General features: G+C 38.3%; 4 protein-coding genes and 3 gene segments (V, D, J or C); 1 reads left to right on the top strand and 6 right to left on the bottom strand.

Annotated features, from left to right (window-relative positions):
- LOC142371916 (calcium-binding protein 5-like) overlaps positions 1–744 on the top strand; it is a 2,308-nt gene extending 1,564 nt beyond the window's left edge. The window contains exons 4-6 of the mRNA XM_075454652.1: positions 1–71; positions 234–381; positions 716–744. The exon at positions 1–71 is cut by the window's left edge and continues 39 nt beyond it. Coding sequence (XP_075310767.1) covers positions 1–71; positions 234–381; positions 716–744 — 248 coding nt within the window. The remainder of the gene's footprint in view (positions 72–233; positions 382–715) is intronic.
- A 23,631-nt stretch (positions 745–24,375) lies between these two features.
- LOC142371907 (uncharacterized) lies at positions 24,376–29,312 on the bottom strand. The gene is made up of 9 exons (XM_075454647.1): positions 28,060–29,312; positions 27,625–27,918; positions 27,214–27,528; positions 26,806–27,090; positions 26,339–26,668; positions 25,836–26,153; positions 25,454–25,741; positions 25,159–25,307; positions 24,376–24,742 (listed from the first exon to the last, which is right to left on the bottom strand). Exons 1-9 carry the CDS (start codon positions 28,418–28,420, stop codon positions 24,734–24,736), a joined length of 2,349 nt encoding a protein of 782 aa, XP_075310762.1. The 5' UTR covers positions 28,421–29,312; the 3' UTR covers positions 24,376–24,733.
- A 2,105-nt stretch (positions 29,313–31,417) lies between these two features.
- LOC142371908 (immunoglobulin gamma-1 heavy chain-like) lies at positions 31,418–103,968 on the bottom strand. The gene is made up of 7 exons (XM_075454648.1): positions 103,895–103,968; positions 103,471–103,773; positions 36,042–36,104; positions 33,726–34,022; positions 32,474–32,821; positions 32,071–32,382; positions 31,418–31,927 (listed from the first exon to the last, which is right to left on the bottom strand). The coding sequence occupies exons 1-7, from the start codon at positions 103,938–103,940 to the stop codon at positions 31,539–31,541; spliced, it is 1,758 nt and encodes a 585-aa protein (XP_075310763.1). The 5' UTR covers positions 103,941–103,968; the 3' UTR covers positions 31,418–31,538.
- Positions 58,648–62,987, bottom strand: LOC142371912 (immunoglobulin heavy constant gamma 2-like). The segment is given in 7 exon segments: positions 58,648–58,782; positions 59,315–59,460; positions 59,916–60,242; positions 60,430–60,723; positions 60,882–60,905; positions 61,026–61,316; positions 62,941–62,987. Coding segments are annotated over 4 exon segments (771 nt in total).
- A 5,856-nt stretch (positions 103,969–109,824) lies between the features above and the next one.
- Positions 109,825–110,310, bottom strand: LOC142371943 (immunoglobulin heavy variable 3-30-3-like). The segment is given in 2 exon segments: positions 109,825–110,138; positions 110,265–110,310. Coding segments are annotated over 2 exon segments (360 nt in total).
- A 2,658-nt stretch (positions 110,311–112,968) lies between these two features.
- On the bottom strand, positions 112,969–113,454 carry LOC142371944 (immunoglobulin heavy variable 3-30-3-like). The segment is given in 2 exon segments: positions 112,969–113,282; positions 113,409–113,454. Coding segments are annotated over 2 exon segments (360 nt in total).
- A 1,396-nt stretch (positions 113,455–114,850) lies between these two features.
- LOC142371946 (uncharacterized) lies at positions 114,851–120,365 on the bottom strand. The gene is made up of 6 exons (XM_075454662.1): positions 120,320–120,365; positions 119,516–119,820; positions 116,578–116,714; positions 116,392–116,485; positions 116,130–116,253; positions 114,851–115,972 (listed from the first exon to the last, which is right to left on the bottom strand). Exons 1-6 carry the CDS (start codon positions 120,363–120,365, stop codon positions 114,861–114,863), a joined length of 1,818 nt encoding a protein of 605 aa, XP_075310777.1. The 3' UTR covers positions 114,851–114,860.
- Positions 120,366–144,179: the final 23,814 nt, after the last annotated feature.

Consider the following 144,179-nt stretch of genomic DNA (forward strand, 5'->3'; position numbering starts at 1 on the left):
TGACCCCCAAGCTTCTGGATGAAACTGCAGGGATGATCGGGTTGAGGGAACTTAAAGATGCTTTCAAAGAGGTGAGCTCAACATTCCCTTTTTGTACATACGGTGTTTGGCGCCACATGCTGGACACTGAAAGAACTCAGAGTAAAAACTCAAACGCAGTGTTGAGAAAACATAACGCCACAGAATGCATTAAAAAAGCCCTAAAACCAGTATCTCCTCCCCCCTTCCTGCAGTTTGATATCGATGGGGATGGTTCGATCACGTCTAAAGAGTTGAAACATGCAATGCTAAAGTTATTAGGTGAGCACACCAGCAAAAATGAAATTAATGCCGTTGTCAGAGAAGTTGACAACAATGGAGACGGAAAAGTAGACTTTGAGGGTAAGTTACAAATGAACACAAACGCACACAATTATTTGGGCCAAAGAATAACGGCATTATGGAATAATCTGTTGTTATATGTTGTCTGTTGTAATAAATGTTTTGTTGTTCTTAAATATTCTCCAAGGAAAGTAAACTCTCAGAGGAATCCATCAGCAATTCAATCGCTTACACGGCTAAAACTTGACCTACTATTTTTTATTTTTCACCATGAAGTCGGAAGTAATCTGTTGTGTGTTTGTTCATACTTCAGCAGTTGTATGGAAATTGTTGTCAGCTCACACTGAACATACAATGATTTAGCTAATCAATATTTTGTTTGTTGTCTTCCCAGAGTTTGTGAAAATGATGTCAAAGAAATGAGGATAAAAGCGTGAAGACTGGAAACAACCGGATGCATTTTCTATCATATTTTGTGCTGACGATTGCCTCATTATTGTGTATCATTCTACTGTCCTGTCATTAAAGTTCCACCTGTCCCATGCTTGATAATGTGATGCTTGATTATTGTATGACGGCAAAGGTTTCCCCTTTCTGTTGAAAACTGACTGATATGAAATTCCAATGGTGATTCTAGCTTGCCAATGCCAGTGTAATTTCATCACATTTTTTTACTGTAGATTATTGTGATCTACAGTATTTTACCTTGAATCCCACAGATCCATCCCAGTGACTGAGCAGTGAGTGTTTGTGTGTCATTGTTGTTGTTAGTTGTTCAAAAGTTCAGAAATTCCAAACTGGGGCTCCAGTGCTGACATGAAAGAGAAAAAAGCTTGTGAAATTAGAGTGTCTGATGTTAATGGAAGTGGAAACACAGAACAAAAGTGAATCAAGTTGATTTGTTTTAGCAGCGCTGTGTTCTGGATTGCAGGCTGACTTTACAGTCTTTGCCATGACTGAGCAAAGTGGAATTAGTACAATTAGTACTAATTAGACGAGACCTCACTGAAATTCCTGTGATCTAAATCTAATCATACTATAAAGGTACATATTGTATATATGTTTGATGTGAGTTTACCCTCTAGGATACTTTCCCTACATGAGTGCAATTAGGTGAACTGTTCATCCTTACTGTAGACTAATTGTTGTTTTTTGACCCATAAAGGAGAAAATTAATTTTGACTTAGCAGTGTTGTTTTGGAGGCACACTGATGTATGGCTGGAGCTTGTCCACATCTACTGAAAACATCTGGACCGGCTTGGTCTCATTTGTGTTGGATTCAACCTGGATTGAGCTTTATTTGGATGTAAATATCAGTTATTTCACTGGTCATTCAATGGCTTCTTGGATATAAAGCTCATGCTAATGTGATATTGTGTAGGAGGAATAATAATGGTAAATAAAATGGTAAATACTCGTGTTTTTAACTTCATGTTACTCAACACAGTTTTAAGGTTACAGTGTGTGCAGTTCTTAGCAAGTAAACTTAGCAGTAAATCGATTAAAGGTTCACCATTGCTCAGCTGGGATTGTCTTGAATATGACAGCTGGCACTGCCAGAGAGCTTTGAATGAACTTTTGAACCTTGCATTGAATTATGTGTCCCTTTAGTGACACCTGGAGGACATTATCTCAGCAGGACACAGTTACCTTGGTTGTCCATTCTTCACTCCTATGTGTCAACAGGCCTCTCATCATTGCTTAGCTAATTTTTTGCTTTTTAATTAAGCTTTGAACATGCCTAACTCTGGAGTCTAAATCCCGCCGGCGGGATTTTTGACACATCTCCAAAAACACATCTGTAACTCTGTGAGTTTTTGTCATTCAAACATATAAGTTACACCATTAAAAACCTTGAAACTTCTAGTTTTCAAATATATATATATATTAAAATAAATTATATAGCTGGCCCTTTTTAAAGAGAGTGAACAGAAATCTTTGGATTTTCTGTACTCTCTGACTGCAGCAGCTTCCTAGGCCACACCTATCGCTATTCACATGTAAAGTACCAGGTGATTGAGTGGCTATTCACAGGTGAGAACACGCCCCATTCAGCCAGCATGTGGGGGAAGGCAGCAATGTCCTGCCAGTGACAGACAATTATCACATGGAGAGTGACAGGGGGGTGGGGGGAATCAGGGGTGTTACACACCCATCTAATTAGTATTCAACTAACAGAGACATTTCCTGGAGTTACAATGACTTTTTTACAGTTTGTGTGAAAACAAAAAAACATTTCTGACTGCACTTTTTACTTTTATGCAGCCAACACTTTTGTTTACAAGGTTCAACCTTCAAAAGTCTTGGCTAGATATATTTATAGTGTGTTTTCTTGCACTGTTTGAAGACCTCTAAAACTTGTTTTTTTGTACAGTTGTGTTTCCCCTCAATTTAAATAAAACTTGTTTGTATTACATTCACTTCACTCTCATATTGTTTTTTGTTAGGCTTTTCAGAATACAACCATATGTGTCACTTTTGCATAGATGTTTACAGTTATTTGAAATACTTGAAAATGTCAAGGTGGTGACAACTGCCTCAAAGTCTCTGAAAAGGCCTTAGACTCCAGAGGGTTAAAATCAATTGCAAATTTTACAAAATAAAATAATTTTGAAAAAGGGTGGAATGCTCTCTTCGGGTCGGGAATGAGATCCTTCCCCAAGTGGAGGAGTTCAAGTATCTCGGGGTCTTGTTCACGAGTGAGGGACGAATGGAACAGGAGATTGACAGACGGATTGGTGCGGCGTCTGCAGTGATGCGTGCTCTGCACCGGCCCGTCGTGGTGAAGAAGGAGCTGAGCCAGAAGGCAAAGCTCTCGATTTACCGGTCAATCTATGTTCCTACCCTCACCTATCGTCACGAGCTGTGGGTAGTGACCGAAAGAACGAGATCGCGAATACAAGCGGCCGAAATGAGTTTCCTCCGCAGGGTGTCTGGGCTCTCCCTTAGAGATAGGGTGAGAAGCTCGGTCATCCGGGAGGGGCTCGGAGTAGAACCGCTGCTCCTCCGCATCGAGAGGAGTCAGATGAGGTGGCTCGGGCATCTGGTGAGAATGCCTCCTGGACGCCTCCCCGGTGAGGTGTTCCGGGCCCGTCCCACTGGGAGGAGGCCCCGGGGAAGACCCAGGACACGTTGGAGAGACTATGTCTCTCGGCTGGCCTGGGAACGCCTCGGGGTCCCCCCAGAAGAGCTGGAGGAAGTGGCCGGGGACAGGGACGTCTGGGTCTCTTTGCTCAAGCTGCTGCCCCCGCGACCCGATCCCCGGACCAGCGGAAGATAATGGATGGATGGATGGAAAATAATTTCTCATATATTTGTGTTTTGTTTTTCTTTTTTACTCTTGTTCTGGGCCATGTCATTGATTTCCTTCCACTTGTTGTGGCAGAAGAGACAAATACAATATGCTGACAGGTTTTCTTCCTCCTTCATAAGCATTTTTGCTCATATCAAATAACAAAATCAAACTGTCCATTTATCAAAAACAACATGTATGGCTTGTAATGCATATATAACACACCACAGTGTGGTCAAAAAGGAAAACTTAAATCTCAGAGTGCTGGTCAACTGAGTACAAAGGCTCAAAGTCCTCATCACTGCCCAGGTTCAAGTCACAACTGCACACTTTGAAATAAAGACCCCAGGAGAAAAAATCCAAATGATGAAATTTTTAAAACTGTGCATCTTGTCAAGATTTCATTTTATAGTAACTTTCAGCTTAGAGCGCTTTTCAGCTTGGCAAAGATATCCACAGCATGATTCACAATTAGCAAAACCATTGTTCCAAAATTCATTGAAACCTGTGGAGTGTGCTTTAATTGCCAAATACACTGTTCTCGTTTTCACTTATTGAGTGCCTGGAAATGACTTGAAATAAAACTTTATGATAGATATTCAATGTGTATGGTGATTGAATATGACTGAAAAGTCACTTCATGAGACATAAATGGAAATCTACAGATGCATAAATGTTCCAAGTCATAGCTAAATTAATATAAACTTAGATAGATGTTGAGTTGTAAATGCATGTTGTGTTAGTTATCCCATATATACTCTGTTTTTGTTATTGATTAAGAGTCTTGAGTTGAAGTGTGCCTCGCTTAGTTGTGTTAAGGTTGTAAATTTTACTGTTAGGAATGTGGCCTGGTCCAGGTTGAAACTGGATACCCTTCCTTTGTTTGCTTTTTGTATACACCCATTTTCCTAATAAAATTGAGGAGGCGTGCAGAGATGCTCCAGAGCGGGTTTGGAGATTGTAAGGAAGTGTCTCTTTAACGCTCTCCTCATGAGTTAAAAATCCTAAACGTCTCTCTCTCTCTTCTTTATAAATTTGTAGGTTTGAACCTGACATTTAATTGGTCCTTCGAGCCGGATTCCAAGAGATCTGAGGATTCCAGCGGGCGAGGTAGAATCCAGAAAGACCGTGCACGGCAGCGGCGGCGCCAGGGGGGCGCTAGGGGGTGCTATAGCTCCCCCTGGATTAGCCATAGCACCCCCCGTAGCACCCCCAATAAAATATCTCATTTTCAAATATTAAATTATATTCTCTATTATTTATTGTGTGGTAACATATTTCAGCCAGAAAATAAAAAAAGTTATCAACGAACAGATTATTTTAGACACAAAAGAATGACGATTCTGTCATAACCTTTGACCCCATTTATTTTCAAGTTGCAGGCAGCGGGAATGTTGAGTGTGCAGTGTGATGTGGTGTTATGTAGAGAGAAGAGTGATTAACAATGTATCGGTTTTTGATTCCTAAATGTCCACGTTTGGAAGAACCATTAAACAATGAGAGTGACAATGAGAGAGAAGTACACGAAATGCCAGGGGTGTCTGATGTGCATCATGGACGTGATCGACAAGGAGGATGTCAAACCTCCACCGCTGCTGAGTGTGCTATTTGTGACATTAGCATGAACGTCCAGGATGGCCCGAGGAGACCAATCCTTAAGAAATATCCATCTCGCCTGTTTGGAGTCCAACAAAGGAGTTTTTGCATAAGCTGGATGGAACAGTATGCGTGGTTGGAATATAGTGTAGATAAGGACGCAGTTTTTTGCTATGCTTGCCGGCATTTTCTCAAAGGAGGTCATGGTTTTCATCAGGAGCCAGCATTCTCCATCAATGGGTTCAGTAACTGGAGAAAAGCATCTGGATCGTTGAAAAGCCATAATGAAAGTATGGGACATACCTTTGCTATGGAGGCATGGTGTGAGTACAAGCTAAAAGAAAAAAGTGGCTCAAGACTCCCTAATATGCTCGATAAAGGACATTCGCAGTTGGTCCGGGAGAACCGGCAGTATATGATGGGTATTATTGAAAGCTTGCGCTACACTGCTTGTCAGGGGATTGCACAGCGCGGCCACGTTGAGGATGAGGACTCGGCAAACAGGGGTAATTTTCTCGAAATGTCATCTGTTATTGGCAAATTTGATACAATCGTCCACAAAAAAATAACGAAGAATGAGAAGAATGAGCAGCAGCAGTCAAATGCCAAGTATGTGCACCATGACGTGCAGAATGAGATATTCAGTGTAATGGCAGAAATGATTCGCAAACAATTAAGTGATGAGATAAAAGATGCTGAACATTTTGCAGTGTTGGTGGATGAAAGTAAAGACATCAGCAAAAAAGAACAGATTTCTGTGACCGTGCGTTATTTGAACACGGAATCTGAGAAAGTGGTGGAGGAGTTTTTGCATTTCACTCCAGCAGATGGACTAGACGCAGAGTCGCTATTTGTTAGTATCAAGCAGACACTCAGTCGGTGCAATGTTGACCTGAACTGTTGTGTTGGCCAGTGCTATGATGGCGCGGCAGTCATGTCAGGATGCAACAACGGAGTCCAAGAACTGTTCAGGAGAGAGGTGCCGCAAGCAGTTTATATACATTGCCATGCTCATAGGCTCAACCTGGTGCTGGTTGATTGTGTGCATAACGTCGATGCTGCTGCAGAGTTTTTTGAGACGTTGCAGACTCTTTACAAGTTTTTTTCGGGGTCAGTAGTGCATGATCTGTTCTTGAAAAAACAACGCGAACTTCGGCCAACGGCTCAGTGTGTGGAACTTCAGAGACTGAGTGACACTCGCTGGGCATGTCAGTACAATGCGATCAGTGCTGTGAAAAAAACTTTGCCTGCTATCATCGCTACCCTGCGTGACACTGTTCGGCACAAGAACGCAAAAAGGAGAACAGATGCCAAATCGGTCAGCGCGCTCATAGATGAGACCTTTGTTTTGCATCTTATTATTTTTGAGGATGTTTTTAGAACGACAAAATTCATGTCCGATCAGTTACAGTCTCCGAATTTTGATCTGGTGACAGCAGATGACTTGGCCCAATCAGTTATCACCAGCATATCAGAGAAACGTACAGACGCCAAATAGGGAAGCAATCCGAAAGCAAGCAGATGAGCTGTGCGTGAATGCTGGGATAGCTACTGTACAGCGTGAGAAAAGGCAGACCCAAACAGCCAAACAGCTCAGTGACTTTATTGTGGAGGCTCCGATAGAAAGACCAGGTATCGGCAGTGTGGATGACCTGAAAGCGCAATCTTTCTATCCTATCATAGACAGGTTGTTAATGGAGTTGCGCCGACGCTTCTCGATGGAAGCAAATGACGTACTGGGAGGCGTGCCAGCCCTAAGCCCCAAACACCCAACATTCCTTGACAAACAACGCATTCTACCAATGGCTCGTCATTATGGGGTCAGCGAAGAAAACTTGTCCGCAGAAATCCACCAGGTTCGCCGGCTACTCAAAAGAAAAGAAGAGCAGGGATATACCATCAACAGCACCCAGGAGTTCTTATCCCTTATGCGGCCTTACAAAGACGCCTTCACGGACCTGTACAAGTTGATCTCCATATCGCTGACGCTGCCTGTCACATCGGCGAGCTGTGAACGCAGTTTTTCTTGTCTGCGTCGTTTGAAAAACTATCTGAGGAATAGCAGTGGGGATAACCGAACCAGTGACCTGGCACTTCTGGCGATTAACCCTCTAAGAGCGCGTACCTTGGACAGCAACAGGATCATAGATGCCTTCGCTCTCAACCACAACAACAGGCGTATTTTCCTGTTATGAACGCTACAGTATGTAAGTGAGAGATTGTTCCCTTTTGTTTGTTGCATTTGCCGTTGGAGACCTATTTTGTTATAGGCTTTAGGCCTGGTTAGGTCTGTGGAACAAAGTTGTGTGCATGTGACTGTGTGGTTGTTTTGCTACACCTAGTAAGCTGGCTATTAGGCCTGGAGTTTAGTTTTGCTGATGGCCTCACGGAGGCATTGATTTTATGGTCTTTTTTTTTTCTTTCTGCATGTTCGTCTGTTCTTTAAGAATATGTTGCGTTATGAATGTAGTCAAATTTGCTGATTTCTTTGACGCTATTAAAACATTTGCCGTTTAAAAAGAAAAAGGCTCGTGCAGTGTATGGAAACATGTGAAGTATTGACTTTATACGCATTTTTTAAATGCAAAGTATGAGTGAATGTGTTTACAGTTGGCTGTTTTGCGTTGGAGTTAGGCTAATAATAATAATAGCCTAATAGTAATAAATAATAATGATAATAAAAACAACAGTAAAACAATAATGATAATACGATCGATCATAGCGCTTTTCATGGTCATGGGGGGGGGTTGGGAGGGGTAGCACCCTCGGTAAAAAGCCGTGCTCCCCCGTAGCACCGTCAGTAAAAAATCTCTGGCGCCGCCGCTGGTGCACGGCTAAAGAACTCTAGTGAGTTTTTTAAATCCTTTTCCAGGACTGGAGATCGGCCTGCCCACTGGAATCTGAGCATTGACGGAAAATTCCGTAGAAGAAGGCGAGAGACAATGTTGTAGGTGATTATGTTTAAACTTAAAAAGAGAAGAAACCCTGTAATCCTAGGCGCTGACAGGTTAGGAACAAAAACTAATTAGTAGGACAGCGGAGTCCTGCGAAAAAGACGCTTAAAGTCCGTAACAAAACTAATTAGTAGGACAGCGGAGTCCTGCGAAAAAGACGCTTAAAGTCCGTAACAAAACTAATTAGTAGGACTGCGGAGTCCTGCGAAAAAGACGTTTAAAATCCGTACGGTGTGAATGTGAATGTGTGTAAGGAGAGTGAAAATATCATTCGATATTTTCCCTCGTAAAATACAGCAGGACGGTAAGCAGAGAGCCGCTTGTGGATGCAAAGGCAAGAATCTTCCACTCGAAAGAGTTGAAGTGAAGGTTACCACAAAAGGAGATTTTTTTTTCTCTGCCCTGCTGAATGAAAATAACCAGTTATTAGAACACCCTAAGTGTTGAAAAGCTGGACTAAATTTTCAAAATGGGAAACGGGGGAAGTAAACAGTAAAAAAGAAAGTGTGTATAAAGAAGATAAAGTAGTAAAGAAGATAAATTGTGCAGAGAACAGATATTATGCAAAGATTGAAAATTCATAGAAAAGCAGGATCCTGATAAAATTGAATTCCTTCCAAAAAGAGTAAAAATATGGATTTAATGGAAGCCTAAATATACAAAAATTAGTTGTGCTGCAGGATGAAGTTATAACAAAGAAAAAAGGTTGCCCAAATGATAAAAAAAAAACTGGCAAGTCAGAGTGGGTTGGTGCATGTTACTGACTGACTAAATGAGTTCAGAAATAATACTGAACTGACTAGAGACTCGACGGAGAAACTTAGAACTGACTTCTCCACTGAATGATATCTGACTGACGTTGACGGCAATGATAACTTTTTAAGACTGGACAGACTCCGACGGACAATTACTTTAAAGAAATTCTGCTTTGGGAAGGAGATTTTGGACTGTATTAGTGATTCCTAGAGTATTTACATTGAGAATAGTTAAGTAAACTTTTGTGGGAGCACTGATAAAATAAATTAAAATACAGTCCATGCCCATGGTTTTATGAGATTAATTAAATTAAATTAGCAAAGTGAACTATTGATTTAAAATTATATATATTATCAGGGATATAACGAGGAAGAGAAGGAAGGCATAGAGAATGTAAAATTTCTGGTTGTTTAAAAAAAAAAAAAGCAAAAAAAAAAATTAAAAAAAAAAATAGCGAGCTTTTGAGCTCCTCTTATTCCTCCTCCTTCAACTTTTGCTGCATGTCCTAACAATGCCTGACATGCTGAGAAAGTGATGCAGAGGAGGATACAGAGGAGGAGGGGGTCACAGGGGCAGGGGGTCAACACAGGAATTATATAGCATTACTAAATTAAATAGCAAGACTAGAAGGCCCTGAAGTTTCAGTTGAATTACCAAGATTTGTTTCTGAATGGAGATATAACCAGAAATTCAGCTGATAGATGATAGAGATTATGATGGACAGATTGTTGTGAAAAGGACAAAGGAAATCAAGGCAGGAGATTTCTTTGTTCTTAAAAGAAGCGGGATCACGTTTTATTATTACACATTAGATCTGCTGCACAAAGATCCAGCTAATAAAATAACAGCCACAGCCCTATTAACTGAAGGGAAGAATGTAGTTTCCAGATTACAAGATTATATGTTAGTGAGGCCTTGCATGTTACTTTTTGGTATAAAAATGATGAAGATTAGGAAAAGCAATTAAAAAGAGTAACCCCAGTAAAGATAACTCTGACTTATCTGTATGAGGATGCAGAAAGTGTAGGTGCAGTAGCAGTGCAAGCTCCAGATAAAATAAATAAATTAAAAGAGAGTGGAGACCATTGCATGTCTCATTAAGCAAAGCAAAAAAACAGAAATGGGAGGATCTGGGTACAGGGAGAAATAGCTACAGACTAAAATAAAAATAAAATTAGAAATAAAAAAATAAAAAACATCAGTTAACACGTGGTACAGTGCTGAGACGGGACTCACTAGAAAGGCTTTGTTCTGGACTGTTCAGGTCCATGCAGGAGTCCGGTTAAACACACTGTCCACATGAGATGTAATGACCTCTGACTCAGATGAAGCATTCCTGAGCAAAGTCCCTCATAAATTATGGTCACAAGGACCTACTGATGTTGGACAGATAACAGAAAACTCTGCCTGTTCAGATGAGTGCTAAAACAGATATTAGACAGAATCCATTAAAACAGGATGCTCAAGATGGAATAAAACCAGTAATTGAAGAGAAAAGCAGGCGTCATTGTTCCGTGTAATGATTCAACATGTAATACACCAATATTCCCAGTAAGAAAACAGGCCCCATCCATTGGATGGAGGATGGTGCAGGATTTAACAGCGGTTCTCCAGGCCCCCAAGCCTACCACAAAGAAACAAATGATGTCATTCTTAGGACTGACAAATTACTGCAGAGCCTGGATTCCAAATTATGCAGAAATAACAGCACCATTAAATAAACTAATGTATGAAGAAACACTAAAAATGTCCTCTGTCCTCGAATAGACACCAGAAGCAGACATTGCATTCTGTGAAATTAAAAAGGGGTTAGTCTCCAGTACAGCATTAGCATTACCAGACTACAGCAAACCTTTTATTCAAATGGTAGACTGCAAAGGTCATTTTATGACCTCAGTGTTAACACAGCAGCATGGAGCAAAGTTGAAACCAATAGCTTATTTTTCATCTAAACTAGATACTGTGGCATGTGCATTATGTGTTCGAGCCGTAATAAGCTGCATTAATGACTGTAGAAACAAGTGCAACGATAGTGCTGATCCATTCACTTATTTTAAGAGAGCCACATGCAGTATCAGCCTTATAACTGCAAACAAAACATGACTGTTAGGAGCTAGCAGAGAAAAATGCAAAATCAAGAGCAAATCTTCAAGATCAGCCATTAGCTGATGGATAAGTATTGTTTGAGATGGGTCTTTTAGGAAAAATGAGTTGGGTAAAATAATAACAGGATATGCTGTGGTGAGTTACACCACAATTTTAAAAAGCACAGCAGCTACTATCTAATTATTCAGAGCAAGCAGCAGAATTAGTTGCCCTTGCTGAAGCATGTAAACTAATGACAGATAAAAGAGTAACTGTGTATACTGATAGCCAGTATGCTACAGTACATACTTAAAAAAAATATAGAGGAATGGTAACATCTATAGGAAAACCCGTGACACATGTAGAACTATTAACAATGCTAAAAAACAAAAAATTAACAGTATGCAAATGCGCTGCGCATACATCTCGCACAGATTTTGTCTCAAAAGAAAATGCATTTGTTGATGAAACGGCTAAAGCAGCAGCAGGGTACATTGAAATAAAATAAATAATAAATGTAACTCCAGGAGTATCACTCCAAGAAGAAGTTTTGAGAGATATATAACAGCAAAGCCACAGTCAGATATAGATGGCTGGATAAAAAAGGAAGCTACACTGAAAAATGACGTCTAGGTATGACGAGAAAAATAAATGAATAAACAAAAAAACCTATCCTAGAGAAAAATCTATACAGATGGGCTGCAATATTGAGCCATGGCGTAATGCATGTCTCAAAAGGAGGGATAGTGGTATAGGTACATCAACATTATACTACTTATGGATTTAATACTTATAAAAAAAATTTTTGTAGAGTGTGTTTGACATGCGCTAAGCATAAGCCTCAGAGTAATCTAAGGCCAGGCTAAAGGTGCTTTCCAGAACCTAATTACCCCTTCCAAGTAATTCAAATGGATTTTATTGAATTAAATAGAAGTGAGAGAAAAAGGTTTTGTTGAGTCATCATAGATGCATGTTCAAAATGGATAGAATTCTTTTCAACGAAGAATCCAGATGCACTAACTAACAGGATTTCCTGAAAGAATATATAGAGATAATGGAACTTATTTTGTGAACCAAATTATGAATAGGATTGGACAAATGTTCCACATTAACCTAAAACACCATTGGCATATCATCCACAAAGTGCGGGATTAGTAGAAAGGATGAATGGAACATTTAAAAACAGACTAAAAGAAATGTATGGAGGAAACAAGAAGCACATGGACACCTTGTGAAACTCTGTTTGGCAGGCCATATAGAATTCCTCATTTTTAGAATACATGGGAATTAAATGATGAGAGTAATCTAGCTGATAATATGAGAGCAACGCTAGAATTAAGACAATAAAAAAACTGATTACTGATTACCAGGTTTTGCTCACCACTCCCACAGCAGTTAAAATAGCTGAAATGAACCCAGGGATACTTGTCTCATTGTAAAAAGATCATTGAGAGTAAAAATAAGTAGATAGCAGGTCTCTGTTGAACTCATGACCCACAGGGAAAGTCCAGACTTCAAAGGGGACTGTACCGAATGGTACAGTCATCTCAATGCTGGTGAAGATTGACCACAGCCCTGTGACAGTCCTTAGGAGTTTAAACAGGGATTCTCCTAATTTACAACAACCTGAGACCTGTGAAAGGATTTGGGAGTGGTTCTTCAGGAGACAACTGCCATAAGATTGACAGAGCAAACGTATGTATATACAAAGACTCCTTTTTGGAGAGAAGGGGAGACAAATCCATTCCCTATCTTATCTGGACCAATAAATCGAAGTTGACAACTTACCCTCATTCCTCACAGAAGACTGAGATGAGTGCTATCTAGATTTCACTCACAACCAAATCCTAAAACTGTATTCAGTAAGCATGTGGTTAAAGTGGAGTGTATTAATTGTGGGCCTGCTAGGAGCCCAACAGAAAAACTAGAATGTATAGTAAACAAGACTCAGATGTACTTGACAATTCCTTTGGTCTATTTACCTCTAAGTAGGATCTCGGTGATAACTTTTCAACTCAGCCACTTACAAGTTCCAGAGGTGAAGGTGGAGTGCTTACGAGACTACTGACTATGCTGAACATTACAGATCTATCATAAAAATGCAACAGAAAACCGATTAAATTATCTTAATTGTTAACTTGACTAAAATCACCCTTTTCCCCCAAGCTATACACAGAGGATGAGATTATCCTGTGTGAGCTTGACTGCACCGGTGGGGGCCTCCAGCTCTTCAGGGAAGCACGGATGGGGGCTGTAGTGGCTGCAATGATGCTGGGGGAGGGCTCTGATGAGAGTGGTTCAGAAGTGTTTGGGATAAAGTAGTGACTGGTTTTTAATGACTGAGATTGCAGCTAATAAAACACAAACAGATTGTGTGGTATGTTTGGGTCTTAGACCCATTCTCCAAGTTGTCTCTGGTCTAATTTCACCTGAATGTTTACTAGATGTAATGAATAAAACTCGGCCTAGCAACACCAGTTGCACTAAATGGGACACCGTTTTTCTAGATAAAGAGAAACCTTTGTTTTCTAAAAAGATAGCTAAAAGAGATTTTACCACTATCACCGGATAGTGGCCCATTACATGGCACCTGAGGCACGCTGCGACACGCTGTACATAGTACAAACAAAATGCCACCGAAAAAAAACACGGATGATGCCGATTTAAGAAAGTCGCTAGAACTTCTAACCGAGGAAGTGACAGCAGTAAAAAACCGCTTAAACCAATCCTCGGCAGGGGAAGACGTGAGCGAGATCAAAAAGTCACTCGACTTCCTCACAGGAGAAGCTACTGCGATCAAACAACAACAACAACAACTACTACTCCAGATGATGGAGGAGATTAAACACCTGAGAGCACAAAATACAGAGCAACAGAAAAAAATCACAGACCTGGAGAGGCGGGTCGACGATTTGGAGCAATACTCCAGGGTAAACAAAGTGATTGTCACGGGACTTAAGATCAAGCCCCGGTCGTACGCCAAGGCTGTGGCGGCGAGCACCGGCGCGGGGCGCGAGGAGCTGGATGGAAGTTCTGCAGAACAACAGGTAGCAGCGTTCCTAGAGTCAAGGGGGATCTCTTTGGATCTGGAATATATCGAGGCTTGCCATCCTCTCCCCGGGAGGAGAGATACAGATCAACCTGCCGTGGTCATGAGGTTCACAAATAGAAAGAAAAAGACTGAACTACTAAAACAAGGACGAAAACTAAAAGGATCCAATGTTTACCTAAACGACCACTTAACACGGAAAAATGCGGAAATAGCACGAAGGGCTAGCCTGGCTGACGCGTCCACAATCTCGATGAGATGGTGGTCTGGGAACTAGGTGTGCATTTTCTCGTATTTGAGGCGTGGTTTACGAATGCCTAGAGCCGTTTATTGGGCGCTACGAATGTCTATCAAATGACGTCAGGTTCTTCCCATGCTGCTTTGCGCGCGATTCATAGCCAATTGTATCACTTATACCAGATGACGACAGAAATTCGACGAGGAAGAAGAAAAAAATGGAAAATAAAAGTAAACTTGCGCTCTAAGCTACTTAAATTGACAACAAAGTAGGCCTATATGCTATATTCTACATGAATTTTTTTGTTGTAGAGTTGTGAATTTATTTTAATAATGGAGAAATTGAGCAGCCTTGCTTTGTTGTCTACAGTAGTAGATCAACCCTCATCTTACTTTGAAGCTCCCAGCTCCCAGAAGTGACGTCGACGCAGCTTTAGCAGCAGAAAAGCTATCAGGCTTGTGTTGATAATAATAAACTCCTGGACTATGTACAAACTTCCAAATGCATCGTTTTGTGAGTACAGACCATATTTGTACTACTGTATAAGTTTGGTGTCATGGCATGTGATTTTAGTGTGGTAATTTTGGAGATACTGCCAGGGTCCGTTAGCGCTTGTACTAAGCTATTCGGGATAACTCAGTAACTCAGCTGATGTTCAGCCAATATCGAAAAAACTTCGGGTGGGCTACTTGGCTGGATGTCACGGTTCGATTAACACTCTACAAGCTTCGGTGTAGCGCATAGACGTCGTCATCGTCTTGCTGCTGCCCCCCCCCCCCCCCCCCCCCCGTTCTGTGATTGGTTCCCAAACTCTGGCAAAAATTAGGGCGGTGTTTTCCAGGCTGACTTTGCAGTGAGAATGAAATCGAGCGCAAAGCAGCATGGGAATTCCCAGGCTAACGAAGGGCAAGAATCCTGCGAAAACAAAATAAGATACAAAGCACCTGGGTGACCAACATTAAGCTCAATGGACCACCAGAGGAAGCAAAGGTTTTGATGATCAGAAGCATGGAGGAGCTGACAAAGTACGACTAAGTTGGGGTAATCATTAAAAAAGGTAACGACTAAATTACGCTTGAACAATGACATCAAACATCACATCACAATTATACCAAAACATGAATGACTCTTTTTATTGGAATATGGATTATGAAAACATGGAATTAAATTCGCAGATCATTGAACGCAGTGACTATGATCCGGAAAATGAATTAGACCCAGATAATATGTTTATGTCCGATACAAACATTTCCTGCCGATACTATTCAGAAGAGGAGTTCAACTCTGTTAACACTGGAACAAACCTATCAATAATACATTTTAACAGCAGAAGTATGTACACAAACTTCAGTAGCATTAAAAAGTACGTGCAGCAATTCACTTCTCCATTCAGTATTGTGGCAATATCAGAGACCTGGTTCAATGAAGGAAGAGGAATAAATCACTTTTATTTAGAAGGTTATGAACTTTGCTATGTGAACAGGAAAAACAAAGCAGGTGGAGGAGTAGCAGTATATATTAGGAAAGAAATTTCATTTAAAAAAATTGAAAATATGTCTGTGGCAGTGGATGATTTACTTGAATGTGTATCAATTGAAATAAACTGTGAAAGAAAAAGGAACATTATTATAAGCTGTATATATAGATCGCCTGGGTCAAGTGTTAAATCATTTATGGAATGGATGGAGGATACATTTTCAAGTATAAGTAAAACACTGTTTATTTGCGGAGACTACAATATTGACTTATTAAATCCAAATAAACATCATGCGACAGATGAGTTTCTGAATAGTATGTATAGTATGAGCCTTGTCCCATCCATCTCCAGACCCAGTAGAATAACCTCACATAGTGCTACACTTATTGATAATATCTTTACAAATACTAGGGAACAAATCAACATCAGTGGACTCATGACATGTGATATAACAGACCACCTGCCAATCTTTGGACTGTACAATGAAAAGTACGAAAAAAAATCTGATGCAAAACAAAATATCTTTAAAAGGGAGATAAATGAGAAAAATATTGACGCACTAAATTGTGACCTGGCAAATCAAGACTGGACGGCTGTCATGGTAGAAGAAGAGATAAACAGAGCATAATTACGTAGAAATATTCTGTAGATTATATGATAAACACTGTCCTTTGCGCCTATACAGAAAAAATGACACATCTCAAAAAAGTCCTTGGCTAACAAATGGATTACTAAATGCGTGCAAAAAGAAAAATATTTTATATCGACAATTTATTAAACTAAAGACTGAGGAATCAGAAAAACGCTATAAAGTTTACAAAAATAAATTAACAAACATTATTAGAAATAGTAAAAAAGTATATTATGAAAATCAATTAAATGCAAATAAGACAAACATGAAGGGAATTTGGAATATATTAAACAGCATGTTAAAAAATAACCATGTAACCAACTCATACCCAGATTATTTTATAGACAACTCTATTGAAGAGCATACTATGGAGAATATTGTAAACAAATTTAATGATTTCTACATAAATATCGGACCCAAACTAGCAAATAAAATCCTAGTAAGCAACAGCAATGACTCTGCAAACTCATTAATAAATAGGAATCCAAAAACCATTTTTCTCACAGAGGTGAATGAGGAAGAAATTAAAGCGGTCGTGAACAAATTAAAAAATAAATCCTCTATGGATAGTTTTGACATAAACATGAGAGTAGTAAAAAAAATAATCAATAATATCTCAAAACCATTAACTTATATATGCAACCTTTCCCTCCAAACTGGAAAGTTCCCAGAAAAAATGAAAATTGCTAAAGTAATACCACTTTTTAAAAGTGGAAATAAGCACATCTTCACAAATTATAGACCAGTCTCTCTTCTACCCCAGTTCTCAAAAATATTAGAAAAATTGTTCAACACCAGACTTGAAAAATTTATTGAGAAACATAAACTGCTTAATGATGGACAATACGGATTTAGACCAAAGAGATCAACCACAATGGCAATCATAGACGCTGTAGAAGAAATCACTGATGCAATAGACAACAAAAAGCATGCTGTCGGAATTTTCTTAGACCTGAAGAAAGCATTTGATACAATTGATCACGGTATCCTACTCCAAAAATTAGAAAAAAATGGCATACGGGGAGTGGCCTGGAACTGGATTAAAAGCTATTTAACAGAGAGACAGCAATTTGTGAAGTTGGGTGAGTTTGAGTCTGAACGAATGAGCATTGTTTGTGGTCTACCTCAAGGTTCTATACTGGCCCCATTACTGTTCAACTTCTACATTAATGCCATATTTAAGGTCTCTAACGTACTAAAAATGGTATTATTTGCGGACGATACAAATTTATTTCACTGTGATGAGAATTACAGTAAGCTAATAGAAGAGGTAAATCATGAATTAACTAAAGTACAAACATGGCTGAATATGAATAAATTATCACTCAACTTAAACAAAACAAAAGTTATCACATTTGGAAATTATAGAGAAAAAGATAAATCAGCAATTAACATAAATGGTACTGAAATAGAGAAAGTAGCCGAAATCAAATTCTTAGGAATCACAATTGATAATAAACTGAGCTGGAAATCACATATCAGACATATACAGAAAATGGCAGCAAAAAATATTTCAATAGTGAACAAAGCTAAATATGTTCTAGATCCTAAGGCTTTGCATATATTGTACTCCTGCCTGGTATCGCCATACTTAACCTATGGAATTGAAGTCTGGGGAAATAACTATAAAAGTTCGCTTCAGTCACTAGTAACAATACAAAAGCGAGCAGTAAGAATCATTAATAAAGTGGGTTACCTTGAACACACAAATCCATTGTTTCTGCAGTCCAAAATATTAAAACTACAAGATTTAATTGATTTCTATACAGCACAGCTATTGTTCAAAGCAAGTAAGGAATCATTACCGACAAATATACAAAGAATATTTTTAAAAAGGGAAGGTAACTACAATTTGAGGGGCTGTGGCAAATTCAAAGTACCAGCAGTGAGGACCACGAGGAAAACCATGTGTGTATCTGTATGTGGCGTCCGTCTATGGAACGGTCTATGTGCCAATATTAAACAATGCCCATCCATTCACCTTTACCATCATTATCATTGCTGGTATTTTTTAAGGAAGAAGAAAGGGGGTAGAGAAATGTATGTATATATGTATGTATGCATATATATATATATATATATATATGTACATGTGTATGTTTGTGTGTATGTATGTGTATGTATTTTTTTCCTTTTCTTTTTTGCAACTGTACTATGTACACACATTTGATGGAGAACAAATGATGTAAATGGCGGCAGCCTTATTATTTATTAAGAACTGAATGGGGGTGTGAATCTATAAGCTTGTCTTCATCCCACTCCTTTCCAAGCTTATTTGAATTTGCACAAATATTTAGCCGCTTGTTCTGTATATTATTTTTGCTTGGAATAAACTAAACGAAACAAAAACCTGTATAAATATGACAGGAGGAAAGAATCCGTTAGGTAAAATGTCCACAAATTGGTGTCAAACTATAATAACTATTAATGTTACATTTAAACCTCTAAATATCCCGTGGCGACATCTGGTGATTGTGTGGTGATAACAAGTTTTTTGACAGACTTCCAAATAATGTGAATGGTGTGTGTAAATGTTACCTTACTGTTACCTGTTTCGATTTATCCTATTTCAGCTGCAGACCTAGTTCTTAGGTTGAAAACTGTCTTACCTGAATTTTGGAGAGCTAAACAAGAAATGCTTGTTCCAGATACGACTTATATAGACGCTATAGGGGTTCCTAGAGGAGTCCCAGATGAATACAAACTGGTTGATCAGGTGGCAGCAGGATTTTGAGTCATCTCTGTTGGTGGTGTACGATAAATAAAAATGAAGACAGAATCAATTACATCCATTACAACGTGCAGAGGTTAGGTAATATGACACAACATGGGTTTCAAGCAATTGCTGAACAATTGGCTGCATCTTCCCTTATGGCTTTCAGAAGATCATATGGCTCTGGACATGTTGCTGGCTGAACAGGGAGGTTTGTGTGTGATATTTGACAAGCAATGTTGCACATTTATTCCCAATAATACGACAAAGGATGGCAGCATCACATTGGGGCCTACGGATTTTGAACTGAAAGAGCACTCTGGAGTCGACACTACAATGTGGGACTCATGGATAGATGCATTTGGGAAGTATAGAACATCAATTTTATCTGTGTTGATATCTATTGCTGTTTTTGCAGCAATTCTGACCTTGTGTGGATGTTGTTGTATTCCCTGTCTTAATAACCACTGTTATTTTACCCTCGGAGCAGCAGCTGACTCAAATGTGCCTTCTCCTTGATTACCAGACTGATGATGATGAAGAACGAGGAGTGAAAGCATTCCTTCTCCTTGATTTGTATTCTGATCCACATAACTATGAGCAATCACTTTTCTCTCTGTTTGTAAGCAGGTATGCGCTCATATACATGCTCCTGTAGCTGAAAATCTCGCAAGAAGAGGTTGCGTTGTTGAAATGACAATTTGAGTGTAATATGTGATAAAAAAGGAGGGAGATGTTGAGTTGTAAATGCATGTTGTGTTAGTTATCCCATATATACTCTGTCTTTTGTATTGAGTAAGAGTTGTAAGCAAAGTTGTGCTTTGCTCAGTCGTGTTAAAGGGGAACTCCGGGGCATTTGAAGCGCAATCCCATTGCTAGAGGTTGTCAAATACTGATAGTAGGACACAGACAGGTGCAAATCGGCGCTCCCTGTGTGGAGATCGCGCCGTTCGCGCAGCCTGTCATGCGAGGCTAATACGTGGTGGCTAGGGGCAAGCGCTAACCCTTCCACGTAAAACAACAACTTGCACACTGCAGAAACGTCACACCACTTTATAAACCATCCGACAATAAAGTCACAAGCCTTACCATCAAAACCATATGCATGGTTCTCATATTACACAATATTACTGGGCATGTATTGTTGTAATGTTTTAAATACTTGAATGCAGTTTTTCTAGAGAAGATAATTGTTTTGTATATGTGATTATCGTCCATTGACTCTTTTGGGCTTTCACATGCGCGAGCGTACAACTAACCGGTGAGTTACATGCTGTTTATAAAGTTGTTTTGTAACGTCCCCATGCCAGTAATGTGAGAACCATGCATATGGTTTTGATGGTAAGGCTTGTGACTTTATTGTCGGATGGTTTATAGAGTGGTGTGACGTTTCTGCAGTGTGCAAGTTGTTGTTTTACGTGGAAGGGTTAGCGCTTGCCCCTAGCCACCACGTATTAGCCTCGCATGACAGGCTGCGCGAACAGCGCGATCTCCACACAGGGAGCGCAGATTTGCACCCGTCTGTGTCCTACTATCAGTATTTGACAACCTCTAGCAATGGGATTGCGCTTCAAATGCCCCGGAGTTCCCCTTTAAGGTGGTAAATTCCATTGTTAGGAATGCGGCCTGAAACTGGAACCCCCTTTCCTCTCTTTTGAGAGCTGTTGTACACACCCACTTCTGAATAAAATAGAGGAGGCCTGAGGAGATGGTCAGAGTGATCAGGAAGAAGTTGTTAAAAGCTGTCTCCTCATCAGCTCTCCTCATGAGTTAAAAATCCTAAATGTCTCTCTCTCTCTTCTTTATAAATTTGTAGGTATTTCAACCTGACACTTATTTATAATTTTGTTGCACACCATCACCTGTGAGACCGTAGTCAGGTGGGTTTCTTTTTAATTAAATCCAGTGGATTCCATTTTGCCCAGGTGGACTCCAGTCAAACTGCTGAAGCATCTGAAGCATCTTAAGCATCGCTGACCGGAGCTCAGATGCTGGTGTCCAAGCAAAGGGTTTGAACACGTGAAAGGGATGTTTCAGTCTTTGATTTTTGATAAATCAATAAAACACCCTGGAAAACCTGCTTTTCCGTAGCCCTTGTACAGAGCCTAAAGGAGAGCGATGATTTTTTATCGACACGGTTATAGTCTCCTTTGTCAGCATGGTAACCTCTTTGCTAATTATAAAAACAGTCAACTCAACTCCCACCTCCGCCTTTAAGTATTGATTGGCAAGCAACTCAAAGTGTGAGCTCTTGTGTGAATGAGCAAGAAAATCAAGTCACTCTGTGTCTAAGTATTGTCATTTTTCAGCAGAGCTGATGTTTATCGGATTTGATTTTTGACTGCCAAGGCTGCGCGTGACAACATTCGAATAAGTCATATATGGCTATAAGTTGAATTCTGAAAAAAAAAACATTGAAAACACTTAAGAGTAAATAGACAGAAGCAGACTAACAGACTTCGTTTGATGTAATTTGCCAATGATTGTCTCTGCTTAAGAAGCCAAACCAACCACACAAGGCACAAGCATAGTGGGAGGCCACCAGCCCAGGGTGGCATAAAACAGATTAATACAAAAATTCCAAGTTTAAAATGTTGTGTTTTTGCGATAACTTTCCTGAGACTCGTAAACTTATTTCATAAGGTGTCAGAAAACCTGTTTAGACGAGTTCAGGTTTTCAAACCAAGAAATCACGTTCATAGCTCGTAAGTCTGCTACGGCCACCATAAACCAAAGGCATCTAAAGTTTGCGACTCTATTATTCAGAGTTGGCCGTATTGTTATGCTTGTCAAGAAATACCAGAAACAACTCACAGACACGTTGAAATAAAACCAGTAAGTATGCACACAAAGGGAAACCGATACAGTGGAAACCATTCATAAGGTCCAACAATAGGACCGGTTGGATGGCATTTCAACATGTAGAGAGAGAGACACTAAGTTTTGGAGACGTGTTATTTTTTAATGCGGGGGGGGGGGGGGGTGGGGGGGTGGGGGGGTGTCACTGCAGTTATTCCAGTATGGCACCATTCTGCCTTTAAGCAACAAACCACCTATTTGGTTTTCACACCATCCTCTTAAATATTGATATTCATAAATGATACAAAGAGCTATGTATCAGGGTTTTGGTGAAGTTGACCTTTTGTCGAAGTATACAGCAGAGTTGACTGAATTAATGTTTTTACTTTTCTGCTTACTAACACTGAAGAAATTAACACAGGAAGTTTTCTATGAATGACAGGAAGTGGATCAGGCCGTTATAATCACTCCTTCTGACGGTAAAGACCTTACTTTTGACAGTTAAGAGGTCAGGGGTCAGTCACTACAGCAATGTGTGTGTGTGTTTGGCTTCCTGTCAGTGGCTATATTTGAAAAAAAAAACAATTAAAGCAAATATCTTAGCTCTCATTGTGAGGCCAATGACAAATTATGGTATTTAGTGAGTCCAGCGTCTAAAACATTAAGTGATTTTGAAGTTGATTCCATGCAAAGGGATCAACTTAATTAAATGGCCTTTTTTCCAATTCAGTGTGCGCTCTGGGAACGGACGGTAGGAATAAATCCTGAGCATCATAACTTCTTGGGCTTTTTTGAAAAATTGTAGGTCTGTAAAGAAGGAAGCAGCAGACCGAGATGTCTGAAGTCATGTGATGGGTTCTGCATCAGTGCTTTTTTTTTGTTAATAAAAAAAAATCAAATTGACTTGATGGTAGGCCATATAGACTCATAGACAACATTGGTAAACTTTTTATACTCTTGGTAATCAACTACTGTAGAGGGCGTGTTCTTGGTTTAGGAACAAAACAACTTTCTAGCTCCTGTTGTACTTGTTATAGCCACTAGATGGCACTGACACGATGAAATGTATCAATGAAATAAAATAGTGAAATGGGTTTCAGCAAGCTGTTTGTCTTTTTTTTTAATTATTATGTTTTTTATATTATTTATTATTTTTTTGACACTAAAGTATTAATTCAGAATACATGCTGCATAGCTTTTGTACATATTCCTATGAATTTGGTGCACTAGATAAAACTTTAGAATACTTAAAACTTGTCATTTAACTCTTTGTGTGTGAAACGTGAAATGAATAGAGACTTAATTCTGGTCAGGGTGATTACCTTAGCTCTTATAGGCAACCACACAGAGTGTCAGTGAAAGCTTTGAGGAGCACATGAAGAAAATCATGCAGAAAAGACAGAATAATAAGATACTGATTTATCAATGATGAAAGTGTCTGACTCTGTTCATTGGAAGCAGCAGAATGGCCTTCACTGCCTGTCTTTATAACTGTGAGACTGAGTTTTAAAGATGGCATAAATCTGTATCTCCCTATTTGAGCTGAGAGAGCATGAATGCTCCTTTCAGCGCTGTGCTGCTTCCCTTTCCGTTAAAACATTCCACGCTCGGACGGTACAACCACCCTGCTATTGTTTCTTTCAGGTACCGGGATGTTTTAGTTGCAGTTTGTCCCTGATCTGTATGTCCATACAGATGGGTCAAGCTAGGACCTAAAGGGAGGGTGCTTGGCATAAGAGGACACGAGGGTATGGGGGTGTCAGACAGAGGGGCACTCTCAGGCAGCCTGCTGGGCATGGTGCCCCGCTTCCCTTTGCCGGCCCCTTGGCACTTGGACTGGCAGCAGCATGCTGTGAGTCCATCCCAGCAACAGCATCACAGATTTGGGCCGGCTTCCACGGGGTCCCCAGCCAATCGGGGCACACACTCTGACAGATCACTCCAGAGGTAGCCAATAGTAAGCCTTGATGTGTTGAGTGTCATCCCTCCCAGATGTGAATTCCAATGAACCCACAAGGTACACAAAGGCAGACACATGCATACAGCTCTCACTCAAAGAGAAAGTGCACACAGGCGAACTGTACAGTGACTATGTGTGGATGTGTACGGAAAGGAGAAGAGTTACAAAAACATTCTTTGTGCTTTTGTGTGAATCCACCTCTGTCCGACACCTCTGCCATAGCTTGCAAAGTCCAGCTCAGATCTGTCAGCATCTTTTAACTACTGCATGGCTCCTGTTTCACAGTGGTGGCACTACTGCTGCATGTGAAGCTTTGTCTCCCTCTTGTGGATAATCTGTGCAACACATGTGTGTTGGTATCGTTACAGTGTATTGAAATGCATTTCTAAACATTGCTTTGTGTAAACGTGTGTCGTGATAAGTGTGCTTGTGGTTCATGATACATGTAATTGGGAACTTTTCTCTCGATATTCTTCCAAATGTAAGAATGAGTAAAACTGATATTAATGGATACATTCATTTATTAGGAGATTTTAGTCTTATTTATTCATATGCTTTATTCTTTTTTTTTTTTTTTTTTTTTTGCAAGACACATCAAATACATAGATGAAAAATAATTGAACTGAAAAGATTTGGACCGCTGGGATAGGCTCCAGTCCCCCCGCGACCCGACCGACGGATTCAGCGGTGTAGAAAATGGATGGATGGATGGATGAAAAGATTTGGATATAACGCAAACCAATTTACACAAAATTCAAGAATAGAAGAGCAAATACACACCCTAAAGACCAATATCACTTAATTACACTTCAAAATAAGTAATCAAAAATCCTAAAAAGTCCATATAAATTAGGAACGTCATCATTTGGTCTGAAAGGGAAAAGATAAGGGAGTGTGTCAGTATCTGGTGATTGTTGAGTAAAAAGCATTTGACTTTAGATAGATAGATAGATAGATAGATAGATAGATAGATAGATAGATAGATAGATAGATAGATAGATAGATAGATAGATAGATAGATAGATAGATAGATAGATAGATAGATAAGTACTTTATTCATCTCAATTTGGGAAATTATTGTGTTGCAACAGCGTACAGAATAAAAGATATGTAAACAATTAAAGGAAAAACAAGCGAATAGAATAGAATAAAAATATAGAATAAACATCAGCTATAAGCTATAGACCCTGAATGATCTATTATATTTCAGAATAAATGAATTACTGAAAAGTACGCAAATTACGGTCACACAATGCAACAGCTAAAAGACAAATGCTGAGTCTTACCTTGATAACTGTGACGAGGACAGAAAAGACGGAAGAGATTAAGAAAAGAATGAGGAACATCAAGGCCATATACCAAGTTTGCACAACCGTGTCTTGGCTCACATCGTCGTGCATGATGCCATCGCAGAAATTATAGTGCTCCAGCGTGTCTGTGATAGAAGTAAAAATACATTAGTTGATTCTAGTGTTGACACACTGGGAGAGGCCCGGAATTTAAAAAAATAAACGTTATCAAAGTGAACCTGAGTGAGACATTTAGTCTTTAATGTGCAAGAAAAATGTTGATCGGCAGCACCTGGTTTAGATATATTCAGGGTCAGGATGGTGCGTTCATGTGTCACTTTGCAGGTGAGAACCACCCCGGGAATCGTGTCATCTTGGGACAAACGAAGGCTGCTATAAATGCTGAACTTTCCATCAGGGCCTCTGTGGGGCTCGCTAGTGTTGCAGTTCCACAGTTCCACTGTTTTATCACGAAACCAAGTGATGTTAATGGATACAGGACTGAAGCCAGAGACGAGGCACACAAGTTCATCAGAGCCCTGGAGCAAGGTGGCTGAAGGTTCACTATATGTCACAGAGGCTGGGGAAACAGTCGGAGAAGCATTAAGTTGTTTAGGGGGAGGCTACTGAGCAAAAGTTGTGAATATGAATTCTGAAACTGATTGTGATCTTACCAAACACATCAGTTATGCTGGCTTCAAATTGCATGTCGGATGATTCGTGTTTGGCAACACAAGCATAAGTCGACTTTTTGTCTTCAGTTTTGGAAACATTTAGTCTGCTTCTCATTGAATAAGAGCTTTTCCCTGGGTACTCCCATGTAGGACTATTAATGTAACATGAAGGTTGGAATTTCTGACCATTTTCTTCCCAATGCACAATGATGCCGGATGGGAAAAACCCAGACACTAAACAAGTAAGCACGAGGTTGTCAGACACAGACAGCTCCACAGCAGTTGGTTGCACTATCCTCATGGTTGGTGGATTCAGGACTTGAAAAGACACACAAACAGACAAACAGTAAATAGGACTTCCTATATCAGCATTTTCAATTTTTTCAAAACCATTGTGGAGAATATTATTTCTGTGTTACTGAATGTCTCAAAAACGTTCTGTTTTAAACTACTCTAGAGATATGTGAGGGGCTGGAAACAAATGCTTAGATTTCTAACAATACCTTTGCTTTTGCTGATTTCCTCCTTGTAACCCTGGTTGGCACATTGATGCTTTACCTCACAAGCAACTTTTTTATATGCGTGCCAATCCTCAGCTGACACATTAACGAAGCTGTGCAAAGTCTCTGTCCCATTGGGGTGACCCACAGGTTGCTCTGTACGTACATTGTGGGATGAATACTTATTGCCATCTACTTTCCAAGTGACGGAGAAATCCCTAAGACGAGGGGCAACCAGAAGACAGGTGATTGTCACCCGTCCCTTGTTCTGAAGCTCCTCCGGTGGTGGTCCCAGAACGTAGACACCAGCTATCCGAGATGAAGCTGGGGTAACTGAAAAAAAAAGAGCATGAAGTTAAACAAAAAGAAAAGGCAAAGAATACTTACATTTCTGATAAATGAAGGAATTATCTCACTGTGTTTATCATACATTACATTGAATGTGATAAATGGTTGTGTTTTAATTTTACCTGAGCACAGACTGATGCTCTTACGGAATTCTTTCTTCAGGGAGCTGTCGGACACTTCACAAGTATAGATTTTGCCTCTTTTCCACTCTAAGCTATGAACATGCAGTTGACTGGTTACTGCCACATGTCCATTTGTATCCATGCTGGTATGGTTAGTTGTTGAAGATAATTCCTTTGACTTAATAAACCATTTAATTTGAGGGTTGAAGCCCAATCCAGTGCACAAGAGTTTCTGTTGCCCTGACTCCTCACTTGGGGCCAAAAGAAGTTCCACTGAGGGGTCAACTAAATATAATGTTAAGAAAAACGTGTTAATGACAATCAGTGTAATTATTAGTCAATTTATCAATGAATCCATCTAATATGAAAAAAAAGGACGTTTTTAAGGTACAGGAGGACCATTCTCACCAAAAATATTGCTCATGGTATTAGACTCAAACGGCGTGCTGGAGAAGCCTTGGTACACTTTGCAGGTGAAACTCGTGTCGCTGGTAAAGTACTTTTCAGGCACAGAGAAGCTTCGACTGACTGAATGAGGGCCCGAGTCTTCAGGAAGATCAACGTACTGTTTTTCAGAAATATCCACTCCTTTAGCCTGAAGTGTGACATAAAGGTCCTGTGAGGAGAGCTGTGTGATGAGACACTCGAGCACAGAGCTGTGTCCCTTCAGCAGTTCTGGAAGAGATCTCCTGATCTCCACCTGTGGAGCTGTAGGTGGAGGTCCTGGATGATCAAAGTAGAAAAGAAAAAATAGCTGCATAATATAAGCTGCATTTTCCTTCATTTTGGCTATTTTTTACACACAAAATATCCTCTTACCTGAAACATCTATTGTCTTTTCATTAGAGAAGCAGCTATGTTCAGCTGCACATTTTAGAAGCTTCAGGTTTTTCCAGGAACTTGGCGAAACCAGCAGATTACTGAATATATTCGTTTTGTTTCTGACTTGGCTCACATCTGAACTTAATGGAGATTTCCCATCCATCTGCCAGGACAGCTTGACATCAAGCACACTGCGAATGGAGCATGTTGCCCTCACATTAGACGTCGCCATTGTTACTGTCTTTAAACTGGGAATCTCCACGTGAATGGAAGGAGTGTTCTTTCCATAGACTGCAGGACAAATGTGTTAGTTCACACATTTTAATCTCATCCAAAGGATTCAATTCATGATAAAATATTTTTTTCATTTCACCATGTGGTAGATATTGCTGGTGATTTATGTCATGTGAAACAGTGTTTGTAAATACTTACTTTGACAAATACTTATTTTTTTTTCAAATTTGCTGTCTTGGTGAATGGACTTGCATGTAAAATGTGAACCTTTTGTCCACTCTCTCATATCTGGCACTATCTCAGTGGTAAGACTGTAGGTTTTCTTTTCTCCCTCCACACTCTGCAGAAACCTTTCAATCGGCTTAATGTCTGTCAGACGCTGGCGGTTCTGTTGCCACTCCACAGTCAAAGTTTTTGGAAAGAAGCCGCTCAGAGTGCAGATGAGTCTGACTTGCGAGACTCCAAATTCATCTTCCCAGACAGGGTACAAGGTGATGTTTGGAGAGATAACCATTAGATCTGTGACAGAAAAGATATAACACATCTTTACATGCTCCATTCTAAGTAATAGAATAGATTATTTGAAAAACACAAGATTTTTACTTAATTCATACATACCTTCCGATTTAGCTATGTGAACATCTGCTAAGTCTCAATTCTAAGTGTAGCATATTTGTATTTGGGCTAGATGGCAGATTTGTACTTTTACATCATTTAGTGTTGTAGAGTCATGCAAAAAGGGGGTTGAAAGTCTGTTTGCACAGATGTTGAGCTTGACAGAGCAGCGCGATCAGGGCAAGCAGTGAGCGGAAGCTTTTCATAACACCCAAGTCCCCAAAAAGTACCAAAATACAGAAGTGAAACAGCCCAAAGAGCAACAGAGCATCACAGACGACAGGTGTGAGGTGCGGTTACGACAGTAAGAGAAACAGAGAACACATTTAAATATCAAATGTTCCTTTACATAAGTTAACACAGACTTCTTCTCATGACTTTGCCAAAGGTTTGAGTTTACAAGTCCAACAATAACAGAAAATAGACTGAAAGAGTTACCAACTGTGAAATGTCACAATTTACATACTGAGTGGAGCATGGGCTGTTGATTCCAGGTGCTGGTTTAATGATGAGCATAACATCATGAAACACAAGATAAAAAGTGTTAAATTAAATGAACAATATTTTTATCATGGAAAAGGTTAAACTACCAGCAACATGAATGGTTTATAAAAAAAAATGCAAGACAGAAAGAAGTTGGAGGGAGCACACCAATGAGTATCTTCATTCAAGCATTTATTTCAGAAAAAAGTATAAAAGTTTTGGTATGAAAGAAAAATAGATCTTGTGATTACTTACATGACACAATGATTGCATAAGAAAATTTGTGAAAACACTTTTGAATGTTTTTCCTTTTTTTTATTTACAGAAAGTTCTTTCCATATTCTTCTGGTTTCATTTGATCTGAAAAGAGATAGAAAATATAAATATTTATAAAAGGATCAGTTCATTTGCATGGAAAATGATCAAACTCCCACTTAACTATGCAGCTGTGTCGTTGTTGTGAATTTATGATCAGAGAACGCGTATTTCAGATAAATCATTATTCCATCTCAAATTAGGATTATTTTGATGAACATTACCTTCAATACATTCATCACCAGAGGCTGCAATGAAATTATTATTGCTGATTTGCATTGTAGTTCAACATATTTATATATCTTATAGAGTTATTTAGTTTAATGAGCTTTCAGAAACATGTGGACACACAGCAGAATTAAGTTTCAATCTACCTACAATGATGCACATTTTTGAAAATAAAATTGACTTTGTGTCAGGCCAGAGTTGATTCACCACAGATCTAATAAAACTTGTGGACATTTTAATTTAGGAACTTTTCCCTGTACAAGCTTCACTGATGGCTGACATTGTGCAGCTTGCATGGCTTTGTGCAATTATTAATACGTCACAAGACAAATATTGGGTTGATGACGATTATTGTGCGTTATTTTTGTTGTAACCTGACTGTGCTCTGTACATTTACTTAGGTCTGCACACTAATGAGATATTCATTATAAACTCGAGTACTTCCATTTCATCAATACATTTCAGACGGAAACGTACTCTTTGCTCGGCTACGATTGTTTACAAACTCTAGCTGCAAGTACCATTTTAGATGCAAAATTTAACAACGTGAAAAATAGATATAAAACGCCTTTAAATTACAAAATGTCTTAAAAGCTAGTTGCTGGCAACATTCTTTTCTTCTGATGCTATAAAAAAAAAGCAGTTAGTTGTCAGGGTCGAATGTCAGAAGTCTAGAGACTATCAACAGCTCAATCAACTACTGATTCTTCCCTCTAAACTTCTTGCATAGTCTCATTTCAGTGATATGTGTGTACAGCACTTTGGCCAACTGTGTTGTTTTCAAGCGCTATATAAATAAAGTTGGATTGGATTGATCCAATAATTTCAACAAAAATCTGATTAGAGAAAAGGTACAAAATTCCCTTTATGTGACACAATACATATTAGAATCAAACCAAATGCTATAATTATATGTATATATATATTTAAATATATATATAATTATTTTTTTCCTGTGGGCTTTTTCATGCAAGATGTTTGTTGGTAACTTTGAGAACACTGCTGCTGAGGTATAGCTGAATACTTTCTCCACAATTGGTTTTGCACGAATATACTGTCATTGCAGTCATCTTATAATTAGTTTCCTGCTGAACCCGAATGGTCAAGTCAAAACCAAAATCCGTGCACAACGCTTTCATTTAGGCATGTCATTACCTTGAAAGTGGTGCTTCCGATAGTGAACAGCAGAGTGATGATGAATAGAAGGATGAAGGTGAGAGCTGTCTTGGCCATGTTATCTTCCTCTGCATCCATGGCCTCGCTCCAGCGGAAGCTTGGGTCAACCAGGATGTCTGGACGTAGTGCAGAGTAATTGATCAGTAAAATCTTTGGACAGTCTACATTCAGCTTTGAGCAACGCTTTGTGACACATTGACCAACAACTGCACAAATTTCTCAAAGTAAGTCAATGTATTCTAAAACTTCACCGGTCAGAGTGGGTTTTATCTGTATCAACTGTGAGTGTCCCATAAGGTTTAATAGTTTAGCATGTTTTTACGCAATTACATTCTGATTACAGTCATCAATCTTGTAATGATCCTGACTTGCTTTTTTTAGAGACCCCATTATGTGCCTTGCATGACTTCGCTAGTGAGTCAGTATTTTAACTGTTTTTGAGACCACAGACCAATAGTTCAACTGTTATTTGTCTTATTGGGATTGCAAGACCCAGTAGAGCAAACATGCAGAGACAGGTTGCAGAAGCTTTGTTAGCACTGTTTTCTGTGTATCAATATTCTACAATTTTGTAAAACTTATTCATGCGGGTATCTGCAGCCACTAGATATCTAATACATGTAACGAAAGGAAAGCACTGACTCAACACTCCACACAAGATAAACATACAGTGAAACAGATGGATTAAATGAAGACATAAAGTGCAAGCGACACACACATCAACACAGTTGTCAAGTGTTTTTTTTTAGTTTTTTTTTTTTATTTTGAATCTGCATTAATAACACACAAACACAATGTCATATCACAAGCAGCAAACGTCAAACAACAGAAGACACAACAAAAACACAGAGTGACATCTACTAGGCCTTGCACGTTTCAGGGACGTTCAAGTTAAGGTTGACCAGGTTGGTACTTTCAGATGTTCTGTGTCCAATGGATCTGACAATGACTTTGTTTGAGTTTGTAATAGATTCGTGGGAAACAGCACAGCTATACACCACGTCACGCTTTTGCCACTGCTCGAGGCTGAGGGTTAACTGGCTGTAAACTGAGAAGAATCCATGATTATTTTCTATGGGGTTTGTGGTATTGATCAGGAATTCAGAGTCTGGTTCCATATCGTCAACAGACCAAGACACGAAAACGTCCTGCGGGTAGAAGTCTTTCACATAGCAAGTCAGGATCACCACATCTTTTCTAATATGTTCTAGTGGAGGCAGCATAAACACTGAAGGACGCTCAGGTGTTCCTGCAAGCACAAAAAAACAACAACAAGAGTCCAGAATTAAATCTATACTGCAAAAGATACTCTGACAAAAAACAATGAGTTTGTTGTCATAACACAAAGGATTAAACAAATGCAATTTGGGAAATGGGCAGCAGTATACTTACCAGACATGCGTTCATAAGATGTCTTCAGTGGCTCTAACATACTACTATGATGAACACTGCAGAAGCGCTTAATTCCACTGGTCCATTCACCATAGCTGATATCAAGTTCGGCTTTCAATATACTTGATGATTCAGACTTATTGACGTAAACAAGTTCTTTTCCTTTCTCATCCTCCCATACAATCTTGTCCAATTTACCACGTTTTACTTTGACTTCACATGTTAAGACTCCTTTTCCTTTCAAAAACATGTCCTCACTTTTTGGGTCTATGATCTTTACATCCACATCTGCTGTGGGACACCCTTCACCACCTGAATGAAGAATTGAACAGAACTTGTTTACAAGTCATATTGCAAATCAATGTGAAGTGAAATCAAACAAAAAAGTAATCGTTTTACTCACCAGAGGAACTTTCTTTGTTGGTCACATGTTCTTCTACTTTAGTTTCTGCGTTGTTTTCCCCTTTCCCCTTGAACTCGCATGTGAATTTTGCATTAGAAGGTATTTCAGCGGTCTTCACTGTGAGCAAACTTGCTGCACTGTACAATGTTGTTCCATTGGGGAATTTTCTGTCTCCAGACGGTGTAATGATCTCATCTATTATGTTGTTGATTTTGTTGCCATCTTTCAGCCATGTGAACTCAAATTTATTTGGTGAAAAATCTTTGGCAAAGCAGGAGAAGGATGTCTCCTCTTTTCCCTCAACAGAGGACGAACACACTTTAAGCTCTGGCAACTGATAATACACGTCTGAAAAACAAACACATACACAAATATATGTTTGCAGAAGCAAGAAATATACACACATATATATGCAGAAGCCCAGGTAAACAATGTGCCACTGTTATCATTTGATGAATATTTTCTTTTTCAGACAATGGTACAGTATAACAAAGTTTGTATATGTACTGTAACTTGAACACATAGGTGCACATAATTATGCAACTAATCTTGTTTCTAAAGTGGGCACAAGAAATCAAAGAAAAATATAAAATTTTCACTTTCACTTAAATGAACAGCAGAGCTCTGAGGCTCACTTCTGCATATACATTGACTGGCAAGCAAACACAGACTTAATCTGAATGTTAATTATGTTAATTATCAACAGATAGTGAAAATAGAGACAGGCAGGGGAGAGGGAGTACTGGGATTATGCAGATAGATGGAAAGAAGCACAACACACTACTATAGTCTCTGACAGCTGCAGGGGACGTTCAGTATACTAGTGAGGATGGAAATAGACAGTCAGATGCTTAATATTCCAGATACTCTAACATTTTCATTTCAGTTTATCCTGCCAGTTCTAAATGTAGAAAGTAAGCACATGCAATTGATGGCTGTATACATTTTTGTGTTAGAATTTACAAGTACTGTATTTAGCCCAGTATCACCTTTACATGCTGTAGACTATTGATTTATCAAATTAACACTGAATCCGTTGACAGAGCCGACCGATTCTCACAACGTATTATGCCCAAATTCACTGTCAATAATCCGTTACAAAACTGATCCAAAAGTTCTTTTATAAATGATGCATTTTCTTTAAAAGCCTTCAACTTGTTTTTTCATTCTGAATTTTGAGAAACATGCAAACCACTTACAATCTAAATAAGACACTAAAAAGTAATGATTGGTTACATAGCATAAGTCTTACTTGGCTTTTGGATAGGAGCCTGTCCAGTCCCTGCAGCATGAGTCGCGACACATTCGAAACGCTGTTTTGCATCCCAGTCCTGTCTCTTGACTCGGATTTGACTGATTCCCATATATTCGCTGCCCTTTTGTATTGGAGGGTACTGAATGAAGTCAGTCAAAGCGGTGCTGCCTTGTTTCCATGAGAAAGTCAGCGAGGAGGGAGTAAAACCGGTGGCAAGGCACCCAAGGGTGACCGTCGCTCCACTGCCAGAACCACATTGCATCAGAGGAAATACACTAGGCTTTGTCGAAGCCGCTGGGGAAGCAAAAAAGAAATGTTTGAGCAAAACAAGCAAATAGAAATGAAATAACTACCAACAATTTTTTGTGAACTTTGAAACATTCTCTTAATATTCTCATCTTAAAGGTTCTATTTAAAGAGAAGTCGGTTCAATGATATTCAATAATGATTCAATGATACCAAAATAATTTTTTTTTAAAAAGTGTTAATGCTGACATTTTAAAGCATTAAGTGTTGACTTTTTTCAGTTTTCCCATCTTTAGTCATTTTATTGTATTAAGATTAATATTACCCAATGCTAAAATTTGTTTGCTTTTTTTAAATAATAAAGAAAATTGGCAATTTATTTTCAACGCACAATTTCGACTAAGACTTGTTATTTTCACGGGTGAGGAAAGGTATTAAGTGATAAATATCTGTCAAACAGTTAATGGCACATTCTTACAAAAACCTTTTATTTTTCTCTGAAATTTAGTGGTTTTTCGTTAGTAGATTGTGCTTACCTGATGAGACGGTGACCATTGTACCTTTACCCCAGTAGTCAAAAGCAGCATAGTAACACAGTGCTCAATCTACTTCATTCTCAGTTTAAAAAGAAGCTAATCCATGAATGTTGAAAACCAAATTCTTCTAAACGTTTTATGCATTTAACTAATTTCAAAGTTTTATGAAAACCACTCAAACCGGCCAACATCCACACTCACCATTAAAATGAATTTTTGGAATACGGCATTTGCGAACAGTGTTACGGTGAGTCTTTACATAGTGATACTTAATAGTTCAAATCCTACCTGAAGACACTGTTACTACGGTCTTTTCCCCCCAGATGCTGAAAAACCCAGTTATCCACATATTTAACAAAAATTAATTAACATCACATTCCGTCATATCATTTCACAAAGTTTGCCTTTAAAACTTTTTAGACTAAATATAAAATTAAAACCTGTTTGCAGAGTTACGTTACAACTAGATTTCACAACAAGGTTTAAAGAATTCCATATATATTTAATTCATATGGATACAATTTTTTTACTGTTATTAGAAACAATAAAATGTCATACCTGATGTTACAGTGACCATTGTGCCTTTTCCCCAGTAGTCAAAAGCTTCGTAGTAGCACAGTGCTGAATCTACTTAACTCTTAGTATAAAAAAACTAATCGATCAGCGCAAGACAATTTCATATTTAGTAATTCTCAAAAATGTTTTGATACCCACTCAAAACACGCAAAACAGGCTGACCATTAACATCACTTTTAACAATATCGCAGTTGAGGAATTTAGATTTTTTTTGCCTTTTTAAAAACTGTAAATCAGTTTACTTTTAGGCTTTACATATTAAGAATTATACTACGACAAAGACTTGGTATTTAAAAATCCAAAACACACCATACAGTAGATTTAAAATAGTCTTACCTGATGACACTGTTACCATCGTGCCTTTTCCCCAGTAGTCAAAAGCCAAGTAGTCACAGTAAAAAGACTCAACTGACACTCCCAATAATAACCCATAACCGTTACATCCTGTTATTTAATACTACATAGTTTGGTCAGGATAATATTAGCAAATCTATACAAAGTCAACACATCTTTGTAGTATTATCCTCCAGCTGTGTTTAACAGCCACAAAGTCACATTTTTGACAAATTATTGCGTCAGCCGTTTTGTTCAAGTAATCTCAAATATATTTCTCAAAATAAAAACGAGAATATTACATACCGGAGGTGACGGTGACCATTGTGCCTTTTCCCCAGTAGTCAAAAGCACCGTAGCACAGTGCCGAATGTCCTTAACTCTTAGTATAAAAAACTAATCGACAAACGATCAGCGCAGGACAATTTCATATTTAGTAATTCTCAAAAATGTTTTGATACCCACTCAAAACACGCTGACCATTAACATCACTTTTAACAATATCGCGGTTTAGGAATTTCTTGTGTTTACCTTGAATTACATATTAAGAATTATATTACGACAAAGACTTGGCATTTAGAAATGTAAAACACACCATACAGTAGATTTAAAATAGTCTTACCTGATGACACTGTTACCATCGTGCCTTTTCCCCAGTAGTCAAAAGCCCAGTAGTCACAGTAAAAAGAGTCAACAGACACTTCCAACAATAACCCATAACCGTTACATCCTGTTATTTAATACTACATAGTTTGGTCAGGATAATATTCGCAAATCTATCCAAAGTTAATACATCTTTGTAAAGATATCCTCCAGCTGTGTATAACAGCAACAAAGTCACATTTTGACAAATTATTGTGTCAGCCGTTTTGTTCAAGTAATCACAAATGTATTTCTCAAATTAAAAACGAGGATATTACATACCGGAGGTGACGGTGACCATTGTGCCTTTTCCCCAGTAGTCAAAAGCGTAGTCACAGTACAACAAATGATCAACTACCCCATACTAAAACCTGCTAACTGATTAATATAATTTCTGTAACAGACTGTTTTATCACTATTTAACTTTGGCATATTTTCCTTGAACTGTACAATATTCAAACTGAGTCGGCAGATTCAGAAATGAATGGATAACACTGTGTCGCAACTGGATTTCTTAAAAAAAGTAAAAAAAATACTGTTTTCAAAACAAAATCTAAACATTCGACAGAAAAATTGAGATCGGCTTACCTGATGTCACAGTAACTGTGGTTCCTTTTCCCCAGTAGTCAAAAGCGTCGTCACAGTGTAATGTTTCAACATATCCAACATACAAAAACCATCACCTCAAAGACACTGGTGATGCCACTTAGGTGGGAATATGGCACACCAACCAGTGTAATAAGTACCTCTCTAAAATGAATAATACAAGAAAAAGTATCCTTCTGTTTTTTACCTGTTGTGACAGTGACCGTCGTTCCTTTCCCCCAGTAGTCAAAAGCATTGTCACAGTGTATAGTATGAGTACATTCAACATACAAAATTAGGCATCTTTGAGTCTGAGGTCTAAAAATGCCAAATTAAAGAGTCAAGTTATTACAATTACAGTGCGATGACAAAAAGCTTTGTTTTTTACCTGATGTGACAGTCACCATCGTTCCTTTTCCCCAGGAGTCAAAGTAGTTGTCACAGTGACAAATTTCAATAGAACTCGAGTGCAAAAATAGCTCACATACTTGTGTCATTTAATAAGTTATTGTACACTATCAGCAGAGTACTAGAACATACCCGTCACTGACCCAGAGCTTCAATTTTTAACAAGGATTATACTGTAGCTTACGTGGAGAACAAAATCAAGAAAAACTCAGTGATAATCAGAAAACAATATTGGATTTTGTTGACTTAATATACTTTGGATCATTCTTACCTGATGTTACAGTGACTTGTGTTCCTTTCCCCCAGTAGTCAAAGTAGCCATCACAGTGAGATACTACAGTCTACTGCTAATACAAATACATATTTAGTTTGAATCAAGAATAAGATACAGGTTTGCTTCCAAAGCAATTCACACTGTACTATTTCTGAGCATTCTCCCTTGAGATTTTCATTTCCTCTTTGAGTTACATAAAGTTATATCTGCTTGCAGCAGTAACAGTGGTTGCACACTTCCTCTCCTGTCCATTTCCAACAGCATGGACCTCACACAGACACTGAACACAGCCAATAAATGTTATTGTCATTAATTGGATTTTTTGTCCCTCGGTCTTCCTTTTAATAAGTATTCTATGTTCATGTTGACCTTATCTAGCCATGTCACTCAACCACACAGCAATTCTGCAAGTGTTTAGTCTACTAAGTTTCCATTTGAAATGTTTAATAATTCATTAAAAAGCAGAGGCTCTTTTTTTTTTTTTAGATCTGTTCTAAACCTTCACTAAGTCTAATTGGTTTCTAAACCTTACCAAACAGCTAGTGAGAACAAAGCTAATAAACAATGGTTTGTTAAGTAGCCACATTCTCTGTGACAAAGGTCAGCAACACATTCTGCTGTCACATATATGTCACATATTTTCCGGCTAGTGTACCTCAGAAGTGAGAAGCTGTACCACAAAATCATGAAATTTTCTACCATGAGATCAATATAACATAACAGTTCTGATTTAGTTCTCATAGGTAAGCTGCCCTCTTGGGAAAGCTTATACTGGTTGTCAGACAGGAAATAAGATTTCTTGTGGCTTCTTATAGTTTTTTGTTTCCCTTGTTGGAGATAAAATCTCAAATGTGTCAGTTGTGACAGCATTATGATTTACTGATTGTCACACAACATTTATGTTCCAAAGGAAAAACTAAACACATCCACAAGACTCTTTGGCAGAGTGCTCTGCAAATTTGATGTGAGTCAACTTTTTTTTTGATGAACGAGTGTGACTGTGCACGAGTGTGATATCTTCACACCTGCCTTGACTGTGATTAACTGGTGTCTGCACACCCTCTGCCCAAAAGTTGCCTTCAAAAACATCGTCAACACAGCCAAAAAAGTCGAAACAAGGGAATTTATTGGCAGAGGGCTTTGTCTCTGGAGAGAAATAGTCAGCTTCTAACTTCTATTGGGCCATTGTGTTTTTTAGTTTTTAGGATAAAGTATGTCTTTAATTGCTCCTGATAAATGTTAACAAGCGTACCCAGTGATCAGCTCCTAGACAAGTGCCATAATCCCACAAAACTGCTGTCTTGACCATCGTCTCTTGCTCAATCTCTTGTAATGGTGGTACTTGTTTCTATTGACAGAAAAGAACATTTTCACCATTCAGATAAACTTAGCACACCAAGATTTATATCTATCTATTATATTTAAATGTTCTGTTCTCCAGGTAGCTTTGTAGTTGGAGGATTCACGTTGTATGCACACTTTGTAGTACATAATCAAAATCGCTCCCCACAAAAAGCTTCAAAACAGCTTTTTTTGGTTGCATCATGGCACAAATAAAGACGGTTTCTGATAACCTCAGGGAAAGAACTGATCCACATAAGACTGGAGAAGATTAAAAACCCTTTGCTAAATAGTTTTGACACCATCAGTGTATATTCTGACAAACAAATGCAAAAAAATCAAGACCAGGGGTGGCTTGCCTCTACAGTATAGAGACAAAGATAACATCATGCAAAGAGTCACATGACAAATGCATTCCCAGTCTAAAACAGCAGCAGACACTTAAACAATTCAGTCAGACAACTCACATATGAATGTTTATAAGTCTCTGTTAAAGAATATAAATGTAGCACCGCGTTAGTTCTGGCAGACCACGTTAGTCAACGCGCCCTTTGCCTGTTGGCTGACGCCGACCCAACCCTTATGGCTGTCCACAACCAGCTGCGCTCAATGGGTAATCAGCTGCTGCTCGCAATTGGATGCTGGCATTTGGGGCACTTCATTTAAACTTGGTTTGCTGTCACTGCTTTTTTTTGCTTTCTGCTTGCAGCCTTCCACAGCAGCTCCCCTGCGTAGGGGCAAAAAGTTTTGCTTTCTGCTTACAAGACGTAGCTCCGATTAGCATACGCGCCGATGCTAGTATTATTATTGTGCTGCTTACCCTGTCGTCCGGCATGGATCCCCGCTGCCGGCGGAGTCGGTGAGTCTGCCGGAGAACTCGGAGATTCGGCTGAGATGGACGCGTGGAGGACACCGACCTTCCCAAATCCAGCCGAGCCAAGACGCGACACCGGGCGGGCTGTCACAGCGCGCCGCGGTCAGAGTCAAGGTAGGCCGCGGCGGGCTCCTGTACGTGGCAGGGCTTGCTGCGGTTAGACACGCGGCTTATTTTACACCGATTTCACATGATTTTGCGTGACTGTAGCTGTGGCGCGGGCTTATGCCAGCGCAGTTGGATTACAAGCCATCCTCCTAATTGGTCCGTTGGATCCTCGCGGTGTTGCTTCTAAAGGCGCTAGCATGGTTGCCGCGTCTGTCACGGCGGTGTCGCACCGTGACGTCAAAATGACGTTTCAGGCATGGCGCTTCCCTTGAAAAGACGGCGCAGCGCGTTGTCGTGCACCAGTCGATTTTTGTAACTTGGCTGCGCCGAGAACAACGAACTGGATGGACCGATGTGAGACCAGGCTCAGTGAGGAGGTGCGTTTGTACAGGCAGCTGTACGAAACTGCAGTGAAACAGCACAGGGAGCACGTAAACTCCCAAAACTGGTGCACAGAGATTGGCAGAACTTTGGGGAAAGAGGGAGAGTTCTGTAAGAATGTGTGGAAGAAGCTACGGGACAGATACGTGAAGGCAAAGAAGAGGGCAGAGACTCTGTTGATGCCGGGGGCTTCAAACCTTCACCTATATTAACTGAATTAAAAAATTAAAATGATCCGAAAACTGCAGCAGTATCATTAATTACAGTATTCTTGCTCTTGACAGAGGCATTGTTTTCTTCTCCACTTTCGTGGTTGTAGAGTAGCGGTAACCTTAACGTAGCAGCGCCACCTCTGTGACGGAGAAAATTGCAACTACTGACGCATCGACTTGCGCTGCTTGCGCCACTATACATGGCGGGCACGAAATCGTGACGTCATCAACACCGCTCGCGCTAGCAGACGCGGCAACCATGCTAGAGCCTTAAGGTGGAGCGCGCGCCTCAAGCGCTACACGCTGTGATTGGTATTGTCTGCATTACAGTCTGATGGGTGCAGCGCCACCTGTCGTGTCGGGGTGTGGAGTGCTTGTGCCTGTGGATACAGTGGGAGTTGATGTGAGTCAGAGGATTAACAATTATTGCCTTTCCTCGGTCAATGTTGAAAACATTGTTTGGACTAGTTCCTCCTCTCAGTTGCTAGCTACAGCATTGCTCGTTTATCCACCAGCAGTCTATTTTTATTTTTTTATTTTTCCCACTGTATTGAATGCAAAGCTGCCAGGTAAAGTGAAGTGATTGCTTTTTATAATAAAACCAGAGATTCATTGACAAGTTTTCAGGGCTTCACTGTGAACTCAGTGGAGGGAGAATCAACAGGGCTCTCAAGTTTTCAAGTTTGCTTGGAGTGAGATTCGGGCGGGGCAGGGGCCGGGCCATGTGCGTGGGTGGGTTTCTTTCGGGTTTTTTTTGGGGGGGGGGTCCCTTGCAGTATCCCATCGCCATAAACTAGCTACTTAAAGAACAAAGAAAATTGTTTATTTATACCAAAATCACAAATCTTCACTTTTACACTAAATTCTGCTATATTTTAAAATAAATTGTTTTAGGTATGCAAAGTCTTAACAAACAAAAAAACAGACAAATTAAATTAAGAAAAACAAACATAACCCCAAATGGGCCCCTTGAGCAGTCCCTCTGTGTGTGTGTTTGTTTATCAGTGTTGTTGTAAGTGTTTGTGGCAGATTTTGATGCTTGATGACTGATATTGGGGGCTCCCATTTAAAGCACTGTGGCTCAATGTCAGCCATTTTCACAGTCATGATGGATGACAGAGTTCCATTCAGAGCCAACGTGTTCCTGGTCTTGGTTTTATTGAGCCCCACCATGGAAAAAACCCTCTCTGCATCAGCATTTCAGTGTGGCAGAACTAATAGCAGTTTGGCAATTGTAGATAGCCTTATTGGGAATCTGCTCATACCAGTCACCTTTGAAAAAAATTAACCACGGAAGCCTAATTACACTCCTACATATTTTTTATTTTTCATTAAGTTGCTCATGTCAAAGGGTGTGTGCTGAATATTTAGGTCTACTATTCCAACGAACACTTTAATCGGCAGGTATTGGTCTTTTACGAAGAGTAGGAAAACTATAGTAACTAATAAAAGATTAAAATAAATGAAGATATGACCCGCTGATGATCCTGACGGTTCTCTTCCACCTCCAGCTCGTCTACAACTTCTGCACGCATTCAGAGCATAATAGGCTATGTCCGCTGTGCATTCATGGGACGCGTGCTTGCAGCTGAAAGCTATTTCACACCCGGCAACAAGAAATTCTGTTTTCTGATTGGCTGAGAAATTGTATTTTGTGATTTGCCGATGGGTTGCTAAATCAAGACAGCTGTACCAGAGCTATAGTTCTGAGCTGTACGAGCGCACAGTAACCTGCCATTAACTCGTTTATAGTATAGGCCATTAGAATTTCTGTGCGACGAAGTTGATCATTTCTCAGCGTGAGAAATGGCATGTGTGGCGTGTGAGCGTGTGAACTTGTTGAAATGCGTGTGTCTCACGCTCATTGCGTGAGACTTGAGAGCCCTGGAATCAATTCTGTGCATGGAGAATGCTAAAGTCAGAGCTGTTCTGCTGCTGAAATGACCACGGTGTCATGAACTGAAATCCCATGCTCAATGGATGAAGAATGGATGAAATACAAAAAGCATTTTGTGAATGAAGCCCAACCGTGGCTGTGGTCGATTTGATCTCATCATGTAGATCCACTGTGATTATTATTGCTCATGTATGTTCTGCTTGTATTAATTCGGCTCATCGTTGATAGGCCCTGAAAAGGTTTTGATCCTGAAAAGAAGAACGTCAGGATGCTACCCTGTTTGATATAGAATGCACTTCGTTGTATAACAACCTCCAGAGACCTACAGTGAAACTTCACTTACTTAGCTGCATTTTTTGCTTAACAAAGCAACAGTAAGAGGCTGATTAGCTTAGGCTATCGTTAAACAATGGAGCCTAAGTGTACTTGGCTGACTGAACTACCTTTGAATATTTATTCAACTGGTAAATGAGCTCTGGGAATTATAAATTTTAAACAGTGGATACATTTTTAGGTGGCTCGGGTTTAAAAAAAATATATATATATATTTTTCCCTCAGGTTTTTAAATCTAGGTCTCTACAGACGCTCATATGGAGCGATTTAAAGAGACTTGTCCAGAAATACACAGCTATTTGCCACTAACGGGAAATCCTTTATTTAACGCTCTATAACTGAGAGCTAGTTCTTTATGCTCTATAAAGCCAGTACTCTAAGCTACAAATACACCATATCATAAGGATACATACTGCTCTCCTGAGCACTGCTGTGTGAGCTGCGATGCTCATATACTAAGAGAATCATACGTACTGGCCAACTTGGCTTTGTGCTTCCCGTCCAAACAATCCCTGCCATCCTCACTCGTTTCTTTGGGGCCATTTAGGGGACAATTTCAAGCACAATGCGTCCAACAGTTTTTGTGTTTAAAGGCTTGAGCATAAACACAAGCTGGAACTTGAAATCAGTGATGCACTCGATGATTTAAAGGATCTGACATCTGTAGCCAGTTCTACAGCATATGTCTGTGATGCTTTGTGGACAAGCGTCCGGCACTTCGTGTAACACCAGCCTGATCGTGATTGGCTCTTGCACAGCAAATGGCATGCTAATTTGCATGACATCAAAACATTTCAGCCATCGTCCCCACGGTTGATGTCACAACTAATCCCTTCAGGAGGAGCGTTGTCCTTTTTTCCTTCTGTTTGAGAAGCAGCCTGTAAAAGCTGATTTCAGCTGTGAGCTGATAAAAGAGCAAACTGTCCATTTAAGTACTGGTGCAGGATGAACTTCTGAGAAAACATATGTTGCAGGAAACACTGGAGGCTTTTCTTTCTTCCCTTAGTTTCTTGCCTGCAAATACTGAGTGTTGCTTTCTGGCTATTTGTATACGACTTATGCATGTGATGTGCTCGTGTTAGGAAGCACTTGCCTCTTCTCATTTTGGAGGCTGCTGGTCTTCTTGGAAGTTTGAAAATAAACAGCATCCTGTTTCTCTGCTTACTCAAGCCATTGTGATGCCCTGTTGATGCCAAGTTGCCATGCTTACGTGTCATCTTGCCACAGCTTGATTTTCAGTATTTACAGTATTATTTTTACTTAAACCTGCTATAAGCTGATGTTTTCAGCTAGCTGGAGTTTGTGCTGTTGGGAAGGTAGTTTTCAATGGGTCATTGAAAGATTTTTCCACTTAGAATAGCTGCCTACTGGAGTTAAAAAAAATAAATAAAATTTGTGCAGCTGTGCCTCTGTTTAAATAAAACAAGAGCCACTGTTAGGGCTTAACTTTGCATGAAAGATGCTGATTAAGATCGAAAATAAATTTGGGATGAAGTCAAATCATTGAAACCGCTCCTGGAATTGATGGCATGAACAGCAATGACAGAGGTCATTTGTGTTATGCTTTATGGCTTTTTAATTGTGTGGATAGCAAAATATGCAAGCTCACGGTGACTTTAACTTCCTAGGTGGGTCAGGTGAAGTGTGTTAAAGGCTCTGCTTGCTTGGATGTTGCTTTGCTTTGCTTGGATGTTGCTCTGCTCGGCTTGGATGTTGCTCTGCTTTGCTTGGATCTCGTTTTGCTGTTCTTGGATCGGATCTTGCTCTGCTTTGCTTGGATGGTGCTCTGCTTTGCTTGGATGGTGCTCTACTTTGCTTGGATGTGCTTTGCTTGGATGTTGCTCTGCTTTGCTTGGATGTTGCTCTGCTTGCTTGGATCTTGCTCTGCCTTGCTTGGATCGGATCTTGTTGTGCTTTGCTTGAATCTTGTTCTGCTTTGCTTGGATGTTGCTTTGCTTGGATGTTGCTCTGCTTTGCCCTGCCGCAAAGCGCTGTCGCTGCTGTGGAGACCGACTATATTTTTTATGGTGTACCTAAGTGGTTGAGTTCAATGCTTGCCCCAATTAAATACTCGCATCACATTTCAGTCTGTGGTAATGTAGGCCTACGGCAGTTCCACCTTTTAACATCAAGCTTAGTCGCGGTTTAATAATTATTTTTGTACTACTACTACTAATCATAATGGTGACACACATTGGTAGCTAATAAATCGTTGGGGGGGTAGGATACCCTGGTTCCAACTAATCAATTGGCTGGTCTGCATTCCGGTATGGTCTGTTGGGGGGGGTTTGTTGCCTTTACAGCAAATGGAAGGCACTCCACTTGAGGATGCTGCTGTTCCCTGTCTTGGCTTCCATGGAGCTCATGGAAAAGTCGGGAACTTCCTCCAAACAGAGCCATACCGCCAAACACAATTGTATGCATTCAGAATAAGCTTCTGAAATTCATCTCTGTTTCTCGTCTCGTTTTGACGAGAGTGGTTCTGACAGAACTGAAGTTTAGCGTCCGGGCTCCGATTCATCACTCCTTGTGCATATGAGTTTGATATTGCACCGATGACTGAGCCCACAGGTAGATGTTAGGTGGTGAAGGGCCTGAAAAACTGGCAGCGGGGACAGCAAGTAGAGGCAGAGAGCAAGGGTACTGACGGGAACTGTGCAGCTTAAATAGACTCTCCAGATTGGAGGGGTACATTTGACAAGTGGCATGTACAGTGTGAGGCAGGCAACATGGGCAGCAGCAGAGCAGCTCAAGTTGCCTGCCTGAGCAAACGTGCAGGTGTTGCTTCATTATCTAATGACAGAACATAAAGTCAGAGGCCATGATGAGGGTTGTCTTATCTTAGTTTACTCCGTGGAACACATGGCGGTCTTTCTTTTCTCATCCAAAGTCTCTCTCACTGTATGTCTTCCTCACAGTCAAGCAGTCTGTACTAGACACATTTTTTGCTCTACTCAAATGAGCTGTGTTACAAAAGTATATCAAAATAAGACATTGAAATAAAAATGTTAAATTCGAGTGAACATATTGAAGAAGTCGATATGAAAACATGGACTGCTTTGAGAGATGCATTGCCAGTGCTGGTTGAGCTTTTGGCTTGCAGTCCAAAGTTTCAGTTTGTCAAATGGATGCGGAAACACCTGTTGTGGTGAAGATTGTTTCCTTTGTGTTACACAAATGTTAACCAGCAAGCATGTTGATAACCGCAGGTCCAAGATGTACAGAGGCTGCACATACTTTTTTAAAGTGTAATCATACTAATGTGTGAAGACTTACTAACATTTCTTATGGAATTTAATAAACATTAAATTGACCATGTAGTGATAGAAAGATGTGTTTCTGTGTTGCAGCGCAAAACAGGACAAAGTTCACTCTACTGAGAAGTTAGTGGACAGTGAGACCTAAGTTAGATCTAAGCCGAGGAGACTGGCCCACAAGTGTTCACTGCTATGTAGTTATATCCCACTGTTGGCCTCTCAGTTATTCGTATCAACTTAAAAATCTGGGGTCAGTGTCTAGCTTAGACCAGCTTTTCAGCAGTGTAATGTCAATCTATTTTGGTTTCGTAAAAAAACAATAAACTGCATAAACACAACTGTATCACTTTTAAGCTCCTGGCGTCCAAAGGCTGTGACTTATTCTCAGTCTCCACAGATCTCTTCTTTTTTCAAAGGCAGTTTAGTTAGACACATGAAGGATGAAGAAACTCATTCATTTTTCTGAATCATCATCATCATCATCATACAAACAACATTTATTTCTACCAGTTTTTATATCTGTGTCTATCTATGTAAAAATATTTATTCATATATTCATGAACACACATGAAGATTTGATCCCCCCCCCCTCCAGTATTCAGCTGATAATTAAAAGTTTGAGTCAAGCCAGGTTTTTGCATTGCCATTTATCACTGTGGCTCCCACCCCACACAGTGACTCACAGCCACACAAAAACCTTTGCATCATAGAACACAATATTCAGTCACTCTTGTTCTTTATGTGATTGTTCTCACTAAACAGACACAATTCTTTGTTAATTCAATACACATACACACACAACTGAAAGAAAACACATAAATGAAAATAAGATCATTGAAGCTGCAATCATGGCACCATGCAATAACCCCATAGAACTGGTTTGCCACACAAAGTTTATACATGATATAATCCAATCATATCTATTACATCTCAGCTACTTGATTTCTGTAACAGAAACACCATCCAAGTGGATAGTTGTTTTTGTCAAAGGATGTATCACTGTGGCCACCATTCTACACTGTGGTATGGCTGTACACAAAAACTCCACCCTGCAAACTGACATGTATTCAGTCCAGTTTGCTCAATTCCTTATTAACCTTTAAAAAAAAAAAAGAATAATTGGGAGATCTAAATTGTTCCCATTAATCAACTCAAAGTAAGATTTTAAAAACTCAAGACAAAGTCATCCTGCATATTTCTGATATCCTTGATCAAAACGGTGTGTTAGAGACCGAGTAAGAGCTTCATAACATCAACTATTTCAACTCAGTTTTGGCCAACATAAATGAAGCAGCCTTGCTACCACTCTGCTACTTCTCAAAAGTGACATATTCCACAAATATGGAGAAATGGCTTCAGGTTGTGTTTTAATAACAGATAGAAATGGGTCAAGAAAAACAGGTCAAGAAAATGTTATGTGAAGAAAAAATCTTAGTCATTTTTTGAATGATTGTTTTTATTTATTAGACACAAAAACAGGTGTAATGATTAAATAGGTATAATAAAAATGGACAATTGAGAAACAACATCTGTTTCTAACTGTATGCACAGCACACAGTAGCTTTTGTTTACAGTCAGGTTTTTGTAATTGTGTGAATCACTGTGCCCCCCCGGTATACACGATGACACATTACAGTGCAAAAACCCAGTCTAACCACTTCCTTCTTTGCAATAAGCAACACAACAATAGTTTGTCTGAATAAGTCAGAATTAAATGACAAATTTTGTAGGATTGTGAAGACCAGTGTGACTGTCTATTTTTGAATTGATGAATTCAGTAGTGAGGTGGGAGTCTTCAGTAATTAGATCATGGATACCACAATTGTGCGTCTCCTTTCACAGTATTACACTCTCTGTATGTCTGTATCTGTTGTGACAGTGAATATTTTGTGCTTCTTTTCTTTTTCTTACGAACACATAATGCTGTACTTTTTGTAAGGTTTTGTTACAAGAAAAACATCTTCTCCATCTTTTCCACCAGCCACTGCGATTTGCTCACATAGTCAGTTTTTGTATTGCCATTTCACACTGTGGTTGCCACTCCATACACAGTCATGCATACTAGTACAAAAACCCAGGCGTGAAGACATGGATCATTGGTATTTCTACTGTTTGTATTGAGTAGTTATGCATTTGTAATTTTATTTCTCTACATGTTTAGAGTATAACAACAAAATCCTGCTACTGTTCATTTCAGGTAATAGCTTCGGAAACCTCAACTTTTGTGAAGCTTAATTCATGTTTAACTTTTTAAATGAATATGCACCATTATTAACTCTAAATAATTACCAAAGGAACCGTATCACCTCCTTCCCCAGTAACCTTTAAATATCTTTACTTTTCTGTTTCACGTCCTCACCATGCACAGCATTTCTTTCTTAGCAGAAGGAAGTTTTTGTCATTGGATGTATTGCTGTGGTTGCCATAGTTTACACTGAGGCTCAGCCCCTTACAAAAACCTCACCTTATAAACTGCTTATCATTACACTTGACTCACTTGCTGTGGCTGTATAAATAAATGAAAACTTAGTGATACATGCATGTACAAAAAACCTGGCCTGAAGTGATGGATCATCAGTATTTGGTACTGTTTATATTGAGCCAACATACATTCATACTTGTATTTCTGTAAATGTTTGTAGTACAACAACAAAATCATGCCGCTGTTTATTTTAGGTAATACCTTTGTTAAACTTAATTCATGTTTAACTTTCTAAATGAATATGCACAATTAACTCTAAATAATTACCAAAGGAACCGTATCCCTTCCTTCCCCAGTAACCTTTAAATATCTTTGCTTTTCTTTTTCATTTTTCTAGGTCATCACCATGCACAGCATTTATTTCCTAGCAGAAGGAAGTTTTTGTCAGTGGATGCATTGCTGTGGTTGCCATTGTTTACACTGAGGCTCAGCCCCTTACAAAAACCTCACCTTATAAACTGCTTATCATTACACTTGACTTGCATGCTGTTGCTGTATAAATAAATGAAAACTAAATGAATAAATACCTCCCAATATTGTGTTAAATGCAACTTTCTTGAATTCATGAATGATCGTGTCTTTTTCTTAATGTGTGTTCAGTACAGGTTTTTGTATTACCATTTTACACTGTGGTGGTTACTCCATACACAGTGATACATACTTGTACGATAACCCCGGCCTACTGCGATGGACTATTGGTCTTGTTTGGATTGAACAGATGTATATTTATATTTCTGTTTCTGTTCCTTTTCAGGGTACAGATATGAAATCATGCTGCTGTTTATTCCAAACATTATCTTTCGAAACCTATTCTTTTGTTTAACTTTGGTTAATGTTTCAACTTGCACAATTATTACATCTTTCAGTATTTGCCAAGGAAACTGCATCACTTCCTCCTGTCTTACTTGATGGTTTAGTTTTCTTATCACCATCATAGTTTCTCTTTCTTCACGGAAGAAGGTTTTTGTCATAAGATGTATCACTGTGGCCGTAACCGCTATGTATACACTGTGGCACAGCCCCTGACAATAACTTCACCTTAGAAGCTGTTAATCGTGACATATGACTCACTTGCTGTTGACATAATATTAATAACAATAATGATTATGGTAATAATACATTAAATGAACCCCAATGTTCTGTTGACTGCAACGTTTCCTGATGTCAGTTTCTTCAATGATCTTTTTTTCTTGATGTACAGTGAATTTGGGTTTCCCTTTAGAATCATGATGCTGTTTATTGTGAATATTTCCTTTGGAAACCTGTTTTTGTTGAACTTTGGTTCATTTTTCTGTCTAAATATGTACACTTAAATACTATTTGAAAACTTGCTGAAGGTACTGCATCTCTTGCTTCATCAGTTACCTTTAGATATTTTTGCTTTTCTGTCTCACTGACTGATTTAATTTCCGTGTGTCATCATCACAGAGCATTTCTTTCTTCATGGAAGGCTTTTGTCACAGGACATATCACTGTGGCCGTAGTTGGTATACACTGTGGCTCAGCCCCTTACAATAACTTCACCTTGTAAAGTGTTTCTTATTCCACATGACACGCTTGCTGTTGCCATAAATATATATATCAAAAAAAGTTTAAATGCACTCCAATTTTCTGTTAAATGTAGCGTTTCTTGATGTAAATTTATTAAATTATCTTTTTTTTCTTAATGCATTGAGAATTCGGGTTTCCCTTTAGTTCAGGACAGGTTTTGGTATTGCTGATATACAGTGTGGTTGTTACTCCATACACAGTTATACATTGTTGTGATGGATCATCAGTATTTGTACAGTTTATATTTTGGGCAAACATACATTTATTTATATTAGTATTTCGGTACATTTTTGGAGTACAACTAGGGAATCCTGCTCCTGTTCATTTAGAATTTTTCCCTTTTTTATGCTGCAAACAAGTGGAACAAACTGCCAGTGGAGATTAAACTTTCACCAAATGTTTTAAATCCAGGTTAAAAACCTTTCTTTTCTCATGTGTCTATGCATGAAATCTGCATGGTATCTTTTAACTTTTCTGGACTGTTGCTTGTTTTTAAATTCATTTAAATTGTTTTATTTGTTTCTCTTTATATTCCTTTATGTATTTTAATGCTTCTTACACTCCCTGCTGCAATGCTTTTATTTTATGTAAAGCACTTTGAATTGTTTGTACATGAAATGTGCTGTACAAATAAATTTGACTTTGACTTTTGAAACCTATGCTTTTGACCAACTTTGGTTGATTTTTCTTATTTAAATTTGTGTTATTGTTAACTCTTTAAATACTTGCTAAAGGTACTCTAGCACTTGCTTTGTCAGTAACCTTTAGATATATTTGCTTTTCTCTCACTTACTGATTTATTTTAGTGTGTCATCATCATAGACTGTTTTTCTTTCTTTGTAGGTTTTTGTCATCGGATGTATCACTGTGGCTGCTACCGTAGTATACACTGTGGCTCAGCCCCTTACAATAACTTCACTTTGTTATGTGTTTCTCATTACACTTGACCCGCTTGCTGTTGCAAAAAATTAAACACTGCAATATTCTGTTAAATGTAACTTTTCTTGATGTGAATTCAGTGAATGATCTTCTCTTTTTCTTTACAGTTATTATTATTCTTCAAATAATTGCTGTGGTAATTGTATCAGATGCCTCATCAGTAATCTTTAGACATCTTTACACTTCTGTCTCACTTTCTGACTTAACTTTTTGTATCATCATAATACACAGTTTATCTTTCTTTTTGGACAGAGGTTTTTGTCATAGGATATTTCACTGTGGCCGTAGTATCCACTGCTATAGTAGTACACTGTGGAACAGCCCCTGACAATAACTTCACCTTAGAAGCTGTTAATCGTGACATATGACTTGCTTGCTGTTTCTCATAATATTGATAACAATAATGATTATGATAATAATACATTAGATAGACCCCAATGTTCTGTTGACTGCTGCATTTCCTGATGTCAGTTTCTTCAATGATCTTTTTTTCTTGATGTACAGTGAATTTGGGTTTCCCTTTAGTTCAGGACAGGTTTTGGTACTGCTGATATACAGTGTGGTTGCTACTCCATATACAGTTGTACATTGTTGTACAAAAAAACTGGCCTGATGTGATGGATCATCAGTATTTGAACAGTGTATATTGGGCAAACATACATTTATTTATATTAGTATTTTGGTACATTTTTAGAGTACAAGTAGGGAATCCTATTGCTGTTAATTTAGAATTTTTCCTTTTGAAACCTATGCTTTTGTCCAACTTTGGTTGATTTTCTTATCTAAATATGTACAATTGTTAATTCTTTAAATACTTGCTAAAGGTACTGTAGCACTTGCTTCGTCAGTAACTTTTAGATATATTTGCTTTTCTCTCTCACTTACTGATTTATTTTAGTGTCTCATCATCATAGACTGTTTTTCTTTCTTTGTAGAAGGTTTTTGTCATAGGATGTATCACTGTGGCTGCTACTGTAGTATACACTGTGGCTCAGCCCCTTACAATAACTTCACTTTGTTAAGTGTTTCTCATTACACTTCACTCGCTTGCTGTTGCAAAAAAAAAAAAAAAATTTTAAAACACTGCAATATCCTGTTAAATGTAACATTTCTTGATGTGAATTCAGTAAATGATCTTCTCTTTTTCTTTACTATTTCCAGGTAGGGGTCCTTAGGCACGGTCCTTACCCTGACTGCTTATAGTGTAAGTCGCTTCGGATAAAAGCGTCTGCCAAATGCATGAACAAACATAAACATTCTTTACAATTATTCATTTTTCAAATAATTGCTATGGTAACTGCATCAGATGCCTCATCAGTGATCTTTAGACATCTTTCCTCTTCTGTCTCCCTTATTTTTTGTATCATCATAATACACAGTTTATCTTTCTTATTGGACAGAGGTTTTTGTCACAGTATATTTCACTGTGGCCGCTATAGTATTCACTGTGGCACAGCCCCTTACATAAACCTCACCCCGCACACACTCCTGAAAATAGTCTCACATTTATTAACAAGATAAAATAAAACAAATACATTATCTATTAACATTTTGCAACAAAGCAAATGGGCAAATGATTTCCACCCAATCTAGATGGGAAACAAAGAATACATAAACTTTAACAATGAAAACGGATTGGAACTCAGTGTTACATCCACGTTACATTGTATACTATTATGATCCTTAATTTTGCCCATTTGCTAAACTGTTAGATTATTTGAAAGAATTTATCTTCATAAGTGTGATAAATATTCATAAAATGTGAGCTTTGCTTTTACGAGCAAAAAACATTTCCTTCTGATGCTTTGTGGTTTTCTAGGTTATTCGGGTTACACGTTTACAACGTTAAAATTCCACTAAATGTGGACTTTCTTCACAGGGTAGAAAACTGCTGAACAACCCAATCTTGTCTTTTTCTTGAGGTGCAGTGCTAATGTGATTAGATTCAATGCAGGACAGGTTTTTGTATGGCTATATATTACTATGGTTCCAGCTATACACTACAGCAAACAATCCTACAAAAACCTGCAGTGCAGTGGAAAGTTTGTATTGGCTATTTTATGTACTTGACAGGCACCATCATGGAACCGCAGTATGAATTTCTCTGATCCATTTCTGTTGTTCACCTCTATATTCTTTTTTCTTTATTATTTTAGATGGTACAAAAAATACTTAGATATTTAAGTCTGATAGAAATGTATCGTGTTAAATTCAATTGATGTAAAAGGTTTAATCTGAGAGGGTTTATCATTAAGAAAAAAAATGCATGTAATAAATATATGACTATACATATTATTTATATATTATTCGTATATTATTTAGTCAAATAAAAAACTAAAAAAACGATTGTTTGCTTGGTTTGAAAAGGAAAACAGTTTAAGTCTAAATGGATACAAGCAAGATAGTGCCCCCCCCTCTGTGCAAAGACACACCTTTAGAAGTGTTTTTCCCCATGCATAACAAAAGATTTGTGCTTGCTTTGTTTCTCTAATAAAGGAGCTTTGACTTATGTTCTGCATATAAATTGATGAGTGAAGCCTGTCATTGCAATAGAAATGTAAATGTGGTGGATTTCTCTCTCCATTTCTCTCCATCCACCACTATTCACCGTGTTTGCATTTGCTTTTAATGAACCATTTCCACAGTTATATCTTATGGGTATTTTGCACATTCATTTTCTGTGGCAAGAGGTTTTTGTCAAAGGATGTATCACTGTGGTTGTTATAGTTTCACTGTAATGCAACCCAACACAAAATCTCCACCCTGCGATGCTGGCTACTATAATACAACGAATAGGACTTTGCTGTATGTTTAAAAATTGTGATGGGCAGTGCCAATATTAAATATACATGAAAATATATATATATATATATATACATTAGTATACAACCAGGAATGGCTAATTGATTTGATTGATTTTGCTACAGGTAGTTGCAGTAGTGAAACCACTCATTCATTAATTTATTTTCATCCAGGGAATTTTTACCAACTGAGGCAGTGTTTCCAGGTGTTATTCAGAGTGTTTAGATACATCTGCATTTACAACAAAAAGATATTTTCCACCCTTGAAGGTTTTTACTGAACTCCTTGAACTCCACTGCCACTTCTCCCACACTCAGTGAAAAACCACAGCAGTCATTGTTCTCTGCTGTTCTCACACAATTGTAGTATATAATTCTTTTAATTTTCCAAGTTCAGTAAAATAGAATGATTATGTGGAAATATTTGTGCGCCTCTTTGCAACATTAAAAAGTGCTTAAAAAAAAGAAAAGAAAAAATTTGACCTCATACTTAAGACCTTGCCTCTTTTGATAGGTTTTTGTAACAGTGTAAATTACTGTGGCCACCCCCCCAGTTATACACAGCAACACATGACAATACAAAAACCACATGCTGAAAGGTAGCAAGTATTCTTCATTCTATTGCATTTTACTGCACACACACACACACATATATATATGACGATTTGATCCCCCCTCTAGTATTCAGCTAATAATAACATTTTGAGTTATTGTATTCTTAAGTTATCTTTAAGTTATTTTGTATTTTAATGACTATTTGATATACTTTTTTAATTATATTAACACACATTAACCAACATTAACTTTAGTCAGTCCTAAAATCATGACTGAAAGATCTGACTTATTTTCAATAGGTTTTATGCATTCATTTACATCAAAGTCAGAGGTACAATATTTAATGATGAAGTTACTCAGTCCTTATCAGCATCATGAATAGAACATATCAACAAAATATCCCACAATATTACATTTTTACTCAATTAGATCATATATGATATGATGTAGTATGTGAAGGGGGAGCACAAACAGAGTCAGTGATTTGAGTTACACCACATTTTTTTGTGCTTTCAACTCGAGTAGCTTTGCTTTTTTTTTTTTGCAATTGACAGGAACTTTCACAACATGATGTGTAACACGGTGTCGTAACTCCAGCCACCACTATATTCCACAGTGACACAAGCACTTACTAAAACCTTCCACAGTGAAACCCCAAACAGAATACCCCAAAAGTTGAAAATAGCTCCCTCCGTTTTTATATTTCTCACGCTTTGATACAAATGGAAAATATGAACACAATGTCTGAATATCAAACAAAACCTCACCACAAAGTGTGTGCTGGATGTTGACACATAGGTCATTACTGCATTAAGTTTATCAAAAGAGGGAGGGAAATAAAGACAAAAGATGTATTTATGTAATGTACAGTGTGACTCAAATACGCGTTTGGCTGTGGGTAGAGTGAAGTGGGGTAAAATGTGCCATTTCGTTTTCAAGATAAAAGAAAAAAGAGGAAGAAATAAAATGAAAGCCTTTTAACAAATTTTAGGATGTGCCTTATTAATCTAAATAGTCAGAATTATTCTACGAGAAGGAGTTCTAAAAATATGGCTTCTTATAAAAAAGAAAATTTGCCTCATTCGTTCATCCATCTTGGTGTAATTTAGCTCATTAGACCATCTAATCAGATGGTAATGTCATCCATCTTGTCGAATCTAAATATTAAAGATAACTGGCTCTTTTAAAAACTAATTTGATAGTCCATTTTTGTTTCACAAATGATATATATTTTTGTTAAAGATAATATGAAACCTAAGAAAAGTATCACAACGTTGTAATCTTCCCTAAAACTAGATGAATAGTGGAGTAGTGTGACTAGATAAATCAAAAACTGCAGCCCAAATGAACATGAATGACATAGCCTACGTTGTACACAAAAATGGTATTTTTTCTTTTCACTTTTACAAACAAACAACAGCCACATCCAGTGTAAATGACATTCCTTGCAGATTTTTTCTTCTTCCTCTTCTTTTTTCTTTTCTTTTTTAGTAATATCCTTTGATTTGGAATATTATTTCAGCACCAATATTCTTCTGGGCTTGGTGGTATTAGACATAGGCAGCCCACCATAATAACTCCTGACTGCTTTGAAATAAAGGCTGAAAATAAATTCTCTTGTATTTGGGCCCAAACATTGCTGTGAGTCAGATCACACGGCCTCACAACACTGTGCTGTGAGGTGCAGGCAGTGACCTATAGATGGCAGCACAAGCAACATGTTTAGCTTGTGCTCATTGTCATTGCTTAAAAAAAAAAAGACAAAAAATCATTGTTTAGCTCTTGGTGCAATCAACTGTTATCAGCAGCCTCATTTATCTGACATTTAGCAGACTAAAAATGCAAATAGTTTTCTATAACTACTTATTGTATTGGATAGAAAGACTCTCTCAGAAAACTCAAAAATAATTTTTGTCCCTATACTGTATGTATCAGCCACTCACGGAGCCTCTTTTCCTTACAAAACTTGCCCACTAGATGGTAGCATTTACTCACATTTCTTTTTAACCTCTATTACATGGCTGATATGACACAGTTTTGTAACACATGTATATATATATACAAATAACCTATGAAGTAGAAAGGCTGATTGCAAATGCTGGCTCCATATACATTCAAATGTAATGCCTGATGTTTCAGCCTTTGAGGCTTCCTCAAGATCAGTACTTGTAAGATAAAGACATGTGTTTGTTATATTGGCTCCAGCAAGTTTTTACAATCTGTTCCTACCAAAATAAAACGAGGATATCCTTCAAAAACACATCAACTAAACCAAAAAAAAATATTAATAAGTATTTTCTAATAGATAAACAGACACAAGACCTCAATGTACATCATAAGAAACTTAATCTGAATTCTCTAATAAAGAGGTATATTTAAAAAACAAACATCTCAAATCAAAATTTATCTTCAGACCATGAAGTGAGAGAGATTACAGACAATGAATCCAATATTGTTCCCTCCTGCAGAGTAAAACACTCAGGTTACCTCTTCTTGGAGGGACATTTAGCTTCTCAATTCCAGTGTATCTCAGAAAGCAAGAAGGATTATTAATTCATTACATTTTTTTCATCTAAAGATACTTCTATGTTCAGCTGTTCAAGTCTTCAGAGCTCAACTTGTCTTTCCCAAATAGGATTTACCACAAGGACAAGTGATGATAAAACATATAAACAATCTAACATGTGACTAAAATGACAAATTTACACATATATTATTAAAATGATCTCGCCCATTGACTGCTGGGATAGGCTCCAGCCCCCCCGCGACCAGACCGACGGATTCAGCGGTATAGAAAATGGATGGATGGATGGATGGATTATTAAATTATGAGAAAGGAAACCGGTTATCTGTTAGATCGTTGTACTACAGACTGCAAAGTTGATCTCACAAGTAAACTTGTACTGTAAAGCCACAAATGAATACTTAAACATACATATTTAAACTTCAGATTTGCTATGGTTAAATGTATTTGATGAGTTATTTTAGATGGTGACAGGATTTTTTTTACATGAATACATGTAAGTCAATATATGCTTGATTTCATTCAGGCATGCAAATATGCATCATCCTGACAGATGTGTTTTTTATTTCAAGGAAATGTATTTGCAGATCTGATGGTTTCTACAGTTTCACTGCGGCAGGTGTGGTCTCAGAGCTGCACCCAGAGTGGGAAGCAGCTCTCTAAAAATGATATGTTTAGAAACAACTAGAAATGGAAAACCTGCAGACCTTAACTGATAAAACAATTTTACTGTTCCTTGACTCCATGTGGTCTTATTTTAGTAAATCAAATCAAATAAAATCAAATAAAATGTATTTATATAGTACATTTCATGTACAAAACAATTCAAAGTGCTTTACATAAAATAAAAGCATTGCAGCAGGGAGTGGAAGAAGCATTAAAAACACATAAAATAATATAAAGAGAAACAATTAATTAAAATAATTTAAATTAATTTAAAAACAAGCAATTGTAGCCAAAACAATTAAAGGAAATTGTCAAAATCACAAATATTTTCATCACTTATATTCATAGGCCCTTTCATTTTAAGTCTGATTTCAACTCAGGATTACGGGGGCACATGGAGCCTATCCCCCTACTGCCATAGGCCAAGAGGCGGGCTACAGCCTTCATCACAGGGCCAGACAGATACAAACGAGACAAACAACCCTGCACTCACTCTCATTCTTATATGGTCAATGTAGAATAATCAATAAACCTAACATGCATGTATTGGGGCTGTGGGAGGAAGTTGGAGAACCCAGAGAGAATGGAAACTCTACATAGAAAGGCCCCAGCCGGAATTTGAACAAGGAAGCTTCTCAACTTCTGTAATCCATCCATTTTATATATACACACATTTGCTGTACCAAAGTCTATTACAAGTTCAGACCAAAAGTCGGTTGAAATGTTCAAATCTCAAGGGGAAGTCTTCATACAGGAAACTGCAAACCTGATCTGCTGACAGACAGCGACAGATGTGCCTGCTGTTTCGAGGAAGTTTAGTTCTGACAGTTTCAACTTTCAGTCTCGGTCCCTGAGGTACAGAAATAGAAGGTAATGAAAGAAAGATGCTTCGAAGCACTTTAAAGCACATGAACAAAAAGTATTTTAGGTGAACCGAGTCCATGATCACTCATAGCCCTGCTCTGTTTTATTTTGCATGATAAAATGTATTTTGTGAAATTGTATCATATTTACTTAATAATAACCGCTCTAACAACAAAGTAAAATGAGTGTATTTGAAAAAGAACAATCAACAGAAAATATTTATTCTTAAAAACACAAAATATAATTTTCAACAGTAAAAAAGTAAGAATAAAATATTGAATTTAGAAAAGAAAAAAGCTATCAGCTTTTTTGTATTAAAGTAACACAATTACTATTAGCCATGCTCCATTTAATTTGAATGCCATACTGTCATTGATAAATTGTATCACGTTTATTGTCTTATACTATATCTGGCAAAAGTTTTAAATAAATAATGTTGTCAAAAATGACTAAATGTGAATTGACAGAAAAAGGTTTAATTCAAGACCATAGAAATACTTCACAGTACAGATAAATGACTTCAGAAATGTACTTTCTAAATATACAGTAGATTGTTTATTGTATTTCAACTATTTAGAATATGTTAAAACTACAGAAAAGACACCATGTGTGATCTGCAGCCGCTCATGTCCAATGTGCATCCACCCGATTCTTTATTGCCGCTTCATCTGAAAAACAATTTTGAAAATGTGTTAATTGATGATTAGAAAACAACAGCACAAACAAACAAACAACACTTTTATGAATGTCATTATTCATTCACAAATTGAATATTCTGAGAACTTTAAAAAAAACTGATGCTATAGATGCTCATCCCATCAAATATTTGTATAATTAATTATATAAATTATTTATTTATTTATTTATTTATATAAAAATATTTATATAATTAATTTATATTAACAGGATCCATAATCAGTTTACTGCAATATCTTGGAGTGGTAAGCATTTTCAAACATGCTTCTGCAGATAATATATTGTATTTCCGTTTTTTTATATATATATATATATATATATATATATATATATATATATATTTCTGCCTTTATCAAATGTCTTTATTGGATTAATCCAGGCATACATTTTAGAGATTTCATGGCACTGTAGTCACAACAATCCAACAAGCATTCAAAAAAAATTACACATCTAACTTTGAATAATCTTCCTTTGCTTGAATGCATAAAAAGCCTGCATGTTTACCTGGACCAAGCTGAATATCATGTTATAGAACAGAGAGAATATGAAGAGCAATATGAAGGTGGAGGCTGTGGACCACAAACTGCTGAAGTCATCCTCTTCATATGTGCAATTCGACTCAAATATACAGTTTGATTCTGAAGGGAAATCTGAGAAGAGGAAGGTACAGCATGGGTGATTAGATTAGTTGTGTGTGTTTCTAAATGCTAATGATTTTTCATTCAGATAATGGAATAAAATGAGTGATTTAACAATGCAGCACACTTGTGTGACTGAAAAGCAACTAGCAACTAGTCATGCAAAGTTAGCATTTGAGCGTAATTTTCATTTTGTTTTGATATATTTTCATTCATGCACACATTTAACACAAGTGTCTCCATGCAACATTTATTTTGAAAAATTCAATACACTTAACAAGGTTTTAGTATGGCAAGGACAGAAGGCAACACAACAATGATGACAAATACACAATAACAATCACAATGACTGATGACAACACAAAGTGTACATAATTTCACAACATAACATTTACACACAAACAAAATAACACAGAGGCACAAAGGATCCAGCCAAGTCTGTTATGTTTAACATTCAAGTGCGTTACCAGAGGCCTTTGACACTCCATGAGGTTCCATAGCTTCGTCACTACCAGCAGGCCAGACGTTGCAGTTGAACATTTTTTTTGCATCCCACTCTTTCTTGGTGGTGGTGTAAACACTTGTGACCAAGTAACCATTTTTGGTCTTCTGGCGGGTGAAGGTAGTATCCTCATAGCTTCCACTGTTTCCATTCTTATCTACTGACCAGGCGATGTAGTAATCCTGCTCCACATAACTGAAGACCAGACACGCCAGCCTGACTTCAGCTGAGTCTCCTTGGTTACTGGCCTCCGCTGTCGGAATGAGAACTGTCACGGTTGGATTTGCCCCCTCTGAAAGAGACACTGAGTTAGCCTCCTTTATAATGAAGTGTTGAGTTTAAATTAGAATTCCCAAGAATTACAGATCACCAAGCTGGGAGTAATTCATTTTTTAATAAAAATGTCCTTTTCATAAGTGAATTGGCTACAAAATAATATTGTCTCATACTATATTGATCATTTCAATTTGGTAACTTACTTCTGTTGACAGTCAGTTCTTGAGTCTCCAGGGTCACACCATTTCTGACAGCAGAACAGTGCACGTTCTTGACTGATTTCCAGTCGTTGAGATTACGAGTCAGTATGCTGGTTTTGGATTTTGTACTTGTTTCCAGCGTACCGTTCTCTGTGACACGCTGTCCATCAATCTGCCAGATAACGTTGGTCTCCGATAGGATGGTGTCCGGTCCAGTAATGCTACACTTCAACTCTGCCCGTCGGTTGATGAATATTTCTTTGTTAGTTGGAGGGTTTAAATTCATTGTCAAAGGAACTACATGGAAAAGCCATAAAAAAATAAATGATTAACGGAACTTTATTCTCTGGAGAAAAAAAGAAATTGTTAAAAAAAACCACTTTAATGTATACGTTTAATTTAAACATGCCCCTTCATTTTACTTTTAGTTTCAACTACATGAAAATCAGAATTACCTGTGCCTGGAGTAGAAATTCCTCCTGAAAATGTCAAGGCAGAAGACAGACACATAAATCAATTTGAGAACATTTTCTATTGCCTAAAAGGTGAATGTCAGATAGAAATGAAAGACAGATATTCTGAAATAAATTATAACATACTTTTTACTTGCACTTGGTTGGTGCCTCCAGGGTGAGTGACAGAACACGTATAAGACAAAGAATTAGATTTTGTTACACTGATCACGCTGACTCCTGTGAATTTATTGTTGCTGTTACTCAGAGCTGAAATGTATTGTTCAGAAGGCACGTTGGTCCCACTGACATCGCTCCACTGGAATGTAGCACTCTTTGGAAAAAAGTCATGTGCCAGACAACCAAGAGTGATTTTATCTCCAGAGCCAGAGTCACATGAAATCAGCGGGAACAGAGTTGGTGATGAAATTGTTGTGTCTGTGGAAGTTTGAAGATTAAAGGCAAAGGAAAAGTTCAACATATTCACACTAGATTCTCAAATACACAGTGATGAGATTTAGAATAGGAAAAAAAAAGTAGGGTAGTAAAAAAAACTTTTTACATCTCTACATTTCTTACTCACTGGTTACTTTAAAAGTATTTTTGTTTGTACTCAAAATGTATGAGAACTGATAAAAATATGAACTTTTAATATAAAATCAAAGTGCCTAATTATTTATACAAGTACAGCTGAGACTGTAAATCTCTTGTTCTTTTCGTTCGATTGGCAGAAATTTGTCAATGATTTTGATCGTCTGTTCGAGAACTTGTTTCAGCATTTATTCATTTCTATTTTAATTTTACAAACCAAATAATACATTCATTTGGTGAATAAATAATTAGCATATTAAATCATAATGAACAATGATTAGTTTCAATGGAATGTTAAACATATGAAAATACCTCACAATAACAAACTTTTTTTTAGGTAGAGTGTAGACTATGGTACATAGATTAAATTTGTCTATAGGTAGCACCACAGTAATGTGATACAAATGTACTTTCTGTTGCACTGCTTTATTAACTTAAGCTGCTCGTTAATATCAATAATCAAATGATAATACAAACTATTACACGTTTTACAAGTATTTTTTTTTAATTATGTATGGAGAATAAAAGTTATTAATACAAAATGTTATAATTTTTTTTGATAACACGAAGTAACATGTTCAATGCTTGACTTCTACCAATACAAAGAGTCGTTGTACAATATTTTAATAGAGCTTTAAATGAAGTGGACAATACTTCCACACTTCCTCCACCACTGCAGAGATTTTCTAAATGCTCAAGTAATTAAAATAAAGAATAGTCAAAGCAGTTCCACTTCTCAACCTCAAAATTCAACTTCCAAAAAGCTATTTTCAATCAAATATTTACCTATTGATTATTTCTAATAAGAAAGCTGGTTTGCTTAGTATGAGTTAAACATAACATTTCAAATAGCAGTATTTAGTCAGTATCATCTTATGTCTTAAAATATAGGGATTCATTTTGTTTGACAGTACACCTATACTTAGAATAAAGAATAAAACAAACCTAAAAGGCTTGTTGGTAAGAACTATTATTATTAGATAATATACAAAAAAATAATGAGGTGACCTTCACACCAACTCACTTTAAAAATACTCATCTCTGTTACATTTGTTGAAAAATATAGATGAAAAATGTTGTGTCAAGCTTCAATTAGACAGAACATGTGCTATTCCATTAATAAAATTTATAACCACTGTAAATTTTAAACTGAGTTATTTATAATTAATCAATAGAGTAACAACAGGTGAAATAACCAGTCATTTAGAGCACACAAACACGTAGATGCGCATTTGTTGCTCAATGACATTACAATTAAGATCAAATCATCAAAAAATCCTACATCATAGTCATACTATTATTTATAAGGACATTGGAAATGTTTTTGAAACAGCAGCATCGGCATCTGCAGTTAAGTCTACAAACATTTTAAAAAGATATATTTATCAAAACCTTTCTACCATCGAAAAACACAATTAGAAATAAATAAATAAAATTGTCACTGTGAATATTTTGTGTAAATGTGACTTACCTGAAGAAACTGTGACTTCGGTCCCTTGACCCCAGTAGTCAAAGGAATCACAGTGCTGCATCTCCACTCACTGGTTGAACAAAAACCTGGAGTGACAGGAAAAACCCTGTGAAAGCTCAGGAAATGCATGATGAATGTAGAAATAGCAGTAAGACACCCTTGTGTCGTGTCTGTCTTACGTTCTCAGTCAGAACACAAAAAGTTGAGATTTGTGGGAACGTGTCACATGTACACTTACTATGACTGTAATCAACTAATTCACTTAGAAATTAATATCTATTAGGTTATGGATTGAGAGTATTTTCATTATTAATCCATCAGAAATGTTTTATCATTTATTTCCACTTGTCAATAAAGATATTTTTCAAAATCCAGGTGTGAGGTAAGATTTCTAGTCCTAGAACACAAAACCAATCACTTGCATACAGGAAGAAGAAATAAGTATGTACGGGGATAAATATATATTTTTTCTTTTTGGAAATATGTTTAACATATATAACATTCAGTATGCACTATACACTACTTTCTATATGCTGTTCTTCAAAGGAAAAAAAAGTGATATATTTTTGATGCAACATCAAAACACTACGGTTGCCATAGAGGAGGAACAGCTTCATCGTCTAACCCACGTTCATTCTGTTCGATTATAACCGTGACGATAACTGAAATCTCTCATCTTTTACTGACAAAGTTTCATAGTCACACAACAATTTGATAACAGCTTGATAAAAAAAAAAATTTGCCAAAAAAATGTACAGTTTATTCAGCTGTCTTTATGTAAATCCTTCACATGTGGAAGCGAACATGTAATCTCTCTGATGATAAAAGATTTTTATTGAGGGAATTTGTCAGTCTGACAGTTTCTACAAACTTTCACAGCTGCAGGTGTCGTCCCAGATGTACAGAGCGGGGAAGGGGCTTTCTAAAAACAACATGCTTGGAGACACCAGGAAACTGATGTGCTATGTTGAAGTCTGTGTTACATTAGATGTTCTTAGATGTCCCTGTGTTGTGTTGTGAAAAAAGAAAATTTTTTTTTTTTTTTTTTTCACTTGTACTCTGTTTTGCAGGGGAGCTGAAGACACCTCTGACTGAACAGTATGTTATGTAGAGGGTCGGCAGTATTGTCATAGTGTTTAACAACTTGTACTTATTTTTTAGATTCACAATCAGCTCCGGTACCTCCAAAGCAGTCACCAGAACAAAGCCAAATTTCTTTATCAGAAACTCTTTTTTATCTCTTAGAATCACTGGCTCTGGTGCTGCTGCCCTAACAGATAGTTGCAAAGCAGATTGCACTCTTCACTGCCAACTTATAGAAGATATGCAACATCTTGGTGCAGGTATTGAAGAACCAACACTCGAACTACCATGGCAGTCATTTTGACTGCTTTCAAAATTTGCAACGTCATAACTTGGTTTAAAAAAAAAAAAAAAAATATGTACAGGACCCTGACTTTTCCTAAATATGTGTATATTTTATTCTAACATTGTTTTATCATTTAAATTTCAAAACAGAAAAGAGATCTGAGTATTACTACCTCGAATGACCATAGCAGTCAAATTGACTGCATGCTTTTCACATGGGGTGTCATAGTTTACTATTTGCTACATTTTCCCCCTCTTTCCCCTGCTCTATTGTCTGTTTGTTTTTTATGCTCCGTGAAGCTAAAACCTAGTTATAGCTTCACTCTAAACCCTAGAGAGACAAAAAATGACGAAGTAGAAAGAAAATTTCAGTGATGGAGAATCTTCCCAACAAAAGCAAGGTCCAGCTTCATCCAGTATACAGCTGGCAAACCTGATAAATTTGGTATCAAGTTCTGGCTTGCAGCTGATGTTGATACCAAATATATGCTGAATGCTGCGCCATATCTGGACAAAGATGAGACACGGAGGCCAGGACAGCGACTGGGAGACAGCGTGGTGTTGAAATTGGCTTAGTCGTTCCTGGGGAAGGGGAGAAACATCACTGATAACTTCTTTACTTCCCTTGAACTTGCCAAGGCACTTAAGGCCCAGAAAACCAGCCTGGTTGGTACAGTAAATCAGATCAGACGAGACCTTCCTCCATCTGTAAAGGAGCAAAGGGCCCTGCATACCACAGAGGTGCTGAAATGTGACAGTACAAGCCTAACAGTCTATCAATACAAACCAAGGAAAAATGTCTCCATTCTAAGCACTGTCCACCCAGCTGTCAACATCACAAGTGGCCACAAGGCTAAAAAGGAGACTGTGACATACTGCAACAGAACCAAGGTTGGAGTAGATGTGCTTGATCAAATGGCGAGGAAATACTCAGTGAAAGCACCTACACGAAGATGGCCAGTGGCGGTGTACTTATTATAATATTCTTGACCTGGCTGCCATAAATGCTTCGATCGTGTTCAAGAAATGCACCAATGAGATGATGTCAAATGAACTTCGGTCCGGACACATGACAGCAAAAGCGAGACAAATGATGGTGCGAGAGCCCTGGTTGGAACATCAGAAGATGGAGAGGAGAAGGCAGTCCAAGTGCGCAGAAAGTGCAATAAAAACAAAGCAAAGGATACTTGTGTCAAATGTCACAAGGTAGTGTGTGGGAGCTGCACATGGAAGGTACAGGTTACCTGTGTTGACTGTGGGTGTTTGTGAGCCATAAGCAAAACAAGCATCATAACAGTGTCTTCAGCTGGCTGGCAGCCATCACAGCATTTAGGAATGTTCATAATAGTTAATCATTTTAATTGTTAAGGTCTAATGATGACACCAACCTATTTTGAAAGCAGGACATTTGTTTTTTATTTCACAGAGAAAATGGTTGCAGGTTTGCACGTGTAATTGCAGAGAAGTTATCTTGTGTCAATTAAATAAATAAAACACTCAAAAAATATAGTTTTAATTTAGTGTCCTGATGTGTATTTTACCTATTCCACCAATTTATTCTTAGATCTAATGATAATCCAAATTATATACAAATAATGACATTTATAGTTGTTGCAGAATTATGGTAGACCGAGTGTTAACAAGAGTTTGGCAAGTAAAAGAAAAGGCTTTATGACTATTTAGTAATTCATTTTTTTTTCATGTTTTTATTTATAAGTGACATGATGTGCATGTTTTATCACACCATATTTGAGAGTGCACTGTTCCATGCTGTTGTCTGCTGGGGGAGTTGCACTACAGACAAAAACTGTAGGTGCCTGGACAAACTGGTGAAAAAGGCCAGTTCTGTAGTAGGCAGAAGGCTGGACATCCTCTCAACAGCATCCTGGCAGGACAGACTCATCTCACTGCGCTGCAGGACTGAAAGGTTCAGGAGGTCCTTTGTCCCCATAGCCATAAGATGTTTTTCTCTAATTAATTAATTCTGTCATGACTTAGCTAGAGATTTAGCCCACTCGCAGAACACACTCAGGAGACGTAAGCAGTGTTTGAAAGGTTTATTTTACGAACTGGGGAGGACACGTGGAACTGGAACCGGGAACTCTGGGGAAGGGTATCCACTGGATCAAAGATAAGAGGAATGTCAGGAGGTGAAAGAACTTTGGATGAATGATAGGAAGAAAACGGCTTACAGGTTGGCAGTTGTCTTCCGCCAGGGAGAGATGAGCGAGGCCTGGGAGCTGGGTCTTTATGGGTTCGAGAAAACTGGCTTAACTGTTCGGCAGGTGGTGTCGTGGTGAAAATCCTGTGCGCGTGGAGGGTGAGCAGGGTTCGGTGTGAGAGAGCTGCCTGAGTTGCTGCCAGCGTGGAGCCTCTGGAAATGGGTCAGTACTTAGTCTTTCTTGGAGAATCTGTGGCTTTGGTTTCTGGAAACTAAGTTCCACTTGGCGAGAAGGTAGTCCTGAAACGAGACAACAAAGCATGAACAAGGTTTCTCTTTAGAAATAAGTAGGGATGCACCGATACCGATACTGGTATCGGGCCGATACTGTTCTAACATACTCCTACTCGTACTCGTTAAAGTTAGCCGATACCATGAACCGATACAATGAAGACCGTGATCAGAGGGTGTCCAAGTCCTGGTGTGCAATATACAACTACACCAAAATATTTTTATCTTATTTACTATATTAGTACTTTGTATGTACTCATTTCATAATACAGAAGAAAACTCTATTCCCTAAAAAATTATTAAAAAAAAAAAAAATCCTCAGAGAACCCATATTTCGCTGTAAACGCAGTTGCGCAGGTGGGAATTATGAGACTGTGACACATCAAAGGCTGAAGGACAACATGAAAACAGAGAAAGAGCGCTTTCTTGTGCGGAGCAAACCACCAACAACCAGTGCAGAGACTGCCGACAACCCACCACCGAAAGAAAAGAGGAAAAAAACTGTCAGCTGATACCCAGGCTCCGCCCTCGCAGTGACGCAACACCTTCGGCTCTGCTACACTTACTCAGGCAAACTGCTCATTCAGGTGGATTCGAGTTCCCGAAAAAATGGGAACTCCACCCACTTTGTCGGGAAGCAATCAACTTTGAGCAACGCCAACGGCCCAGGGTAGAGGCGTGTTCAAGGTAGTGACGTGGTTGAACTGCCACTCAACCCATGGATTGTACACGGAAGCGCTTCATTCAATATCAACATGGAGCAGCGTCAAGCTTTTGACACTGCTGTAGATGCTGTAATGAAAGTGTTCGACGGGACATTCTTGTTAAAAATCGAGCAAAGAACAGCCCTTGAATCATTTCTTGACAGAAAAGACGTTTTCGCCTTGCTCCCTACTGGCTTTGGTAAGAGTTTAATCTACCAGTTAGCCCCGCTGGTAGCTAAATCATACGTCAGAGGAAAGAGTGGTGTGATTGGCTTAAGCTTAGGCACAGCCAATCATACGTCAGAGGAAAGAGTGGTGTGATTGGCTTAAGCTTAGGCACAGCCTTTTCTGGCCACAACCAGTAGCAACCCGAGGGAGGCGGGTTGACCAGGCCATTTCGAATCGTATTCGTTATGGTCTTGGTCAGACCAGAATCTCGAAGAGATTTGAAAGTCTATGTTAATCAGGCTAGTCAGCTGACAGTATCATGAAAGTTACCGTCTTATGGCTTCAGTTGGACCGGGGGTGTCAGCAATCCTCAGCCCGAGTGCGTCCTGTCGGGAGAAGTTAGCTAATGCTAACTTAGTTAGCTATGGTAACTTAACTGTCAGTTAGCTAATTCTTCTGCATCGGACTACCTGAGCATCTCCCACCACGTGATTGAGCACCTTCTTCTTTTCCCCACTACCTGCCTGTGTGAGTTGGTGTTCTCTATTCTGGTTCACACGAAGCACAACAGAAGGGCACGGCTCTCTGTTGAACAGGAGGTGCGAGTGGCCCTCTGCTCAGTACCACCAAGGATTAAAGAAACCTGCGCGCCCCGACTCACTAATTTGTAAGTAGGCAAAATATTTACAATAGCACAAGTTTCACTGATTGCTGAAATGTTGCATTGATAAATTGTAGTTTAGGACCATGGACAATACAGCTTCCTTGCATTGACAGTTCTCTGTGCTGAATTTCTGCTGAGTTTCCTTTGCACAAAAAGTTTGGGAACCACTGGGGTAGTGAGACCAAAACCTGTCTTCCAATTCATTAAATTTTTTTGTGGTAGAAGTATCGGCATCGGTACTCGGTATCGGCAAGTACTCAGATCCAAGTATCGGTATCGTATCGGTTTGAAAAAAAGTGGTATCGCTGCACCCCTAGAAATAAGCTTAGGCCAGGAGGTAACACTCGTACCATACAGGTTGTAGGAGCCATACATTGATTTAATGAGCCGTTTTACTTTGTATTATTCTTATTTTGTGTGCACGTGCATGACGTCAGCGGAGGCTGTCGCCGGTGTCTGTGGGTGGCACCTTGGGTGTGTTTTTTCTTTAAATGAGCAGGTGAGCTCAGCTGTGGGGGAATGAGCTTGGATCATGGCGGCTGGGTGAGCTTGGGGAAAAACTTTTTGTTGACCGTAAACGTAAATGTAAACGTAAGCATAATAATAACTTGCACTGTCAGAGGCATCCTTGCACGGCTTGTGAAATGCATCAAATGAAGTAAGTGTCCTTTTATGTACAAGCTTGTGAGATGGAGCAATAAACAACACCATTCGTGCAATAGTTCTGCGTGACGCGTCTTCAGTAGTAAAACCCCATGTCTTAGCCGGCCGCGGCGTTTGTATTGGTTTTTAAGTTTATACGCCGCAATATTTTGTCAACAAAAAAGTTTTGTTTAAGCGCAGATTTAAGTGTAATGACGGAACAGGCTGGATGTTTGAGATTGCTTTCCCAGTTACAAACATAGACGTGAATGCGCGCTGGACTCAAGCCCATTCATTCACAAATATACTGCTACTACGACCATTCATTTTTGTCATCATACTCGCCTCCGTTGAAAGGTACAGTAAACATTTTGGATTAGATTTGTTGTCAATGCATGAATGTATTCCCTGCTAGGCTAAGCGGTATATTCACATAAGGTGATGTGCTGGTTTATTTGTTTGGGACTTTTGCAGTTTTCCTTTCGTGTGTCAAGCGGGTGAAGCTTTGTGCTTGGGAGTACCGCCGTAGTTCTGGTTCAGACGGTCATTCTGGTTCGAGACTATCGGTATTTAGGTACATAAATACCCACTGCTAGTATGCACAGAAGACTAGGGTTGAGTTAGCTTAGCTCCACTGGAAAGTTAGAGGGAATGACAACGCATTGTACATTTTTCACGTGGAAACACAGGCGCTGTGTGATCAGTAAAGCAGCTATTTTTGTGATGTGTTTTTTGGATTAATTTTGTGATTTATTAAGAAAAAAAAAAAAAAAATGGAGTCAAGTGTTGGAAATGAAATGAGTGAGAAGAGACAAACAAAACTTACACCCAAGGCTTTTGAACTTAAATTGGAAAAACTCCAAGAAGAGCGCCAAGCTAAAGTAAGAAAGATCAAAGGTGTAATAAAAGAAATTAATTGCCTAATGCAAAGTGCTGACAATGCTGAAAGGGTAAAATCATATCTTGGAAATATTTCAAGATTGTTCTTAGAAGCAACTCATCTTCATAGTGTTGTGATTCCTATGCTCCCGCCGGAAGAACAAGAAATCCAAAACACATGGTTTCACAGTGTTGGAGAACATAAGACTGCGTTTGTGGAGGAGGCAAATAAATGGCTGTTTGATATGCAAGATGTCCCAGATGCACTAGCAGAGGATGCTGTTGCACCATGTTTGGGGTCTGTGTCAAATAACAATGACAATATGAATAACACAGTTGAAGATGATATTAGACCAAGTGACAGCATATCTAATGTATCCGGGAGATCAAAGAAATGCAGTACAGGGGTGAGCAAATCTTTGTCCTCTACATCGTCAGCCAGGTGGAGAGCTGAGGCTGAAACAGCTGCTCTTATGGCTCGTCAGAAGCTGCTGAGGGAGAAGCATGCTATGGAGGAACAACAGGAACAACTGAGGAGGAAAATGGAGGAGCAGCAGGAACAACTGAGGAGAAAAATGGAGGAACAACAGGAACAACTGAGGAGGAAAATGGAGGAGCAGCAGGAACAACTGAGGAGAAAAATGGAGGAACAACAGGAACAGCAGGAACAACTGAGGAGGAAAATGGAGGAGCAGCAGGAACTCTTGAGAAGAAAGAAGGAGGAGCTGGATTTAGATATAGAGCTGGCAGCTTCCATGGCTAAGGTGAGCGTGTTAAAAGCTTCAGAAGGGTCTCGTGTGTCACGCAGGTCTGCTAGGTCGGATGGGATGAACTCCTATTTGAAGGAAAGCAAGAGAACGCAGTTAAATGTTGATGCTGCAGCGTTTGTGCCTGAGCTCACCACACAGCCATCGACCATGAGGGCTGAAGATCTTGTTTTGCCCTCAAGTTATGCTGCTGTGAGGCCCAAGACGCACAACAAAATGGAGCTGCCCACGCTGCCCACTCTGCCCACTGCTGTGACTGGTCTGCACACTATGCCCACTGCTATGATTGGAGCTGGTCTGCATGCATCACCTGAAGGTGCATTACATCCATTACTTCCTCACCTTCAGCTGGACCCAGCTGCAATGGAGAATAATTCAGAGCAGCGTTTTCTCACTGTTTTGGAGAGGCAAAATCAAATAACATCTTTATTGGTTGAACAACAGTCACTTTTCCTCTTACCTAAGTGAGACCTGCAAGTTTTTGACGGAGATCCACTGCAGTACCAGACTTTCATACGAGGATTTGAGCACAACATTGAAGGAAGAACACAGAGTCACAAGGACTGTCTGTATTACCTCGAGCAATATACTAGAGGTCAGCCCAAGGATTTGGTCAGAAGCTGCCAATATCTGCCATCTTCCCATGGATACACCAAGGCAAAGTCACTACTTCTGGAGCATTTTGGTGACCCATTCAAAGTAGCTGCCGCCTACATGGATAAAGTGCTTTTATGGCCAATCGTTAAGGCTGAGGACATCAAGGCTTTACAGGCCTACAGTCTGCTGCTGCGCGAATGTTGTAACTCGATGGGAGCCACTGCAAGTGACTTGAACGTGCCTACAAATATGCAAACCATCATGAAAAAGCTGCCTTATAAGCTGCGGGATCGGTGGAGGAGTGTGGCCTGTGATATTCAGGAGAAGTTCCATCATCGAGCCACATTTCCTGACATTGTGAATTTTGTGGAGAGGCAAGTCAAAATTGCAAGTGACCCGATTTTTGGAAACATACAAGATACACCTGGGACTGGAAGAAAAGACACAAGACTGGTAAAACCTCAGGCTAGCTTAAGAGCTAGAGGCAGTAGTTTTGCCACGACTGTAGCACCTGCCAAGAAATTTGATCCTGGAAACAATAAGGAGAGCTCACATGGTAAAGTGTGCCCGTTTTGTGGAGCTGGACATGGTTTGGACATTTGCCTTCTCTTGGACAAAAGGACACAAAATGAGAAGATGTCTTTTTTGAAGGAAAATAAGATGTGTTTTGGGTGTCTGTGCATTGGGCACATGAGTAAAGATTGCAGAAAACGTTTGTTGTGTAGAGTATGCAATCTTAAGCACCCCACATTGTTGCATATCCACTCCAACGCAAAACAAAAGAGCTCAACTCAGGCAAATGATGGATTCGAAGTGGCCAGAGAAGGTGTAGTGGTTTCTGTGCAGTCCAGTGGCTTGACTGGGGCCGGTAAACAGGACTGTGCTCTCTCTATTCTGCCTGTCCAGGTGAAGTCCAAAAGGGGACAGGAGACTGTCATTACACATGCATTCTTGGATCCGGGGAGTACTGCCTCATTTTGCACAGAACGATTAATGAACCGGCTGAATCTGACTGGTAAGAAGCTGGGAATACTCCTCAGAACTATGGGACAAGAAAAGGTGGTCGACAGCTACATGTTGACTGATCTGGAAGTGGCTGGGTTGGATTCTGACACCTTTTGTGGCTTACCCGAGATGTTCACACAAAGGAGCATGCCTGTAAATCGAGGGAACATACCACACTCAAAAGACCTCCAAAGATGGCCACACCTGAGACATATAAGAATCCCAGAGATTGACGCAGATGTAGACCTTCTGATCGGCACTAATGTACCTCAAGCTCTGGAACCGTGGGAGGTGGTTCGTGCAGTGGATGGAGGCCCCTATGCTATTAAGACCATCCTGGGTTGGTCTGTGAATGGCCCGCTTCAAGGAGACTGCCAGATCAGTGAACAGTGTTTTCAGCCAGATGTCACAGTAAATAGAATCTCTGTGGCGAGGCTTGATGAGCTTTGGGAGAAGCAGCTAAAAGTGGATTTCCCCGAGAGCCTGCAGAATGAGCAGTCTGGTTTGTCAAGGGAAGATCAGCGCTTCATGGAGTTCGTCTTGGAGTCTGCCAAGCTCACTGATGGTCATTACAGCATTGGTTTGCCATTAAGACAAAGATGCCTCAAATTGCCAAACAATAAGACAGTTGCAGTACAGCATGCATTGGGCCTTAAAAGACGTTTAAATAAAGATCCATCCTTTTTCTCTGACTACACCACATTTATGTCGGGGATGCTGGCTAATGGCTTTGCGGAGAGAGTTCCAACTGAGCAGTTGGCCCGTTGTGACGGAAGGTTGTGGTACATACCGCACCATTGGGTGTATCACCCAACAAAGAAAAAACTGCGGGTGGTTTTTGATTGCGGTGCCACATTTCAAGGGACATCTTTGAACTCTCAACTTCTGCAAGGACCAGACCTCACAAGTTTGCTGGTGGGAGTCCTTGCGAAATTCCGCAAAGAACCTGTGGCACTCATGGCAGATGTTGAGGCCAGAGTTCATCAGGTCAAGGTGCAAGCTGAAGGTGGATTTAAGCTCAATAAATGGATCAGTAACCGACGTACAGTTCTCGCTACTATCCCTCAGGAGGAGCGAGCTACTGAGCCACGGCTCTTATGGTTCGTCAGAGCAGAATTGAAAGCTACTGAGCCACCGGACCTACTGCCGAGACAGACAAGTCGGCGGCAGAGAAACGGTGGCAGCTGATCCAGGAGTCCAAGTTTCTGGGAGGCGACATGGAGCACACTCACTTGGTGAAAGGTCTGGACTTCGCTCTGCTGCAGAAGGTGAGAGCTGAGATCACCAGCAAGCAGAAGAGCAGTGAAGACCTTTTTGGATTATTTGGACATTCAGTCATAAACCTCTTTTTTGAACTTTTGGCTTTTCTTTTTACTTTGACTTGACTTGTATGTTCACTCTGCATTTTGGTGTCTCCTACAAGGTTATGGTGGTGGTGGTGAATTATTACCTTGCAATAATTTGGGGCCGGAATGTAGGAGCCATACATTGATTTAATGAGCCGTTTTACTTTGTATTATTCTTATTTTGTGTGCACGTGCATGACGTCAGCGGAGGCTGTCGCCGGTGTCTGTGGGTGGCACCTTGGGTGTGTTTTTTCTTTAAATGAGCAGGTGACCTCAGCTGTGGGGGAATGAGCTTGGATCATGGCGGCTGGGTGAGCTTGGGGAAAAACTTTTTGTTGACCGTAAACGTAAATGTAAACGTAAGCATAATAATAACTTGCACTGTCAGAGGCATCCTTGCACGGCTTGTGAAATGCATCAAATGAAGTAAGTGTCCTTTTATGTACAAGCTTGTGAGATGGAGCAATAAACAACACCATTCGTGCAATAGTTCTGCGTGACGCGTCTTCAGTAGTAAAACCCCATGTCTTAGCCGGCCGCGGCGTTTGTATTGGTTTTTAAGTTTATACGCCGCAATACAGGTGTACACTCTGACAGCAAAGTGCTGGCAGCAGACTCTCTTTATGCTCCCCCTTAACGAGCTCCTAATGCCGAACACCTGCTAGTGGCGCCACCAGGAGAACAGACACCACCTATTGAGAGAACAGAGAAGCAGCAGGCAAAACACAAACTCCCAGAACCCCGACATCACCCCCCCCTCAACGGCTGCCACCTGGCGGCCGAGAAGAAGAGGGAGCAGAAGCCCAATAATCCGTGATGAGAGTGGGGTCACAGATGAACGAACGGGGCACCCAAGATCGGTCCTCGGGACCGTAGCCCTCCCAATCGACGAGGTACTGCCAACCGCGACCTCGCCGACGGGAGTCCACGATCCGTCGGACCGTATACACCGGGTGCCCCTCAAAATCCCGGGCAGGTGGAGGGGGTTCGGCCGGAGGGCATAAGGCACTGGTCTGGACCGGTTTGACTTGGGACACATGGAAGGTAGGGTGAATGTGGAGAGTGGGTGGTAGACGAAGGCGGACTGCAGTGGGGCTAATGATTGACTCAATCTCATATGGGCCGATGAAGCGAGGTGAAAGTTTCTTTGTCATGGACCTGAATGGGATGTCTCTAGCCGAAAGCCACACCTTCTGACCAGAAACGTAGTGAGGAGTGGGAGTGCGCTTTCTGTCGGCATATTTCTGATTCTGCTTGGCTGTACGTTGTAGTGCAATGACAGTGTTCGACCAGATGTGTCTGCAGCGGCGGATGTGAAGACGGACGAAAGTGACAGAGATGTTCTTTTCATCTGAGGGAAAAAGTGGTGGCTGATAACCCAGAGAAACTTCAAATGGTGACAAACCGGCAGCAGCGGAAACGTGAGAGTTGTGTGCGTATTCGACCCAGGGCAAGAACTTATTCCAGTCAGAGGGGTTGGATGAGGTGAAGCATCTGAGGGTGGATTCTAATTCCTGGTTCATTCGCTCAGTTTGTCCGTTTGACTGGGGATGGTAACCTGAGGATAATGAAACTTTGGCATCAAGAGCTAGGCAAAACTGTTTCCAAACCTGGGCTGTGAATTGGGGTCCACGATCTGAGAGAATGTCCTGGGGTATACCATGGAGCCGAAAGACATGTTTGACAAGTAGTAGTGCGGTCTGGTAAGCGGATGGTAATTTCCTGAGGGGAATCAGATGGCAGGCTTTAGAAAAACGATCTACTATAGTGAGAATTGTGGTCATACCTCGTGATGGGGGGAGTCCGGTGACGAAATCGAGGGCGATATGGGACCAGGGTCGCTTAGGAATTGGAAGTGGTTGGAGAAGTCCGGATGGAGGTCGATGGGATGTTTTATTTCGTGCACAGACAGGACAGGCTAGAACATAATCTTTAACATCCCTATGAAGGGACGGCCACCAAAAACGTCTTGAAATCAGAGCAATGGAACGGGTGGTTCCAGGATGTGCGGAGAATTTAGACGAGTGAAACCAGTGGATTAGACGGGAGCGTACTGGGGGGGAACAAAAGTCTTATTTAGTGGTCCGGTACCGGGATCTTGTTCCTGTTGCAAGGCTTGACAAACGATGTCTTCGATCTCCCAAGTGAAGGAACCAATAAAGCACGTGGGATGTAGTATGGTGGTGGGTTCACTGTCCGACTCATTGGAGGAATATTGACGGGAAAGTGAATCTGGCTTGACATTCTTGGTACCCGGACGGAAGGAAATGTTCAGGTTGAAGCGAGAGAAAAACAGAGACCAGCGAGATTGGTGTGAGTTCAGGCGTTTGGCGGAGGAGATATATGACAAGTTCTTGTGATCGGTCCAGACCAGTATTGGACGTTCTGTGCCCTCCAGCCAGTGACGCCATTCTTCTAAGGAAAGTTTGATAGCGAGTAGTTCCCGATCTCCCACATCGTAATTCCTCTCAGATGCTGACAGTTTACGTGAAAAAGAAGCGCAAGGGTGGAGTTTTTTGTTGTGAACTGAACGTTGAGAGAGTACAGCTCCTACTCCAGAGTCCGAGGCGTCGACCTCCAAAACGAACTGACGCGAGGAGTCTGGGTGAACTAAGATGGGGGGCCTGAGAGAATCGTTTCTTGAGGTCAGAGAAGGCCAGATCGGCTTCTGGGGTCCAGATGAAGGTTCTCTTTGTGGAGGTAGGAGCCGTTAGCGGTGCTGCGACTTGACTGTAACTCCGGACGAAGCGGCGGTAGAAATTGGCGAACCCAAGGAAACGCTGGAGCTGTTTCCGGTTCTCCGGGGTAGGCCAGTCCAAGACAGCTTTTATCTTTTCAGGGTCCGACCGAACCTGCCCACCCACTAGGATGTATCCCAGGAACGTGACGGATGATTTGTGGAACTCGCATTTTTCGGCCTTAACAAACAGTCTATTCTCCAGGAGGCGTTGTAAAACCAGGCGGACATGGCGGTGGTGTTCAGACACGGTCTTGGAGTAGATGAGTATGTCGTCAAGGTAAACAAAAACAAAAACATTTAGAAAATCGCGGAGAACATCATTCACGAGTGCCTGAAAAACTGCTGGTGCATTGCAAAGCCCAAAGGGCATGACTAAATACTCAAAATGGCCGAGTGGTGTCTTGAATGCAGTCTTCCACTCGTCTCCCTGGCGGATACGGACTAAGTGGTAGGCGTTTCGAAGGTCTAGTTTTGTGAATATGGTGGCTTCTTGGACCGGTTCAAAAGCAGATGAGATGAGTGGCAAAGGATATTTATTCTTAACTGTTATCTGGTTGAGGCCTCGATAGTCTATACAAGGTCGAAGAGTTCCATCCTTCTTACCAACAAAGAAGAAACCCGCCCCTAGTGGTGAGGTGGAGTGCCGGATAATACCTGCAGCTAGTGACTCATTTATGTATGTTTCCATGGTTAATCTTTCTGAGCGGGCGATGTTGTACAGTCTGCTAGAGGGAAGCGGAGCACCGGGTAATAGTTCTATGGAGCAGTCGTACGGACGATGTGGAGGTAGGGACATCACGTGGAGGGAAGGCCGGCTGCGTAGAGGTAGACGGAGTTGCGCCCTGTGGTGGCCCAGAAGTGGACCTGGATTGAGTCTGTTGGAGTAGTTGAGACATTAGTTGCAACTGCTGGGTATTGCTTTGTTGTTGGTCTAGCAAGGCCTTAAGGAGGGATTCATGCGATTGAAGTTGTTGCTGTTGAGCTGAGAATGCTCTCCTGAGTGTGTCCGCTGGGTCAGCTTGGTCAGAGTGTTCTGTCATGACTTAGCTAGAGATTTAGCCCACTCGCAGAACACACTCAGGAGACGTAAGCAGTGTTTGAAAGGTTTATTGTACGAACTGGGGAGGACACGTGGAACTGGAAACTCTGGGGAAGGGTATCCACTGGATCAAAGATAAGAGGAATGTCAGGAGGTGAAAGAACTTTGGATGAATGATAGGAAGAAAACGGCTTACAGGTTGGCAGTTGTCTTCCGCCAGGGAGAGATGAGCGAGGCCTGGGAGCTGGGTCTTTATGGGTTCGAGAAAACTGGCTTAACTGTTCGGCAGGTGGTGTCGTGGTGAAAATCCTGTGCACGTAGAGGGTGAGCAGGGTTCGGTCTGAGAGAGCTGCCTGAGTTGCTGCCAGCGTGGAGCCTCTGGAAATGGGTCAGTACTTAGACTTTTTTGGAGAATCTGTGGCTTTGGTTTCTGGAAACTAAGTTCCACTTGGCGAGAAGGTAGCCCTGAAACGAGACAACAAAGCATGAACAAGGTTTCTCTTTAGAAATAAGCTTAGACCAGGAGGTAACACTCATACCATACAGGTGTACACTCTGACTGACAAGTGGGGTGGGGTGTGAGGAGAAAGGATGCGGATGCAGATCCTTGGAATTCAAAACTTAATTTATTTTCACAAAAAAGGTTTAACAAAAATCGCGGCTTAGCCGGATATCAAAAAATCTTAACATGACTGTGAACAAAACAAGACTGTGACAAAAAAAACAAAAGACTTGACTTGGCATGGATAAATATAATCTTACTGTGACCTGGAGTATGGACGACGGTTAAGGATCTGACAAGGAACATGAAAAGACCTGGGGACTAAATACTGTTGTGATTGATTTGGGATTGAGTGCAGCTGATGGGGAAAACACAGGTGAGGGACGTGAGGCTAATGGCAGGGCAGGAGAGGGTGGCATGACATGAAAACTAAGACCTGAACCTAAAACATGATCTAACTAAGAACTAACATAAAACATGATCTAAAACATAGTCCCATGACAGAGCCCCCCCCTCAAGGGGCGGATCCCAGACGACCCTAAAAAAAAATCTGAGGGTGGGAGGGAGGGGCTCGAAACCGGTCCAACGGGGAACCAGACATCCGGCGGCGTGGCTGCAGGCGGTGTGGCAGGCGGCCCGACCTTTCATGACGTGGCAGAGGTAGGGCTGGAGGCCCTCCGGCGGGCGGCCGGACCTCCGACGACGGGGGTAGCCCCCCCCTCAAGGGATGGATCCCAGACATCCCAAAAATCTGGGGGTGGGAGGGAGGGGCTTGAAACTTTGAGTCCATGGGCCGGGGCCCCATGGGCTCTGAGGCTGTGGCTTTGTCGGGCCCCGCGGCCTCTGTGACTAGGTCAGGCCCCGCGGCCTCTGTGACTAGGTCAGGCCCCAGTTGTCGTTCTCCAGCCCCAAGGAGAAGAGGGCACCGACCAGCTCCCAAAAGGAGTCTGCCGCATCCATTTTTGGTCAGATCCTTCTGACAAGTGGGGTGGGGTGTGAGGAGAAAGGATGCGGATGCAGATCGTTGGAATTCAAAACTTAATTTATTTTCACAAAAAAGGTTTAACAAAAATCGCGGCTTAGCCGGATATCAAAAAATCTTAACATGACTGTGAACAAAACAAGACTGTGACAAAAAAAAACAAAAGACTTGACTTACAAGGCATGGATAAATATAATCTTACTGTGACCTGGAGTATGGACGACGGTTAAGGATCTGACAAGGAACATGAAAAGACCTGGGGACTAAATACTGTGGTGATTGATTTGGGATTGAGTGCAGCTGATGGGGAAAACACAGGTGAGGGACGTGAGGCTAATGGCAGGGCAGGAGAGGGTGGCATGACATGAAAACTAAGACCTGAACCTAAAACATGATCTAACTAAGAACTAACATAAAACATGATCTAAAACATAGTCCCATGACACTGACAGCGAAGTGCTGGCAGCAGACTCTCTTTATGCTCCCCCTTAACGAGCTCCTAATGCCGAACACCTGCTAGTGGCGCCACCAGGAGAACAGACACCACCTATTGAGAGAACAGAGAAGCAGCAGGCAAAACACAAACTCCCAGAACCCCGACAAATTCATCAATTTATGTATTAATTCATTATTCTTATTGTTGTTGTTATTGTTATTGTTCTAATATACAATAACTGTATATTTAATATTTATATATACTATTTAAAAAATATATATTTTGAGCTACTTGACTAATTTTGAATAAAGTATTTTTCTATTTCTAATTCTAATTGGGCTGCTTAGTGGTGTGGTTAGCACTGTGGCCACATAGCAAGAGGGCTCCTGCATTGAATGCCGACTGGAGCCTTTCTGTGTGGAGTTTGCATGTTCTCCCTGTGTTTTTGTGGGTTCTCTCTGGGTACACCGGTTTCCTCAAACCGTCCAAAAATTTCCGGTTAATTGGTGACTCTAAATTGACTCTAGGAGTGAGTGTGTATGATTGTTTGTCTTGTTTGTCTCTGTGTTGCCCTGTGATAGGCTCCAGCCCATCTACAACCCTGAATTGGATTAAGCAGGTACAGAAAATGGATGCATGGATATTTAGTTATTCAAACAAATAAAATAAAATAGAAAAACAAAAACATCTGTGAGGTTGGATTAATGAATGAAAGAGATATGCTGGATAATGGAGGACAAATTTACCATAGCTATCTTTGGGATCCCGAATCTTGATGATTACAATTGTTGTCTACTGAGAAAGAACTGAAAAAGAGCCAATTCAGAGAAAAGTGAGCAAACCCATAGGACTTCCAGGTAAGCTATTCAATTTTGTATCTGTTAATAGATTTTAGGTATTGGTTTTACTTCATCATAAACAAACTTATTTTAAATATTACCTTTATAAACCAATAGTTTTGTTATACCTATTTTTTTTAATCAATTTGTACATTTACATTTTTATAAAAATTACTGAAGAAACAGCATCACTTCCTTCATAAATGACCCTTAAGCCCTATTCGGACGGGACTAGTTCAATGGGGGGACGTATGGTAATGTTGGTTAACCAGACAACGCCAGGGAGAAGAAATGATCAATTCGGACGGGACAAGAAATCCCTGTAATATTCATCTAACATGGGAGGAGTTATTGGTTACGCACAACCGTCACATCCTGGATGCTATGCACGTCTTCATTTCACTTCCGTAAACCCCATCTGTAAACAGACATGGCACCGACCATGCGTGCTTGCAAGCAGCGCTTCATCCAGAACCTCCATGTTTGCAAACAGACACACCTAATTGTTTCTCTCTTTAAAAGGATGTGACGACATATTCCGTACTTATTACCAAAGGTCGCATTCGCACGGGATTAGTATTACCTATGGTAGATACTCCGGACCGTTTCACAGGAGGTAGAATTCTCGGCAAAGTTTACCGACATACTCCGCTATCTTTACTGACATGGCGCGTTCGGACGGGACTAGATTTCCCGGTTATTATTACTTTACCCCAGGTCCCCACATTAAACTAGTCCCGTCCGAATAGGGCTTTAAACATCTTTTCTTTTCTGTCTCTTTCAAAGGCTTGTGTTTCTGTATCATGATCATACTGATTTTTTTGTCATAGTGGAAGGAGGTTTTTGTCATAGGTCGTATCACTGTGGCCACCGTAGTATGCACTGTGACTCAGACTTTCACAAAAACTTCCCCTGATAAGCTGTTTATCATTACACATGATTCACTTTTTGTTACCATAGAAAAAATAGAAAAAAAAAAACTTTCATTGATCCAAATTCATTAAATGTTCTCAGTGCTTTTCTCAGTGTATAATAAATTAGTATTTAATCCATTTGTCACGGTTAGGCATTTTTTAAGCAATTTGTTTCCACCACAAAGTCCTCTTAAGTAGGAAGGAGGGGAAGGATGCATTTATGTGCAGGTTTTTGAACCAGGGGACACGTTCAGTCATGGGTCTTGAGTTTAACCACTGTTTTTTCACTTGTGGGTTACAATCAGTTGATACAACACAAAACATTAACACTAAGAAACGTTTAGTGCTTCCAGGTTCAGTTTAGGCAATAACATCAATTGTTGAGAATTAGAAATCCAACTCCTTGTGAAAGTTTACAAAACATAGTGGTTAGGATTTAAAAAAAAAATAATGTTCACACTATGACTATCATGTCACCGAACACGTACTTTACAATTCACATGTAGTTATTCTGAGGATAACTAGAGGTCATTATTCATTAAATGTCATTAAAATGCTATTGAGGCCAACGTGAAGAAATTGAATCGTGTGGTGTTATTCTTTGGAATAGCGTCAACATAGTGTATTTCTTTTGAAAGAAATTTCTGGTCTGATGGTTTCTACAAAGTTTCACTGCTGCAGGTGTGCTCTCGGAGGTGCAGAGAGAGTGGGAAGTGGTTCTTCATAGATGACATTTTTAGACACATCAGGGTATAATTTGTCTGGCTGCAGCAAAACCTAATTCCTAATGGTGCATTTCAGTTGAACTCGAAAGACAGAAATTCCATGCTAACTTTGGAGTTAAAATGTTTCAAGACAATTTTTGCTGTTGGACACTGATATGACAGGACAGCAGCAATGTTTTTTCCTTTTTTTTCCCCAAGATTCGCTACTGGGATGAAGACACTTGACTCTGCAATTGCCTGTAGCAAGCTTGTGTCAATCACACAGGTTCCGAACACAACTAATACCGTTGAATGACTTCATTCCACTTTCCTCTGTCATTTGTCGGCTTTGTTCAATGAACATAACAATTTTTCCGTGACCCTTTTTGATTTAGTTACATGAACATAACCTGATTTGCCAATCTGAAAGAATAGTCTGGTGTGTCACTTAAGTTTTTAAATGTTTTAAATGTATCTGATTTTACTTCTTTGTTCTGTTAGTTGTTAGTCAGTGTGATGAGGACAGACTAAAACACAACAACATGACAAAAAAACAAACAGCGATTAGTGTCATTGTGTTTTGTGGAGAACAAGACAATAAACTGAAAAGACTTAATGTCTGCATAGTGTTGAAAGATACCCAATACACTGTCGGTATACTCTGTATAAGTCTACACTGTTTAACATTTATGAGACATAAATGAACATGAACATATATGAGAGCAATCAATCATGAAAAACACTTTCATGACAGGGGAATTTGTAAATGTTAGCAAACCAACTATAGTGACACCGTACCTTTTGAGGCCTTTTTTACCACATCAATTCCAAAAAATGTTGCAAAATGTAAATAAAGACAGAGTAAAATGATTTGAAAGTCTACTAAATATGATATTTGATTGAATTATTCATTCAGCACAACAGAGGACTGTCAGGCGTCTGTTTTTAGGTTTTTGTATGGGTGTATATCATTGTGCCGCCCCATAGAACACAATGATAAATGCTAAAGCAAAAACCAAGCACTGCTGCATTGGAGGGAAAGTGAAACTATGTCACCATCAGTGGGGAGGAATGGAACTAAACTTTGCATACTAATCTACAAATATAATGGGGTGAATTTCTAATGTTTATTTGATCAACTCATTCAAAGTTTCAGATTACTGTTTGTATGAAGTATGATTTTCCAATGTCTTTCTTTTACAAGTTAGTGCTATTTTGAAATCAATTATTCTGCTCTGAGAAAAGCTGCACTGAGATCATGAAAAAAACATTTAGAAAACTTTTCTAAAATTGCATTTCTTATATATTAAACACCTATATGTTGATACAATCTATGAAGACCGTGTAAGGATTTGTAAATTTATTTTTCATTACACTTGTTCAAATAAATCCATATGAAAAATCAAGCGTTTTAGAGAGCAAGCTTGTAAACTGTCAGTTTAAGATAATTAAATCAAACTGATAACAATAATGAATGCATGGAATTAAATGGTTTAAATGAATTGTATTAATGAACTGTAGACTCCAGGGGTTGAAACAGTCACAGTTGTGGAACAGAACTAGTTGAACAAAACCATGTACACGTACTAGAAAATACTTTAATACCTGTGTGCATTTGTTCAGTGCTCAAAGTTTATCACAGCTCTTGGTACCATCACATGAGCAGTTGCTCCAGGTTGGTTATGAGTCATTTGGTTGACATGGAGATGAAATTTATATTTGCACAGTAACTGATACTCTGATACGCTGCAAATTTTTTACCTTTTAGATGTCAGTCTGTTGATTTAACCTGATATACAGAGTAGTTTCCTCATTATGTAATGAGAAATGTTGTTCTTTTTTCCCACAACGTTATAATCGATGAGTGTCAGATTTGTGGTTCTTAGGTTTTTGTATGGGCGTATATCTTTGTGTCCCCCAGCCCATCACTATAACAAACACTGACACAAAAACCTGTCATGCAGCAAACAGTGAGTGGACCTATTCCACCAACAGAAGGTGAGTAACAAAACTACAATTGATAATTACTCAACAATGAATTAGCTTCTTTGTTTGTTTGTTTTTCCATTTATTGGGATTCTATTTAAGTCTATTTATTTTCTTTAACATTTGATTTTCAGTAACTTCTTAAAAGGGCTCTATATTTCTCATGTTTAGAATTTATCAAAATCTCTTCATTTTCAATGGTTTATTTAAATTAAAATAGGGATTATTAAAAGTGTAAACTGAAGTGCAAATTAAATCACCTAACTATCAAAAGTTTGTATTCAGTATCTAGTATTTCAGTTTAAACTACTGTATACTGGAGGCTGAAATTGATATAAATCCTGCACAGAGTTATGTCTTTCTTCAGAATTAATTTACTTAACTGAAAAACATCTGACTCTATGTTAACAGATATGAATTGAGTTGAGTACAGTAACTTCTCAATAAAGATGCTGGAACACAAATGTCCACAGCAATTAAATAATCCTAACTAAATAAGAATCAATGAAATAATTCATAATAACATGCAATTATTCATCAGATACACAGTACAGGTTGAATTTAAGTATGACTCACTGGAAAATAGGTAATTAAATAAATAAAATCATGGAGGCAAATCTATTAATTACAAAAAGAAGTGAGTTGAATAAAAGATGGTTGAAAGTGAAATTTGCATTGACTCCTCCTCTCACTGTTTAAGTAAATTCTAAGATAGAAATATTGAAATAATTTTTTTATCAATTGAATGGGATTTTGCCGTCTTACTTACTTATGAAGAGAGAAAAATGTTCACCACAAGAAAATCATCATTAAATTGATGTTGTGCCTACATTTATTTTCATTGAAATCCATGTTTTATATTAGAGGAAAAAATGCTAAACACAAAATAATACTTATGAACTCTTCGGATTCAGTATTTGGTGTCAGGTTCCAAATCAATGTAGGAAACAACATTACTCACTGATCACATGAAATTGTATTGTTCCAATTGTTCGTGGCTACAGGCTGTTTAGTGCTTTCTGTCAGCATGCAGAAAATACATTTAAATGTTAGAATGAATGATAATAATGGGTGCCAGTGAATTCCTCATAAGTATTTCCTGATGTCCTGTGAAAGGCCATTTCTGTGGGAAGAATTAAAAACACAGCACATCCTTGTCTGCCCTCTAGAGTTTTAAAGCAGAGACTGCAACGTTTTCAACTTCAACAAGCTGTTTAGAGATGGTTACATGTGAACATCTGCAATATATTAATTTCCACGCTTTGCAGAAGCAGGTTCTGTTTGGTATCACTGCTTAGACCACTATTCATTTGTTAGCAGACGTGTTGTAAATCTGTTTGATAGTTTGGCTAAAGTGAAGTCAATAAAATAAAGATGGATGAGGCGAACATTTGCATTGACTCCTCACAGTATTTGGATAGATTATTACCCAAAAATGTTTTATTTTTTTATGAACACACTCATCGTCACGATGAGAGAAAATTGTCATCATGAGAGAATAATTATGAAAGGGATGCTGTGCTTAATATTCTCTTTTTTAAACATACCAATTATTTTAAAATTAAGGTCAAATATAAGTAACACAGAAACTCTTTTGATCCCGCATTTGGTGTCTGATTCCAAATTGATTTAGGAACAATAATTTTATTAAAATTACAAAATTGGAAAGTTATTTTCAACCAGTTGAACAGGACTCGTCCAAATTGTTAGTTTTTGTTAGTTGTTGAAAATAAAGTGCAGCAGTACGTTTTTCCCTTTAATTATTTTCTAATTCGTCCTGTGCCGGGACCTTTCTGCATAAAGAATTAAGAAACACCATCTATCCTTGTCTGCCCACTGCAGTTTTGAAGGAGGGACTGCAGCTTTTTACAGTTTGAATAAACTGTGGCTTCAAATGAGGAGAGACGGGTGCATGTGAAGCTCTGAAATATCATCAGTGATCAGGGATACATTTGAGCACTGATGGGACAACAAATAAGAAAATCTTTGAAAAAGTATAGCTCAGTGAAGAGGATTTATGGACGATTTTGAGTATGCCATCATGGTTTTGAGACACAATTAGTTGTGATGTGACATTTTTTTATAAGAGCAGGTGTTTGTTCAAAGTGGTTGTGCTTTTGTGTTTTCCTTTTATTTTCTTGCTCTTTATTGACCATGATTTACAAAGAAAACTTGTTATATGTGTATTCTTCCGAGGCTCTACCGTAACAATGACAATTTAACAATTTATTACTTGATTACCTTTATGTAAGTTGTCTCACTAGTGTCCATGTCTGGTGTCCTCGCTCAAAATGAAACATAATGATAATGTAAATTCTTCACATCATCACAGTGAAAAACCTCTGAAGAAAATGGATCATAATCATTCTTTTAAAAGAAGAAATATCAATAAGTGACACAGGAAAAATGTGCCATATGGATAAGATATTTACATGCAATCGGGCCTCTTTAAACACTCTTGGCATGGTCTGCAGGTAATGTCACATGACTACTACCAATAATGACGACAGTAAGAGGGAAAATAAATTCAGTGAAGTTTAATTAGATAAACAATGAGCAGTGTTTCACTGGTGTTCATATTTATCGTGTGGCTCAGTTAGATTATTTTGTAAGTGGTTGTTACACAATTGCTGTCTTAATTTATGTTCACCTTTATACGTGGCTGTATCTTGATGGTTCCTCAGTATTTGTGCAGGTCTGTTGGTGGTTTGTAACACTGTGGGGCTGCGCACACAGTAATAAACAGCTGTGTCCTCAGGCTGCAGATTCTGTCCTGTTATTGTCACTGTTGCTGCAGAAGTGTCTCTGCTGTCACTGAACTTATTCTTCAGAGCATTATTTTGATAGAAGCTTCCTGCACCCCACCGATGCAAAATCCACTCCAGTGCTTTTCCTTCACGCTGTCTGATCCATCCTGTTGCGTAGCTGTTATCAGTCAAAGAATAACCAGAGACCCGACAGGTGATGGTCAAAGACTGTCCAGGCTGCACAACCTCTGATTCTGGCTGGATGAGATCAATACTGTGGACACCTGTGGAAACACAAATCAACATTACCTCCATCATTCATGTGAATATTCAGTGTTTCTGATGTGATTATTAGTGGGAATCCACTGAAAGCTCCTCACAGGATCCAGCTGCCAGCAGCAGTATCAGAGTTAAAGAGAACATGGTTGATGCTGAAGCTGAACTGATGTGAACTCTGCTGTCCTCTCACTGACACACAGAGACACGCTTCCTTTTAAGCAATCTTTATTTGCATTAAATTTTCCACTTGGCAGAAAATTTTACATATCATTGGGCGTTTGTCATCAAGTCAGTAAAGTGCAGGGTTCAGAGAGAAAGTGAGTTAAAACCAGATTGTGACCCTTGCAGTTAACTTTTCTCTCAATGTTTCTTATTTTAAGAGATAATCACCAAGTTTAAAATGTATGCATGTCTGAGAAACAAGATTTAGGAGCTAAAAAACACTGACAAATAGCTTGAGACGTTTCTATAACTTGAACTTTTTTCACAATCTGATGATGTTGTTCAAAAAATAGAACTAGTACTACAAGAGATCTAATCTTTCTCCATTTAGAACATAATACAAAATAAACAGCAGTTTCTTCAGGATTCTGGTGATTGTCTTGAATATAAGATTGTGAACAAAGAAATTTACACATGAAGTTGCAGTGTTTGCAAATGTAGCTGTGAAACAGTTGTTACAAGTAGAAAGCTGACACACTGACTTCGAGTGTTTCACTAATGGTAACTGGAACATTAGTTTACACATACTTGTTTTCTCTAATGTGCAATGAATTCAGAAACCATTAGAAATGTTGAACACGCTGACAAACACCCTGACAAAGTGCTTTGTAAAGTACAACCAAAATCACAGAGCTCTTCTTTTATCCATTGCAGTGTCTTTGTTTGTTGCTTCAAAGAGTAGTTGCTTCATTGAATGTGTGTCATAAAAACTGCCACAGATCAAATGATGAAGTGTTTTCTCTTCACAATTTATCAAGAGCACAGAAATAAGTTTTGCAGGATTTTGTACAGCTGTTGAAATGAGTTCAGTCACAGTAATAAACAGCAGAACCTCTAGTCTGCAGACAGCTCATCTGCAGATCTGCTGTTTGCTGTTGTTTCTGGAGATGGTAAACCGGCCTTGAACTGACTGAGAGTAGTGTTTGTTGCTACCACCATAATCAATAGCAGCAACCCATTTCAGTCCTTTTCCAGGAGCCTGTCTGATTCAGTGCAGGTAGTGGTTACTGAATGTAAATCCAGAGGTTGAACAGGTCAGTGTGAGGGACTCTGCGGGACTTTTAAGCAGTCATATGACTTTCCTGTGCTCGTCTGTTTGTCGGTTGTATACCTGTGGACATAAAAGTATGACCCAGATGTATATTCTTCTTCAAAGTTTTACAAATACATTTAGAAAGTTAACATCCATTATTATATAAAGTCACCAACATAAACGTTCATATTCACATTCACGTGTGTTACTGTGTACTTCTGAGTATTTGTGCAGGCCTGTGAGTGGTTTGTATTACTGTGGGTCAGTAACGTGCACAGTAATAAACAGCTGTGTCCTCAGGCTGCATATTATTTCCTGTTAATTTCACTGAGCTGTCAGCTGTCAGGGTGTAGTAAAGGAACTTATCCTTTAGAGCATTGCTTTGATAAAAGTCACCTCCACCTCGCCGCTGAAAAATCCACTCCATTGGTTTTCCTTCACGCTGTCTGATCCAACCTGTTGCATAGCTGTTAGAAGTCAAAGAATAACCAGAGACCCGACAGGTGATGGTCAAAGTCTGTCCAGGCTGCACAACCTTTGATTCTGGCTGGATGAGATCAATACTGTGGACACCTGTGGAAACACAAATCAACATTACCTCCATCATTCATGTGAATATTCAGTGTTTCTGATGTGATTATTAGTGTGAATCCACTGAAAGCTCCTCACAGGATCCAGCTGCCAGCAGCAGTATCAGAGTTAAAGAGAACATGGTTGATGCTGAAGCTGAACTGATGTGAACTCTGCTGTCCTCTCACTGACACACAGAGACACACTTCCTTTTAAGCAGTTTTTATTTGCATATTGTTGAATGTGTTCTTTCAAAATTTGCATTTATTTCATTGTGGTTATACATAAAAATAAGTTTTATTTTTCATTGAAAAGCTCAGACATAAAGGGAAAATCTTGATTGTTATTTGAATAAACCGGTAACACGGCTATACTTAGATTTACTTTGGAAATTTTCATGGGATCTCAAAAAGTTGCTGCTGATGAATAACAAATAAATACTGTATGAGCTAATAAGTATTAAAAAAAATATTAGTAAAAATTATCATTGTCATAATAAGCCACGACAAAATCTTAAGAAAACAGACAAATAATTTGAATTCATGTATTTGATTGGTTCTCTGAAAAATACTTAGTAGTCACTTCGCTACCTTTGTTTTAGTTGCATTAAATGCAGGTTAACTGGAGAAAATGTCTTCACTTTGCAGTACAGAGGGACTTACTTTCCTCCACAGCTGACCACGGGATCAGAAGAGATGGGCCACAGACTGTTGACAGCGAATCAGTAAACCTGAAAAGCTCCATTTCTATTTCTCTGTCAGCATTGGATTCATTCCTCTGATATAAGAGCCAGAGGAGGAGGAGAGTTTATCCTGAAACTGTCACTATAAAGGCTGATGTAAAGGATATAACCTGGGCATGATTGGTGGGAATTCTACACAGGAATGTGAATTTCCATTTTCCACACCACACAGGCTCTACCCATAAAAATGTGTGTATTTGCTAAGAGGAGGAAATTTCACCACAAAGATCCAAAGACATGAGAATAAAAAGCAGCTTCTTCATATTGATTTTGAATTGTCAGGTAAATTCTGACATGATGCTTTTGCAGTCATTTCTAATGATCTAATGAGCATAAACCATGGACACTGATTGTCCTCCAGTGTTCGTAACAGCAACTTTAGTCATCACCCCAAATCCTTAATCATGTGTAATAGTTTAATAACTTGGATGAAGTCTTTAGCTTTCATTGCAGTGGAAAAAACTGATGCCCGTCCGAATTGATCAATTAAATTAGTTTCTGTTTATACATTTATTCATTTTGTCTCGGAAATCTGGCCACTTTCTGCAATTTCCTAAAAACCAGCAATGGCATATAATAAATTCTTATTCTATCCTTAGCCTTTAAAGCACTGTGGGTTTTGTACAGCTGTTCAAATGACTTCAGTTCACTATGAACAGAATAATAAACAGCAGAATCTTCACTGTTCATCAGCAGATGCTGCTGCTGTTTGCTGTTGTCTCTCCAGATGGTAAACTGAGAGTAGAACTTAAATTTAAAAACAAGCTTTAATGTCAAAACTTTAAGCTTGTTTATTATGATATTCGGCCATTATTTCTTGTTCACATTTAACCTTTATACATTTCTTTGCGAGTTTTATTATTTCACTATCATTCTCATTTATCGCCATTTTGAAATGTAATGTTAATTTGAAATATAATATGTGGAAATCTTCGTTAACACGCTCTAGTGGTGAGAAAAGCCAGATAAGATCATATTGCTTCTTGCTATCCTTTGAGGTTTTTGTTCAGCTCCTCCTCTGTCTTCAGTCACTGTGTCTCTACGAGCACAGAAGTAAACAGCAGAATCTTCTGCTGTCAGGCTCCTGATCTCCAGGTACTGAGTGCTGCTGGGCTCATTTTCAGTCATGTGGAAACGGCTTTGAAAGGAACTGGCATAGCTAGCAGAATTTGAACCAGTGTTCATCCACCCGATCCACTCCAGAGCTCTCCCTGGTCTCTGTCGTATCCAGCCGATATCGTATTCTGTCATGCTGTAACCAGAAATTACACATGACATCTTCACTGTGTCTCCAGGTCTTTTGACCTCAGATGGAGACTGGTCCAGTTTGATCTGACTCCAGACTCCTGGAAGAAAACAAAACCTGACCATCATTCATCAAAAATCACTTGATGAACATTTCAAAAAGAATTAAAAAGTGACAGATTTTCTCACCATGTACAGAAAGTAGAAATAATAAACTCCACATAATTCTATTGTCCATTCTGTTAGTCTGCTGTGAAGTTCTGTCAAACTGATGTGAAAAGCATGAAGAAAACTTTTCTCAGTGTTCTGCCATGAATTGTGTAGGTGTTGACTGTGGTTTCTTTATAAAGAGGGAGATTTGCATAGACCTCCCTCTGCAAAGTCTAAGAGACGATGTGACACAATAATCAGCAGCGCCAAACTGTGGAGGAAACACCGAAATGTTTTTAAGCCAATTTCACAAAAGACACACAAGGAAAGTAACAAAGTTTCATGTTCAACAACAATATCCTCAAGATAGTTTTCCAGTGAGTTTTCAGTAATTTCTTCGTGTATTTTTCATTTGTTTATTTAAGCCTATATCTCTCCTTGATTTCCACTTTTGTGTTGAAATTGCTGACTCTTTAGTCACTTCTCGTTCAGTCACTTCAGTTATTTTTTCAGGTCTTTCTGTTGGTTCTGTTGCTTTGGAAGAATGAGAATAACCAGAGACTGGACTGATGTTGGTACACTGTCCAGAACATGTTCTTCTAGGTTTTTGTTCTCTTCTTTAGTTCATATGAAAACTCAAGTTAAAAACAATTTAATTGTATCCACAAAGCAAACAATACTATCTGAAGCTGTAGTTTACAAGCTCACAAATGAGTTTTTATGATTAACTGAAGGTTGAAATAGGCTGTAAATATCAAGTCTGTTTAAGATAATTAAAACTAAAAAGGTTTCAGACTCAGGTTTTTCAAAAACACTGAATGCCTCAAATGAAAAAAACAAAAACATGGAGAATGCTGAATTAATTATGCAAGTTGAAGTTTATATTTATATTTATTTTTAATTGAAAACAACTTGCATGGAGTGGTTTGTCAGAATATTTGACTGTATATAGGGGAGTGTCACAGTGACAGCTGCAGTGTTTTGTGTACAGCTCTGTAGCTTCCTGTATCAATGTGGCCTTCGAGCACAATAATAAACTGCAGAGTCTTCGGTCATCAAGCTGTTCATCTGCAGATACACTTGATCCTTGTTGTTGTCTCTTGAAATTGTGAAACGATTTTTGACAGAAGTGGAATAAGCTTTAGTGCTTCCACTGGGAGCAGAAATGTGGGCAACCCACTCCAGTCCTTTTCCTTCAGCTTGTCTGATCCAGCTGATATGAGCGTTATCATCAGATATTCCTGCATATGTACAGGTCAGTTTGTGGGATTCTCCAGGCATTTTAACCACTGGTTCAGACTCAGTCAGAGTCTGACTGCAAACACCTGAGAGAAAAGCAGTGTGATCAGTGCAGAACCAAACAGAAAACTAGTAAACAGAGCAGTGCAGAAGTGTGATATTCACCAGAAACTGTTGAGAGCAGGAGAAACGTTACACATCCAGTTAAAGTCATCGTGGAAATGTGTCGTACGTCTGTCTGGTAGTTTGGCTGAAGTGAGTTGAATAAAAGATGGTTGAGAGTGAAATTTGCATTGACTCCTCCTCTCACTGTTTAAGGAAATTCTGAGAAAGAAAATGAAAATAGTTTTTATTAATTGAAGGGATTTTGCCGTCTTACTTACTTATGATGAGAGAAAAATGTTCAAAATGAGAAAATCATCATTAAATGGATGTTGTGTATAATATTTTCTTATTGAAATCCGTGTTTTATATTAGAGGAAAATATGCAAACACAAAATAATACTTATGAAGTCTTCAGATTCAGTATTTGGTGTCAGGTTCCAAATCAATGTAGGAAACAACATTACTCACTGATCACATGAAATTGTATTGTTCCAATTGTTCGTGGCTACAGACTGCAGCCGTTTAGTGCTTTCTGTCAGCATGCAGAAAATACATTTAAATGTTAGAATGAATTAAAATAATGGGTGCCAGTGAATTCCTCATAAGTATTTCCTGATGTCCTGTGAAAGGCCATTTCTGTGGGAAGAATTAAAAACACAGCACATCCTTTTCTGCCCTCTAGAGTTTTAAAGCAGGGACTGCAACTTTTTCAACTTCAACAAGCTGTTTAGAGATGGTTACATGTGAACATCTGCAATATATTAATTTCCCTGCTTTTCAGAAGCAGGTTCTGTTTGGTATCACTGCTTAGACCAATATTCATTTGTTAGCAGACATCAGAGCTGAGGTCGCTTCAGGAGAAGGTGAATCTCTACACTGACTTGTTGCAGAAAAGCAACCATCTGCCTATCTGAATACAATAAATAATTATATAAATTACTGTTTTTATTATTATAATGATAAGAATAAGATAAATTCACATATACTCTGACTCAACCTGAGGCACAGCTGCAGTCAGTCTGTGAGGAAAAAACACACAGAAACCTCACATGTGTAGCTTAAAGATTGTCAAAGTGGCCCCACTGAGTCTGATCAGATGATATCAAAACTCTATGTTTCAAACTGAAATCACTGTTTACGCCATCAGTCTTGTGACTATTCACTGTTTCTAATGTGTTTATTTGTGAAAATCTTCTGAGAGCTCTTCAAAGGATTCTGCCACTAGCAGCAAGATCAGAGGAACAGGGAATAAAGTCGATGCTTAAGCTGAGTCAAGTTCTTCTTCTTTTGCTGTTGAACTCTGCAGCTTTTTTTTGCATGCAAGTAAAATGAATTGGATGAACCTTCATCTATTTTCTCTGACAAATAAGAACAATGAAAAGAAGTTGTTTAATACAGAATTCAAGTCAGAAAAAATGTAAGAAAAGTACACTGATAATAATTTTTGCCTTTGATTCAGTATTAAAAATCAGAAGCTCTGCAGCTCAGTGATGAAACGCACTGATGAAATGTAAAATTAGATTCACTCTTCAGTCATCCTCATCTTCTTAAACTGATATACACATAATTTATGGTAAACCTCCAAGCTTTAGACTTCAAAATCACCTTTTACAAATGAATAGAATAATCAAAGTCATAGTTTAATCTGTAGTTAGTCTTCAGCTCTCAGGATTTCATGATCATTCATTAAATATGAATCAACTGATCTGCTGTAATTGTGTGATTAAACAGAGGAGAGGTAGGCTGTAAGTCAGAAAGTGAACCTATGATACATTTCTTTATACAGTGTTAAACCATCTTATAGTGACCTACAATAACATGCAGCGTTAACATTAGCTAAATCAACAAAGAAGACTATTGTAAATGTTATACTTGCTCTACAATCCACAAATACATTTGAATAATCTGCATGATGTGAGTTAGATAATCTTTTATCACTGAGCACAAATAGTGTTACTAAGGTCTGTAGATGTTTTGTATCACCGTGGCTCTGTCCCACAGTAATGAACAGCTGTGTCCTCAGGCTGCAGAATGGGTCCTGTTATTCTCACTGTTCTGAACTTGTTCTTGAGAGCATAATTTTGGGTTTAGCCTCCTCCTCCTCACTGATTAAAGATCCACTCCACTGGTTTTTCATCCTGCTGTCTGATCCAACTTGTTGCACAGCTCTCATCAGTCAGAGAATAAATATTCAAAAAATTACTGAAATCATTGTTAGTTTTACATTATTGACCATAAAACTTGCTTTCATCTTCCTTTTTGTAGTAATATTGCAAATGTAAAGACAAATTTGAAGGTCATAACCACGGAGCAGGATGTGTGGGGATTGTGGACATAAATGGGAATTTTCATTTGAAGAAAATGAGTGCAGCTCTCTGAGAGAGTGAACTGAAAGCAGATTAGAAATGATAGATAATCAGGTAATGGATATTTTTTATATGTATCAACATGCTTTTGCAAGAGTTGACAAAGTACAGATGCCACTGAGAACACATTGCCACTTGTTGTGTTTGAAGGTTTTTGTTCAGCTCCTCCTCTGTCTTCAGTCACTGTGTCTCTACGGGCACAGAAGTAAACAGCAGAATCTTCTGCTGTCAGGCTCCTGATCTCCAGGTACTGAGTGCTGCTGGGCACATTTTCAGTCATGTGGAAACGGCTTTGAAAGGAACTGGCATAGCTAGCAGAATTTGAACCAGTGTCCATCCGCCCGATCCACTCCAGAGCTCTCCCTGGTCTCTGTCGTATCCAGTGGATGTTGTAGCTTGTCATGCTGTAACCAGAAATTACACATGACATCTTCACTGTGTCTCCAGGTCTTTTGACCTCAGATGGAGACTGGTCCAGTTTGATCTGACTCCAGACTCCTGGAAGAAAACAGAACATTATCATCACCCATAAAAATCACTTGATGAATATTTAAAAAAGAATTAAAAAGCGACAGATTTTCTCACCATGTACAGAAAGTAGAAATAATAAACTCCACATAATTCTATTGTCCATTCTGTTAGTCTGCTGTGAAGTTCTGTCAAACTGATGTGAAAAGCATGAAGAAAACTTTTCTCAGTGTTCTGCCATGAATTGTGTAGGTGTTGACTGTGGTTTCTTTATAAAGAGGGAGATTTGCATAGACCTCCCTCTGCAAAGTCCAAGAGACGATGTGACGCAATAATCAGCGTCAGCGCCAAACTGTGGAGGAAACACTGAAATGTTTTTAAGCCAATTTCACAAAAGACACACAAGGAAAGTAACAAAGTTTCATGTTCAACAACAATATCCTCAAGATAGTTTTCCAGTGAGTTTTCATTCATTTATTCGTGTATTTTGTATTAGTTTATTTAAGCCTATATCTCTCCTTGATTTCCACTTTTGTGTTGAAATTGCTGACTCTTTAGTCACTTCTCCTTCGGTCACCAGTTATTTTTTCAGGTCTTTCTGTTGGTTCTGTTGCTTTGGAAGAATGAGAATAACCAGAGACTGGACTGATGTTGGTACACTGTCCAGAACATGTTCTTCTAGGTTTTTTTCTCTTCTTTAGTTCATATGAAAACTCAAATGAAAACAATTTAATTGTATCCACAAAGCAAACAATACTATCTGAAGCTGTAGTTTTATGAGCTCATTAATTAGTTTTTATGATGAAATGAAGGTTGAAATAGGCTTTAAATATCAAGTCTGTTTAAGATAATTAAAACTAAAAAGGTTTCAGACTCAGGTTTTTTAAAAACACTGAATGCCTCAAATGAAAAAAACAAAAACATGGAGAATGCTGAATTAATTATGCAAATTTTAGTTTTATATAGTTTTATATTTAGTTGAAATTTGTATTAATTCTCATATTTTATTGTGGTTTTGTTCATTCATTCTCTTTTGGGAGAAGTTTTCTTTTTTCATTAAATTTCATAAAGAATTTTAAGGTTTGACTTTGATTATGTGTTTAGATTGTTCTGTTTGATTATGGGACCAAAGAAATAGATATTTTATCCATTATTATTTTTTAGTGTCACAAAAAGAGACAAGAAACTCTGGAGAAAATGGCACACAATGATTTCAAACAGAATGTTGAAGTATTTGCAAACAGCTTGCATGAAGTGGTTTGTCAGAATATTTGACTGTATATAGGGGAGTGTCACAGTGACAGCTGCAGTGTTTTGTGTACAGCTCTGTAGCTTCCTGTATCAATGTGGCCTTCGAGCACAATAATAAACAGCAGAGTCTTCAGTCATCAAGCTGTTCATCTGCAGATACACTTGATCCTTGTTGTTGTCTCTTGAAATGGTGAAACGATTCTTGACAGAAGTGGAATAAGCTTTAGTGCTTCCACTGGGAGCAGAAATGTGGGCAGCCCACTCCAGTCCTTTTCCTTCAGCTTGTCTGATCCAGCTGATATAAGCGTCACTATCAGATATTCCTGCATATGTACAGGTCAGTTTGTGGGATTCTCCAGGCATTTTAACCACTGGTTCAGACTCAGTCAGAGTCTGACTGCAAACACCTGAGAGAAAAGCAGTGTGATCAGTGCAGAACCAAACAGAAAACTAGTAAACAGAGCAGTGCAGAAGTGTGATATTCACCAGAAACTGTTGAGAGCAGGAGAAACGTTACACATCCAGTTAAAGTCATCGTGGAAATGTGTTGTATGTCCGTCTGGTAGTTTGGCTGAAGTGAGTTGAATAAAAGATGGTTGGGAGTGAAATTTGCATTGACTCCTCCTCTCACTGTTTATGGAAATTTTGAGAAAAAAAATGTATATAGTTTTTATTAATTGAAGGGATTTTGCCGTCTTACTTACTTATGAAGAGAGAAAAATGTTCAAAATGAGAAAATCATCATTAAATGGATGTTGTGTCTAATATTTTCTTATTGAAATCCGTGTTTTTTATTAGAGGAAATAATGCCAAACACAAAATAATACTTATGAAGTCTTCAGATTCAGTATTTGGTGTCAGGTTCCAAATCAATGTAGGAAACAACATTACTCACTGATCACATGAAATTGTATTGTTCAAATTGTTTGTGGCTACAGGCTGCAGCCGTTTAGTGCTTTCTGTCAGCATGCAGAAAATACATTTAAATGTTAGAATGAATTAAAATAATGGGTGCCAGTGAATTCCTCATAAGTATTTCCTGATGTCCTGTGAAAGGCCATTTCTGTGGGAAGAATTAAAAACACAGCACATCCTTTTCTGCGTTTTGTGATGAGGTGTGCAGCGTGACTTTTTCTTTTACCTTGTTGTTTTTGTTTTAATGATTTTTGCTGTGAAAAGTAATCCTATTTCTCATGTGCTTTTTTCATATTCTGTATGACCTTTAATGTAACAGGATTTTGTACAGCTGTTCATTCAGCTTCAGTCACTGTGGGTGTCGAGCACAATAATAAACAGCAGAATCTTCAGTCTTCAGACTGCTCATCTGCAGATACAGCTGCTCTCTGCTGTTGTCTCTGGAGATGGTAAACCGGCCTTGAACTGACTGAGAGTATCTGATTCTATCACTATCATATTCAATACTTGCGACCCACTCCAGTCCTTTTCCAGGAGCTTGTCTGATCCAGGCCATCCAGGAGCTGCTGAATGAGACTCCAGAGGCTGTACAAGTCAGTCTGTGTGAGCTTCCAGGGTTTTTAACCGCTGGTTCAGACTCAGTCAGAGTCTGACCATCAACACCTGTCAATACAAAGAAAAATAAGAAAACACAATACATCACCATGATAACTTTGCATCTTCCCTTAAGCTGGTAACTTAAGGTAAAAGTCTTTACCTGCCCAACAGAGGATTATAAACAGCATTCCTACTCTACAGTCCATCCTGTTCAACTACAGTATGTGTCCACTGTTCTCTATCATTCTGTGTTTAGTTGGTTAAATAAAAGTGGAAGTTTTGCATAAACTCCTCCTCACAGGGAGGAGAAAGCTGGACTCGAATAACTGATATAATCACTTGATGGACATCTGCAAAAGGATTAAGAAAGTGACAGATTTTCTCATCATGTATTGAAAGTACAAAAAATCACATTTTAATTGTTCAATTCTGTGTGAATCTAAAAACACACAAAAAACGTTTTGATTGTTCAGCACGGAAAGTGTATAGACCTCCCTCTTGCACTCTTCAAAGTGGCACCACTGAGTCTGATCAGATGATATCAAAACTCTATGTTTCAAACTGAAATCACTGTTTACGCCATCAGTCTTGTGACTATACACTGTTTCTAATGTGTTTATTTGTGCAAATCTTCTGAGAGCTCATCAAATGAATCCGCCACTAGCAGCAAGATCAGAGGAACAGGGAATAAAGTCGATGCTTAAGCTGAGTCAAGTTCTTCTTCTTTTGCTGTTGAACTCTTCAACTTTTTTTTGCATGCAAGTAAAATTAATTGGATAAACCTTCATCTATTTTCTCTGACAAATAAGAACAATGAAAAAAAACTTGTTTAATATAAAACTCAAGTCAGAAAAAATTTAAGAAAAGTACACTGATAATGATTTCTGTCTTTGATTCATCCAGTTAAAGTCATCGTGGAAATGTGTTGTACGTCCGTCTGGTAGTTCGGCTGAAGTGAGTTGAATAAAAGATGGTTCAAAGTGAAATTTGCATTGACTCCTTCTCTCACTGTTTAAGGAAATTCTGAGAAAAAAAAATGTAAATAGTTTTTATTAATTGAAGGGATTTTGCCGTCTTACTTACTTATGAAGAGAGAAAAATGTTCAAAATGAGAAAATCATCATTAAATGGATGGTGTGTCTAATATTTTCTTATTGAAATCCATGTTTTATATTAGAGGGAAATATGCCAAACACAAAATAATACTTATGAAATCTTCAGATTCAGTATTTGGTGTCAGGTTCCAAATCAATGTAGGAAACAACATTACTCACTGATCACATGAAATTGTATTGTTCAAATTGTTCGTGGCTGCAGGCTGCAGCCGTTTAGTGCTTTCTGTCAGCATGCAGAAAATACATTTAATTGTTAGAATGAATGGAAAATAATGGGTGCCAGTGAATTCCTCATAAGTATTTCCTGATGTCCTGTGAAAGGCCATTTCTGTGGGAAGAATTAAAAACACAGCACATCCTTGTCTGCCCTCTAGAGTTTTAAAGCAGGGACTGCAACTTTTTCAACTTTAACAAGCTGTTTAGAGATGGTTACATGTGAACATCTGCAATATATTAATTTCCCTGCTTTTCAGAAGCAGGTTCTGTTTGATATCACTGCTTAGACCAATATTCATTTGTTAGCAGACATAAGAACTGATGTCGCTTCAGGAGAAGGTGAATCTCTACACTGACTTGTTGTAGAAAAGCAACCATCTGCCTCTCTGAATACAATAAATAATTATATAAATTACTGTTTTTATTATTATAATGATAAGAATAAGATAAATTCACATATACTCTGATTCAACCTGAGGCACAGCTGCAGTCAGTCTGTGAGGAAAAAACACACAGAAACCTCACATGTGTAGCTTAAAGATTGTCAAAGTGGCACCACTGAGTCTGATCAGATGATATCAAAACTCTGTGTTTCAAACTGAAATCACTGTTTACGCCATCAGTCTTGTGACTATTCACTGTTTCTAATGTGTTTACTTGTGAAAATCTTCTGAGAGCTCTTCAAATGAATCCGCCACTAGCAGCAAGATCAGAGGAACAGGGAATAAAGTCGATGCTTAAGCTGAGTCAAGTTCTTCTTCTTTTGCTGTTGAACTCTGCAGCTTTTTTTTGCATGCAAGTAAAATGAATTGGATGAACCTTCATCTATTTTCTCTGACAAATAAGAATCATGAAAATAACTGGTTTTATATAGAATTCAAGTCAGAAAAAATGTAAGAAAAGTACACTGATAATGATTTTTGTCTTTGATTCAGTATTAAAAATCAGAAGCTCTGCAGCTCAGTGATGAAACACACTGATGAAATGTAAAATTAGATTCACTCTTCCGTCATCCTCATCTTATTAAACTCATATACACATCATTTTTGGTTAGCTTCCAAGCTTTAGACTTCAAAATCACCTTTTACAAATGAATAGAATAATCAAAGTCATAGTTTAATCTGTAGTTAGTTTTCAGCTCTCAGGATTTCATGATCATTCATTAAATATGAATCAACTGATCTGCTGTAATTATGTGATTAAACAGAGGAGAGGTAGGCTGTAAGTCAGAAAGTGAACCTATGATACATTTCTTAGTACAGTGTTAAACCATCTTATAGTGACCTACAATAACATGCAGCGTTAACATTAGCTAAATCAACAAAGAAGACTATTGTAAATGTTATACTTGCTCTACAATCCACAAATACATTTGAATAATCTGCATGATGTGAGTTAGATAATCTTCTATCACTGAGCACAAATAGTGTTACTAAGGTCTGTAGATGTTTTGTATCACCGTGGCTCTGTCCCACAGTAATGAACAGCTGTGTCCTCAGGCTGCAGAATGGGTCCTGTTATTCTCACTGTTCTGAACTTGTTCTTGAGAGCATAATTTTGGGTTTAGCCTCCTCCTCCTCACTGATTAAAGATCCACTCCACTGGTTTTTCATCCTGCTGTCTGATCCAACTTGTTGCACAGCTCTCATCAGTCACAGAATAAATATTAAAAATATGACTGATATCATTGTTAGTTTTACATTATTGACCATAAAACTTGCTTTCATCTTCCTTTTTGTAGTAATATTGCAACTGCAAAGACAAATTTGAAGGTCATAACCACGGAGCAGGATGTGTGGGGATTGTGGACATAAATGGGAATTTTCATGTGAAGAAAATGAGTGCAGCTCTCTGAGAGAGTGACCTGAAAGCAGATTAGAAATGATAGATAATCAGGTAATGGATATTTTTTTATATGTATCAACATTCTTTTGGAATAGTTGACAAAGTACAGATGCCACTGAGAACACATTGCCACTTGTTGTGTTTGAAGGTTTTTGTTCAGCTCCTCCTCTGTCTTCAGTCACTGTGCTTTGTCGAGCACAGAAGTAAACAGCAGAATCTTCTGCTGTCAGGCTCCTGATCTCCAGGTACTGAGTGCTGCTGGGCACATTTTCAGTCATGTGGAAACGGCTTTGAAAGGAACTGGCATAGCTAGCAGAATTTGAACCAGTGCTCATCCATCCGATCCACTCCAGAGCTCTCCCTGGTCTCTGTCGTATCCAGCCCATATTGTAGCTTGTCATGCTGTAACCAGAAATTACACATGACATCTTCACTGTGTCTCCAGGTCTTTTGACCTCAGATGGAGACTGGTCCAGTTTGATCTGACTCCAGACTCCTGGAAGAAAACAAAACCTGACCATCATTCATCAAAAATCACTTGACGAATATTTCAAAAAGAATTAAAAAGTGACAGATTTTCTCACCATGTACAGAAAGTAGAAATAATAAACTCCACATAATTCTATTGTCCATTCTGTTAGTCTGCTGTGAAGTTCTGTCAAACTGATGTGAAAAGCATGAAGAAAACTTTTCTCAGTGTTCTGCCATGAATTGTGTAGGTGTTGACTGTGGTTTCTTTATAAAGAGGGAGATTTGCATAGACCTCCCTCTGCGAAGTCTAAGAGACGATGTGAGGCAATAATCAGCAGCGTCAAACTGTGGAGGAAACACTGAAATGTTTTTAAGCCAATTTCACAAAAGACACACAAGGAAAGTAACAAAGTTTCATGTTCAACAACAATATCCTCAAGATAATTTTCCAGTGAGTTTTAATTCATTTCTTCGTGTATTTTTCATTTGTTTATTTAAGCCTATATCTCTCTTTGATTTCCACTTTTTTGTTGAAATTCCTGACTCTTTAGTCACTTCTCCTTCGGTCACTTCAGTTATTTTTTCAGGTCTTTCAGTTGGTTCTGTTGCTTTGGAAGAATGAGAATAACCAGAGACTGGACTGATGTTGGTACACTGTCCAGAACATGTTCTTCTAGGTTTTTTTCTCTTCTTTAGTTCATATGAAAACTCAAATTCAAACTATTTAATTGTATCCACAAAGCAAACAATACTATCTGAAGTTGTAGTTTTATATAATTAAAACTAAAAAGGTTTCAGACTCGGGTTTTTTTGCAAGTTTTATATTTAATAATTTTTTTTATTAATTCTAATTTTTCATTGTAGTTTCATTCATTCTCTTTTGGGAGAAGTTTTCTTTTTTCATTAAATTTCATGAAGAATTTTAAAGTTTGACTTTCATTATGTGTTTAGATTGTTCTGTTTGATTATGGGGCCAAAGAAATGGATATTTATCCATTATTATTATTTAGTGTCACAAAAAGAGGCAAGAAACTCTGGAGAAAATGGCACACAATGATTTCAAACAGAATGTTTAAGTATTTGAAAACAACTTGCATGAAGTGGTTTGTCAGAATATTTGACTGTATATAGGGGAGTGTCACAGTGACAGCTGCAGTGTTTTGTGTACAGCTCTGTAGCTTCCTGTATCAATGTATCAACCCACTCCAGTCCTTTTCCTTCAGCTTGTCTGATCCAGCTGATATAAGCGTCACTATCAGATATTCCTGCATATGTACAGGTCAGTTTGTGGGATTCTCCAGGCATTTTAACCACTGGTTCAGACTCAGTCAGAGTCTGACTGCAAACACCTGAGAGAAAAGCAGTGTGATCAGTGCAGAACCAAACAGAAAACTAGTAAACAGAGCAGTGCAGAAGTGTGATATTCACCAGAAACTGTTGAGAGCAGGAGAAACGTTACACATCCAGATAAAGTCATCGTGGAAATGTGTCGTACGTCCGTCTGGTAGTTTGGCTGAAGTGAGTTGACTAAAAGATGGTTGAGAGTGAAATTTGCATTGACTCCTCCTCTCACTGTTTAAGGAAATTCTGAGAAAAAAAATGTAAATAGTTTTTATCAATTGAAGGGATTTTGCCGTCTTACTTACTTATGAAGAGAGAAAAATGTTCAAAATGAGAAAATCATCATTAAATGAATGTTGTGTATAATATTTTCTTATTGAAATCCATTTTTTAAATTAGAGGAAATAATGCCAAACACAAAATAATACTTATGAAGTCTTCAGATTCAGTATTTGGTGTCAGGTTCCAAATCAATGTAGAAAACAACATTACTCACTGATCACATGAAATTGTATTGTTCCAATTGTTCGTGGCTACAGGCTGCAGCCGTTTAGTGCTTTCTGTCAGCATGCAGAAAATACATTTAAATGTTAGAATGAATGAAAAATAATGGGTGCCAGTGAATTCCTCATAAGTATTTCCTGATGTCCTGTGAAAGGCCATTTCTGTGGGAAGAATTAAAAACACAGCACATCCTTTTTCTGTGTTTTGTGATGAGGTGTGCAGCGAGAGTTTTTCTTTTACCTTGTTGTTTCTGTTTTAATGATTTTTGTTGTGAAAAGTAATCCTATTTCTCACGTAGCTTTTTCCATATTCTGTATGACCTTTAATGTAACAGGATTTTGTACAGCTGTTCATTCAGCTTCAGTCACTGTGGGTCTCGAGCACAATAATAAACAGCAGAATCTTCAGTCTTCAGACTGCTCATCTGCAGATACAGCTGCTCTCTGCTGTTGTCTCTGGAGATGGTAAACCGGCCTTGAACTGACTGAGAGTATCTGATTCTGGCACTATCATATTCAATAGTTGCGACCCACTCCAGTCCTTTTCCAGGAGCCTGTCTCACCCAGCCCATCCAGTAGCTGCTGAATGTGAATCCAGAGGCTGTACAGGTCAGTCTGTGTGAGCTTCCAGGGTTTTTAACCACTGATTCAGACTCAGTCAGAGTCTGACCATCAACACCTGTCAGGACAAAGAAAAAGATACATTTTGTATGCTGCTGTTGTTCTAAGATTGTTCAACTAAAATAAAGAAAATATTCTCTTGCTTTAAGCTGGTGGACATTTTCAGTGAAACTCTTTACCTGCCCAGCAGATGGTTATGACCAGAATCACTGTTCCATATTCCATCTTGTTAAACTACAGTATGTGTCCACTGTTCTCTGTCCTGCTGTTTTTAGTCGGTTAAATATAAGTGGAAGTTTTGCATGAACTCCACCTCTCAGGGAGGAGGAACTTGAAATCCAGACAACTGGTAAACCTGAAGATTTTATGTAGTCAGTGCTCTGAGTTATATATGTTTATAACATATTTCTGCTTCTGCTCAGCACAGTGTTATTGTGAAGTAGGTTTTGAGTAACCTTTATTTGCATATCAATGATTACCTGTCATAAAGAAAAATAAAAGCAACTGTCCTGTACAACAGTCCATCATTTAAAGGATGTGTTTGTCATCCTGCCTCAGGTGGTATAAGCATTGGAAGGTACTGAAGATTTGCATTGACTCCTCTCATAAAGAGAATATAAAAAAAAGGTATCATGGGTTAAAACTGGAGGACAGGTAGTACAGGAATATCCGACAAGTTAGTAAATTTAAAGATCACGCTTTAATGTGTGAAAAAGTATTTCGCAAAGGACAGTGTCTAAATTCTTATCATTTGATTTATACATGCTCATCTTAGTGAGAAAGGCCTTTTCCTTACCATATATTGTCAAACTATTCTACAAATAAAAATGTTAGGTGAAAGATGACACGTGCATATGTGTGTTTTGCCTGAGTCCATCTGACAAATGAGGATTTATCTGATCTCAGTTTTTTACACTAATTGTAGTCTCCTCCACTCATTTTTGATGACCGGTCATTTTTGACCAGGAACACCAAGAGTGTACAAAAGCTGAATAAAACACTCACAAAACTATGCATATCAGTACAATTTATTTTGTGTGTTTGAAATCTCTTTGTGGCCAAAGTCATGGAATCTTACGATCAAATTAACTACATTTTTCAGAGATAAAACTTTTAAGTCGGTCAAATTTGACCAGAGCACAACATGAGGGTGAAGGAGAGGACTCTACAGTGACTTCATTGAAGTTAGCTTTATTTTAAGTCAGCTTTGTGAATCATAATTTTCTATCTGGTCACCTGGAAACATGAAAAAGATGTCATCGCTGAGTAAAAATGTCTCATAACTCAAAGCTCTTGATGTAGTCTGATGGTAAAATGGTAATGATAAGAATTTAAGTAATAACATCAACAAAAATAATAATAATAATAATTGTAATGACAACAGTAATGATTTAGTGTATTTCAACTGAATATATTTGGCACTGTCTTTGTTAACATTGATTAAATATGTGTTTAAGTTTCATTATATGTGCAAGTGTGTTCGTGGTTGTTTTATAATAATACACATAATGTTTTATTCATATCCACATGTTTACATTTGACTATCTTGCTGGCTCATCAGTATTTGTGCAGGTCTGTAATGTTTTGTATCACTGTGGCTCGATAACGTGCACAGTAATAAACAGCTGTGTCCTCAGGCTGCAGATTCTGTCCTGTTATTGTCACTGTTGCTGCAGAAGTGTCTCTGCTGCCACTGAACTTGTTCTTCAGAGCGTTATTTTGGGCTAAGCTTCCTGATGCCCACATAGTAAAAATCCACTCCAGTCCTTTTCCTTCACGCTGTCTGATCCATCCTGTTCCGTAGCTGCCATCAGTCAAAGAATAACCAGAGACCCGACAGGTGATGGTCAAAGTCTGTCCAGGCTGCACAACCTTTGATTCTGGCTGGATGAGATCAATACTGTGGACACCTGTGGAAACACAAATCAACATTACCTCCATCATTCATGTGAATATTCAGTGTTTCTGATGTGATTATTAGTGGGAATCCACTGAAAGCTCCTCACAGGATCCAGCTGCCAGCAGCAGTATCAGAGTTAAAGAGAACATGGTTGATGCTGAAGCTGAACTGATGTGAACTCTGCTGTCCTCTCACTGACACACAGAGACACGCTTCCTTTTAAGCAATCTTTATTTGCATATTGTTGAATATGTTTTTTTTAATAATTTGCATTAATTTCATCGTGATTCTAAAATAAGTTTGATTTTTCATTGAAAAGCTCAGACATAAATGAAAATCTTGATTGTTATTTGAATAAATCGGTAACACGGCTATAATTAGATTTAATTTGCAAATTTTCATGGAAACTCAAAAGTTAGTTGCTGCTGATGTATAACAAATAAATGCTGTATGAGATAGAATATTTTAGAATAAAAATAAGTATTTGTAAATATTGCCAGCATCATAATAAGCCCACTAAACCATCTTAAGAAAGCAGACAAATGATTTCAATTCATATATTTAATTGTACATTGTTGTTGCTATCTTTGTTTTACCTAAAATTTATTTATTAAGAGGAGGAAAATTCACCACAAAGATTAAGGAACATAAGAATAAAGAGCATCTCCATCAGATTATTATGAATCATCAATTAATTTCTGACATGATGCTGTAGCAGTCATTTCTAATATAAGAATAAAACATTGACACTAACTGCCCTCTAGTGTTCAGAACAGCACTTTAGTTCTCACTGAAAATGTATAATTCTATATGTATTCATTCCATAACATGAATGTAGTAATTGGCTTTCATGTGAAAAAGTGATGCATGCAAGAATATTTTAATTAAATTAGCTTCTCTTTTTATATTTATTCATTTTGTGTAATGATCTGCCTCAGAGAAACTTTCTGCTATTTCCTTAACACCAGCATTGACATAGATGTGATACATTCTTATATTGTCGTCAGGGCACAGAGAGATTTTGTACAGCTGTTCAATTGACTTCAGTCACTGTGGCTCTCGGGCACAATAATAAACAGCAGAATCTTCAGTCTTCAGACTGCTCATCTGCAGATACAGCTGCTGTTTGCTGTTGTCTCTGGAGATGGTAAACCGGCCTTGGACTGACTGAGAGTAGTATTTGCTACTGCCACCATCAGTGGCAACCCACTCCAGTCCTTTTCCAGGAGCCTGTCTCATCCAGCCCATCCAGTAGCTGCTGAGTGTAAATCCAGAGGCTGTACAGGTCAGTCTGTGTGAGCTTCCAGGGTTTTTAACCACTGATTCAGACTCAGTCAGAGTCTGACCATCAACACCTGTCAGGACAAAGAAAAAGATACACTTTGTATGCTGCTGTGGTTCTAAGATTGTTAAACTAAAAGAAATGAAATACTCTCTTGCTGGTGGACATTTTTCAGTGAAACTCTTTACCTGCCCAGCAGATGGTTATGACCAGAATCACTGTTCCATATTCCATCTTGTTAAACTACAGTATGTGTCCACTGTTCTCTGTCCTTCTGTTTTTAGGCGGTTAAATATAAGTGGAAGTTTTACATGAACTCCACCTCTCAGGGAGGAGGAACTTGAAAACCAGACAACTGGTAAACCTGAAGATTTAATGTAGTCAGCGCTCTGAGTTATATATGTTTATAACATATTTCTGCTTCTGCTCAGCACAGTGTTATTGTGAAGATTATTCTAAACTGAAATGTTTGATGCGTTAAAAATCAAAATGAGAATATATTGGTGTGAAGATGTTACTACTTATGAAGCATAAAAGATAAATACTTATATAGATTGTTATGTATAATATATATTTTTGTAGTTATTAATATGTCACAATTAAGTCATACATCTTGGACAATAAAAAATAAAGCATTTTTTTACTGTGTGTGACATCACATAACAAACACACACTAACACACACACACATTTATTGACACCAGATTATAAAGAAAAAACAGGTTTATGTTTATAAATGAAGGCTTGATAGTTAATTGTGTACATCTGTTGGGCTGCTATGTTTATTTTTACATGTCTCCAAAGCAGTTCTGGTAATTTTAGGGAAAAAAGTGTTTAATATGGAGGCTTTGATGTGGTTCATTGTATTTTCTAACCACGTAAATTTGTCTTTTTACAAAAAAACATTTTTGGTTGTGACACACACTAAATAAATGTTTACTTCTCTCTTTGTTGTCTGTTCATAATTCAAATTAATTTTAATTTCCGAGCCTGACATGCTTCAATTACTGGTGAATGATCTTCTTCTGAAGCCCACTTACAACAAGGTGTACAACAAAATGTCAGCTAAAGATACTCCTCTGAAACATTCATATGAAACTTTTGCAGGTACAACTGTGCAACTACGTTCAGTCACTGCGAACCTCGACTACAGTAAGAAACAGCAGAATCTTCAGTCTTCCAGACTCAGTCTCTCTACAAGTTCAAACCACCTTATTAATAAATATCTTCTACTTTTCATTCAGTTTTCTGTCTGCTTGCTGGGTCCATTGTGACAGTGTCAACGTTTTTGGTTTAGTCTGGTGGTAAAATGGGAATAATATTAACAATTTAAATTATGTTAATGTTAAAAAATAACAATTTAGTATTTTTCAATTGAATACACATGAGGCACCACATTTGTTAACATTCATGATAAATATGTCTCTGGTTAAGTCACATCATATGTGCAGGTATGTTTGTGGTTGCTGTACAAGGATGGACATCCTGTGTTCATTCATATCCACATGTTTACATTTGACTATCTTGCTGGCTCATCAGTATTTGTGCAGGTCTGTAATGTTTTGTATCACTGTGGATCTAACACGTGCACAGTAATAAACAGCTGTGTCCTCAGGCTGCAGATTCTGTCCTGTTATTGTTACTGTTGCTGCAGAAGTGTCTCTGCTGCCACTGAACTTGTTCTTCAGAGCATTATTTTGGGCTAAGCTTCCATCATACCACATAGTAAAAATCCAATCCAGTGCTTTTCCTTCACGCTGTCTGATCCAAGCTGTTGCGTAGCTGCTAGAAGTCAAAGAATAACCAGAGACCCGACAGGTGATGGTCAAAGTCTGTCCAGGCTGCACAACCTTTGATTCTGGCTGGATGAGATCAATACTCTGGACACCTGTGGAAACACAAATCAACATTACCTCCATCATTCATGTGAATATTCAGTGTTTCTGATGTGATTATTAGTGTGAATCCACTGAAAGCTCCTCACAGGATCCAGCTGCCAGCAGCAGTATCAGAGCTAAAGAGAACATGGTTGATGCTGAAGCTGAACTGATGTGAACTCTGCTGTCCTCTCACTGACACACAGAGACACGCTTCCTTTTCAGCAGTCTTTATTTGCATATTGTTGAATATGTTTTTTTTAATAATTTGCATTTATTTCATCGGGGTTATCCTTAAGATAAGTTTTATTTTTCATTGAAAAGCTCAGACATGAAGTGAAAATCTTGATTGTTATTTGAATAAATCGGTAACACGGCTATAATTAGATTTAATTTGAAAATTTTTATGGAAACTCAAAAAGTTAGTTGCTGCTAATGAAAAACAAATTAATATTGTATAAGATATATTATTTAAGAATAAGATTAAGTATTTATAAAGATTGCGTCATAATAAGCCCACAAAACAATTTTAGGAAAGCAGACAAATGATTTCAATTCATGTATTTAATTGTACATTGTTGTTGCTACCTTTTTTTTTATATCAAATTTAATTATTAAGAGGAGGAAAATTCACCACAAAGATTAAGGAACATAAGAATAAAGATCATCTCCATCAGACTATTATGAATTACCAATTAATTTCTGACATGATGCTGTAGCAGTCATTTCTAACATAAGAATAAAACATTGACACTAACTGCCCTCTAGTGTTCAAAACAGCACTTTAGTTGTCACTCAAAATTTGTAATTATATGTGTATTCATTCCATAGCATGAATGTAGTAATTGGCTTTCATGTGAAAAAGTGATGCATGCAAGAATATTTCAATTAAATTAGCTTCTCTTTTTATATTTATTCATTTTGTGTAATGATCTGCCTCAGAAAAACTTTCTGTTATTTCCTTAACACCAGCATTGATATAGATGTGATACATTCTAATATTGTCGTCAGGGCACAGAGAGATTTTGTACAGCTGTTCAATTGACTTCAGTCACTGTGGCTCTCGGGCACAATAATAAACAGCAGAATCTTCAGTCTTCAGACTGCTCATCTGCAGATACAGCTGCTGTTTGCTGTTGTCTCTGGAGATGGTAAACCGGCCTTGGACTGACTGAGAGTAGTACATTTCACCACCATCATATCTGATAATTGCAACCCACTCCAGTCCTTTTCCAGGAGCCTGTCTCACCCAGCTCATCCAGTGGTTACTGAATGTGAATCCAGAGGCTGTACAGGTCAGTCTGTGTGAGCTTCCAGGGTTTTTAACCACTGATTCAGACTCAGTCAGAGTCTGACCATCAACACCTGTCAGGGCAAAGAAAAAGATACACTTTGTATGCTGCTGTTGTTCAAAATTGTCAAACTAAAAATAAATAAAATTAAGCTGGTGTCCACTTTAAGCTGGTGGACATTTTCAGTGAAACTCTTTACCTGCCCAGCAGATGGTTATAACCAGAATCACTGTTCCATATTCCATCTTGTTAAACTACAGTATGTGTCCACTGTTCTCTGTCCTTCTGTTTTTAGTCAGTTAAATATAAGTGGAAGTTTTGCATGAACTCCACCTCTCAGGGAGGAGCAACTTGAAATCCAGAGAACTGTTAAACTTGAGGATTTAATGTAGTCAGTGCTCTGATTTATATAAGTTTATAACATATTTCTGCTTCTGTTCAGCACAGTATTATTGTGAAGATTATTCTAAACTGAAATGTTTGATGCGTTAAAAATCAAAATGAGAATATATTGGTGTGAAGATGTTACTACTTATGAAGCATAAAAGATAAGTAATCATTTAGATTGTTATGTATAATATATTTTGTTTTAGTTATTAATATGTCACAATTAAGTCATACATCTTGGACAATAAAAAATAAATCATTTTTTTTTACTGTGTGACATCACATAACAAACACACACTAACACACACACACATTTATTGCAACCTTATTATTAAGAAAAAACAGGTTTATGTTTATAAATGAAGGCTTGATGGTTAATTATGTACATCTGTTGGGCTGCTATGTTTATTTTTACATGTCTCCAAAGCACCACGTAAATTAGTCTTTTTCAAAAAAACATTTTTGGTTGTGACACACACTAAATAAATGTTTACTTCTCTCTTTGTTGTCTGTTCATAATACAAATGAATTTTAATTTCCAAGACTGACATGCTTCAATTACTGGTGAATGATCTTCTTCTGAAGCCCACTTACAACAAGATGTACAACAAAATGTCAGCTAAAGATACTCCTCTAAAACATTCACATGAAAGTGCTGCAGGTACAGCTGTGCAACTACGTTCAGTCACTGCGAACCTCGACTACAATAAGAAACAGCAGAATCTTCAGTCTTCCAGACTCAGTCTCTCTACAAGTTCAAACCACCTTATTAATAAATATCTTCTACTTTTTATTCACTTTCCAGTCTGCTTGCTGGGTCCATTGTGACAGTGTCAACGTTTTTGGTCTAGCCTGGTGGTAAAATGGGAATAATATTAATAATTTTAATAGTTTTAATGTTAAATAATAACAATTTAGTATCTTTCAATTGAATACACATGAGGTACCACATTTGTTAACATTCATGATAAATATGTCTCTGGTTAAGTCACATCATATGTGCAGGTATGTTTGTGGTTGCTGTACAAGGATGGACATCTGTCCATTGGATGGAGTCTGTCCAGGCTGCACAACCTTTGATTCTGGCTGGATGAGATCAATACTGTGGACACCTGTGGAAACACAAATCAACATTACCTCCATCATTCATCTGAATATTCAGTGTTTCTGATGTGATTATTAGTGGGAATCCACTGAAAGCTCCTCACAGGATCCAGCTGCCAGCAGCAGTATCAGAGTTACAGAGAACATGGTTGATGCTGAAGCTGAACTGATGTGAACTCTGCTGTCCTCTCACTGACACAAAGAGACACGCTTCCTTTTAAGCAGTCTTTATTTGCATATTGTTGAATATGTTTTTTCATCATTTGCATTTATTTCATCGTGGTTATCCTTAAAATAAGTTAGATTTTTCACTGAAAAGCTCAGACAGAAATGAAAATCTTGATTGTTATTTGAATAAACCGGTAATACGGCTATAATTTGATTTAATTTGCAAATTTTTATGGAAACTCAAAAAGTTTGTTGCTGCTGACGAATAAGGAAAAAATACCGTATGAGATAATAAGTATAAAAAATAAGTATTTGTAAAAATTGCCAGCATCATAATAAGCCCACCACAAGATAATAAGACAGCAGACAAATAATTTCAATTAATTTAATTTTACAATGTTGTTGCTACCTTTGTTTTAGTTGCATTAAATGCAGGTTAACTGGAGAAAATGTCCAGTTAACCTAAAAGAAGAGATGGGTGACAGACTGTTGACAGCAAATCAGTAAACCTGCAACGCTCAGTTTCTATTGCTTTCAGCACTGGACTCTCTCTGATATAAGAGCCTGAGGAGGTGATGGGGTGGGTTGGGATTCAGCATCTGAATGTGAATTTACATTTTAGGAAGAGGAGGACTGGACTGTGTGTGAAAGAGTGACGTGAAAGCACACAGGTTCTACTTATCAAAATGTGTTTTTGTGAGAAATAAAGTAGATTAATCCATTGTAAGTGCAACAGCTAAACTACAGCAACTTTCATTCATTTTCCCAAAGATAAACTTGGAGAAATAAAAGGTGTCAATTTGAATTATTACTGCCAAGAGGAGAAAAATTCACCACAAAGATCAAGGATCATAAAAATAAAGAGCATCTCCATCAGACTATTATGAATCATCAATTAATTTCTGACATGATGCTGTAGCAGTCATTTCTAATATAAGAATAAAACATTGACACTAACTGCCCTCTAGTGTTCAAAACAGCACTTTAGTTGTCACTAAATATTTGTAATTCTATGTGTATTCATTCCATAGCATGAATGTAGTAATTGGCTTTCATGTGAAAAAGTGATGCATGCAAGAATATTTCAATTAAATTAGCTTCTCTTTTTATATCTATTCATTTTGTGTAATGATCTGTCTTAGAGCCACTTTCTGGAATTTACTTAACACCAGCATTATGTGATAAATTCTTATATTGTCGTCAGGGTACAGAGAGATTTTGTACAGCTGTTCAACTGACTTCAGTCACTGTGGGTCTCGAGCACAATAATAAACAGCAGAATCTTCAGTCTTCAGACTGCTCATCTGCAGATACAGCTGCTGTTTGCTGTTGTCTCTGGAGATGGTAAACCGGCCTTGGACTGACTGAGAGTAGTACATTTCACCACCATCATATCTGATAATTGCAACCCACTCCAGTCCTTTTCCAGGAGCCTGTCTCACCCAGCTCATCCAGCGGTTACTGAATGTGAATCCAGAGGCTGTACAGGTCAGTGTGTGTGAGCTTCCAGGGTTTTTAACCACTGATTCAGACTCAGTCAGAGTCTGACCATCAACACCTGTCAGGGCAAAGAAAAAGATACACTTTGTATGCTGCTGTTGTTCAAAATTGTCAAACTAAAAATAAATAAAATTAAGCTGGTGTCCACTTTAAGCTGGTGGACATTTTCAGTGAAACTCTTTACCTGCCCAGCAGATGGTTATAACCAGAATCACTGTTCCATATTCCATCTTGTTAAACTACAGTATGTGTCCACTGTTCTCTGTCCTTCTGTTTTTAGTCGGTTAAATATAAGTGGAAGTTTTGCATGAACTCCACCTCTCAGGGAGGAGGAACTTGAAATCCAGACAACTGGTAAACCTGAAGATTTAATGTAGTCAGTGCTCTGAGTTATGTAAGTTTATAACATATTTCTGCTTCTGCTCAGCACAGTGTTATTGTGAAGATTATTCTAAACTGAAATGTTTGATGCGTTAAAAAGCTAAATGAGAATATATTGGTGTGAAGATGTTACTACTTATGAAGCATGAAAGATAAGTAATCATTTAGATTGTTATGTATAATAGTTTTAGTTATTGATATGTTACAATTAAGTCATACATCTTGGACAAAAAAGAAAAAAAAACTTTACTGTGTGTGACATAGCATAACAAACACACACCACCACACACACCCATACACACACACACACACATATATATATATACATACATATACATACATACATACACAACCTGATTATGAAAAAAAGAACAGGTTTGTGTTTATAAGTTAAGGCTTGATGGTTAAGTATGTACATCTGTTGGGCTGCTATGTTTATTTTTACATGTCTCCAAAGCAGTTCTGGTCATTTTAGGAAAAAAAGTCTTTAATATGGAGGCTTTGATGTGGTTCATTGTATTTTCTAACCACGTAAATTTGTCTTTTTACAAAAAACATTTTTGGTTGTGACACACGCTAAATAAATGTTTACTTCTCTCTTTGTTGTCTGTTCATAATTCAAATTAATGTTTAATTTCCAGGCCTGACATGCTTCAATTACTGGTGAATGATCTTCTTCTGAAGCCCACTTACAACAAGATGTACAACAAAATGTCAGCGAAAGATACTCCTCTAAAACATTCACATGAAAGTGTTGCAGGTACAACTGTGCAACTACACAGCAAAAACTGGAGTGTTGAATCAACTCCCACAGAGTCAATTTTAACACTTTTTGCGGGTTTATATAGCTCCACACTCTACAGAGTTAAATTAACACTTTCAAAATAGTTAATTATTTAACACTGTACCTAGAGTTACTTTTTAACTCCCTAGACTGGGTTGAATTAACACTATATCGAGTTACATTAACACTGTATCAGAGTTCCTTTTTAACTCCCTAAACTGGGTTAAATTAACACTATATCGAGTTACATTAACACTATATCAGAGTTCCTTTTTAACTCCCTAAACTGGGTTAAATTAACACTATATCGAGTTACATTAACACTATATCAGAGTTCCTTTTTAACTCTCTAAATTGGGTTAAATTGACACTACAAAACAACAGTACAATACAACCATTAAAATGACAATTCCAAGAAAAATGCATTTTCAAAAATACAATTTATTTTAACTTTTCCCCCAATGCAGTCAGTTAAAACATAATAAACGAGGGTATAATGTACAAACTTTCATCTGCTTTACCATATGAGCTTTGAATATCAAATGGTTGGTGACATTTGAGTTCAGTCATTTTCATGACACACCTCTCTTCAGTTGGTAAAACTTTGAAGGCATGGTGGTGTTCAACAAACATCTCTGTAAATAGCTTTTTTGTCAAAAAATAAACGTCATCTTCAACCAGAAGTACATCATCTATTTGACAAAAGACTGGCATGTCTTCCTCCATGGAACTGCAAACAACAAGTCCACCTTTGTACTCAACACCATCGACTTTAACCCAACTTGTTGAGAAAACATCTTTGGACAACAGCATTTCACACATTTCACTGTTGACCACATTTTCATCTCTTAAAGAAAATGATTTCATTGGCCCATATTCCTTCTGTTTAAGGGTGAAGGTTTCCCAGTGATAAGCAATGGCCATTTGATGCCTTTTAGCTAGTGATTTGGTTTTGTTTTTGAAATTTTTGAAGTAATCTTTAAACATCTTGTGTTTTGCTTCGTACCTCATACACCAAACGTACAACAAAGGGCCAATTTTCCTAATAGAAGAGGGGTAATGGATCATAAAGTGATGCTTGGGTATGAGTTTTCTGTGTGGATACAAGCACTTGAATAATTTGTGGTGGTCAAGGATCAAATTTTTTAAATATACAGTCATGCCCAGAGTGAGAGAAGGTGAAAAGACTATGTTCATAATTTTTAACAGTAACAGTAACAAACTCCAGTGTCTGTTCTCTGCAGGAACAATGTCACCAAACAGGAGTGGAATGTTTTTCACAAGACAGAATGTCTGGATAGAGTTCAAGCTGATGCCATTGCCAGCACTGTCCAATACGATTTTCGTGGGGCGGTTCTTTCGTTCTAGAAATCCGTAATCAAAACCATAAATCCTTGAAAGCAAGTTCTTTTGAGTTTTGTCTGAGTCATGGATGAGTTTTTGGCGATTCTGAAAGGTCTCTCTCATCTTCAGAAAAATTACGGAACTGTCTGTTGTATGGTTGAGCAAGGAGATGGCTTCCTGGTATGCATCCCCATCAAGCTGCTGGTCAACAACAATGGACCTGCGCACATTTGGGCATCCTGAAAAAAAGCACACAATTCTTTCAAGAAAAAAAACAAGAAACACCCTAGATGAAGTTGTAAGAAAGAAAGCAAAATGAGGGGTACTTAGAGAAAGAAAGACAGTTGCGTAGAGATAGATAGTGCCATAGATAGATAGATAGATAGATAGACTGACCTCCTCCTGGGGAAAAGCCAGTGGGGCTACTTGTAGATGCATGTCCTCTTCGAATCTTTCTCTGAATCGTTTTCAGACGCCAAGAAATGTATCCGGTGCTGCTTGCAGCATCATAGAAATGTTCCTAAAATGGAAATGCATTCAAAATTAATGTGATGTCAACCTCATAAGCTACTGTGAAATTTCAGAATCTAAATGTTACTGTAATGTAGACAAAACATGAAAATTATGTAAACAGAGAGTACAATAATAATGACTATACATTGCCGTTCTTGGAGTATGGGTCTTTGAGGGACGGGAACACTGTCACTATCCCAAGAGCGTACTCTTCTCGAACAGCTTTGCTGGGGAGTTGCCTGAGAAAAGATCAAATTAGCATTAATACAAGGGCCAAGTAGTTAACTTGTTAATAAAAAAAGGATAGTACAGACAAATAGAACACACATACCCGTGTTTATCAATCATGTGTGCCACTATTATATTGACCAACTTTCTTCTGGTAGCATCTGTTAGAGTTTGTGTTGTGTGATACTCTTGGAGGACCTCTTCACCACCTGAGCTGGTACCAAGGACATCTTCGATCAACTTTGAAAAAGAAGCAAAAAAACAAATGTGATAAACTGCCTTTCTAGAGCTTAAGGATGACAAATGTTGATTTTAAGAAACCAGCACAACCTTTCTAGCAGATGCTGCAGTGAGTGGGCCCTCAAGTCTTGGTTTCTTCCTAGGAACCTCATCTAGGAGTTTAGTTCTTGTACTTGCACCTGAACTGAAGCTTGAATCAGAACAATCGGATGGAGAGGACAAGGAGCAATCGGAAAATTCTAAAAAAAAAGGGGGGTGGGGTGTTTATTTGCAGTATACAAAAAGTCATAGAAGATTTTTGATCTAACCAAGCCAACGGCACACCATAGACTCAACTCATTTAATCAATTGATTCTCAGTCTTGATAGGCAATTCAGAAATATTTTCAGAAATTGTTTTAAGGGCATGAATTAGATTAATCAAAAATACATTTGGTATTCATGTTGGATTTATGTCAGTTAAAATGACATTTAAACCATTTAATAAAAGTCAGGCTGAATGTCCCTGTTGTGTAACCACAAAGAATGATATTGAATATTTGATCCACCTTTAAGTGTATTAAATGACTTAATTCTGAAAACATTAAATTGAAATTGTTTACTGTATTTCTGTACTTATAAATTTGCATTAGTGTTTTGCACATTGCATTATGTAATTTACCCCTTTACATTTCTCACCGTCATTTGAGAAAACTGATAGAGTCACATTGCCTTGGCTGACAAGGTCACTGAAAATGTCCTCATCAACTTCTGTCCCTGTTGCATCTTTGTACACTAATTTTGCGTCAGGTGGCATGCAAAATCTCTCGATGACTGGAAAAGACAAGATACATCTGAGTGGACCTTTAAGCTAGCACTGATCTTGCCTCATTTCACATTCAATAATTTAATCCACCACTGTAAACAAATTCAGAGATAATCCCCTGCATTAAATACATTCCCTTTTCAGTCCAAATCTTAAAAGAAAGGGGCGTTGTTCTGCCCTTTATATCAAACCAAGCATAAGTAAAACAAAAACAAACCTTTGTCATGGAACTGCACAAAATCAAAATATCCATCAACCTCATCCAACTTCAGATACTTCTGCTGTTGGCAATACCAAACCTGGATCAGCATTTTTCTGAGACATGCAACAACAAAAAAATGTCAGTAAACACTTAACATGCAAGAAATAATTATTTAACACTCACATAAACGTTGTGTATCATGCAAGAAATTGTTTCATTATTAATTTCACTGCATGTCTAAGATTAAACCACATTCAGCAGCTGCTGGGAGGCTGTTAAAACATGCCACAGCAGGCCCAGGGAAACGCTCTCATTGATGAACGTGGCAGCGACTAGCTGTAGTGACTGCAGCACATGCTACTGTAATTGGGTCCGAGCACCGACAACGTCGGGTCCGCCGAGGACCCATTGAAATTGTAAGGGTTCTTATTTTTAACATTTACATTTGAGGCAAAACTGATTTATTAAAAGGAACCCCGGCTATAAAGACTTTCAGTTCTTAAAAGATACATATTAGTATCAGTTATAATAAAGTGATATCAAAAACATCGTTGATGTCTTCGTTTTCTAAAATTAGTAAAAAGAATATTTAACAAAGTCGCCATTGTTCGCAATGCTGGACAGTGACGTCAGATAGTTGTACCCAGTATTGGGCAGTCGGACTGATGCCATGCACCCGCCATGAACTTCAAGTTAGCTTGTTAACCTGTGCTAACGTTAGCCCCAAACTATATTCAACAGTTAAATATGAAGCCTTGTTTTTACAACCTCTCAAGCACGCGTGAGACTTGGTAAAATGCAACGGATAACATAGGAAACCGTTTTTTTATTGTTAATGTTTATTTTTTAGCAAGTGGTAGTGGTGAAGTTAACATTGCATTAAAAAAAAAATCCAAACGTTCGCTGTCCAGTGCCAACCACAAAAAATGCTTAGCAAAGTTACATAAATATTCTCAGCAGATGTTTAATTCAATGTTATTGTTCCTACAAGTTTGATTTTGTAGCTTACCTCTCGCGTAAAACTCCAACTCCGCATCCACTCCTGATTCCAGCAGCGAAATAAACGACGGTTGACCACGCCAAGCACAGGAGACTATTAATTGATGCACGGGTTCACCCTGCTGAAAGCTCAGGGGCCTATCAAGCAAGTTAACTCGGCCGAGATGCACTTTACATCTCTACAGAGTTGATTTGCTTAGGTTTGAATAACTCTGTTAAATAACTCCAACACTGAACACCATTTTAATCAGAATGTGTTAAAATGACACTTTGAGAGTTGAAATCAACTCTGACATGTTTAACCCTGAAATTTCAACACTCCAGTTTTTGCTGTGTACGTTCAGTCACTGCGAACCTCGACTACAATAAGAAACAGCAGAATCTTCAGTCTTCCAGACTCAATCTCGCTGAAAGTTCAAACCACCTTATTAATAAATATCTTCTACTTTTTATTCAGTTTTCTGTCTGCTTGCTGGGTCCATTGTCACAGTGTCAACGTTTTTGGTTTAGTCTGGTGGTAAAATGGGAATAATATTAACTATTTAAATTATGTTAATGTTAAATAATAACAATTTAGTATTTTTCAATTGAATACACATGAGGTACCACATTTGTTAACATTCATGATAAATATGTCTCTGGTTAAGTCACATCATATGTGCAGGTATGTTTGTGGTTGCTGTACAAGGATGGACATCCTGTTTTTATTCATATCCACATGTTTACATTTGACTATCTTGCTGGCTCATCAGTATTTGTGCAGGTCTGTAATGTTTTGTATCACTGTGGATCTAACACGTGCACAGTAATAAACAGCTGTGTCCTCAGGCTGCAGATTCTGTCCTGTTATTGTCAGTGTTGCTGCAGAAGTGTCTCTGCTGCCACTGAACTTGTTCTTCAGAGCGTTATCTTGGGCTAAGCTTCCATCATGCCACATAGTAAAAATCCAATCCAGTCCTTTTCCTTCACGCTGTCTGATCCATCCTGTTGCATAGCTGCCATCAGTCAAAGAATAACCAGAGACCCGACAGGTGATGGTCAAAGACTGTCCAGGCTGCAGAACCTTTGATTCTGGCTGGATGAGATCAATACTGTGGACACCTGTGGAAACACAAATCAACATTACCTCCATCATTCATCTGAACATTCAGTGTTTCTGATGTGATTATTAGTGGGAATCCACTGAAAGCTCCTCACAGGATCCAGCTGCCAGCAGCAGTATCAGAGTTAAAGAGAACATGGTCGATGCTGAAGCTGAACTGATGTGAACTCTGCTGTCCTCTCACTGACACACAGAGACACGCTTCCTTTTAAGCAGTCTTTATTTGCATATTGTTGATCATGTTTTTTTTTTAATAATTTGCATTTATTTCATCAGGGTTATCCTTAAAATAAGTTTGATTTTTCATTGAAAAGCTCAGACATAAAGTGAAAATCTTGATTGTTATTTGAATAAATCGGTAACACGGCTATTATTAGATTAGAAGAAAAAGAGAAACTTTGTATGCTGCTGTTGTTCTAAAATCATTAAACTATAAGAAATAAAACACTCTTCATCTGCTTTTTTAAGCTGTTGAACCTTTTCAGTGAAACTCTTTACCTGCCCAGCAGATGGTTATGACCAGAATCACTGTTCCATATTCCATCTTGTTAAACTACAGTATGTGTCCACTGTTCTCTGTCCTTCTGTTTTTAGGCGGTTAAATATAAGTGGAAGTTTTGCATGAACTCCACCTCTCAGGGAGGAGGAACTTGAAATCCAGACAACTGGTAAAACTGAAGATTTAATGTAGTCAGTGCTCTGATATTATATTCTTTTATGTATTCTTAATGCTTCTTCCACTCCCCGCTGAAATGCTTTTATTTCATGTAAAGCACTTTGAATTGTTTTGTACATGAAATGTGCTATACAAATACTAGTGAAGCTGAGCACAAAGTGAAAGAGTTGATTAAACAATCTGAGAGCTGTTAGATTTCAGTTTGCAACATGACTACAAAGAACTGCTGAATAAATGTAAAATGTTTTCCATCAACTTTATAATTAATTATATGTAATTATATATTAAATATGAGTAATTATGACTATAATTAATCAACTCTATATAATTTACCTTTGGGATAAAGAAAGTTTTTCTTGTTTGGCAGTATCGATTGAACTTCAGTTATTAAATCAATAAATGGTTATCATATGAGATTTTTTTACATACATGAACGGAAGAACTTGGAGTCTCAACACAATGAACTGTACAGGCACTGAAACAGTTGTCACGATATGTAAAACACTCATTACATATCATGATGCTGAAAATCGATCGGTATGAAACTGTTCGGCATCATATTTAGAGCAATTAAACAAAACTACTGAAACATTCACAGAATGAGCCGAGTTATAAAACTCAACTCATTTCATCTCATTTCAACCACAGCCTTTGCAGTACTCTGTGACTTTTGTATTTACAACATCACTCCGAATTTTTGAAAATGTCAAACGCAGGTTAAAAAGATACAAATAAAACTTAGTTGTATTCTGTTACATCAACAGCAAGATAATTGAACTCTTGTTCATCGTTACTTCATAGTGTCATTATGTAGTCTATAGAAAATGTTTTGCACTGTGAACATTTATTTTTACTGATGGAGCCAAACTGTGAATTCAACAAGCTTCTTTGTCATTTCAAATTAGTTTCACATGGTCTGTGCTTATGGGTTAAACCACTCAGTTCTAAATGATGAAAGAACTACTGTGTGTCTGTATGATATATGGAGAAGTCTGATTCAAATTAATTTAGGAGTTCACAGTAAAATATATGTAAATCTAATACAAACATAAATACATTGGAGGTGGTAAAAAGCACTCAGATGTCACTGAGCTCACACTGATATTTGGTGTCTGTAGGAGTTTTTGTTCAGCTCCTCCTCTGTCTTCAGTCACTGTGGGTCTTCGAGCACAGAAGTAAACAGCAGAATCTTCTGCTGTCAGGCTCCTGATCTCCAGGTACTAAGTGCTGCTGGGCACACTACAAACAATAAACTTTAATCACTGACTAATATTCTGAGCTTAGTCAGCATTTTGCTATAGTTCACTAACAATGTCCTGATGGGAAGTCATTGTCTCTCACAAGAAAGTAGGGCAGAGTCAATTGGTTTCCCGTGGATTTATTGAGAGCTGATTGGTTTAAACTGTTTTTCATAGATGACAAATCATGCTTTAGTTTAGGCCAAGGTTAGTAACACCCACCTTATTACCATATCTCATCTTAGTGAGAAATGCCTTTTCCTTTCCATACATAGTCAAACTATTCTCCAAATAAAAATGTTAGGTGAAAGATGACACATGCATATGTGTGTTTTGCCTGAGTCCATCTGACAAATGAGGATTTACCTGAGTTCAGTGCTTTATACTAATTGTAGTCTCCTGCACTCATTTCTGATGACCGGTTATTTTTGACCAGGAACACCAAGAGTGTACAAAAGCTGAATAAAAAACACAAAACTATGCATATCAGTACAATTTATTTTGTGTGTTTGAAATCTCTTTGTGGCCAAAGTCATGGAATCTTATGTCAGCCGGATAAAATTAACAAAATTTTTCACAGATAAAACTCTTAAATCGGTCAAATTTGACCAGAGCACAACATGAGGGTGAAGGAGAGGATTCTACAGTGAATTCATTGAAGTTAGCTTTATTTTAAGTCAGCTTTGTGAATCACAATTTTCTATCTGGTCACCTGGAAACATGAAAAATATGTCATTGCTAAGAAAAAAGTCTCATAAATGAAAGTTCTTGATGTAGTCTGATGGTAAAATGGTAATGATAAGAATTTAAGTAATAACATCAACAAAAATAATGACAATAATAGTTGTAATGACAAAAGTAATGATTTAGTGTATTTCAACTGAATATATTTGGCACTGTCTTTGTTAACATTAATAAAATATGTGTTTGAGTTTCATTATATGTGCAAGTATGTTTGTGGTTGTTTTATAATAATACACATAATGTTTTATTCATATCCCCATGTTTACATTTCACTATCTTGCTGGCTCATCAGTATTTGTGCAGGTCTGTAATGTTTTGTATCACTGTGGCTCGATAACGTGCACAGTAATAAACAGCTGTGTCCTCAGGCTGCAGATTCTGTCCTGTTATTGTCACTGTTGCTGCAGAAGTGTCTCTGCTGCCACTGAACTTGTTCTTCAGAGCGTTATTTTGGGCTAAGCTTCCATGATACCACATGGTAAAAATCCACTCCAGTCCTTTTCCTTCACGCTGTCTGATCCATCCTGTTCCGTAGCTGCTAGAAGTCAAAGAATAACCAGAGACCCGACAGGTGATGGTCAAAGACTGTCCAGGCTGCACAACCTTTGATTCTGGCTGGATGAGATCAATACTGTGGACACCTGTGGAAACACAAATCAACATTACCTCCATCATTCATGTGAATATTCAGTGTTTCTGATGTGATTATTAGTGGGAATCCACTGAAAGCTCCTCACAGGATCCAGCTGCCAGCAGCAGTATCAGAGTTAAAGAGAACATGGTTGATGCTGAAGCTGAACTGATGTGAACTCTGCTGTCCTCTCACTGACACAAAGAGACACGCTTCCTTTTAAGCAGTCTTTATTTGCATATTGTTGAATATGTTTTTTCATCATTTACATTTATTTCATTTTGGTTATCCTTAAAATAAGTTTGATTTTTCATTGATCTCAGATGAAAATCTCGATTGTTATTTGAATAAATCGATAATACGGCTATAATTAGATTTAATTTGCAAATTTTTATGGAAACTCAAAAAGTTTGTTGCTGCTGACGAATAAGAAAAAAATACCGTATGAGATAATAAGTATAAAAAATAAGTATTTGTAAAAATTGCCAGCATCATAATAAGCCCACAACAATGTTAAGACAGCAGATAAATGATTTCAATTAATTTAATTTTACAATGTTGTTGCTACCTTTGTTTTAGTTGCATTAAATGCAGGTTAACTGGAGAAAATGTCCAGTTAACCTGAAAGAAGAGATGGGTGACAGACTGTTGACAGCAAATCAGTAAACCTGCAACGCTCAGTTTCTATTGCTTTCAGCACTGGACTCTCTCTGATATAAGAGCCTGAGGAGGTGATGGGGTGGGTTGGGATTCAGCATCTGAATGTGAATTTACATTTTAGGAAGAGGAGGACTGGACTGTGTGTGAAAGAGTGATGTGAAAACACACAGGTTCTACTTATCAAAATGTGTTTTTGTGAGAAATAAAGTAGATTAATCCATTGTAAGTGCAACAGCTAAACTACAGCAACTTTCATTCATTTTCCCAAAGATAAACTTGGAGAAATAAAAGGTGTCAATTTGAATTATTACTGCCAAGAGGAGAAAAATTCACCACAAAGATCAAGGAACATAAAAATAAAGAGCATCTCCATCAGACTATTATGAATCATTAACTCCTTTCTGACATGATGCTGTAGCAGTCATTTCTAACATAAGAATAAAACATTGACACTAACTGCCCTCTAGTGTTCAAAACAGCACTTTAGTTGTCACTAAATATTTGTAATTCTATGTGTATTCATTCCATAGCATGAATGTAGTAATTGGCTTTCATGTGAAAAAGTGATGCATGCAAGAATATTTCAATTAAATTAGCTTCTCTTTTTATATCTATTCATTTTGTGTAATGATCTGTCTTAGAGCCACTTTCTGGAATTTACTTAACACCAGCATTATGTGATAAATTCTTATATTGTCGTCAGGGTACAGAGAGATTTTGTACAGCTGTTCAACTGACTTCAGTCACTGTGGGTCTCGAGCACAATAATAAACAGCAGAATCTTCAGTCTTCAGACTGCTCATCTGCAGATACACCTGCTGTTTGCTGTTGTCTCTGGAGATGGTAAACCGGCCTTGAACTGACTGAGAGTAGTATTTGCGTCCGCCACCAGTGTCAGTGGCAGCAACCCACTCCAGTCCTTTTCCAGGAGCCTGTCTCACCCAGTGCATCCAGCGGTTACTGAATGTGAATCCAGAGGCTGTACAGGTCAGTCTGTGTGAGCTTCCAGGGTTTTTAACCGCTGGTTCAGACTCAGTCAGAGTCTGACCATCAACACCTGTCAGGACAAAGAAAAAAATACACTTTGTATGCTGTTGTTCTAAATTGTCAAACTAAAAAAAATAAAATACTTTCTTTCTTTAAGCTGGTGGACATTTTCAGTGAAACTCTTTACCTGCCCAGCAGATGGTTATGACCAGAATCACTGTTCCATATTCCATCTTGTTAAACTACAGGATGTGTCCACTGTTCTCTGTCCTTCTGTTTTTAGTCGGTTAAATATAAGTGGAAGTTTTGCATGAACTCCACCTCTCAGGGAGGAGGAACTTGAAATCCAGACAACTGGTAAAACTGAGGATTTAATGTAGTCAGTGCTCTGATATTATTTTATTTTATGTATTCTTAATGCTTTTTTTTATTATTTTATGTAAAGCACTTTGAATAGTTTTTTACATGAAATGTGCTATACAAATAAATTTGACATTGACTTTTGACTTTGAGTTATGTGAGATTTATTCATAGCTTCTTTTTTTCAAATACATCTTGTGAATATAATTTTGAATTGAAATACCGACTGCATCAACGAACAAGTTCTATTTGAATCAGTGAAATGTTAATATATTGGTGTGAGGACGCTACTTCTTATGAACCATAAAAGATAAATTGTTATGAAAGCTTTTACAGCACAACTTTACTCATATCTCCTTCTTTTTTGTAGTTGTCACTGCATTTTTCAATCCGCTTTACTCCCATTATATTGTAATATAAAGAAATCTTTTTTTACTGATTATATTTCATTTTCACCAATTACTCAATTGAGAATAAAATGTGCTTAGGCTTTGACCCATTTTCCAAATATATATATTTTTTCTTATGTAATCATATCTATTCAACGTATCAATTGAATGTGTGTCATAAAAACTGACATTGTCAGGTTTTGGGGTTGGGGGTGAAGGTGGGGAAGGTAGGACACGGATGCGGACTTCAAAAATAGAAAACTGGGTTTATTAAGCAAAAACAAAGTAACAAACAAAAGGCGCGGCTAAGCCGGATTCAAAAGACCAAACTGTGAAAAAATAAAGAACTAAACATGGCATGGATAAATAAATACTTAACTTTTGAAAAACGACGTGGAACATGGAAGTAACGGGAATCAACACAGGCAGGTCAGGTATGAATGGCAATGATCTCACAAAGGAACACAAAGGACTGAGAACTAAATAGGGAGTGAAAGTGATTTGGGAGCAAGGTGCAGCTGGTGGGGAATAAACGGGTGCAGTGAGTGAACTAATTAACAGAGTGCAGGGAAACTAAAACATGACTAAAAACTAAACATGGACTGAAACACAAAAACATAACCTAAAACATGAAACTAAAAACATAAGTCCATGGGCGTGACAGACATCAGCACAGATAAAATGATGAAGTGTTTTTCTCTGTTGAAGCTGTAATTGGGGAAGTACTTTTTGTACGACTCCTCTTACACTTCATCTCACTGTGTCTCTCCTGGCACAGTAATACACTGCTGTGTCCTCAGTCTTCAGACTGGTCATCTGTAGGTAGACCTTACTGCTGGAGTCATCTCTGGCGATGGTGAATCTACCCTCAACTGACTGAGAGTAATAGATCGGAGTACTCGCTGTGTGCACCAAAGCAATCCACTCCAGTCCTTCACCGGGAGCCTGTCTGATCCAGTTCCAAACTGAACCTCCAAAGTTAAAGCCAGATGTTGTGCAGGTGAGTCTGTGGGACTCGCCAGGTCTTTTAACAACTGGGTCCGATTCTGTAATGCTCCAACCTTCAGCACCACTCAAAACAAACAGGGTTGCCACAAAGAGTGTCAGCTCTATATCAGCCATGTTGATGGTGTGTATTTAAAATCCATGAGCTCCCCTTTTATACGATGCAGCTGATTCCCCCTCTGAATCTGTTTGCATAAGCTCCTCCTACATCACTTTCCACTTTTAAAGTCAAATTTGAGTGAAGCTGAGCACAAAGTGAAAGAGTTGATTAAACAATCTGAGAGCTGTTAGATTTCAGTTTGCAACATGACTACAAAGAACTGCTGAATAAATGTAAAATGTTTTCCATCAACTTAATAACTAATTATATGTAATTATATATTATATATGAGTAATTATGACTATAATTAATCAACTATATATAATTTACCTTTGGGATGAAGAAAGTTCTTTTTGTTTGGCAGTATCGATTGAACTTCAGTTATTAAATCAATAAATGTTTACCATAAGTTTTTTTTTGAAGACACAGATATAAATGAACAGAAGAACTTGGAGCCTCGACACAATGAACTGTACAGGCACTGAAACAGTTGTCACGATATGCAAAACACTTGTTACAAATCATGATGCTGAAAATCGATCGGTATGAAACTGTTCGGCATCATATTTAGAGCAATTAAACAAAACTACTGAAACATTCACAGAATGAGCCGAGTTATAAAACTCAACTCATTTCATCTCATTTCAACCACAGCCTTTGCAGTACTCTGTGACTTTTGTATTTACAACATCACTCCGAATTTTTGAAAATGTCAAACGCACGTTAAAAAGATACAAATAAAACTTAGTTGTATTCTGTTACATCAACAGCAAGATAATTGAACTCTTGTTCATCGTTACTTCATAGTGTCATTATGTAGTCTATAGAAAATGTTTTGCACTGTGAACATTTATTTTTACTGATGGAGCCAAACTGTGAATTCAACGAGCTTCTTTGTCATTTCAAATTAGTTTCACATGGTCTGTGCTTATGGGTTAAACCACTCAGTTCTAAATGATGAAAGAACTACTGTGTGTCTGTATGATATATGGAGAAGTCTGATTCAAATTAATTTAGGAGTTTACAGTAAAATATATGGAAATCTAATACGAACATAAATACATTTGAGTTGGTAAAAAGCACTCAGATGTTACTGAGCTCACACTGATATTTGGTGTCTGTAGGAGTTTTTGTTCAGCTCCTCCTCTGTCTTCAGTCACTGTGCTTTGTCGAGCACAGAAGTAAACAGCAGAATCTTCTGCTGTCAGGCTCCTGATCTCCAGGTACTGAGTGCTGCTGGGCACATTTTCAGTCATGTGGAAACGGCTTTGAAAGGAACTGGCATAGCTTGCCGAGTTTGAACCTGTATTCATTCTCCCAATCCACTCCAGAGCTCTCCCTGGTCTCTGTCGTATCCAGTGGATGAAGTAGCTGGTCATGTCAAACCCAGATATTACACATGACATCTTCACTGTCTCTGCAGGTCTTTCGACCTCAGATGGAGACTGGTCCAGTTTGATCTCACTCCAGACTCCTGTAAGAAAACAGTACATTATCATCGTCTGCTAAACGAAATAAAGCAAAGATATAAAGTAGAGTTTATTTTCTTACCATGGATAATGACTACAAATAATACACTCCAGATGACTGTAGTTTTCATTCTGTGCTGAAATACTGGTGGTCAGTACTCTCAGACTGGTCTCTCAAAAATGTGGAAAACTGTCTCAGTGTTCTGCTATGAACTGTATGAAGTTGCTGGTGTGTTTATAGGAGAGAAAGAGTTTGCATAGACCTCCCCCTGCAGGTTTAAAAGGAGAACATCCAACATAGACACAGTACAGATTTCTCTGTGAATGAACAGATAAAATACATTAGACTTCTGGAGTACAGATACTAAACATATCATCTATAACACAACATTTATTGTATTCTGATACTTTTTATTATTCATCTGTCATTCTGTTTGCATATCCTTCGTCACATGTGCCCATTTAGTGTATTTGTTGTGTGGTCAAACGTAACAAGTGATAATGATGACCTAAATCACCAAACATGCTCTCATTTACATGCGACTGAATATTTCATGTTTTAGACCAAGGTTAGTAACACCCACCTCATTACCATGTTATACTTCAGGTGGAAAAGTGGGAAAATAAATGTGTAGATCTGGAAAAGTGAAAATAAATGAATTAATACATATGGAAATTCATAAATAAATAGATGTAGAAATAAAGAAAATAAGAGTTGAAATAAAAAAAATAACAGAAAAAAAAACAAAGAAGCAAAAATATACTGATATATAAATGGAAATGATCTAATTTGTCGTATATTTATTTATTCATTCATATTTGATTAATGCAGATTTGGTCCTCGATAACAACAGGTTCCAGTTACACAGCATTAAGAATTATGGCGAAGACAATCAGAAATTATCAGCCTCTACAGCCTCAGGTTAATGAACTTTCCTGCTATCTCATAAAAACTAACATTGATAGATAAAGAATTTTTTTTTTTTGTCCCAAAAAGATAAGAACTATAGGATTTTGTACAGCTGTTCAATTGACTTCAGTCACTGTGACTCTCGGGCACAGTAATAAACAGCAGAATCTTCAGTCTTCAGACTGCTCATCTGCAGATACACCTGCTGTTTGCTGTTGTCTCTGGAGATGGTAAACCGGCCTTGAACTGACTGAGAGTAGTATTTGCTACTGCCACCAGTGTCAGTGGCAGCAATCCACTCCAGTCCTTTTCCAGGAGCTTGTCTCACCCAGCCCATCCAGTAGCTGCTGAATGTGAATCCAGAGGCTGTACAGGTCAGTCTGTGTGAGCTTCCAGGGTTTTTAACCACTGATTCAGACTCAGTCAGAGTCTGACCATCAACACCTGTCAGGGCAAAGAAAAAGACACACTTTGTATGCTGCTGTTGTTCTAAGATTTTTCAATTAAAATAAAGAAAATACTTTCTTTCTTTAAGCTGGTGGACATTTTCAGTGAAACTCTTTACCTGCCCAGCAGATGGTTATGACCAATATTACTATTCCAAAGCCCATCTTGTTAAATTACAGTATGTGTCCACTGTTCTCTGTCCTTCTGTTTTTAGTCGGTTAAATATAATTGGAAGTTTTGCATGAACTCCACCTCAGGGAGGAGGAACTTGAAATCCAGACAACTGGTAAACCTGAAGATTTAATGTAGTCAGTCCTCTGAGTTATGTAATTTTATAATACATGTATGCTTCTTTTATTCATAATTTATTCTAAATCAAAATATTTGATGCGTTAAAAAGCAAAATGAGAATATATTGGTGTGAAGATGTTACTACTTATGAAGCATGAAAGATAAGTACTTATATAGATTATAACGTGTAATAGTTTTAGTTATTAATATGTTACAATTAAGTCATACATCTTGGACAAAAAAGAAAAAAAAAACTTTACTGTGTGTGACATAACATAACAAACACACACCACCACACGCACACACATATATATATACATCGCAACATGATTATGAAAAAAAGAACAGGTTTGAGTTTATAAGTTAAGTCTTGATGGTTAAGTATGTACATCTGTTGGGCTGCTATGTTTATTTTTACATGTCTCCAAAGCAGTTCTGGTAATTTTAGAGAAAAAAGTCTTTAATATGGAGGCTTTGATGTGGTTCATTGTATTTTCTAACCACGTAAATTTGTCTTTTTACAAAAAACTTTTTTGGTTGTGACACGCTAAATAAATGTTTACTTCTCTCTTTGTTGTCTGTTCATAATTCAAATTAATGTTTAATTTCCAAGCCTGACATGCTTCAATTACTGGTGAATGATCTTCTTCTGAAGCCCACTTACAACAAGATGTACAACAAAATGTCAGCTAAAGATACTCCTCTAAAACATTCACATGAAAGTGTTGCAGGTACAGCTGTGCAACTACGTTCAGTCACTGCGAACCTCGACTACAATAAGAAACAGCAGAATCTTCAGTCTTCCAGACTCAGTCTCTCTACAAGTTCAAACCACCTTATTAATAAATATCTTCTACTTTTTATTCAGTTTTCTGTCTGCTTGCTGGGTCCATTGTCACAGTGTCAACGTTTTTGGTCTAGCCTGGTGGTAAAATGGGAATAATATTAACAATTTAAATTATGTTAATGTTAAATAATAGCAATTTAGTATTTTTCAATTGAATACACATGAGGCACCACATTTGTTAACATTCATGATAAATATGTCTCTGGTTAAGTCACATCATATGTGCAGGTATGTTTGTGGTTGCTGTACAAGGATGGACATCCTGTTTTTATTCATATCCACATGTTTACATTTGACTATCTTGCTGGCTCATCAGTATTTGTGCAGGTCTGTAATGTTTTGTATCACTGTGGATCTAACACGTGCACAGTAATAAACAGCTGTGTCCTCAGGCTGCAGATTCTGTCCTGTTATTGTCACTGTTGCTGCAGAAGTGTCTCTGCTGCCACTGAACTTGTTCTTCAGAGCGTTATTTTGAGACAAGCTTCCTGATGCCCACATAGTAAAAATCCATTCCAGTCCTTTTCCTTCACGCTGTCTGATCCATCCTGTTGCATAGCTGCTATCAGTTAAAGAATAACCAGAGACCCGACAGGTGATGGTCAAAGACTGTCCAGGCTGCACAACCTTTGATTCTGGCTGGATGAGATCAATACTGTGGACACCTGTGGAAACACAAATCAACATTACCTCCATCATTCATGTGAATATTCAGTGTTTCTGATGTGATTATTAGTGGGAATCCACTGAAAGCTCCTCACAGGATCCAGCTGCCAGCAGCAGTATCAGAGTTAAAGAGAACATGGTTGATGCTGAAGCTGAACTGATGTGAACTCTGCTGTCCTCTCACTGACACACAGAGACACGCTTCCTTTTAAGCAGTCTTTATTTGCATATTGTTGCATAAAATCAACTTTACATGCAGTTTTTCTTCAGAACTCAAGTGCAAAGAAAATAACAGAAATGCTATTGAATTAATATCAAAGAACAGAATCAAAATTTATATTGTTCATTGTTTAAACCTTTAACACTACTAAAATGAGATTTTGTGGAAATTAGATGGATAAATATGGTTGATGATGAAGCTGAACTGATGTGACCTCACCAACACACAGAGACACGCTTTTTTTTTTTTGCATACCGTTGAGTGAATTTAATTTAAATCATGTAAAAACAGTTTTCTTTAGGCTGAGCATAAACAAGCAAAAAACACCTTTAGTTGCAAATTATTTGAATTTCTTTCATCAAGGTTTGACTCCATAGAAAAGTTTGATATTTTACTGACAGAGCCTCAACGACGTGCAATAAAAATCGTGATTGTTAATTTGGTAAGCCTGGAACACTGCTATAATCAAAGTCAAATTTATGGAAACTGAAGAAGTTAGGGGAGGTGGCAGTGAATCAGCAAACCTGCAAAGCTCGGTTTATCTCCATCTGTCACCATTGAATTCACTGTGATATAAGAGGCGAGAGGAAGAGACATAATCTCTGTAAAGATCGATATGAAGGATATAACCATGCCACAATGGGTGGAGATTCTGCACTTGAATGTGAATTTCTATTTTAGGAAGAGGAGGGCAGGATGTGAGTGTTGTGAAATTGCACAGGCTCTACTCATAAAATGTGTGTAATTGTGACAAAGAAAGTATCCAGAGAGTACCCAGCCTCTCCCCTGGAACAGTTAGGATGAGCTCCAGCCCCCCTGTGACCCTAAATAGAATAAAGCAGGATTGGAAAATCAGTTTAGGATCTTAAACCACAGTCTCTGCAGTACTCTGTAAGCAATTAGAAGGTGAAATGACTAGATTTGATTTTAGAGTACTGAGCCCATTGTAGTTATTACCTTACTCCAACATGCTGAAAATGTGTAAAACTTGTTAGAATAAAAAAAACAACTTACAAACAAAAAATGGAATTTACAGATTATATTTAAAATAATTCCACATCCATAGTAGTACAGTACAATACTGTAATATGTTTGGAAATCTAATATAGATAAAAAAAAATACTCTAGCAAGTGGTGACAGTGAGCCAAGACTGCTATTTGTTATCCATGAAGGTTTTTGTTCAGCTCCTCCTCTGTCTTCAGTCACTGTGGGTCTACGAGCACAGAAGTAAACAGCAGAATCTTCTGCTGTCAGGCTCCTGATCTCCAGGTACTGAGTGCTGCTGGGCACATTTTCAGTCATGTGGAAACGGCTTTGAAAGGAACTGGCATAGCTTGCCGAGTTTGAACCTGCATTCATTCTCCCAATCCACTCCAGAGCTCTCCCTGGTTTCTGTCGTATCCAGTGGAAGAAGTAGCTGGTCATGTCAAACCCAGAAATTACACATGACATCTTCACTGTCTCTGCAGGTCTTTTGACCTCAGATGGAGACTGGTCCAGTTTGATCTCACTCCAGACTCCTGTAAGAAAACAGAACATTATCATCGTCTGCTAAAAGAAATAAGGCAAAGATATAAAGTAGAGTTTATTTTCTTACCATGGATAATGACTACAAATAATACACTCCAGATGACTGTAGTTTTCATTCTGTGCTGAAATACTGGTCAGTACTCTCAGACTGGTCTCTCAAAAATGTAGAAAACTGTCTCAGTGTTCTGCTATGAACTGTATGAAGTTGCTGGTGTGTTTATAGGAGAGAAAGAGTTTGCATAGACCTCCCCCTGCAGGTTTAAAAGGAGCACATCCAACATAGACACAGTACATGGCAGATTTCTCTGTGAATGAACAGATAAAATACATTAGACTTCTGGAGTACAGATAATAAACATATAATCTATAGCACAACATTTATTGTATTCTGATACTTTTCCTTAATTATCTGTCATTCTGTTTGCATATCCTTCATCACATGTGCCCATTTAGAGTATTTGTTGTGTGGTCAAACGTAACAACTGATAATGATGACCTAAACCACCAAACATGCTCTCATTTACATGAGACAGATTTTAAAAGGAGAACATGCAGCACAGACACAGTAAAAATCCATGAAAGAAATGAGTCGGTTTTTATATGTCTTTATTTGTCCTTTTAAAAGAAACTTCAATTTAGTTTGTTCTGTTATATTTTATCTTGAGATGCTTCCTCTACCTTTTGTGGGTATATGTTATATGTGGGCCATTGGTATCCTCGGATACTTCATATTTTGTAACTAAGCAGCTGGTCACCGCTGATATGTTGTCACAGACTATATTGTAATGAGTTTAGTATTTCATTCATTTATGTGTTTAGCTCTACTAATGATTTACAAAAGGTATTCCTCAGAATCAATGAACTTGAAAGAAAAAAAATTATTACCAGGTAACACAAATGACTGTAGAATTTTGTACAGCTTCTTAAACAGCCTAAGTTGCTTTGGCTCTCAAAAGCTCAGTAATGAACAGCAGGATTGTAAGACATCAGACTGTTTATTTGGATACACAGTTGCTATCTGCTGTCCTCCCTGTGTATGGCAAGCCAGCCTTGAACAGACTGAGAATAGTATTTGCTGCTGCTCTTCAGTCTTATTTAAAGCAGGTTATACCCCAGCCCCTCAGTCTGGGGCTCAACCTCATTAGAGGAAAATAATGCTGTTGAAAACTCTTAAACTTGTATGATCATGTCATCTGACTATATATAGTGATTCAAATTCTAGATATTAATGGGGCAAAAAAGAAAACATGTATTATGGTTATTGGTATCTTTTCTTCAGCCACACTTACAGCTTTATCATGACATAATAACTAAAAATATGCAGAATTTTTTCCTGCAGGTCCTAATTAACTTAAGAAATGAAAGTACTGTTGGGAGTCACTGTGACTCTCGGGCACAGTAATAAACAGCAGAATCTTCAGTCTTCAGACTGCTCATCTGCAGATACAGCTGCTGTTTGCTGTTGTCTCTGGAGATGGTAAACCGGCCTTGGATTGACTGAGAGTAGTATGTGCTGCCACCACCACCACTGATATAAGCAACCCACTCCAGTCCTTTTCCAGGAGCCTGTCTCACCCAGGCCATGTAGTAGCTGCTGAATGTGAATCCAGAGGCTGTACAGGTCAGTGTGTGGGATTCTCCAGGACCTTTAACCACTGGTTCAGACTCAGTCAGAGTCTGACTATCAACACCTGTAAAACAAAGAAATAAATGCCTGTCATGCATTATGTTGGTAGCACAAATTAAATTCGTCAAATTAAAACTGGTTTAACTATTCACCTATCCAAAGGATAGTTATAAGCAGCAGCCCTGTTCTATAATCCATCATGTTAAACTGTGAGCCCACTGTTCTCTATCATCATGACTGCAGTCACATAAGTAGAGCTGAGCTATTTGGGTTTTGCATGGACTCCTCCTCACAGCAATGACAGTAATGACTTAGCCACTCATGTCCACAGGAGGTTGAATGAATTAAATGAATGAATTACTGAACAAACGTGATTCATCTGAAAGTCTCTAAAACCCACTCTGTATAATACATATCCAGACATATCACTGAATAGCTTGTGCCATATGTAGACATAGTCTGTACAATAATGGAGACAGCAATCACATGTTTTGAGTGTAAAGCTCCTCTGACAGGAGGAATTTGGATTATGTCTTCATAAAGAAACTGTACGTGAAACACTGCAATGCTGTCAACATTGCAAATTATTATACTGTTGATTGTATATTCGGGTTAAGTTCTGTCATTTTCCTGACAGCTGGGAGAGACAATCTCAATGGGACCATAAGTCTAGTAGTGTTATTTGTCATAAAGTTGTAGAAAAAGAAATAGACAAACCAAAAAAAAACGTTAACAATACTATGCCTCTGCTAGCTTAAGGTGTAATTATGTATGTTATTATGTAGCATGTATACATAAATGTTTTTAAACTCTTTCAAAGCAGTCTAACACCAGAATGTGTGATTGGTCTACAGTGCAGAATTGAGCAGTTTCACCACAAAGGTGAATAATTATAATATCTCTTTGCTTCTGGGCTCCAAAAAGTTAAATTCCTCTGTTATTCATGGTTGGTCAGTGTTAGGTATTAAAAACATTACTTGAGGTTAGATATAAATGCAACCATATACAGGCCACCAGATACCGAGGCACAGATGTGTTTGATCAGCCAAAAAGGACAAATGTCCATTAACTCCACTGGCTACCCATGACTGCCCAAATCTATGTCAAGTCGATGATGCTCTCACTATCTGAACTTAGTCATACAGGCTTTTGCTCTTTCCTGACCCCTCTGTTCCTCTCAGGAATGTTGTCTGATTCTGCCATCCCTATGCAGCTGAGACTGTTCCACTGTTTTGTGGTTCCATGATGGTGAAGCAAGCTACCAACTGCTATCAGAGCAGAGGTGTTACTGTGAATCTGTTGAAGACTCTGTTCTTCAAAGAACTCATCTTTCATAACACTTCTAACACCTTAACACGCCTAACCTGCTCTTGCACTTCATGAAAGCGGCTGCTAACTGACTAAATGAAAATGTAAATAAAAACATAAAGAAACAGGGTTTGGCTTAAATACCAACAATTAAATGGTTACAGGTTAGCATCTAATCACTTGAACACTGCTCTGTAAAAAACAAACAATGCAAAATAATGCCATTTTATCATTTCTGACATGTAGACATCTGTGTAATGTACCGACTATGAAATTGGCCGACTATTTTCAACCACTTGTATTTGCATAGAATGGAAATAAGTAAGTCTAACTGGAGTCATAGATGAGTCAAACAAATTTCAGACCATCTATCTGTTGAAACAGCTGCTCTAGACGGTCGTCCCTTGAGACAATAAACCTGCCACAGGCTGACCAGGTTGTCACTGATACTAACTAACTGCTGCTGCCACAGTTAGTATCAGTGACAATCCAATCAAATCCTTTTCTAGGAGCCTCATAAAGTGACCGGATTATGGTTAATATTGTTTTGTTTGTCTGTGATGGAGATCTGTTGGACTTTTAATCAAGCTGGTTAACGCCCAGCACTGCTGGATTTTAATTATTGATCGAATTTAGGACATATAGTTTGTTTATGTCATCAGTAAAGTGAAAAGTGCACCTTGCAAAGTGCAGTAAACCATTAAAATGTATGTACATGTTTCATTGTTAACCAATGAACCGACCACTCTTTGACAAAAAACAAAACAATTGTTTTCAGTGCCTGACATGCTTCACTGCCTCCCACGCAGGCAACAGTGTTGTTCAGTTTTTGTACAGCGTTGCTGGCTTTTGTGTCACAGTGTCTCTCGTGCACAGTAATAAACTGCAGAGTCATCTTGTTTGAGACTATTCACCATCAAATACACAACATTTTGGGAAGTGTCTTTGGTGATGGTAAACTGGCCTTGGAGACTTTGGGAAAATATTGTGCCAGTTCCACTATCAATGCGTCCAATCCATTCCAGTCCTTTCCCTGGTTTCTGACGAATCCAGTGCAGCCAAGCAAGAGAAAGTCCTTGTACTTTACAGGAGAGAGTGACTGATTCTCCTGGTCTGCGGACCACTGACTCAGAGGAGGTGAGGGACTGACCCCGAGCAGCTGAAAGAAACACAGAGTTTAGACAGCAGAAAATATTTTCTTTTCCAATCTCTTATACAGAGTTCACTCACCTGAAACAAGAGCCAAGAAGAAGATGCTTTGTAGAACTCTCATGGTGCCAACTGAGACTGTAACTGAACATGCAGATTGGAAGGACTGATATTATACAGGCAGAGTGGGTGGAGATTGCAGATTTACATTTTTTTTTTTTTACCCAACTATGTTGATATAGATGTATAACAGGACTGGCCTACAGGTTTAAAATTCTCAAAAATAGTAGTCTAATATATCAATGGTAAACATTTAGTGAAGAGACAAGAGGAGTCGAAAATAATCTTCTGCAGACATCAAAGTTTAAGCAGGGTGCATTTTATTGAGCCAACATTGAAATACAGGCTAAACAAACACAGAGAGACAGTTCTGAAGTTGTCCGTTCTTATCTTGCACATCCCTTTTTTATTTGTCACTGTCCCTGCCTGGTTAAGTTCTAATGTGTCAATCTACCGTATCACACCATCCTACTTACACCTTCATTTTCTTTAAAAAGCACAAGCTTGGGTTTTCCCCTCCAGGTGTGACCATTGTCCTGTCTTCATACTTATTGCCCTCTTGTGTCAGACACTCCCAGTCATGTTTTATTTTTAATTTCATAGATTGCTGATTACTTGGCTCCCTTACTTTGAAAGCTACATACATGGCCCACGGTTACACCTAGCACACAGCTGGTATGACTTAGCAGAAGCATACACCCAGCTGTCTCTAGTGCCCCTTGTTTTCACTACACCTTCAACACTTGTTCAACCAAACAAGAAAACAGTCACTTTCTGTGTGTTGGTCATTTTTGAGAACACACTCGTAATTAGTGAAACTCTTTACCTGCACAGAAAATTTAAATAAGCAGCAGTCCATCATGTTAAACCTTGTGTCCTCTGTTCTCTGCCGTCCTCAGTGCAGTCAGATAAGTGAAGGTGAAGGACATTTGTCTTTTGCATCGACTCCTCCTCACATGAAAGACAGAGCAGGAGCGGCATTGGCTGGTATTTTTCTGGATTCTATTTGTTTTTCTTGGAAAGTTCCTCAGAGAGTTAATGTGCTACACCAACTGTAATCAGATTGAGAATCCTGCCTGAAGATGAACTAAACTACTGCAAAGAAATTTCTAGTAATGCAATATTTGAACATTCATACATTTTTACTCCTCAGGTTTTGTACTGTTGAAACTTCATTGTGATGGACCTTCTCCTTGGGCTTCTGTGTTTGTGTACTTTTTTGTGTGTTACCGGCCTCTTGATGATTTGTGTTGATGGTAATTGGAGGTAGATTGCCAGTGTCTCCAAGCATAAATATAAAAAAATTCCCCTTTTCCCTGGAGCGCAGCTCCTTGTGCCATCTAGGCCATATTTAATGCTTACCTTCCTTTGTTTTATTTTTAGATTAATTTAAGATCATTTTATAGGATGCATTCCCGACAAAGTCTAAAGAAACTCACATACAGTCAGAAGAACTATGTGTTTTCTTGAAGCACAACTCATTTTTGGGTCTCTCAAACCCTCTCAGATTTTCACAGCAGGATTTTGTACAGCTTCTCAACTAGATTCAGCCACTGTGGCTGTCGAGCGCAGTAATAAACAGCGGCATCTTCAGTCTTCAGACTGTTCATCTGTAGATACACCTGCTGTCTGCTGTTGTCTCTGGAGATAGTAAACCGACCTTGAACTAACTGACTGTACCACGTGCTTTTAGCAAGATTGCTAATTCCAGCAACCCACTCCAGTCCCATTCCAGGAGCCTGCCTGACCCAGTGCATGTTATGGTCACTGAATGTGAATCCAGAGCCTGTACAGGTCAGTCTGTGTGAGCTTCCAGGGTTTTTAACCGCTGGTTCAGACTCTGTCAGAGTTTGACCATCAACACCTGTTAAAACAACAGTTTCTGTAAATACCCTTTTGAAGACAAAGCAGCTCAATATCAAAGATAAAAGTAACAGTAACAAAGTAACAGTAATAAAGGTAAAGATAATGGACTCTTTACCTGCACAGTGAATTATTATGAGCATCAGTCCCATGCTTAACTCCATCATGTTAACCTATGTGTTCCCTCCTGTCTATCATCCATCTGGAGTCAGATATTTATTGGTGATGGACAGGCATGTTTTGGATTGACTCCTCCTCACAGGAAACATCGAGCTTGAACACATTCGACCACACATCATTCTTCCCTACATAGCTTCAAATTGTGAATCCTGCTATGTGTATATTAAATCATACTGAAACAAACATCATGTCTTTTTATTCATTGGTGAATCTAAACTCCAAGCATCCACAAAAAGTACCGGTACAGGCAGCAATCACAAACACACCAGCAAAGTTAGTAGAATGAATAGTTTTTGAAAACATTGCTAAACCACCTCTTAGTTTATGGATGCCAGAGATTTTAAGTAGAAAGTGTTTCTCCTCATATCTAACTGAAAAATCTCATGAAATGTGTAAAGTCAGCATCTCATTTTCACGTTTTTTACGGATGCAAAAATGTTTTACTCAGTGAACTGTTCCTGTTAATATTTATGGTCTAAGGGCTCCACCTGTGGTGTCTTCATGCATCAGTAACCAAAGCATAGAAGGGTTTGTGTACAGATCTGTTAGTGTGGCTTTCTGGCACATCAGTGTCCACAGGCCGCTCATTCTGTCAGCTTAGAGCCACTTTGTTTGAGAACAAATGGACCATATCTGAAATCTATAACTATTTCAATGTTTTTTTAAAAAGTTATTATTACAAATAATGTCATATTAATTTTGGAAGTCTGTTAACTCAGACAATGATAACACAAAGAAGGATACAGAATGGAAAGACAAAGTGGCGGAATTATAGTTCCTGGATATTAAGCAAATCCTCTGATGTAATTTCTGACCATAGTAGACAGTGCAGTCATTATTAGTCTGTCTACACATAAAACTGACTTTTAAGTTATTGTAATGCCTAGAAATCTGTGTTCTCCATAGTCAAAAGAATAAACCCTTCCCAAAACTGACCTTTACTTGATGTTGGCATGTTTTAAACACCAGTTATTTTGAGTTGATGGGAATTAATAGAATTTTTAATGAACTATTGTTAATTTAATGCTGTACAATAACATGCAACTTTATTTAAGTTTGCTGTTAGATATGAAGCTGTGGAAAACATCAGTATGTTATATAGAGGACACAACAAGGCTGGTTGAAATAAAAAACACTATGTGTGAAAGTAAGATCAGTGGTCTGTTATATCTAAAATGCCTAATGTTAGTATCTTCCACCGGGAATGATCAGAAACTCTGCTTCAATGGTAGAAAAGAGTTTTACTTTGTTTAATTTTTTTTATGTGCTGAGACATATAGTATAATTTAAATGATGGATCAAAATAAACATGCAAAAAGGATCATAGAGGTGTTAAAAAAATAACAAAATGAAACAATGCAACAGATGTGTCATCCTTGGATGTTTTTGCACAGCTGCTTCTCTGTCCTCAGTCACTGTGTAATCGTGCACAGAAGTAAACAGCCGAATCTTCTTCTGTGAGGCTCTTGATTTCCAGGAACTGGGTGCTGCTGGGCACATCTTGAGTAAAAGTAAAACGACCTTGAAAGGAGCTGGCATAAGTAGCAACAGTTGAAGCTGTGTTTATCCACCCAATCCACTTCAGCGCTTCCCCAGGTTTCTGCTTTATCCAGTTCATGCCGTGACTTGTCATAGTGTAACCGGAGGTGACACATGAAATCTTTACAGTCTCTCCAGGCCTTTTCACCGTTGAGGGAGGCTGTTCGAGTTTGATCTCACTCCAAACACCTGTAAGTACAGTGAAGAAACAGAAACAATGACCTGCCACCCTGTTTAACATTGAAAAAGTTCATTTCTCTTTGAAAAGCATAGTCTATTTTCTCACCATGAATAGAAACTACAAGAAATAAACTCCAGGCAATCATGGTTTCTTTGGCATTCATAGTGAGCGTTGCTGTTCAAAGAGTTGGGATAAAAAGGGGCTGTGGCAATTTGTTCTCCCTCAGATGATATGACAGTCGGTGATGGTGAGCTTATAAAGAAAAAAGAGTTTGCATAGACCTCCCTCTATAAGGGTAGTATGATAAAAAAAAAAAGATGCAGATGTCTGCTGCTAGTGGTTAAAGCAGGCACAACATGGTTATCACTTTCATCCGTTATCCATGGTCCTAAGTTAAGCTTAAACGCCATTATTGTTTAGCGTTCCACGAATATGTCATCAGTAAAACCATTTTGATCCTGACCAACGAAATTGCTTAAATCAACTCATAGACAAAGCAAGTTCTCTTTAAGTTTACACTCATTGACACTGACCTCTCACACCACAACTTAGATGTTGAAGTTCTATGATTATTGTAATGTTGGCTTTAACTACACAATTTACAAACTTTGACTAATTACCAACCACTTAGCAGGGTAATGTTCACTTCTATCTTTAAATGGAGCTATATACTGCACTGTCTGTTTGACTTTTGTTCTTCAGGGTAAAAAGCTTAACCTGTCTCATAGTGGGTGATGCAGTTCTATTTTACTTTCGACGAGAGGAGACTTTGTCAATAATGTGAGATGACACCGTTTATTGAATGGATGGCAAGAGCGGAGCAGATCCTGGCAGAAGGCTTTACAGGTGGAGGTCTGAACCTGCCCAAGTTTAAAGTTTTAAGTCATTTTGTTTTAGGTGGTGTCAGGTTAGTGGTGGGTGCATGTGAAATGACAGGGAGAGACTATGAGGGAAAGCACCATTCTGAGACGAGACATGATGGAAAGGCTGAACACGTGCATTGATTGAATGAATGAGAAAATATGGGAAGCAGAAAGACAAAGGACAGGCTGGACAAGGTGCGGAGAGTGAAAGGACCTTGTTATTTGATCAAATTATTGATAATTTCATGATGTACAATTACGTGTAACACGAACTCTGTGTGTTCTAATTCATTGTGTAATTATGGATCACAGGTGTTCTTTTCCCTTTCTGTAGGTTAATGAAAATGCAACATTTAAATGGTTTCTTTTACACATTGCATTGTTAAAATGATCATTACAGACAGATTTGGGGACTTTGTGTGATGTATAGAGAAGCTTATTTTCATCAAAACAACTACACACTCTTTACACAATTGTTATTGGAATCTAATAGACAAGTCCGGGGGATTTTGTATAGCTGCTCAACCAGCTTCAGTCACTGTGCTTCTCGGGCACAATAATAAAGGGCAGAATCTTCAGTCTTCAGACTGCTCATCTGCAGATACAGCTGCTGTTTGCTGTTGTCTCTGGAGATGGTAAAGCGGCCTTGAACTGACTGAGAGTAGTAGATGTAGCTGCCACCACCACCACTGATATAAGCAACCCACTCGAGTCCTTTTCCAGGAGCCTGTCTGACCCAGTGCATCTTATAGCTGCTGAATGTGAATCCAGAGGTTGTACAGGTCAGTGTGTGGGCTTCTCCAGGCCTTTTAACAGTTGGCTCAGACTGTGTCAAAGACTGACCGTCAGCCCCTGGCAGAGAAAGAAATGCATGTCAGTACATTACAGCACACATTTGTAAGTCTGAGATAAGCAAAAAAAAAAAACCTTCACCTGCCCAGCAGATAGTTAAAAGCAGCAGCCCTGTCCTGTAATCCATCATATTAACAGAGCATCAATTGTTTTCTTTCACCATCACTGCAGTCAGATAAATAGAAATGGAAGATACTTGAGTTTTGCATTGACTCCTCCTTACAGAACAAACTTCAGAGAACAGCAACTGACAGCTCTGCTATCCTCTCAGTGACGCAAAGACACACGCTCCCTTAATAAAATTATTAAGCTTATAGTTAGTTATAGTTATAGTTGTAGTTATTTTTTACTCAAATTGGAATGCGTGAGTGACCGGCACTGTCTTAGTTCTACTCATAGCAGGTGAGCAATGAACAAAGAAAACAAATTTTCATTAAAAGGTTTGTTGAGAAATAATTTTTGCTGCTGGCTTTTGTGTCACAGTGGCTTTTTTGCACAATAATAGACTGCAGAGTTGTCTTTTTGGAGACTCTTCATCATCACTATATCACAACATTTTGTCTTTGGTGATGGAAAACTGGCCTTGGGGACTTTGGTCAAATCTTGTTCCAGTTCCATCATCAATGCGTCCAATTCATTCCAGTCCTTTCCTTCATTTCTGATTAATCCAGTGCAGATAAGCATGTTGACTATTGGGACTGCAACAGTGAGATACAGTGCTGAAACATAGGAGGCCTAAAGACAACAGTTTAGTTAGGAGACAAGCCCTGCATCATGTAGAAAAGGGGTTAGCACGTATCAATTTTTTATTCATTTGGTTTCTTAACAGTTTTATCTGTGAGTACGCTGAGGGTGACACATAATTCATTCGTTAAATGAAGCATCTTTATGTCAGTATGTGCTTTCAGTTAAATCCAGTGTTCCACGCCATTCAGTAAAGATCAGCGAGGCCTGTACAGTAGATTTAAATGGCTCTTAATGGAGAAAGACAACTTGACCCACGGTGACCTTTAGAGCCCTCATAAAAGAAACACAGGTCAGATTTCATAAAAAAGTTTCTGCAACTGTTTGGGTATGTATGTTGTGTTTGTGTCATTTGTATCTTTCATTACTTCATGTTTGTGATTTCAGCAGTTAGGCTGCTGTGCTGTTGTTGTGATGTAATCATTAAAGTGAAATATTTGTTTTACTTCTGATTTTTGATGGTTATTAACTGGCTTTTACTGAGCCTTACAATGTCTGACATTTTCTTTCTTGAATTGTAAGAAATGTCTTAGAAACAATCCATACAAAACCGCTGCAGGATTTCGTACAGCTGTTCAGCCATGTTCAGTCACTGTGACGCTCAAGCTTCAATTTTTGCATAATTACATGTTCATAAAGACACATGGCTAAATCATTCACAGTTGGTAAGGATAAGACATTAGAAATACATGGTTTGCTTTAGATATTGATTTGCATGGTTACAGGTTCACCTGAGTGCTCCTCAGTGCAAAACAGCAGAGAATGTAAAACAGTACCATAATCAACACAAGAACTGCAAGCAGTGATAACGGCCCTCGCAG

The sequence above is a fragment of the Odontesthes bonariensis genome, chromosome 21, assembly GCF_027942865.1.
Source record: "Odontesthes bonariensis isolate fOdoBon6 chromosome 21, fOdoBon6.hap1, whole genome shotgun sequence".
NCBI classification, from domain to species: Eukaryota; Metazoa; Chordata; class Actinopteri; order Atheriniformes; family Atherinopsidae; genus Odontesthes; species Odontesthes bonariensis.

Coding starts and splice junctions, on each gene's coding strand:
- LOC142371907 (XM_075454647.1), bottom strand. CDS start 28,420: ATGGAGCATGTAAAGATGTGTTATATCTTTTCTGTCACAGATCTAATG. Junction 27,091..27,213: donor TACCATGAGCAATATTTTTG/GTGAGAATGGTC, acceptor CATTATATTTAG/TTGACCCCTCAGTGGAACTT. Junction 26,154..26,338: donor GGAAATCAGCAAAAGCAAAG/GTATTGTTAGAA, acceptor TGTCTTTTCAAG/TCCTGAATCCACCAACCATG.
- LOC142371908 (XM_075454648.1), bottom strand. CDS start 103,940: ATGGAATATGGAACAGTGATTCTGGTCATAACCATCTGCTGGGCAG. Junction 36,105..103,470: donor TGTTTATTATTGTGCTCGAG/ACCCACAGTGAC, acceptor CTGTTGACTCTT/TTTACTGTGACTACTGGGCT. Junction 34,023..36,041: donor GATGGTAACAGTGTCATCAG/GTAAGACTATTT, acceptor TTGCTTCCCCAG/CGGCTTCGACAAAGCCTAGT.
- LOC142371946 (XM_075454662.1), bottom strand. CDS start 120,365: ATGGAATATGGAACAGTGATTCTGGTCATAACCATCTGCTGGGCAG. Junction 116,715..119,515: donor CTGTTTATTACTGTGCACGT/GTTAGATCCACA, acceptor TCTTTTTCAAAG/TTGATCGAAGATGTCCTTGG. Junction 115,973..116,129: donor TGGCTTTTCCCCAGGAGGAG/GTCAGTCTATCT, acceptor GCTTTTTTTCAG/GATGCCCAAATGTGCGCAGG.